The sequence below is a fragment of the Sturnus vulgaris genome, chromosome 5 (genome assembly GCF_052056855.1).
Source record: "Sturnus vulgaris isolate bStuVul1 chromosome 5, bStuVul1.hap1, whole genome shotgun sequence".
NCBI classification, from domain to species: domain Eukaryota; kingdom Metazoa; phylum Chordata; class Aves; order Passeriformes; family Sturnidae; genus Sturnus; species Sturnus vulgaris.
The window spans coordinates 8,999,352-9,137,055 of record NC_142247.1 but is presented as its reverse complement, the minus strand read 5'-3'; the positions used below and the strand labels follow the sequence as shown (position 1 = coordinate 9,137,055).

Here is a 137,704-nt window from a genome sequence, read left to right as displayed (position 1 = left end):
CACCCGCACGGAGACACAGAGACACAGACACGCACGCCGCGCCAGCGCCGACACGCTCAGCTACAGACGGATGCGCGCACCCGCCGACGAGGGATGCTCGCCCCACCTCTCGCCCCGCCGCGGAGGACGCAGCAGCCCCAGCCCGCCAGATTTTGGGGGGAGACCCCCGAGGGGAAGCCGCTGGGGGATCGGCTGTCCGGCCAGGAGCTTCGCAACAGCTGCTCCAAAGGGCGGCACCGCCGCCGCCCTTCTTTCGCCCACCTCTCCCCCCTGGAATGCCGCCCTTGTCCCTTCAGGCAGAGCCCTGCCAGGGCTGTCCAACCCCGCCGGCTCCGGCAGGGCTCGGAGCTCAGCCGTGGGACCGGGCTGACCTCGGTGCTGTTCCCGTCCCCGCCGCAGGCTGGAGTTGACCTTGAGGCAGTCACTCCATGCCTGTGGCTCGCGGACCTCCATTTATAAATGTCATTGCCATGATGCAAGCACGACGGTGGCATCGGACCATCCACAGATGGAGACAACCTGTCACGGTAAGCAGTGCAACGGGGAAAGACACAGGTAAATGCAGTAATACAGTTTATCTCCTCATTTGGAGTGGATCGAGTTTGCCTCTTTTCCCACATATCAAACACGTGAGCTTGCTCTTTTTTTTTTTTTTTTTTTTTTTTGGGCCAGCACATAGTCAGCACTAAGTCTAAGTCTCCCCAAAATCAGTATCTGCATTTTACAAGCAATCAGACCACTAGCTCTTTTGGCTTTAGAAGCCTGTGGCTTGCCCCGTCCCTGTCACGCTCAGCATTTGAAAGCGCAGAGAAACTCACGACACTGTACTTTCTCCTGAAACAACCCAAAAATGGGGCTAACAGGTGACTCTGCTTCCACGCTTCCCAGGACAAAAGTCTGTCTTTCCCTTGAAAGCCCTTTGTCGGTGCTAAATGTTATTAACCAGGCTTTTATCATCGCAGCATCTGATGCTTTTGCTGGCTGCAAGCCATGTGCTTAGCCTACACCATCTCTTAGCAGCACGGATCTAGAAGAAAACATTCCCCTTTTTACCCCTCCCTCCTCCCAGTCCCTCCTAACTAGCTGGCAATTCCTGGTTCAGGCTCTGAACATTTTGACCAGCTGATTATGGCTGCTTTCTCTGGCTCTGTTCTCAGAAAGGAGGTGAATATGATTTAAATGTCACTTAATCCCCTTTCCTTTCTTACTCATTAGTATTGAAGGCTGTTGCAAAAGAAAGCATATATTTTCATTTATGGGGAGATGCTGTCACACGAAGAAGCGTATTTTTTGTTTCATATTATGTATAATCTGGATATGGCAGCCAGATGAAAAAGACTTTCCCGGAGAATATACCTATTCTTTAAAAAAAAAATAATTAAAAATCGATGTTTGCCTTTGTAATAGTAAAATGCTTCTTGCTGAAATTTCTTTTTCAATTATTACAATGAATTATTCATTCCCAGGATTATTTGAATCATAATTATGATTTATTCATTCGCAGGGTTAACTATTGAGAAGTCCTTGCAAAACAGCTTTCGGGCGGGATGGAAAAGCTCCCGAGCTTTCTAAGAGGACGCACAGGGCATGTCTACATGACGGAGCTCATCCTGTTCTGCGTTTGAAGGAGCAAGCTTCAGTCAGCAGAGCAGAGGCAGCGCGGAGCTCCAGCACGCTTTGCAGGACCATTTTCCAGCCCACGCTGACATTCCAGGCTGCCATAGCTCCAGGCAGCCGAGGCGCTCCCTCCATCCCTTCCCTTCGCACCCTCCTGCCACAGCCCAGCTCCGAGCAGGCACCCGGGCTGCTCTGCACCACCTGGGCTTGCTCCTGCCAGCCCTTCAGGAGCCGCTGTCGCTGCTTTGGTGCGCTCACAGCTCCCCTAAGTCCGGTACTAAAGGCAGGAGCCCTTGCGGTGTGCAGCGCACCTCTCGTCAGCGCGCAGCCGGCTCCGCCGCGCCTGGGCAGCCACACCCCGCACAGATATATTAAGAGGCCATGCCAGCTGCCACAAATCACCCTCCGTGCAGATCCTGCTGGGCCAGCAGCTCCCGATGGCACATGGGTTGCAGAGCTGGAGGCAAGGGAGAGGCAGAGATGTCGGGAGGGACAAGAACAGTGCTCCCAAAAGCCACACTGCTGCACCATACCGCTCCCTGGAGAGAGATTTGGGTGCTGGCTCTGAAGCCAACACCACAAGGCCAGTGCCACCTCGGGGTGCCACTAAGCTCCTCTTTGAGGCAGTGGCTGTGATGGCATCTCCAAGCTCAGGTCTGGCACCTCGCTGTAGTTCAAGAGTTTATGATGACGATATTCTCCTGAAGGCTGTGTTGGGTATTAATGCCAAGGTGCACAGAAATTCCTGCAGAGATTCATGGGGAAAATCTGACCAGCACAGGACACCCAATTCTGGGCTCTCATCCTACTCCAAAAACTGGAGGGACATTGTCCTTCCAGGCCTGGTCCATACAGGCACTGCCAATCTGCAGCACAGGAGTTCAGTTTCAACCATTCCCTTGGATGCACCCCCAAACAGGGCTCAACATTTTGGGTAACACTGCTACCCTTTGGATTTCCTTTAGCTCCTTTTGCAGGATTTGATGTGATCAGCACTGCAGCTGCCAGAAAGTTGTGTCTGTGTAGCATTTTCTCAGGAAAGCCAAACGCAGAGACCCTCACTCCAAAACTAAGATATCCCAAGTGGGAATCCAAGTTTGAGGCTAGGGCATGCACAACTTCTTAGCCACCTCCTCGTCTTCCTGCATTTTCCAGTTACCCCATCATGTCCTGAACTTTCCAATTCCCTCCTCCATGGCTCCTGTGCTACCCCTATCTTCTGCTTCCCACATTCAGGTACTTTTCCCAGTTATGGAGCTTCTCATTCCTATAATCCTACTACAGTTTCTTTACTTGCTTGCAACCCAGTAGCAAAATAGTTTTCATATCCGTTTTCCCAAACTCCTTTTAGGGCTGAAGGCTGCCCAGTCAGTGCTGGAGATGCTGGCTGACCACTGGGCCTTCAGCTTGCTCATGTGACATCTTGTAACACTCACCTGCATCCAATAAGGAAACAAGAACACCTTCCACACATGCAGTGTATTTTGGTGATCAATGCACCTCTAAAATCATCCATCAACACCTTAATTCACAGCCTGGGAGGCACAACAGAACCTCCCACAGGCTGGAGGCCCTGGGGTAGGATTCATTTCCCAGGAGCCAAAATATTCCACACATCAAACAAATCCCCACAGTCTAAAAAGAGCAATAGACAGGGAAAAAATTTAAAAATGCAATAGCTGGCAGAGCATCCCTATTTGAAATGGTAATTTACACTTATGCACAGTACCAATTACAGCCAGCTTCATACTTCCCTTCTTACTCAGAGCCATAAATCTATAAATGAAAATGAGAGTGCTGAACAGGGGAGGGAAGCAGAATTAGCTTGAGCCCTGGAGCTGTTAGGCATACCACTCGGAAACAGGAGTTTTCCTTGTTTGTTCTCTCACCAGAAAGCAGGAGAAACCTGAAGGATGTTTATTAACATCCTTCCAGGCATCAGAGAATCAACTGCTGTGGCATCAAATGTTCATGGTCAGATCCCTGAGTGCCTTCAGCCTCTTTATTCTAGTCCAAGTGAAGGCCTGGGTTTGAAACATTGCTCTGCACCTCACACTATGTCAGACTCACTTAGGATAGGAAAGAGCAGTGATTTCACTGCATATGGCAATGAAACCTTGGCTTTCCTATTTGTTTTACACTCCAAGAGGGAAGAAAATGCACAAAGAATTCTCAATTTGTCTAACTGCAGATCTCAAAGCACCAGGCAGCAACAAGGTGAGGAGGGTTGGGGCACCTAACAATATCCACGTATCCATCATAATTTCATGCATCACCACAATGAGCAGAGATAAAATAGATCCCAGTTTTCTCAAAATAGCAGTAACCCTGATTATTCTCTGCTGGGGAATCATCCATCCCAGTCCTAGAATCATAGAATGGCCAGGGTTGGAAGGAATCTCAGGACCATCCTATTCCAAACCCCTGCCATGGATGGGGGGACCATCTTCCCTTAGCCCAGGTTGCTCAGAGCCCCATGCAGCCAGGCCTTGAGCAGCTCCTATCCTGCCCTTTGAAAAGGGTGCTTGTGCCACTGCTGACTGATGGAGGAAGAATTGCACTTTTGTGAAGGTGACAGTCCCATTCCCTGGATCAACCTGGACTATCCCTGGAACACTGTCCTTTCTGTGTATTGAATGAGGGCAGGTTCTTGTACTGGCAAAAATATATAATGGTATGACTAAAGATTTTGTCACAATACTGGGAGAAATGGAGGAAGGGAAGACTAAACAGGTTGTACCAGAAACCTTCACACAAATATTTCCTAGCTTTCAAGTACTTCTGTTAACCTAAAGTACCTTTTTGTTTGTCTTGGCTTTTCCTCCAAAATTCTATCTATAGATGAGTAAGTTTTAAACCTTTCTTTTAAAATCCCTTAAGTATTTCCGATGTAAAGATGTTGGGTTTTTTTTTCAGATGACCTTTCCCAGAGAGATGCTATCGATGTCTTTCAGGGGCTTCGTGTTTCTGTTTATCACAGGAGGAAAAACATTCTGGGATGTCATGGTGTCTAGATGCACAACACAACCCTGTGGTGTGTGAGCAAACGGATGAGTGTGACAGACAGTGACAGCAGTGTGCAGACCCCTCATAAGGGAAAGATGCAGGGGTTTCACAACTCTTTGCTGGGCAGCTTAAAAGGACCGAGGTGTACTAATACTGTGTCAGGTTTTACAGCATCAGATGCAACTGTTTGACAGCTCTGTTCATGCTTAAGCTGGACTTTGTCCTCTTGTGGGTCTGTTCAACCCCTTTTGCTCCTGCAATATAACATTCAATTTCCATTCTTTAATTTATTTCCGTCCTAGAGGCTCTGAGGTGGTCCCAAGTGTTTATCCTTCCATCCTCTTTCCCATTTTCTCTCTTCTCCCAGCCTTTTCAGTTTGCTGTTCTATCCTCCCTCATTTCCCAGCTCCTTCTGCTCCTAATGCTTTTATTTAACTCTGGCTCACACCAACCCCCCCATATTTTAATGAAACCCTGCTTCCATGCAAGAGAAAGGCATTATTTCCAAAATGGCAAGAGATTCTTGAGAATTCTGCTGTGGCATTTGGTCCCTCTACATCTGGGTGCCCATCCAGTGCTTCCAAACAGGCTAAAATAATTTTCCTCACTGTACAAGTCCAGAATGCTCTTGCAAGGAGTCCTGGCTAAGAGCAGGTTGTACATACTGCCAGTGGCAGCTCTGATGTTTTTAGCTGGTGGTGCGATGTTTTCCAAGTGGCCCAGAAATGATCAGTGCTTTTTATCCTGTGTAAGGGTATGTGGAAGGAGAAAGCTTCTGCTTCTTTATGGCAAGCCAATGAAGGATCCTTTCAATGCAAAGAGAGACTCTTGACAAGGGCCTGGAGTGACAGGACAAGGGGCAATGGCTTCACACTGACACAGAGCAGGGTTAGATTGGATATTCTGAAGAAATTGTTCCCTGGGAGGGTGGTGAGGCCCTGGCACAGGTTTCCCAGAGAAGCTGTGGCTGCCCCATCCCTGGCAGTGTCCAAGGCCAGGCTGGATGGGGCTCTGAGCAACCTGGGATAGTGGAAGGTGTCCCTGCCCATGGCAGGGGGTTAAAACCGAATGATCTTTAAGGCTTCTTCCAACCCAAACCATTCTGTGAATCTATAGTTCTATGAAAGGTGATAATAAAGGGAAAAATAGAAATGAAAAACCACAGAGACAGAAAGACATAACCGAGAAATGACAAACACCAACATTTTTCAGTCACTTATTTCAATGGGTAAAGGCAATGAGGAGCAGGAGTAGTCATGACAATTGAGGGGGTGTCTGTGAAACTATGGAAAACCTGGGCAGGGTTTAGGAGCTACTGGCCACGTACAGCATTGCTTAACAACCACCCCTGAGAGCTTGGGGTCACCCAGTGAAACTTCCACTGAGGGTATCTCTACAGTCATATGCACTTGCAGCCTGTTTAAACTTTATTAAAAAGATAAACAAAGCCAAAACAGACAGACAAAACCCAAGAGAAAACCAACCAACAGCAGCAAAAGAACAGCTGTAAAAATTCGTTGCATTTAAATTTGTTAGTCATTACAAGTTGTAACAGGCTGTTAGATATTGCCTGTATTGTAACAAAATTCACTTTATTTCATGCTACCCTGTATTTTATTGAGAGGGAACACTAAAGAAATATTTAGTGATATTTGTACTGCTCTGATGTGAAATCTCCGTTGCAAGGGAAGCCCCCATCCCCATTGTGTCATGCATCCATCCTGTCCACAGTCCCAGCCACAAAGAGGAGGGAAAGGATTTGGCCTTTCTGTAACCTCAAACTGCCCTTCACAGGGATTTCTGTTCACCCCTGGAATGGAAGTGATGAGACCTCCAGAGGTCATCTGGCTAAAAAAGGGTCATGTCCCCACCTGTGAGGACACTGCTGCTGGCAGCTCTGTGTTCCTTCTGTCACCTCAAGCTCCTCTCCCTCCATCCCATCTTAGCTCTTTCCAGAGCTAAGAAATCCTCAAGGATCTAGTAAAGCTCTGACAAGCCTCTAAAGAAATGCATGTAAAAAAAAAAAATGCATTGAGCAAATTTCTTCAAGGATGGCAGAAAGCACCATGACGTTAGAATAGCCTCCCTGCCAAATTTTCTGGCTCTGCTCAAAAAGTAGGAGAGCTTTGTAGCAAAATGAGCATAATAACTTCTGACAGGCAGAGCAAAACATTTTCCACCAACTTTGTTTCAGAGACAGCCAAATATTTTTCTTCCTCCTGCTTTGTTTTAGCAGAAGCTTTCCAAATAAAAAACAAACAAGCAAATTAGCTCAGGGGTAGACAGGCAACATGAAAAAAATAATTTATATGAGCAGTCTTAAGATCAACAAGAAATCTTCCAGCTGGGTCAGAAAGGGCTTTACCAGATTCCTCAAATATAACAGTAGTATGATCATTGAACTCAATATTTCAGGATTATTATTACTGAATATAAAGCAAATAGACACCAAATTCAATTAAAGCTCAACCTGATGTACAAAACCCAGTACCAGAATAAATCCATTCACACAGCATTTCCACCTTCTTGGCTATAAAAGGCAGAAATAACTTCCCCTCTTCTTGACCACTGGAACCTGAAGTCAATCTTCAAGTACACAGCAATAAAAATCAGATGCAAGATCAGCTCTGTAACAAAAGCCCTGCATGAAAATTGCTGGAAAGCAGTGGAGCATTGCAGAGAAGCTGAATTAAAAAACTAAGAGTCACAGATAAGGTGAGGATGAAAAATACCTGACAGAAATTGCCCATGCAAAGATCATCTGTGTCTGCTACTGTAAACGACTAGAAACCACTGGAGAGCCACAGGTTCTGATTCTTTTAGTCTGAATCAGACTTCAAAACAAGAAGAACTGGCTCCATAAGTGAACAGGCAAAAAAAAAGGAAAGCTAATACATAAATGACCCCATTGCTCAGTGAGGTAGGGAAGGTAGAGAAAAAGGACAAGAAAAAGTCTGAGGTGCTCACTGCTTTTTTGGTTTTTTTCCTTTTCCATTTCTCAGCAATGCTGCCTCCCTTGTTTTTATCAAGAATACAGTGTTGTCTCATCTTAAATGCCCATTATCTAGAAAATAAAAGCCATTGCACTTCCCTGGCTATGTCCTGTGCTACAGCTTAATGGAATCTGAACAATGTGTTAAACTGCAATGGAAGAGAACTATACTGCAAATTTGCCTGATATGAGACCTCCAATTTTAGGGTTTTTTTTTCAAGATTTGGAGCTAGGCAGAGTCACAGTTTTAAGCACTGGATGCAGTTTAAAGCCTTCTGTGTTAATCCTGAAAGCAGATCTGGGAGAACTTTGCTGTAAACCCTCTTTGAGAGCAAGGGTTTCCAAGGAAAGGTTTTCTCCAAGCTCCAGCTGCTGCTTGCAGAACATATCTACAGCACCAATATATGATTATCTCACTGGGATGTGACCAGCCTGAGGCATGCAGGAAAGGCTCCTCAGAAGGGGAAGAAGAGTTTCAGGATCACCAAGAGCCAAGGAAAGAAGCACTCAGTCCTAGTGCTGGTGTCAAACTATAGAGATGTAGCTGGCACCTAACACGAGATTAAACCAAGGATTTGGGCTCTGTGCACAGCCCAAAGCAGTGAATCACACTCTTTCCATGCCATCTCTCCTATTAGATCTGTCTTATCCACTTATATCCAAAAGTTTCCTAATGGCTGCCCAGCCAGCCCTCAGCTCTTGGGAGGAGGAACCACAGCAGCACCACTTGGTTGTTTTTTGGGGTTTTTAAAAACCCACCCTTAATAGGCACAGACTGCCTGTAAAACAAACCTTCCTGAATCACCCTTTGAAGTTTAATGAGAAATCCATAAAATTAACTTTTTATAGCATCACCAGGTCAAGGCTTGCTGTGAAGATATCAGCACCCAATGGACCATGATTGTAAGGAACAAATAGCACACAATCTTGGACTCAGGAGAAGCCTTTTACAGTAACTTAGGTACTGTTGGAGGGACAGGCATGGGAGCAGTTTTCTTCGGCTGGTGGAATCCCACTGACCTCTTTTGAGATCACTGGGAGGGAGCCTGGAATGTCAGTGGAGCCAGGCTCTAACATTGCTGAGGGCTTTTCTGATGAACACTTTTGTAAAATGCTGTTCCAGCACAAGGGTTCAAACAAAATTCCTTAATTATAATGTTGATGCTCACTTCTTTAGAAAGAAAGGAGTGGGAACTTCTCCCTCAGCCTCAGTTCTATCTCCCAAGACTGACAAAATTTTAACTTTTTACTCTAATAACCAGAACTATAAAAGCCTTTTTCCTCTCAAAATATCGAACATGTCTTTAATAACATATAATGAAGAGGATGTGGTTGAATAATGCAATTCTTTTGCCCCAGTTCTAATACTTTTTTTTATAGTGCTCATCTAAATCACTAAAAGGAATTAATATTTTATTGCTTTCTATGAAAAATGCATCATGCCTTTCCCATAGCAAGGTTTGAAACTCCAGTTGCTTCAGTTCAGACTAGAATTTTTTTCTGACTTTGCTCTCACTGAAGTCAATAATCCTCTGTGGGAAAATACCTAAATTATTTGTTAAAACATGAAGGAGGAGCCTTAAATTTATGGTGGAAACTGTTTTTTAATTTGAGCCATAAAGCTACTAGCATATTTTAGATCCACAGTCCTGAAAACCCAGAAATTTCAGTCCCTGTTTGTACACATCATCACATAATAACCTTTTCTAGAACTCTGCTTTGAGTAGCCCCTGATTTTTAGGAAAAGCTTTCTTTACACCATATGTCATCTCCTAACCTTTTCCTGTTATAGATCCCTGCCTATGTGATGGGCCAGTCAAACCCTTGCAACTAAAATATTTGCAAACAAGGCTTTATCAAACTGTCAATTAAGCAAACATAACTGAACTGACAGGGCTGTGGAATCAAAACTATTGCTGGCATCTTGGTGTTGGAGGAAAAACAAGGAACCTCAGTTGAATTTAAGAAGAGCTTAAGCATCTTTAAAGCAGCCAGATTCACTGCCAGACATCTAAAAATAATTAAAGTATTCTGGACTTTTCAAAAGCAAACAAAATCCCTCTTATTTTCCAGTAGGTTCTCAGGAGCAGCTTCTCTAGGATTTTTCCCAAGGGAACCATTTCACCTAAGGACAGTGATCCCAATCCTGCAGTTTTTTACCCTGCTGAGAAGTGCTCTTTCAGCCATTTTAGCATAACTAGCACCCAGCTTGAGGATAGATTGACTAAATGATCAGGAAATGTGGAATTCTGAACTTCGAATCATTTGTGGAGACATTGCTATTAATATTTAAGAATAATAATTAAAAAAACCCCCATAGATCAGCTCAGGACAGAAATAGCATTAACTGCACTTCATTTTGTGAGGCATTTTGAGCTGTCATCAGAGCCAGATATTGGAATGGAGCCTTAAAGATCACATCTATTTTTTGCAAGCCCAAAATGACCAATAATTCTGCAAATGCTGAGATAATTCTGCAAATGCTGAGCTCTTTGCACCACCTGATGCCCACGCTGTGAGGATCATTGCAGCCCAGTAAAACACTCCCTGTGTGCTCCCAAACAATTTATGAGGGAGGTTACACCATAAAAATATTTGCCAAGCCTTCAGAGGAAGGCTCTTGCACAGATTTCTTGCTCTGCAGCCAACCAGTGCTCACTCCCAGGCACATCCCCCGGGAGCACTGGAAGGACCAGGCTGCTCTCCACTCCAGTGAGCCCCTTTGGCAGATTTTCTGCAAAGGTAATGCAAGAACACGTTCTGAAAAAGGAACTCCAGGCTCCTTGTAGAGGCAACGCTGACCTGAGAGTCATTCCTCTGCCTCTGCTAGAAGGACATCAGTGCTACTGAAAACCCACTAAATGGATTTGCTTCCAGCATTCCTTCAATTACATGTAAGCCTACCCAGCTTGCAGGGACAGATTCAGAGGTTTCTGTGGCTGTGCTGTTCCTGCTCTGAGGAGATTCTATCTGCTCTTTATCCCTGACTTATGGGGAGACTGCAGCTGGATCCAGATGAGCAGAGCACTGTGGCAACAAAGCAACATCAAACTGCTCAGCCCTCCAGCACCTGCAGGGAGCCAACAAAGATGTGGAGAGACTTTTCACAAGGAGATGCAGTGACAGGACAAGGGGCAAAGGCTTCACACTGACACAGAGCAGGGTTAGATTGGACATTGGGAAGAAATTGTTCCCTGTGAGGGTGGTGAGGCCCTGGCACAGGTTTCCCAGAGAAGCTGTGGCTGCCCCATCCCTGGCAGTGTTCCAGGCCAGGCTGGATGGGGCTCTGAGCAACCTGGGCTAGTGGAAGGAGTCCTTGCCCATGGCAAGGGGGTGGAACTGGATGATTTTAAAGGTCCATTCCAACCCAAACCATTCCATGGTTCTATGTCCACTCCTGCCTCATGTCAGGTGAATTCACTTAACCTCTGACAGCCAAGGAAATTATAACCTAAAGGACCACCATGTGCCTGCCCTCCACATTTTATCAGTTCACTGCACCAGAAATACACCTGTGGAAATTCTAAGTGCTTGTCATTAACGGGTTTGGTGCCTTATCTATGCATTTTTTCCTTCCCCCATTTTCCCTGCCTGCTCCTAAGGAGAAAAAGGATTCAACAGTGATTGTCTGTAAGAACCATAAGGCTGAGCAACAGCCTCCTGTGTTTTTCTGCTTTGCCCTTTCCCAGTGCCTGGCTTCCAAGGATGCTGCTGAATGGAACAGGCACAGGAACAGGCTGCTGTTCATCCCCACCTGGCAGCTGCTCTTGAGTTTCCTCTGAGCAGAGAACCAAGGATCATTCCTTCTATTCATCCTAGAGAGGGAGGAATAAAAAGCTTTCTTGGCATTAAAATCTCAGCTGCTGCTGATGCCTAATAATATGCATTTTCCATCAGAGAACTGTCCTCACAGAAGATTCTCAGACAGCCTTGGTTAAAAAATAATTCCCAAATCTTTGCAAGTGGAAAAGGACTACCATCCTCATTGTTCAAAAAGAGGCATATCTGATCACCAATTTTTAATTCACAGGAACACAAGTGAAAGAGCCTCTAGTAAGCAATCACTGTTTCTGAGCCCAAAGTGTTATTGATTATCCCTGGGTAAACATGCAGGCATCATTTGCTGGCAGGCATCAGGATTACATCGGGGTAACTGAGGTCTGTGGGACCCACAGGACACTGGGGATGACTTCTCACTTCCAGGATGGCAAACGAATGCAGGACTTTGTCCTGGATCAGAAGAGAAAATGAAAGGACTAGGACATTCTAACAGACAGAGGTTTAAATTTAAATATAAACTTGATAGCTATTTAAGCTACAGAGCTGCTCCTTTGAAGGGTATTGAAACAGGTAGAATTTGAGGCAAGAAAAAAAAAACTAAATACTTCTGAGGGACAGAACTTGTGTGCTCCAGAATCTTCCCAGTGGGTGGACTGCACATAAAGTCAGAGGCACAGACTGATATTGCAATTCAGATAATTGGGTGAGGAACAAAAAATTAGGTATCATCATGAAATGGATTTCTCTCTGCTGTTCCCAAGTAATTGCCATTACTTGCACCAAGGAATTCCATAATGAGTTCCAAGCACTACACGATGCCAAATAATCTCGTATTGATTTCTTAGGAAGCAAACCAATATCTCCACCTCCTTTTTTTTTTTTTTCCATCTGTGCTTATTACAGAGGCATTACATTTAATCTCAAGTTCAAAATCTTACCCCAGACTCAAAGAATATTGCTTCCAGAGAAACTTGAATTTATGCGTGAGCTCGTTATTCCATTTCCACAAGAAACTGTTATGTTTGTGTGGTTTTGGTACATGTTGGAAAGACGAAGTTAATTTTCCAAACTAGACAAGATCACACTCTCTCAGGTGCCTGACTATGGACATTCAAAGTTAATGCACTTCTGAATTATTAATTCATTTTTCAAAGGAACGAAGTGCACAGATCTTCCCCAACTAACTGACATGAAAAGGAAACATTCTGCTGAATACAAAGATCTTCTGATTTCATCATAAAGGAGGTAAAACACTTCACCAGCAAAGTGACAGGAGGTGAATGCCTCAGGCTTCATGTAAAACAAAAGGTGCATTGAGCCTGAACGGTTCAGATGAAAGAATCCTTTCATTCCAGGGTGGTTTGGGTACAAATTAAGTGAGTAGGTTCTTTCTCAGAACAGAACCATCTTTTCTTTCTCTGTCACATCCAGTGCTGAAAAGTTTGGTGTCTGCAAGTCCCAACTTTTTAAGGGTCTTCTTAAACAGAACGATTCCATGTGTCAGCAGCACCTTCCACCCAAACTTCTTGACTCACCTTTAGATTTTTTGTCAAATTAACCTTTACTCTGTCCAGGTATGTGGGGAGTTAAGGCCAAATAAGTGCAGGCTTTGTACAAATCCTTAGGTATATTTGGGGATGTTTGCATGCAGGTTTGGTTGTAGGGTTACACTTACAGAATTATCCCCTGGCTGTAGAAATACATGTATCCTTGTAAATTCATACGTGACAATGTTATTGAATCTTTTAAGGAGTTTTTGCATGATGCATCTGAAAATGCACCTTAAAAACTGCTGCATTACCTTTTTTTTTTTTTTAATGGATAACTTTCCTGCTTTACTGGTTTCAGATACTGGAGAACAGATGATCATTGCACAGTAAGAACAGGAAAGGGGATTACCTTCAAGCAAACAGCTCAGAGGCACCACAGAGTAACATGAATTTAACATCTGCTTTTCACTGTGAAGGTTCAAATATTTATTTCAAGAGAAATCAGGACTAGGTCGCTCCAGAGACCAAGGTAAACTTGTTCTATAATTTACTCACAGAGAACAGCTCAGTGAGATTTAAATCAAGGCTTTAGAAGATGAGCAGCTTTATTTTTGGTGCATGGATGCTCAGCATCCTCCATTAATTAGCCCCATGGAATCTTCTCCAGACACTACAAAACCCCAAGTCTTTCCCTGAAAAGGGTGTGGCTTTGGAAGAGGCCAACCTTACTGATGGGCCCTGCTTTGTAGATAGGGAAGAGGCACAAACTGAGTGCCCAAAAACCCCTCAATGGCAGGGCTGAGGTTTTCTTGGAGTTCTCTCTGCTCAATGCAGTGCTTTAACAGGCCCACATCCCTGTGTGACAATGTGCCACCCCTCTCTTGTCACACAGAGCACATCTCAGCTGGTCATTCCTGGATACAGACAGACGTTTGTGTCTTCAAAGTGGGCTTATTTCAGAGGAAAACTTATCCCAAAAATGCCTATCACTGATCCTCCCTGCTCTTTCCCCACTCTAAGTGCTCTATTCTCTTCCTGAAGATCCTCACCTTGCATCTGGCTGTCAGGAAGGGAGAATGACAAAAAATTATAAACCTACAAAAAAAAAAAAAAAAAATCGTTCCCATCTCTTAATGCAAAGCAGGGGAGGTGAAGAAATGAGATGTTAGACACAAGGTGCTGCACGGCTTTTCCCCATCACAGAGCACTCCTGCTCAGCACCAGGCAGGAGCAACTCACCTGCAGGGAGCAGAGCAAGTGCTGGACCCACCGGACACAGGGGCAGAGCCTGAGGCTCTTTAGAGGACAAACAAACCCATCCCAAGGCTCAGCTCCCGTTTCACTACAGAGGATGGGAAGGAAAGCAAAGCCTGCGAGGCTGCCACGCTCCTCAGAGCTTCAGACACACTGGAGGGAGGGTGAGAGCACCAAGGAGAGGTTTGTAATTGAATTTCTGTTTATTTTGGTCCAAGGTTGAGGTCAGTGCACAATGAGGAGGTTATCAGATGACTCATATGATCCCGAGCACTGTGCTGGGATAAAGTTAGTACTGTGCCTACTGGGAAGATGGGAGCTTGTCAGATAGCCAGGGTACAGCCTTATATAATTCATTTCTATTCCTGAAGTAATTTTCTTGACCAAGTCTGAGAAGGGAAGGAACATTCTTTTGTAGTGGCATGAGGGGTTGTGAATCTGGGCTTTATCCATAGTGTGCTCATCTGAATCGCCAGGAAACTCAACATTAACAATACATTACTTGCACTTTTTAACATTTACCATGATAATAAGACACATGCAGTGATAGCCAGGGGTTTTGCTACCTGAAAAACCACAGATGTACATTTCTAAGAAGCATTTCCTTGCTGTTTTGCTTAATTAATGACACAAGCAGTAGGAGTAAGACAAAAACTTAAAGAACCCTTTTTTTATTCTTTTGCTTCCTTCAAGTCCGAGGTAAAGCCTCTGTATTTTCTCTGTGGCAAGAGTATAGGATTTCCTGGGTGTCATGGGAGAGACACAAAATTAAAGAGATGACCCAGACAGGAAGTCAAGGGAACACAAAACAGATGCTGTGCTCATGTATTTGAGCACAGACCTGTAGGAAAGCCAGACAAAATGTTTTAGCCACGATTATCCATCCTTTTGGATGAATAATAAAACACTCTTAAATCATGAACAGGTATTTCAGGGAATCTTTTAAATGTAAGCTGGAATGACTCCAGTGGAGTGGCACCAAAGTTGTCCAACCTTGAGAGTTGATCCTGTGAGGTGAAGCTGAGGCAATGGAGCTTGATTAGACTGAAAATAAAACTCTGGGGACATGTTAAAGTCACCTTCCAATCCCTGACAGGCTTTTGCCAAGGCCACAGAGCTGGGATCTCATATGCCCAGCTACAGAACAATAGATAGTGGTCCTGAATTGAAGCAAGAGAGGCTCTTACTGTACGTAAGGGTGGGGAAAAAGAATATCAAAACACAGGACCAGATTGCCCAGAGATGTGGTGATGGGAAGTCTATGGTGTTAAAGGCTTTCAAGACCCAAGCTGACACATTTCTGCACAACCTGACCTCACTTCAGATATGATGCTGCTTTGAGCAGCAGGCTGGACTGTGGACATCCAGAAACATTTGATTAATTTGAGTAATTCTGTCATTCTGCCCTGTGGCCCTGAATTGTGCCATAAAATGGTAGCAGCTCAGAGGCCTGTGCACCTCTGACTTGTTTTGTGCTCTGTGCAAACACGTGGAAACTGATAAAGAACAGGATGTGGCTCCCTGCCTTCCAAGGCTTCCCCACACCTTCTCCTGGAAAGACAGAAGATGGAAACCAAGGCCATGAGAGTGTTTCTTGAAACTATGAATCCACAGTGGAAGATGGAGAGAGACTCTTGACAAGGGCCTGGAGTGACAGGACAAGGGGCAATGGCTTCACACTGACACAGAGCAGGGTTAGATTGGATATTGGGAAGGAATTGTTCCCTGGGAGGGTGGTGAGGCCCTGGCACAGGTTTCCCAGAGAAGCTGTGGCTGCCCCATCCCTGGCAGTGTCCCAGGCCAGGTTGGATGGGGCTCTGAGCAAGCTGGGATAGTGGAAGGTGTCCCTGCCCATGGCAGGGGCTTGAACTGGATGATCCTTAGGGCCTCTTCCAACCCAAACTATTCCATGACTCTCCGATTCTATGAAAATCCCCTAATTTGGGAAAAAGTTAGGCTTTAGAGCTTTTGAAAGACAGGAAAAAATCTGAGCCAGTTTCTGAATAATTAACTCCCCGTACCCATTCTGCATGTCCTGATCTCCAATTTGAAGCCTGATTATCCTAAGGATCAGAGGAACAAAAGCCTTTTAATCTTTTCTAGAAGTATAGGTGCTAAATATAGAACCAGCTTAAACTATTAAAATATAATATGCCAATTCATTTGAAAAGCAACAAACCAATTAATCCTTATTTCTGCAGCTGTGGGCACATTTTTTCTCCTTTAGCCACAGATTCCTGCAAAGCTTTTGTGAGGGAAGGTGAATTAACACAAAAGACAAGGTATCATTTTCAAGGGCTCCTGTGCCACAGACACTTGATCAGCAAAAGCCTTCAAGACCCAGACAGGCAAAGAAAGCCATGGCTGATGTGGCCTGGTGGCAATTTGCCCTTGCAGGAGGATTCCCAGAGGTGCCCTCCAGACAACACTTCCATGAGTTTTCAGAAGCTCCTCAGCAGAATTCTGGTAATCACTGGTCATACAGAAGTGCATATAAAAGTAATCCTGAATAGACCTCCTAAAACTCTGCAGCCAATCCACTTATCATCCTAATCGTGAAAATCGAATTCTCTACCATGTGAATTTCCCAACAGGAAGGTGGGGAATCAAATCTGCATGGCCAAGGATCAGCTCAGGAGTCAAAGGACTGATACCTCCTCATGAAGTCTCTGTTAAAGAGTCAGAGAGAAAAATGGCTGTGCATCTCAGCTTGAAAAAAGGTCTGTCTGGTTGTTTTTGCTCAACTTCCTAGCCCTCAATGAAAACCAAAAAACTTTTTGAAAAGCAATTTGAAAAGTCTCCTGGGTACATCTGTTTTATACAGATTATGCTTCGCTTTTATTAACTTCAGATCAAAGCTCTTCATTCTAAGTAGGGAACCAAAGGGATTAGGTAAAGTAAATATCCTCTTCAATTTCATGTGCAAACACTGAGTTTTCAGACTGGGAAGACATGATTTAGTAGCTTCACTGCAAAAGAAAAATCTGCATTTATACCCTGATCTTCACATGGATGACTTTACTCCCTCAGTATTTTTTGTTAATGTGATGATTATATCTAACTAGAGAGAGCACCTGAATTAGTTGCTGGATTCAATAGAGGAAAAAAATCAGAAAAAGTCTCTCACCCATCATCATTAGACACATTAGATAGACTATTCTATGCAAAAATAAAGTGAACAGATACCTTGAGTCTCCATTACAACATTTCCCAAAGGCAACATCCAAGCTATATTATGCTGTACAAACACTGCCAGAGATTTTTCTTGCCCCAGCCAGTCATTCACATTCAAATCCCACTCAGCTGAGCTCTGCCATACATTTCCTTTGACACCTGTTTACTGATGAGAAGTGCACAACCAGTTTTGCTCCCATCAGTTGTATTAAAAATAAAAGTTTGATCCTGAGGCCAGGCCAACATTTTTGTACCAATTGCCAGCCTCAAATGAACTTTAAGACCAAAACTCTATAATAAGAACTTCGTTATGAAATGTTACTCCACCAAGACCTGCAGCTCTTCTTACCTGGAATATCTATACAAGTGAATATTGCAGACTCATACCCTCATCAAGAGGTAAATCCAGGGAGATGGATTTATTACTGGGGGTGGGGGAAAAATGATTAATTTCAGACATATTATCTGTTATCCAAGTATCCATTCCTCAGCTTTCTACTATTTTGATAATAATCTGCTGAGGAGAGAGAGACTATTTACAAGAGCATGTAGTGACAGGAGAAAAGTGAGGGGCTTCACACTGGAAGGAAATTTAGATGGGACGTCAGGAAGAAATTGTTCCCTGTGAGGATGCTGAGGCCCTGGCACAGGTTTCCCAGAGAAGCTGTGGCTGCCCCATCCCTGGCAGTGTTCCAGGCCAGGTTGGATGGGGCTCTGAGCAAGCTGGGCTAGTGGAAGGTGTCCCTGCCCATGGCAGGCTTGGTTTATGTCATTACAATCTGTATTTTACAATAACTGAGCCTGTTTATGGTAACAATTTTAGACCAATTTCCCAAGCTCAATAGGAGTGTGTGTGAAGTTGCCCCTTGTCAAAGAATCTTGAGGCACCAACCACTGACAGCCGAGCTCCCACAACTTTTCCTGTCTGTGAGATGAAAATGACTCCCCAGGAGCACTGATGCTCTCCCAGAGGACATAAGGGCTCCTCTAAGCCACCATCAGCAGCACCTGAATCAAATCAGCCTTAGAAATCCTCACTAGCTCATTCCCTGGCAGCTCACATGCCAGCACATCTCATAAACCATAGAACACAGCCTCGGAGCAGGACCTGTGCTCAAAGTGTCCAAGAAATGCTCTTTACTCAAGTGCCACCTGATTTCTCTCTGCCCAAGCAGCTGCCCTTGTCACTCCAGCAGTGCCACCACTGCCTGATTTCAGCTAAATGCAACTGAAAGACATAAATCTTTGATATAACAAAGCCTAGAAATTCTCCTTCTAAAGGGAAAAAAAACCCAAAAACCCTCAACAGTTGTTAACAGAGAAGAATCCTTACACAATTCACCCTTGAATGCCTGTGTGGGAAATAAGATGTGATGAGCTCCAGTGCTCAGGTGTGTCCTGATCCTTGCCCTGGGTGTTTGCACACACATTGCTCAGGAGAATGAAGAGTTGGCAGTGGTTACACAAGGGCTGCTGAGCAGGGGCAGCAGCACAGAGCCTGCATCTTGATCTGTGTCTGAGAAATTCAGCAAAGGCTCTGCCCACAGGGTGGGCACACATTAAACCTGCTGGGAGCTTGTGTGAGTGCTCTGTTAACATTTTGGAAAGCGAGGGAGACACATTTGGGGCTAAATCCCTGCCTGCCTATCTCACTGCATGTTCCTGGCTTTAATCAGAGGGTGAATATAGACAGAAGTAGGAAGTGGGAAGAGATGCAGCTCAACTATTTAGAAAACAGAACTCTTTTCTAATGAATTATGTAGCTTTCCTCCATCATTTTCAGAAAGTATTTACAAGGAACAAGTGGAGTTGCATTTCTCTAACAGCAAAGACCTTGTCCCACAGAGGAAAGACAAGGTGAAATCGCCCCCGACAGGCAGATATCGATTTCAAAGCTGTGGGAATGACTCTTGAAATGCAGGATATCACTTGGAAATTTAATTTTTCGGTAGTAATAGGCTTAAATTCTCATCTGCAGGGTTGTTTAGGAGGGGAGAAAGGGAGAACCTCACTTTATTTTAAAATGGTTCAAATGAAATGTAGAAAAGTTTAACAAGGAAAAAAAAGAGCAACTACAAAACTTCACAGAAAATTGGAGGGAAAAGGGCACTTTTGCATGGAAAAAGAAAACAAAGAAATCAGCCCTGCCATCAATGAATTCTGAAGCTCATAATCAAAATTCTTGATTAAGAATCTCTCTTCAGGCTCTACAGTAAGCCATCGTGCTGTAACTAAGGAGATTTGTCTGGAATTTCAGCCAGGTGCCTTAAACATCCTGGATGAAAAAGCACTTCAACACTGAGCACTCCTAATTCACAGCTCATCCCACACACATCTCCAGACAAGCAGCAGCCGAGGCAGAGCTGTCCCAGGGTGGTTTAAACTGATTTAAAAGAAACACAAACAGCCACAGAGAAAAGAAAGTCTCTTAAATTAAAGATGGCTGATCAGCTCCTCCTCTCCATCAAATCTGGTTTTCCTTGGAGGGTGCTGGAGAACCCTTTCCAAGTGCAGTGCTTGTCCTGGCTTTGGGATGGCACAGCAGGCACAGGAACTCTATCTCCTGGGTGAAATTCAGCTCCCTGTATCCCAAAGCTGTCTAAATTGTGATCTGCAGACATCTCCAGGCTCTGTTTAGACTGGTGACAGCACTGGGCACACACCATCCACGCAGAGATGGAGAGGCCACTCTTTGGTTCCCAGTGATCAGTCACAGGAACCACAGCTTGGACTTGATGAGCTTTAAGGTCCCTGCCAAGCCAAGCCATTCTTGAGATGATTCCATGAAAAATTACCTAGTTTTGAGAAGCTCCAGGGATGAAAATTTCACTGTCTCTTGGAGCTTTACCAACAGTGAGCAACTCCCACAATTAAAACCTCTTTCCTTGCATTACATCAGAGAAGATATAGGAGTCCTCACCACAGCCCTGAAATTGCAAAACTTTTTACTTCCCACACAATTATATTTAGACTAGACCTCTGCACAGCTGCAAGCCTGGACAGAAAGCTAAAATTAGTAATATCTTCTCTAATTTCAAATCTACCTTGAGACCCTCTCCTGATCCAGGTGTCCAAAATAAGTGTCTGCCTGAAGACAGCAGGGGTTTGCAGATTAAAAATGTTTAAAACCCCAAAATAATAAAAACTCTCCGATCACAATCCCTAAGAGAAAAAGTGAATATCCACATGTAATTTCGTTTGCTGACTGCCTCTTAAAATCATCTTCTGGTGGGGGACTTCAATTTACTAGGTTTCTGCTGGAAATACAACGCTGCAGAAGGAAAACAGAACAGGAGGTTCCTGGAAGAGAATTTCCTGGCACAGCTGGGAGGGAGCTGACAAGGGAAGGCACCCACAGAAGGACTGGTGGGAGATGTGAGGGTTGGAGGACGTCTTGGACAGAGTCATGAAGTTTTGATTTCTCTCAGGAGAGGTGCCAGCAGAACTTCCACCCTGGATTTCCTGAGGTCAAACTTTGGCCTCTTTGGGAAGACAGAGTCCCTAGGGAGGCAGTGCTGAAGGGCAAAGGAGACCAGGAAGGCTGGGAATTCTCCATGAACAAAATCCTACAGATGCAGGAACATCCCCATGGGCCAAAAGGTGAGATGCTGGGGAAGGAGACCAGCCTGGATGAACAGCTAGAACTCAGGACAAAGAAAGGTTGTTCATCACCTTTGGAAGAAGGGGCAGCTGTTCCAGAGGACTACAAGGATGTGATGGGGATCTGCAGGGAGAAAATTAGATGGGTCAAAGCCCAGCAAGAACCTGATCTGGCAGCTGTAAAAGGCAATAAGAACTGTTCTGCTAGCAAATCTTCAGCCAAAGATAATGTGGACCATTGGAAAGTGTACAACCTGACTACAGCCTTTTATTTCTATTGTTTCATAGGGATGATAAAATCAATTTTAAAAGGTGTCAGAGAACCATTCAAGGAAGACAAAGCCAATCTCCAGGTTAGGAAGGAATTTAGGCAATGCAAAACTACCAGAGACACAAAGCAGCAAAGCCTCTGTTTTCTGAATGTTTCCTAAAGTCTTGCAAATATTTCAATGCTTGGCTTTGTGTTTACTACACTTGCACTGGACTAACCTGGCTGAACCACTGCCTTGCATTCACCTAAACTTGCTGTGACCTCCAAACTTTTGTGTCCCTTTTGGCAACTGGGGGACTCCCCCACTTGGCTAATAAGAGTCCCCACTGTGGTATCTCCATACTAAGGAATGCATTTATCATCTCTCCCCATGTTTCACCCCTGAGAGCTGGCTTGAGGCTGCTCATTCAGCTGTGCAGCATCCATCTGAGAGCAGCAGCTTCTCACACAATCCTGAGCCTTACCCAGCTCTGAAGTGCCCCAGGTCCAAGAACAGCACAGGTTTTCCTCATCCAAAAACCTCCCAGGGCTCCTGCTGTGGAGAAAGGAATCAGGAAACCTCCTGCCTTCCCTCTGGACATAAGCCACAGAGTTTGCTCTAGAGCCATGCTCTGTAGCAGCCAGAGGGCTTCAAGCCTTAGGACTGGGTGGAAGCAAATTTTGCAAAAATCAATAATTCCTTCTAAAAATTCTCAGTCCTATTGACAATAAAATGAAATGTCCTTGCCTGTGGACTCCAGAGGCACTTCATTCAACCTTGAAACACACTCTCCTTAAACTTCAGTTCAGGCTGATATCAATTTGTACATTCCCTTAACCTCCCTGCCCCCATAACCTTATTTTCAAAGCTGGGGACCACCCAATATTCCCACCTCAAATGGAGACAAACTTTTTCCTACTCTTTTTATTCTTAGGCAGTTACAGTTTTTTTGTTTATTTTTCCACAGGCAATGTCTTGCAAAAAACATCTATTCTTTACGTGGAGAGGACAAGGAGATCTGGTTGCTTTGCTTTTTCAGAGAGGCTGGAAAATCAATCAAAACAATTGGGTGAACTGAAGGATAATAATTGTAGAAATCACATGAAATAAACCAAGTAAACAGTCTGTTCAGAGATGGATCAGCATTTCTCCTGTGTTCTGTCTTCAGACTGAAAAAAATGAAGGCTCCATTTGCTGCTTGATTACAGGATGATTACAAGAGATCAATAAGACAAGACTATGAAGGCAGTTAAGAAAATCCTTTGAACGAAAAGAAACTAAGAAGAAAAAATGCTTACTTTGTCTTGCCTAAAGAAATTAAGTTGAAAATGAAATTGCCTAAGAAGTTGATTGCTTCTTTGGGTTCCCAGGAGGGGAAAAATACAAAGGAGAGAAATTTCTAAGCTAAAAGACAATCCTGGCTTAAGAAGAACATATGGACTGTTTATCTACACTCCCCAAGGAAAGATGTGGGTTGAAAATTGGGGAGAAGTTTCTAAGGATCAGAACTATGAAGTTCTGGAACAGTTTTCCACTAGCAGGGGGCAAAGGAGCCCTTTTTTGACACAGAGCTCGAGTGGTTCTGCCACTGCAGGATTTATAGGCTGTGTGCACTGTGAAATTACCCTAAACAGCACTATGGGAAACTGCTACAGATCAGAGGTATGAAACAATTGCACAGGCCTTATTATTATTTTTATTATACCTTTTGGTCAAAGTTGACTCAATCTTTCCTGTTCCTAGTGATTTTTTTGTGGTGATGAAATCACCAGAGTTAAAAAAGCCAAGAGAGAAAACTGTCCAACCTGACGAGGAGTTTTAAACTCAGAATGGTGAAGAAGGGAGAGAGTCACCATCAGTTGGTGAAGAAATGGTGGAGCAGCAAAGAGGCTGGGATGGTGTGAGCAGAAGGGACCTCACTTGAAGTGAGGGGCCCAAAACTGGGCACAGCACTCGAGGTGTGGCCTCATCAGTGCCAAAGGACACAGAGGGACAATCACTTCCCTAATTAACAGCATAGGTTCCTAAATCCTGGCACTGCTCAGTGAAATGCATAATAATCAACTTCACAATAGCTTGGCAGGGTCTGTGCAAAAGCAATCTGCTATGATTGCACCAGCAAGATGTTGAGAAGGACTCCTCCCTTACAGAAGGAGACCCTGGCTTATGTTTCTGAACGTTTAAAAGCGTGGACAATTTGACACAGCCCCTGAAATGCTGCACTGTTGCAGTTTCTTGCTTAGGGAAGCAGCCCACCTGTGGAGGCTTCAAGCAGTCAGACACTCCTAAGGTTTCTATCTTGAAAGGAAGAGGAAGAACAGAAATAAAATTTTTATGCCCATTTTTTCATTTCATTTCACAGAGAAGGATGGAAGGATTTCTCTGTGAAGGATCAAATGATGTAATTATAGAATCATAGAATTGCTTGGGTTGGAAGGGTTGAAAGCTCATCCAGTTCCAACTCCCCTGCCATGGGCAGGGACATGGGCTTCCACTAGACCAGGTTGCTCAGAGCCCCATAGGTACCTCCATTCCAAAACTTTCTATTGTTTTAAATGAGTAATGGTAAATTAAGGCTATTTTGTCTTTGTTGACACGCACAAGCAGTGCACATCACAGAGAATTTTAAGGCAGATTTAACATGTATAAGGAAGACACTTTGAAGAGAGATATTGTGTAGAATATGAAGCATGTTTGCCCTGTGTAAAGGTCATTTACCTCATGAGATCTCGACCTCATTGTGGCCTTCCAGTGCCTGAAGGGAACCCACAGGAAAGATGGAGAGAGACTCTTGACAAGGGCCTGCAGTGACAGGACAAGGGGCAATGGCTTCACACTGACACAGAGCAGGGGTAGATTGGATATTGGGAAGGAATTGTTCCCTGTGAGGGTGGTGGGACCCTGGCACAGGTTTCCCAGAGAAGCTGTGGCTGCCCCATCCCTGGCAGTGTTCCAGACCAGGTTGGATGGGGCTCTGAGCAACCTGGGATAGTGGAAGGTGTCTCTGCCCATGGCAGGGGGCTGGAACTGGATGTTCTTTAAGGCTCCTTCCAACCCAGGCCATTCTGTGATGGTGATGTAAGATCTCACAATCACAGCTCCCTCAGAACTCACACACCGAAATTTCCTCTCTGCTTATCCCATAGCTGTGTTTGCCATCATCATCTTGTTCTCAGGGCTTTTCTCCTGCAAGCCCAAAGGCCTGTTTTAATTGGGGGGTGTTCACCACCAACATTTAATAAACAGTAATTACTTGAACTTTAATCTGTTCTGCAGGTTCTTCTAAGAGGAACTCAAACCTTCAGGGAGAAAATCAACTGTTGTGATGCTTTCCTGAGCTATAAACAGATGAGGTTTTTTTGCCCTCCCTAAAGAGCAGCAAGCCCTGTCACAGTGTGACATAGGTAGCAAACTGTGAATCTAATTAAGTGTATAATTATGCAGCAGATTGCAGCACAGTGTGCTATTACTTAAACCAACTGACTTGCATGGCAGTCCCAGAGACATGGAAGTCGATGCAGAGCTGAACACATTAGGGAGCATTTCTAGGGCAGGGTGAAGAAGGAGTCAGGCTCAGTTCATCCACACTAACAGCACCCACATCCCTTCAACAACAACAAAAAAAAGCCTCAGCAGACACACAAATTCAAAGTCTAAACACAGTGCAAAAACAAACTTGGCAGTGCTATGGAGTTGCTCATGAAGGTTTGCAAATATTTGTCTCAGCCTTTTTTTGGATGAGGCTGTCAGCACAGAGCTCTAGCACAGCATCACTTCTCCTTGAATTATAGCAAATTGATAATACCTCCTCAAATTGCCTGTGTTCAACAAGAATTTCCCTTTTATCAAACTCCCCTTCCCACAGAAGCAGGAGCTGGAAGATGTGTGCCATTGCACCATGGAGCTCCCAGATTCGAGTCCTGAAACTTGCATAAATAACACTTCCAGTGAGAATTCCTGTTAAATAATCCACACAGAACTGACCTACATTTGCAAATCTCTTTTGAACCAGTGCAACAGGAATACAAATGGAATTAGAAGCCAGCACTGACTTCAGAGCTGAATTCAGAGCTCTGTGTGCCCACCACAGCAGGGCACAAGCGAGGTGTGGCTTGGGCTTCAAAGCTGCTGCCATTCCCAGTGTTGCTTTAGGCACTTGGAAACAGATGGCACATTTCTGGGGAATTCTGCAGGCAAACACACACTGCCAGGTACCATTTTGTCTTGTCTGGGAGAACTAGGGACTCCAAGCAGATTCACAGTGAACAGATGGAAAAAACACGCTCTGAAGTAACACCGAGTCTCCTGAAAATCAGGAAAAACGTGGTTTGAAATCTAATCTGAGATTACAGCCGTGACTGATAACTGCAGGCAGAATCTGATGGTGTCAGGGAAGTATAAAACAATTGCTAAAATCACATTTGCTACAGAAAGTTGAGATGAACACCCAGGTACTGTCAGTGCTTGGTTTCCAGCAGGCAGTTCCATGCAAAGCCCCAGATTCCAGGCACAGAGGATGGGATGTGACCCTGATCTGCCCTGTGGGGTTGATGGACCCTCCCTGTCACTGGCAGCCTTTGGTCTTGCACAGTTTACTGAGGGTTTTTGGGTGCTGACCATGAGCAGCTCTGCCCTTTAGCCCTCTCAGAGCTGGTAATTAATTGCCAAGCTGGTGGATGTCCTCACCTCACCTGGATCTCAGCACAAGGGAAAAAGGCTCCCAATCTGCTGAATATTAAAAAAAAAGTCTCAGGTTATGTACCAGAAAATTAATGCAAAATGCACTGCACTGGAAAATGGGTACAGGAAGAGAGATATACAGCAGGCTAAATAGCATCAACAAAGCCCAGAACATCAACAACAAGACAAACATCAAGGGAAAAAAAACAAACAAAAATAAACAGAGCATGAAGGGACCTGTACTTTGTATGGGAATGGAAAGCTTGTGCTGTGATATGGACAGGAATAGTGACAAACAGGTGAAACCAATAGAAAATCATTAACTTTCTGAAAACTACATTTTTTCTTCTCTTGCTTTTGACACAAGACAGATGAAATTCAAATAATAATTTGGCTCAATGTTGCCCACTGATCCTGACTGGAGCACACTTGATGCAAGCAGGGCTCTATACCCTGTTGATAATGAGCACACTTGATGTTTCAACAGGGCTGCAGCTTCACAAAGAGGCAGGAAAATGAAAAGATAAATCTAAATTTATCTCCTGACTTTAGAGAAGTCAAGCAAAAACAATGTGAATAAAAGCAGTGTGTTTTTTTTTAAATTATCTTATTATTGATTATCACAATTTCACCACATAAGGTTTGATCAGAACTAATCAAATCCCCCAGCAACAGATTAAATGATTCTGTCTGTTCTCTGATTTAGTTTTCCCTTAAAGAAACTGGCAGGTAATTGTCCCTTAAATAGCTCCTGTCTCCAGACTGGCTCTTCTTTCCATTCCAGACACTGCAGAATAAAACCTTTTCTTCCTTTTCAAATTCTTCCTCCCAAGGTGGGTTCCTGCTGCACATGCAGTAAAGCCAAGCAGGCTTGAGCACACAGCCAAGGAGGGAAGCATTGATTCTGCATTTCTGAATTTTGTCCTTTTCAGCAAGAATTTCTTCACAGAAAGGGTTATCAAGCATTGGGATAAGCTGCCCAGGAATGATGAGTCCATGGTTCTAAAATGAAGTCAGTGGCCTGGGTAAGTCAGATTAGGAATTTCAAGCAGACTTAAGCCAGTTTTTGAAGACTAGCATGAAAATTTTCAAATATTTACAGTAAAAGTTAATTAGTGGGGAAGGGGATTGTTCTTTAATTTATGCTGTATCATAAATAGATCATAGATTTTTATCATAAATAAATAATAGATTTTTCTTGTTTCAAGAAAACACAAGAATGTGGGAGGTTATTCTTTTGTTAAAGATTCATAAATGCACTGAAGTGCAGGCTGGGAAAATGCTAAAGGCAGCAAAAAGAAAGGAATAATATGGTCTGGGGAGCAACAAACATGGAAAAAGGAGTGGCTCTTTCTTTCCTACCCATCTTAAACTTCAGGGTATAAAGCACGGGGTGCACATGGGAAAAACAGGTAAGAAAAATGCTGTCAAAACTAGAAACAGGTGAACATCTTTTGTTTTCATTTTCACTCAATTATGTTACTGAATTACTGCTCTGACACATTCTTGGGACACAACCTCTGCTTTTCCCAGGCTGCCCTCAGCCTTCAGAAGCTCAAAAAATGCAGTGGCAGCACCAGCTTCATTTTCATTAATAGCAACATTAGCTAGAGGTGAACTTCCTAAGGAAGCTTGACCTACAGAATGTGGAAATACTCCTGTTTTCCACCCTTCCCTCAGTAAGCCCTGTTGGCCAAAGACAGGGGACAAATTCAGAGAAAACAGAACTTGCACTTTATCCACTCATAGAAAGAACATAAATTTAAGCCTTCCACACCAGTTAGTTCTATGGCAGAGAGACAACACAAACACCTTAACAGGGACAAAATCACAGCCCTGAGATACCAACCACAAGACACAAACCCAGAAGAAACCAGATGTCTCCAGGAGAACATTCTTCAGCTGCTCACTGAAGCCTCAGCTTGCAAAACCATCCATTCCTGAATCTGTAAAGCCCACGACAAGTCCTTCAGACAGCAAAAAGGCAAAAGAGTGACTTACCACAGGCACTGCTGGGTGAAGAGAAGCAGCAGTTCCATGAGCAGCTCAGCAGAGCTTTCATAACCACAACTGCCAGAGCCAAACTGACTCCTTACCCTACACCTGCCTCCCCCACCCAGGGCTGCTTTAAGCACTTTGTGGTCACCTTTGCCTCCAGTCCTCCCTCCAGCCACACCTGAAAAGCTCCTCAGGTGCAGGCAGTTGGACAAATCCCCTACAGCACCTGAGGTGCTCCTCTGGCAGAACAGGGTTTCTGTTTCTTAGTACAGACTGCTTTGACCAGGGACCAGAAGCTGAGAGGCATCTCCTCCATGTAGAGGAGGTTTGCAATAGTAAGGTTCAGGGATAATCCTGAGACAAGTGAACTCAATGGTTTTAAAGCAAGGAACATGCACCTCTATTGCCAAAATCACAGAATCACAGAATGGTTGGGGTTGGAGGGGTAAAGATCATCCAGTTCCATCCCCCTGCCATGGAGGGGAGCAACCTTCCACTAGCCCAGGTTGCTCAGAGCCCCATCCAGCCTGGCCTTGGACACTTTCAGGGGCAGCCACAGCCTCTCTAGGCAACCCGTGCCAGGTCCCTCAGGATGGCATCCTGTCCTTCAGGTGTGGCAACTCTGCTTTAGTGTCATCTGTAAACTTCCCGAGGGTGCACTCAATCCCTTTGACTACATCATTAAAAAAGATAGGAAATAACATCAGTCCCAGTATGAGCTCCTGAGGGACACCACGTGCCCGATGTCCATCAGGACAGTGAGCTGTTGTCCACTACCCTTCGTATGTGTATATACAGAAAACTTTGAAGGGAGACATTTAATGGCTTTTTAATCAGTTTTATCAGCACAGAGGATGAATGTTGGGCAAGGAGGTTCCGGAAGAGGTGGATGGAAAACCGGGATCAGGATTTGCTAAGCAGCAGCTCCGACTACTGGCGATTCAGTGCAAGCCCGGTCTGTGGCTATAGGGGTAAAGCAATCTACACGTGTTGCTATAGCTGTTTCTCCAGCTGTGGATGCCATATTCTGCTCCAAACCAGAATCTCGGCAACAAAATCCCTGATATTCCCTAGTGAGGATAAGAAAGGCAATTTCCATTCCGTAGTTTGCAACATACCCAACTGATGTTAAGCTTTTCCAAGGAGTGGTGTTTAGGGAGGAAGTCCCGGGAAAGAAGCCTGATAGCAGCAGACCATCACTGCTCTCAGTTCTGCCACCAGCTTCCCTTTGCTCTTTTGTCAGTGCCCTTCACCTTCTGCTCACCTACCTCAAATAAGCTGCAATAATATTCTCATTAATTACTCAGAATTTGCAGTGCTTTTTATGTAACAGTCTTCTGATCTCATTTCATAGAATCATATCCATGTGCATTTCTTAGGGCAGAGGGAAAAGAAGAAATAAGCAGGGAGAGAGAGGTAACTACAGAATAATTACTGCCAGCATGAATGCTCCTCCTAGTCATTAAAATCTGTCCTTTAAGCAACTGGAGAAACCTTTTAAGCTTTTCTCAGCCTGGAGAAAAGGAGGCTCAGGGGGAACCTTCTGGCTCTGCACAACTCCCTGACATGAGGGGATAGCTGGGGGGGTCAGGCTCTGCTGCCAGGTAAGAAGGGACAGGACAAGAGGAAACAGACTCAAGCTGAGCCAAAGGAGGTTCAGGGTGGACATCAGGAAGATTTTCATGGAAAGAGTGGTCAGACATTGGAATGGGCTGCCCAGGGACACTGTGGAACCCCCATCCCTGGAGGTGTTCAAGAAACCACTGGATGTGCCACTCAGTGCTCTGGTCCAATTGTCAAGGTGGTAACCAAAGACTGGGCTCAACAATCTTGGAGGTCTTTTCCAACCTTAGCAATTCTACGGATTACAGCAATTCTGTACTCAGGGCTTTATTACAAAACAAAGGAATTGCTTTACAAAGGTAACTAGGGAGAAAGCAGAGTGTAGTTTTTGCAAGGTGGGAAGGGGAAATCCTGCATAACGCCAAGTATTGTAATGTGATGTTTTACTTTACCCATATTCCTGATGTGGAACAGCTGCTTAAAGTAAATGTCCCATGGATATTCACCCTTTTCCCACTCTCTAATGGCTGTCTGAATTAAGATCCTGTAGGAGAGCTCAGGGGTGCAACTGGAAAAACTGTGCTTTGAATGGGGAGGGGGGGAATAAATCACTGCACCATGGTAAACATTTCCAGAACTGGCACCTCACATTCCAACACTGCCTTTGCCAGCTTTTCCTGCAGCACTCTGCCATCTGAAAATGGAAACTGCTCGTTAACCATGCAGGGCTATGTGATAATTGCATCTCTGTACTCTTGTGAAGCAGCTCACTGAAACACGAGTGCTTTCACAGCAGGATGTGAGCAACATGCAATAAATCAAGATCAGGGCCACACTTAGTAAATGAGTGCTAATGAGACTACAGAGTTAGGGTCTGATAGAGAAAAGCTGGCAGCCAAAAATAATAAAAGCTGAGGCTCAAATTACTAACAATAGGCACTTCCAGTTTTGCCCTAGCTTTTGAACTGTCAGATTTATTTTAAAAGTACTGAATTTATGTTATCAAAAGAAAAATAAGCAATCCATGAGAGCCAAATTTAATACTTCCTTCAAAGGCAGGATCAAAAAAACTCACACTATCACAAGAGCCTACCTCTTTCTCACAGAGTAAACATTAGCAGCAGCAGTTTTGATGTGGAAAAACAAAATGTGTAAGCTCTTGAAATTTGAGAAACACTTTGCCCAGGAGTTTCACAGTAGTTTAGCAATACAGAAAGAGTGAGAGACTGTTCTCTGGCTACAGCAATCACCTGAGGGAGCTGGGGGTGTTTAACCCGGAGAAATGGAGGCTCAGTGACCTCATAGTTCTCTGCAACTCCCTGAAAGGAGGCTGGCACTTTCTTTAAGAGCTGTGTTCAGTGCAGAAGGCCAAGTTCAGAAGAGTCAAAAACTTAAAACCAGGGCTTTGTCTGAGATCTCATAGTCTGAGCAGGTGGCATTCCCAGCAATCCCTACTGGAAAGGGCAAGGTCTGGGCAACCTAGTCCCAAACTGCAACACTCTTGAAACCATTTGAGCACCTAAAGCTCAGTGATACATTTGTTTTGAGAGCCAAGGGAGAAAGGGACAAGTGTTATGGCACATTCCCTCTAGTCCCAACCTTCAAAACATTACAGTGCTCACCATCTAAGCCACCACGTTATTTGCTTTTGTGGCAGAGAGAAAATCTGCATTGCAGTGACAGTCCCCCCTTAACTGAAAAGACAACACTGGTGAAACACAGTTTACATGATTCATACATTTTACTCAGTATGTACACAGTTCTCCAAAGAGGTTGGGTCATCCAAAGGCAGTTTAAGAAGCTTTAAGTATCCCCCTTGCCAGCTGTTACATGGGCTGTGTTTTTGGCTTTACTTCCTCCAGCTCAGCATCCAACCAGCGGAACCTGCGGTGACGGCGCAGGACTTCGATGGCCTTTTGTTCCAGGGGGGTTGGTTCAATCCCCAGCTCTTCAAAACCAGGAAGGTCAGGAAATGTCATGTCTGTTGTGTGAAACTTCAGCAAGAATAGGGAGGGTAAGGAAACAAAAAGATAATTTACTTGAAATGAATAGCTTTACACCCAATGCAATCATTCTCCTGCCAAAAGAAATAGAGGAAGAGGAAAGATTCAAACAGAACTGAGGCATTATTACACAAGGTCTTGAGTACCAAGACCTTCAATAGGAGGTACAGGTATTCTGCATCCAGCAAAAAGTCCTTCAGGCTTTAATTCAGGAATAAATACCATGCAGGAAGTGTCTTCCTTTCCTCTCCATGCATTATCAGGGAAGTTTACTGCATTGCAACCACAAAATTAAGAACTCCAATGCTATATATGAACTCCAATTATGAATATTCTGACTTGTCAAGAAAATGTTGTGTTGAATTACCATCTCTGGTAGCTTATTTTGCTCTGCTTATGGTTTAGAACATGCACAGGACAAATAATTCTAATTAGCATATATGCAACCCATATGACGTATATCCTAGAAAACATATTTCTCTTATGCTGGTGTTCCTTGAAAGGTCTTCTAAGTCAAACACATCTAATATTGCACAGATTATTTAAGGAAGAAAAGCTTGGAAAGAAGAACAACCAGACTCAGAAGTGACATGGAGAAACTCCCTCTTACACCACCTATGCTACAGCTGACTTGCAGCAGTTTTAGTGATCTGGTGCAGGCTTATTTTATGAAATGTAACTCAAGAAACTACAAAGGCAACTGGAAGAAAGGTTTTTGGAGATGTTACAATTGTATCCTGGGGGACAATCAGGTTAAGTAGGCTATTGATACTGTGTGATAACAAAACATATTGAAATTCTACTGCTGCAAAACAGTTGGGAGAGTCACTCCATAATTCAGAAAGTTTAGGGAATGTACATGACTGTCTTTGCTAGCCTACACATATGCCAGAATTTGACACTAATACTTGCCAATTGCTACTTTTTTCTTGCTTGCAGTTTGTTTTTTGCAACTTATCTCTCCACCCCCAATGAAGCACTCTGGTAAGTCAGGAATAAACATGAAGTGACAACATTCTCCCAGGAAATGCACTTGAATGTTAAGTGAGATTTTGGGAAGTGTACAGGGTGTCAGTTCAACTTCAGTCGTTAACAACACCATTCCCTGGATGATGTAAATTATTTTAGTGCACCTAGAGGTACATAAACTGATTAAGAGTGGGGAGCACTGCGTCCCTCACTTTGCTCATCCAACCTCTACTTTTGGCTGTTTTCAATTCCATGTTTTTGGGGAATGCAAAACTACAAGTGGGAGTTACAAATGCACAATGCAACATTTCCCAAGAGGCATGTTTTGGCTGATCCCACACTTACCCGATCCACCTTGTCCCGTGTCAGCCACGGTTCAAATGGATTTATCTCGAAGAATCTTGCAACTAAACTGTGAACAGAAGAAATATTGCAAAAGTGCAGTCATTTATCCAGATACAAAGAAATCTGGTAAAATTTATTTCAGACTTAATAGGCAGTGAGAAAGAGCTTATTCTGAAGCTGTTCTTGCAAGTTCTGAGTTCATTAAAGCACGAGATGTGCCAGCCACCAAGCTCTTAGTTGTGTTTCTGGTAATTAACTGTTCCTGAATTATTGGATCTTCTATTATTTTACTTTGGATGGAATGGAGAAGTAGATCTCTAGAAGTTAAAATGAGCATTAGTAGGAGGGGAAAGTAAACCCCACATCCAATTCCCCACACACCAGAGGGCTTAGTCTTGCCCCTGCCTTTCATCCAAACTCTGTTCCCTGCCAGTGTAGGCAGCAATGTAATTAGTCACGAAGCTGGATTCAATGCCTCCAGGAGAAAACACACTTGCTGACAACTAAATGAGTTATCAGCAACACAAACAAGCTGGTGGAATCTGGAGCAATCTATAAAAAGGGTCAGGATTAGGATATCTGCAGTTTTCAGAAATGAAGATTCCCCTGAAAGAAGGGAATCTGATAAGGAAAAGAAAATAACACTACAGCTCTTGCTGAGCATCTCAGGACCAACAGCAGAATCTCTCACTGAACAGGCAGGACCTCCTGTTGAAGTCCTTACCTGGCAGATCAGGGTGCTACTGAGTTACTGCACATAAACACAACTCATCTGCCTTTTAGGTGCATTCTTTTCTCAAAAATATGAACTAACACTTAGTTTAGATCATAAACAAAAAAGCATAACACGGACTGCAGCAAATGTGACTAAAACTAAGAAGCAACCACATAGCACCTTTTTAACAAGCTGCTCTGTGTCACCTGTGCCATGTTATAACCTGGTGCCTCTTGCAGCCAATACAGAACAGCCACAACAGTTTAGAATGTTCTAAGTGTTATCCATCAGCACTTCCATGGATCCAATGCTGAGTTCCACTGGCAGGACGGTTCTAACTCTGGTGACTGATTAAGCTTATTAATTGGCATTTTACTAAAAATGAGGAGGACCAGGATGCCAAATAATAACGCAGCCCATCATGCTGAGGGCAACTTCTGAAATGGCATTTATTGTTTGGGGTAGCTCTTCAAAAAGATGTGATTATTCCCTAAGGATCAGGCCCAAGCTCTTAAGCAGATCCTTATGATTGTGTACAAAAATCTGTCAGGGCCTGCAGTCAGCAACATGCACACAGATTTTCCCTGTGGTATTATTCAAAATCATTTGCTTTGCTACTAATTTTATCAAATTAGGACCTTTTGCTACTTCTTGGCTCAGCAAAGCCATTCAATCACAGAATCACTTAGGCTGGAGAAGACCTCCAGGATGATCAAGTCCAATCTCTGCTGATCACCACCTTGCCAACCAGACCAGAGCACTGAGTGCCATGTCCAGTTGTTTTTTCAACACCTCCCTGGGTAGCCCATCCCAATGTTCAACCACACTTTCTGTGAAGAAATTCTTCCTGATGTCCAACCCGAACCTCCCCTGGTGCAGCTGAGACTATGTCCTCTCATCCTGTCCCTAAATGTCTGGGAGAAATGACTCTGGAATGAACATCTATGTGAAGCTCACTACAAGCATCCATTTCATGTACCAGCTCAACTGCAGGTCTGTCCCTGAGCTGAAGGCTCAAAACTGGCTAACAAGTACCTCAGGAAAGACAACTTCTGCAACCCCACCACACTAAATAACAGCTGGGCAGAGTAAATAACCCATACAACAGGTACTTATGCTTCTGTGCTGCTAAGAGCTTACTGAGTTAGGATCTCACTTACTGGTAGAGAGGCCGTGGCAGTGGGTAGGGAATGAAGGGGTGGTGGGAAATGGTGTAGATGTACTCGACCATGTCATACAGGAGGTACCGGTGAGGGCTGGAAGGGAGAGCAGCAAACATCACACTTCAGTCAGCTACACTTCAATATTTGCAGCAAGAGGAAAAAAAACGATTTTAAACCCTACATCCCCAAGGCTATAAAAAGCCCATTTCTTCAATCCAAATAATATGCTAGCAGAGATTCCCCTGTGGCTCAGAGGTAGAAGGTTTATCCTGGAGCTGGAAAAGAAGTGGCAGAAAGGAACAGTGGGCATTTGGCTGCTGGCCAAGGCTAACCCACCACACCCACACTGGATGAAGTGTATTCTGCGTGCTTTGAAAGCACACTTGAGTGTGTCTCCTTCCATGCTGACTCCAATTCTGAACTCAAGACTTCCAGCACTGTGACAGGAGTTTGTTCAAGCCCACTTGGAAGCCAGGAAGCAAATGGAAAATTAAGGACACTTTATTAACAAGACATCCCATCTTTGGTAGGAAATGGCTGCAGTGAAATCGATTCACTTGCCTTTACTTGACTAAGAATATCTTGTTCTATTTAAAACCAAGGTGAATTGTCAAAAAAATGCACTCTCCCTCTCTCAAGATGGAGAGAATGAAGCAGTCTTCCATCCACCTGCCTAAGAGTAACAAACCACTGGGAATTCCCATTCCTTTCTTGTTAAGATTCAGCCTTGGCATTTTAGGCTCTCTAGATGGCTCAGACTGAGCTGTCAGGTATCTCCCTTGGCTTTCCAGGCAATTTGCTGTCATCCCAAGACATTCTGAAAAGCTCCATGATAGCACAAGAGTACAGTGCTGAGCAGTTTGATAAACCCAGGGTCTCACATATGCCAAGGTCTGAAGTTATAGGCATGAAAACTGAGCCTTCAACTGACATGTTCTCCAGGAAAGTTACAAGAGATCAGAGAAACATAAAATGTTGGAAAAGACCTTAAAAACCATCTCATTCCAACCCTCTGCCATGGGCAGGGACACCTCCCACTATCCCAGGTTGCTCAGAGCCCCATCCAGCCTGGCCTGGGACACTGCCAGGCATGGGGCAGCCACAGCTTCTCTGGGAAACCTGTAAATCCAGTTTCTAACTGTAGATCCACTGCCTCTAAGTCATTCTAATTCCAGGCGGTTTCCACACAGCTTTACCAGAATTTTCCCCAAATCCACGTTGTCTAGCAAGTTTCCCATGCTATTTCTTTGTGTCCACATACATCACATGAAATGCAGTGGAGCCCAGATTAGGATTTTCAGAGTACTCACAGTAAGAGCTTGAGCCATTTTTCCTCCCAAAAAGGAGGTGGAATTTATTGCAGCTCAAACTGTGTGCATGGATGGAGAAATTAAATGTACTGTGCAGCATGCCAAAAACTGACACCAGAAAGATCTACTACAGTTCATTAGAATCAGAAGTGACCTACCCAGCCAAGGCATATGTTTTTCCTTTTGCATCAGGATTCTTAATTGCATTAATAATTGCCTTTGCTACATCAACCACCTGTGAGGAACAAATTCCAACAGTTACCAAGAGAAAACAGGAATGCACACACTCTTCTTTCAGAGGTGATTTACAGATTAACATATCCACCCGAAGATTTGGGATTGGGATTTCGTGGAAAACTTACATAGACTGGTTGCTTGACTGTTTTTTTGCCCAGAGAAATAAGAGGCACACCACCAAACCAGCGCATGTCTGACAGAAAAAAAGAGAAAATCTGGGAATCCTTTCAGTACCAGAATGCAGAATGACCAAGACATTTTATACCACATCGAGTATGGATCTCTTCTGAAAATTGACTTTGCTTTAAAAAAAGTAGGATTGGGAAGAATGCCCAGCCAATTGCAGCACCATTTTTTTCAAAACACATGTAATTTTCATATTAACAGCAATGAGAGGGCTACATCTGCTGTTTCCTTAGAATGGCTAAGTACACACTCCCCCCTCAAAATAAAAGGATTACAAAAATAAAAACAAAGAGCAACATCTAACTAGATTGAGAAAGAATTTTGTCAAGAGCTGAGAATTTAGTATGTTGCTATGTATCCCACACATTCCTGATAAAAACACATCTATCTGCAATTCAGAAGCAAATCCAATTTTCTCTCTGTTCTCTACAGGCAGTTAAACCAATCATATATGGGTTTATTATTCCAAGAGTACATACTTGCATAATGATTGAGAAATCGGTCCTCTCTCCCGAACATCTCAGAGGGCTTCAAAATTACAGCATCTGGAAATTCTTCCCTCACCATCTTCTCTCCAACAGCCTATCAGTTAAAATGAACACATTCATTAGATCCATGCTGAACCAAGCAGAAGTGGATGCCTTTCACAACAGAGGGCATCCTTGACAACAGAACTGAAAGAAATGACGCCATCAGTAGCACAAAAATTATTTATATCTAAACCATTTGATCCTTGAGATGCTGCACTAAGATAAAGGTCTCACAGAAAGCCCAAACATTTCTCAGCTGCAGAAAAGAGTCTTTAGTAAAATCATACTCTAACTTCCTTCAAACAGACCCAGCTGGGGGGAAAACCCAAACCCAAACCAAACACAAAGTATGTTCTCAGCAAATATATTTAAGTGGATTCCAGACTTACTTTGTTCCTGAGGTATTTGGAAGGACTCTTCATGTTAGCATTCAGGTGAGAGATATGAATGAACTTTTCCACACCTGCTTCCTTACTTATCTGTGCAATACTTTGAGGAATATTTACAAATTCATCTTCAAATCTGAAGTTTCTAAAGCAAAGCAAAACTGAAATGTTATTTTAAGAGCAATCAACAACAGCTGCCAAAATGCAATTACTACATATTACTTGAATGTATTATCAAAAACCTATACTGACACTCTTTGTTAGAAACTAAATTTTCCTTCATAATGGACTCTTCACGCAATAAAATTAAAGGCAAGTGAAATTGAAACTAATCTTCAATTTCAGCTTCTCCGCCTTTTCACCTAGTAAGATTAAATCAGTACGAAATATCCTCTTGCCCACTTGTCTGTGAAATAAAAAACTCCCAGGGAAAGTGAAAACAGGTTATTTTTATTAAAAGAAGCACTCTGGCATCTGGAACTCTGAGCAAGGCTGTGTTTTTACAAATCCTGTTCAAAATTTGCCTCGATTTGACACACTTAATTACACTACAAAGAAGCTGAAAATTTCTGAGCTACACAAGTCAGGGCAGATGCTTGGCAGGGGGAAGCAGAAAAAAAACAAACCAGAGATCACAGAGGTGCTCATGCAAATGGAAAAATAATTTGTCAGAGCATTTAGAACTATTTCAGAGCAATCCTCCCCTCACTGTATGACATTCAAGGGGCCTAAATTAGGGGGTTGTACTGTGAAACAGTTTGGTATCTGATAAAGAACAATAAAGAAGCTCTGTCTCCATGCAGAACTGACATTATAGGCTGCCAACAATCCCAAAACTCTTTCCAACTATCCCAAGGCTGCAAGAAAGAGAACTGGCTTCTCATGTCACTGTACTGTCCCTGTAAGCACCCCTGCATCTTGACCATTCGCTCTGGGTAACAACCATCTTATCCAAACAGCTCCCTCTGTGTCCTTATCTCCTCCCACAGCTCTTCAGATCCCACTGGAGTCCAAAGAAAGCCTTAAAAATACAAAGTTATTTTTGAGCCTTCAATAACTAATCTGATCCTGGGAACCATCACTCCTGCTCTGCTCACCAAAACAGATTTAGAAACACACGAGAATGAACAACATCTCTCCTGTAACCATGGAGTTTCAAACAACACAGTACACACAGAGGAGCCTGGGCACAAGTACAAGGCAAGGAGGAAAGTATTTTCATGGCAGGCTTTGCTTATTTTGACTGATCTCTCCATCTAATCTTACTTTTCTTCCTGCCCAAGTTTTTCACAGGCTCTGGGATGATTACAATCATTACTCTGACCTCGTGTTTAACAAACCAGAGAACTTGATCTCAGGGTTTCAGCACCACCAGATATCCACATGCATAAAACGTGTCATTAAAACATTTGTGCCACACAGTGGTTAAGTTGTGTAATGCTCAGAAGTTTTAAACATGGACCAAGACTTGTCTGAATCTACTGAAACTGAACAGAGAACAAGATTTGGGGACTTTTAAACAGAATGAAGCTTTCTGTTGCTGTTCTCACACTTCCTTTTAATAATCAAAGAAACTGTCTTTTCTATAAATCATACTTTTTACACAAGTCTAGAAATTTTGAACATCAAAGGGCTGTTCATGAAAAAAAGGGCAACAAAAGCATTAGGTTTGTAAACATGATAACTACATTTGTTTGTGTCTACATACAAAGGCAAATCTCACCATTAAATTTTTGTCTGGCAGTTCTGCACAAGGCTTTAAATAAAATGAACATAATTGCATGAACACATACACAGAGAAGGTGGCTGTTATAGGTATTTTTAACTTAAAGTATGGGAATTTTTAAATCGATTTAAGAAAGGAACTATTCTTAGAAAGTATTATGAAAGAATGTTTCTGTAACTAATGTTGTCTGTGCCAAAATTCTATCAAAGAATGATGTTACTAGTCATAATCTTAGGGACTCTCCATCACTTATTCCTGTTTGATCATGGCTTTTCATAGCAGGCTACAACTCATCACTATGTCCAGTTGACAGGATGAAATGTTACTTCTGTGATAATGTAAATATAAAGTAAATATGAGTTAAATATAAATAAAATGTCAGTGTAAATATAAATATAAATATAAATAATTGGTAAAGCTCTGTCATCTATAGAAAGGCACTCAAGAAACACCTATGAGGTATGCGAAAACAGCATGTTTGAATCTTCTGACAGAAGTTGTATACTGGAAAATTTTGGAAAGAATACACTTTTCCAAAGCAGATCACAGCCAGGACTGGAGCTAACCATTGAAAGAAACTTTATATGCAAAATGTTGAGGTTGCCTTTTCACAAAAGCCAAAAACAATGGCAACATCACTGCACATACATGCTGTGACACATGGCAACAATACCTGGTGCAAATCCATCACATATAGGAAAAGAAAAAAAAAAGGAGAATTACTTTGTTTCCCATTCCTTTCCAATAAGATTAATGACCACATTGCTGTGCTGCACGGCTCTTTGGATGGAATCTTTGTCCCGACAGTCCCACTCCTGCAAAAGCAGAGCATCAGATGGGGAAAAGATGAGATAATGTGCAAACAGGCATCACCAAAGCAAGCTCTTTCACACCATTTCCATTTAGAGGCTAAACACCAGCTTAACAACATTTGTGTCTTTGAGAAGGAGTACTTGTACAGCCAGGGCTTTGTGCTTGATCCCAAGCCAGACTCACCATGAAGAGAAGCTGCCCCAGGTCGCCCATGGGCCGCAGATACATCAGGTCATACTGATCACAGCGATAGGGGATGATGACTTGAGAGCCAATGCGACCTAAAGGGCCACAAAAACCCCAAAGTTTCAAACAAATACATCCCTTTAAGTAGATGAACTTCTGAATAAACAAAGCTGCCTTTCTTCCCCTGGCATTAAGGCACTACAATTAGACACAGGTGTCTTGAATGCGTGTCTGCAAAGCTAAAAGTAGAACAGAACTAAGGTTCTTCTTGAACCTATGCAATTCAAATTCTTAAATAGGATTCTTCCCTTAATATTTAGGCTTGTAAGACAAAGTACCAAAGCTTGTTAACAAACAACCACAAAAACGGCGTGTCCTATAAACATAGAGTATCTAAAAGATGGCACATATATGAGGATATTTACATTTTTAAAGTTGCATGAAAAGAAGGAGGTGGAAAACATAGCATGGATTATTTTCCAAAATTTAAATTCCAAAGGGCAATTTTAAAGAATTCCAATCAAACTCCTGTAAACCTCTTAGTAAAATGTCCTAATAAAGAAGAACCAAATACATGCTGTAGCTCTCCTCAGACTTGCATTCTACAGAGGAGTAGGACTTCTTTTAACGACCTTAACCCTCAAAAGCTCCAAAACTTGCCTGATTAAAACACTTTCTCCTACTTGTCACATCCTGAAACCTAAGCATACTACAAAACACTTTTAAGATCCAAAATGCCAGAGATTTCTCCATCACCCTGCAACCTAAAGACTAATTAGTTTCATTAAACATTTATTTTCTATTTTTTTCCATCAGTACTCCTGGTGAGCATTACCTAAGCGGTTGACAACGTATCGTCCCAGGAAACCTGTGGCTCCAAAGACAGTGGCCACAATGCCACTGACAGAGGATCTTCCACTTCTCCCATGAGGGATCACAGCGTGATGGACCTGCCGGTGCTGCAGCAACACCGACGGTGCTGCAGTCAGGACAGAAATTCCATGGCCTGCAAAGTGGAACAAGAGAGAGTTCGGGACATTAATTGGGATTTGGCACTGCTAACTCACAGCTTATATTGGTTTTCTCATCACAGATCTTTTCTCTCTAATATCCCACGCTGAGGCTCCTGATGGGCTGTTTCAGAGATATCTGGAGGGGTCAGAGGGAAGCAGGCCTGGGAAGTTGTTGGTAAAGTTAAGGATCAAACAGAGACAGGGAAGGAGAAGACTTGCTCTTAAAGAGCAAGTAAAGCTTACTGTGAGTTTAAGGTGAAGCAAGTAAAGAATACTCAGCAAAAACATAAAATAGAACAGAAGAAGCAATCCTCCTGTATCACAGCTCTGCAGGAGGAGATAGGGAGAGATGCAAAGAGCCAGCTCCATGATACACAGGATGCTGTCTCAAAGCTGCTCCTTTCCTCAAGGAGCTAGGAAAACTTGGGAGCCATGGAGGCAGGACATCATCAGGATACTGATATACAAGAGCATGTGGTAACAGGACAAAGAGGAATGGCCTCACACTGACAGAGGAGGTTAAATGGGATATCAGGATGAAATTCCTCCCTGTGAGGGTGCTGAGCCCCTGGCACAGGTTTCCCAGAGAAGCTGTGGCTGCCCCATCCCTGGCCGTGTCCAAGGCCAGGCTGGATGGGACTGGGAGCAACCTGACACTTGCAAACTGAGGAAGGTTTTATCCCAACGTGATCAGGAATTACTGTCAGTGTCAGGGACACTGACAATGCAGCCACAATGTTGAGAAGATCAAAAGGATAGGGTGTGTTGAGGCATTAATTATATTGTTACCTCAGCTGACAGAACTCAAAATAGAAAATTCAACCAGATTTCAGCACCTGAAGGAGGTTTTTCGCTACCCAAAAGTCTCCTTTTCCATTTCTGTTCTCTCTATACCCCACAAACTGGAAAAAGATATTGCATCTCCAATTTTGTCCTGACAGGTAGTTTGAAAGCCAGTGAAAGTTAAAAAAAAATCAGCAATACTTTTTATATTTAAACAACTCTGTGGTTTTTTTTCCTGTTACTTCTGCAAAAATTATTGGTGGCAGGCTCCTCATAATGCCTCTTCACTATCATACCAACAAATAATATTTAATTATTGTTTTGTATCCTCCCACTTTTGTGTATTCTCCTATTGTGCTTACCTTAAGCTGTAAGGTGTTTAGTGATGAGCACCTTTCCTTGTTCTGTAACTCTGTGAGGTCTGGCTGCCATAAATTATCAGCAGCTATGGTTATATGCCCAACCATTGATTCAAATTCCACTTTCCAAAGAAGCTGTGGCTGCCCCATCCCTGGCAGTGTCCCAGGCCAGGCTGGATGGGGCTCTGAGCAACCTGGGATAGTGGGAGGTGTCCCTGCCCATGGCAGGGGTTGGAACGAGATGATCCTTAAGGTCCCTTCCCATCCCAATAGTTCTGCCATTCTGTGAATTAAAGCTCAAATATCCACAGCAAATCCAAACTGCCTTTTCCCTACCCAAGTTTGTTTATCCCTGTTCTCTCCCTATCCCACGAATTGGAAAAAGACACATCTCCCACTTTGTCCTGAAAGGCAGTCTGATAGCCAGGTAGGTAAATAAAGAACACACTGCCACCACTAAAAGGATATTAATTATTTTCTGCCCCTTCCCAACAAACCCCACTTACCATCTCAACTTAAGAGTGTGGGCAGAATCAATTTAAACGGAGGCAATGACCCAAATACACGCTTTAAATGTAATATTGGTAGCTAAACTTTACCATCGATCATGGCACAAAGGTCACAGTCACCTAAGAAACGGCAAAAGGAATCCAAGCTTTCAGCTTACAGGGCAGTGACAACCCCAGCGCGCCACCCGCAGCTACATCCCGAGTCCCTTATGCTCCAAGCCCCAGCTCCCTGAGGAGAAGGGAGGCACAAACGCGATCATTTCAGCGCCCCTGGCAAATTCTCGGTAGCTCCTTTCCAGGGAGCGGAGCGCGTCGCGGGCTGAGACAGAGCCGCACGAACGGGCCGAGCTCGCTGAGGGGCGGCAGGAGCAGCGGGGGCCGGGGCGGGCCCGTGAGGCGCTGACACTCACCTGCCCTTGGCAGCCCCAGCCCGCGGGCGCAGCGCGCCGCCGCCGCCATCTTGTGTCTTCCTGGGGCGGCACGGCGCATGCGCGGGGCCGCGGGCGCAGCGCGGCTGCGCGGGGCGGGGCCCCGGGAGATCCCTCAGAGGCTGCGGGGTCATTGCGGGGTGTCTCAGAGAGCGCAGGGTCACCGGTTCATTAAAAAGGAGTTCATTAGCGCGGGGGGGATTGTAGGGGTTAGTGAAGCCAGCCTGCCAGACGACATTGCTGTGTGAGCCGCGCTGTGGTACTGCGTGGTGCCTCCAGGGATTCCTTCAGCACTTCAGGGTGTGATGGTAGCTCTTAGGGACGGTAGCTGCACCGCCAGCCTGGGCAGCCGATTCCAGTGTCCGAGAAGGAATTCTTTAAGTGAAGGAGTTCTTCGTGGTGTGCAACCCGAGCCTCTGTGGCGCAGCTTGAGGCAGTTCCTTCTTGTTTTCTGGGAGCAGAGCCCGACCCCACCTGGAAACGCTTCAGATTACCGGTGGTTGTGATGCTGTACGTGAAGGCTGAGAAGGAAAGTGACACTCACCAGTGTGTTTGGACTGTTGGCAGACGGCAGGGGGAAGATGAGGGCCTGGCTTTTCCCTGGGCGCTGTCAGCGCTCATAAAACCAACCGTACGATGGCGATGTGGGCTTGCAAAAGGAGGAAAAGCTCCTGCCTTGCTCTAAACCACTGCAAGTGCAGAGCCAAGCTGAAAACGTCACTGCTGTCCAATCCACCGTGTCAAGACAAAAATATTTCAATTATCTTCCCCTCCCAAATTCAAACTCTTACTTGTGCCGCACTCAAATGGCAACACAAACTCCTCTGTGCTAATGAATTTCTTCATTCTGGCAGAGTCCGGCTACAAACTTGAAACCATCTGGCAAAAACACAGCTCCCAAAAGTGGCAGCTGAGAAAGCTCTTGCTGCTTACAATTTCAATTTTAGCCGAAGAACTTTACCAGTACATACCCTGCTGTCTGCACTTTCCTTCTCAGCTCTTTGAACCATCATAATCCTTCAGTCTCACAGAGCCACGATTCAAATGGAACAGCACCGGTGACTGCTCACGCATTACAAGTACCAGGATAGAAAGCTCAACAGCTTGGCTTTTGCATTCCCACCAGAACATTTCAACAGCTCTAAGTGACAGAACTGCTTATTAGGAAAAACCATTAAATGTCACCAAGACCATGCAGTCTGCGGATTCAAAATTGGTTTCTTTGCCAAAGAGAGGAACTATAAGCCCATCTCAAATTAGATCCCCTCCTTCGGATAAACAACATCCAGGAAATGAGCCTCTACAAAGGTGCCAGAACACTGTTACTGGGCATTACCTGCCCGGGGCACTCTTACCAGCTGCACACCCATTTCTGAGCATAGCTGCTTACCTTGTCCGAAGTAAATGTGCTGCCAGAATTTCAGAAGGCCACCTCTGAGAAGTGGAAACCACATGCCAAACTGAGCAGTTCTTTGGGTGCAGCTGAAGTTGTAAGGCAGTATCAGCATTCTCAAGCTGACACTTTTGTGAACTTTGCTTTTGCCGGATGGTTTCAAGTTTGTAGCATAAAAGGAATTCGTGTTGCCGTTTGAGTATGGGGCAAATAAAGAGTTTGTACTCGGGAGAGCAGCGAAATCCTTTTGTCATGACAGTTAATTTGAGCGCCGTGGTGATTTCAACCTGGAGCTGCACTTTCGGTATTTTAGATAGGCGGAGGTGCGTTTTCTTCTTTTGCAAGTCCACACCGCCATCGTGTGGTTCATTTTCTGTCATGCCCAGGAACAAGCCGAGCACTTTTCCGTCCCGGCACCGTTCGTGTGAGAGCAGGCAGTGTAGGGCTTCTGTTGTGGATGCTGTCTTCGAGACTGAAAGCATGTGGTTCTGCACAGAAGGAAGGGCCGTGTGATTCTGGATGTGAAGGAAAACGAATTGTCTCACTGTTGGCTGTGCAGTTTATAAGGCTGCAAAAGGAAAGGGAATTCCAGCACTGGCTCTTTCTTCTAGAGTTTCTCCTGTGGGACCAGCTGCCGAACGTTCTTACCTTTGTAACTGGACTCTGTGAGACTGAGCGCACAGACCTGTGTGTGCTGCACTTCAAAAGCTGCGAGGACAAAGTGAAGACCAGCGCTTACTTTTTTGTTCTGGGAGCTTTGGATTGGGAGCAATAGCTGGACATAGCAAGTTTTGAATCTGGGCTCTGCAAGAGTGAAGGAATGTGATGGTTCATGGACATAAGTCCAGGGTGTGTGTTACTTTTTACAGGATGTGAGTTAAATGTGGAGACAACAACAGCTTCCTGAGTGGGCACATTTTTTGACCAATAGTTCCAGTTGAATACAGTTTCGGTTCAGGAACTCTGCATGATTGAAAGAAAGAATAGGGTAGTCCATTTAATTTGAAAGGAAAACTCCTAACCCCTGTTCACAGGGTGTTGTTGATAGCCTTCAAAGGGAATGTGAAACCGAGCAGCTGTCTTCTCTTTGGATTCCAGATAAAAAATGATGCAGCTGGGCTCAGTGAGAGAGCCAAAGTGTCAAGGTACACGCAGCTGAAAAAAAGAAGCATGATATGAATGTGTATTGTGCTGTTTAAAGCTGCACAGGAAAAGGGATGCTCAGCGCTGTCTCTTTTGTTCCAGGATCCTTTCTTTAAGGCAACTGATGATCCTGAAGATCTTTAGGCAAAACTGAAAGGATAGGATTCTACATGCAGCTTAGAAGAAATTTAACCTTCCATTTGAAACCCTAATGAGACCCTTAATTAGTACAGTGATCAAGAGGCACTCTGACAGAGTTAAACAGTTGCTAGCCAACCCCTTCTTCTCGAAGCTTTCCAACTGCACACCTCAGTATTGGTTTACATACATTCCTTATCAAGGTTCTTTCACTCTTTTCTAAAACTTTCCTGAATTCTGTATAATAGGTTTCCCCAGAACATTTGCATTTCACTTGTACTCATCTGTATTGGTGTCAAAATCTTTCAGAATCTCTCAGGAGGTTACAGATCTTCGTGACAACAGAGCTTGCAATACCTTTAGTAAATTCTCCTTTTACTCTTTTTCTTTACAATGGCCAATAAGAACAGTTTTAGAATAGAACTAGAATAAAGGCAAATAATTAACAGCATTCTTTGTGCTTTGTGCTTTTCTTAGCCCCCTCTGCAGTGGAATTCAAAGATGCTAAGACCATAACTCGCTTTTTTCCTGCTTTTGCTTAGTTTGAGATATGTATGTGACATGAAAAGAGAGATAATGGGGACTTTGAAAAGAGAAGATCTAGATTTTCTTTTTTTTTTTTTTTTTTTTTTTGGTTGTGGGAGCTGCATTGCCTTCTGATCTTTTCTGATCAGAAATCTCTTTTTAAAATTCCTAAATACCAGCTGGTTTCTGCTCCATTTCATATAGTGATAGTTTTCTTTAACTGGTTTCTTGTGGTGGAGAGGAACTTTCCCATTTGGCTAGTAAAAAAAAAAAATCACTATCCAGGCAGATATTTAAGTCTTCAGCTCTACCTGTCTGTAATTATAGAGAGAGACAGAATAAGCTCAATTCCTTATGGCTTCACTAGGGTCTGGAACCTTTGCTACAGAGTTCTGTTCTCGATGGAAGACATTTTGTCCCCTTTTTCAACTCCTGTACTGCTGCTGCATAGCTGGGTGTGCTAATAGACTTTGCCTGGATCTTAAAGGGAGCTTCAATGCAACATTTACAGCAATGAAAAAAGAAGCAGTAGTATAAACTTGGCCAACATGCACGCAAAACCCCTGTGAAGTCACAGTAATTTTGTCTGCCCTGTTAGAATCAACTTCGTTTCTAACCTTTTACTATGACCTTTCCAACATTACTCTCCAGAATACCAGGAAAAATTGTTGCTAGCTCTTGAGACTGTAATCTTGATTTTAAAAAAGGAGACTTAAAATTGACCTGGATAGCAATATCAGCAAGAGGAGGTTTTGTAAAGTCACGTATTTAATTGTGTAAAAGATAATTTTCTATTTTGCAAGACAAATCACCTCAGTACACTGTGGAAGTATTTTGCCATGTCTGGTTTGCTCTGGAGATTATTTGGAAATTGTCAAGTCTGGAAAAGATCAGTGTAAAAACAAGTAGAATCCTGAGATTTGTGTCTTTTCCTCCAGAAATACTTCTCTCCTGAGCATCCACCTGACAGCTTTGCTTTGAGCACTTCTGCAGGTAGAGGATCCAAGCTACACTTTTCCACTTCTCCCCCGGAGCCTCCTGTCTTATGGCAGGCTTGTCACAGTCAGAAGAATGTTCCTACATTTCCATAAGGACAGAAATAAAAACTATAGCATTTATGGACCAGCTGCTGCCCGAGCTCCTCAGAGTAAATGTTAAAGACAGTCCTCCCTGTGTGCTGAAAATCAGGCCCCCTCATGGAAGTGTGTGGTGGGAAGTAATTCACAAGGAACCATGGTTGTCCCCTACATGATAGACTGAGCAGTCAGTCTAAAAAAAGCAGAACAAAATCAAAAGAAATAACCTATGAAGAGAAAATATTCCTATTTCTTCAGCTGTTCACTCTGCCACTCAGGCAAAGATAAGGAGGAAAACAATATTTCCTGCTATTTTTACACATACCTTGACCACAGGTATTCTTACTGAGGAGGGCTGTGTTTTCCTAGGGCCAGATACAAATTGATTGGTAGTAAGAATCTGAAAATACAGGAAAATATCAGGAACTGCTCTTTGTGCTTTAGGCGCCCTCTTTAATTGATTCTTTCTTTGCAGGACTGCAAATATTAACAATAAAATCCCGAGGTTGCTATCTGTTTTCTTGCACTGACAGATATCACCAGCTCTTTAAAGAAGTGTTTACTTAGGTCCATGCAGGCTTCTTAGTATGATGTGCAACTGCAGTGCACAATGAACACTTCCTCAGCAAGCAACTTAATTGGGTTTTTTCCCCTCTTCTTTCAAAGGTAAATACTGTGACAGGAGGTAATTAGAAAAAAAAGGCATCCTGTTGTCCCAAACTGGCACTCACGGGCACTTTTTAAACATACTTTGGGTGCAAAGGCAGACATTTTAGCAGCTTTGTAGGTTTTCAGTGGTTTTTTGCCATTCTTTCCATGAGTACTACAGCTTTCCCATGCATTGCAATTTAGGTGGTTGCTCCTTGCAGTTCCAAAAAGCTTCTGAACTTTAATCTCCTCCTTAGAGCTCCCCACAGGTGAGGTCAGGGGAGATAGCAGCACTGTGCCATTGAGTGCTGTCAGAAACACTGTACATACACAAAACATTAATTTAAAATATTCCATCTTAGGCTATAACGTTGAAGGCATGTTAAATAGCCAAGACATTCAAGCAGGAAATTAGCTCTTTTGTGTTTGATGGAAATATTTCTATGTCACTAACATAATAGCCTTAATTGCTTTTCATCTTTGTACAGTTTCATTATTTGCTAACTAGTTAGTTTATTTGATATTAAATTCAGCTGTGAAAGTGAAAGGAGATTATTTAGGTTCAAGTTCTAGCTATACTGCAGTAGCAAAATTCTGAAATGTTTACATTGCAAGCAGAACAGAAAACGTACATAGGGAAAATATGCTTATAGTTCATATGAGTTACAAATGAATTTCTGTTAAAAATTCAATTTTGGATCCTGAGTGGAACATAAACTTTCATTATGGCAGTCAACAAGATAATCCCACATACACGCTGCTTCTTTTCTGTATTTTTTGGAAAGGAGACCTGAGTAAAAGCAGAATTCTTTCCTTATCCTGAAGTTAGGAAATATAATTAAGACCAGGTCCTTGACAATGGGCCTTTTACATGGATTTCCTAAGGAGAAGCACATCTGGGAAGGGAACTTGGCAAATATTGTATTATCTTGTGTAGGAAAAAGATGTGATGTTTCGGGCTGAAACAGCTACAATTATTTTGTATTTCACTACTTGAATGGAACTTTTATTTCCATAGTTTTCAGTACAGGTACTAATTTTTCATCTCCACCCACACACATACATAGCCAGACTAATTGTTCTTCTCTAAAAAATGATTTTAAAATGATATGTTCTCATTCTAAAACACTTGTAGGTTTCCAAAAAAACAATTTTCCAAAATATATTGCCGATAGAAAAAAAACTCAGAATATACAGATGAGAAATAATTTCTGTAGTTGCTTGGTTTTGGTTGTTGGGTTGTTATTTTTTAAGATAAGATTTTTTTTTTTTTTTTTTTTTTTTTTTTTTTTTACTGCTCAGACTTATCTATAAAATCTGTAGAAAGGGTACAGGAACGTTGTCTTACACTGTTTCTGTAAAGAACCATCTTATAATAAACACTCTCGACTTAAAATTCAGGAATAAAAAGAAAGATTTGTATGTAGCTGTCTTCGATAGTACTGATATTGCCACACATTTAAATTAGCTTGGCAATTATTTTGGGAAGAGCTCAGCTGGGATAATCATGTGAAGGATTTTACTTGCATGCCAATTATTTCACTGCTTTCTGCCAGCTCTTCTCACCCTACACGAAAGTCATAAATCCTGCTTACAGGACAGTGCAAAACATTGCCAGCAGCTTCAAATAGGCTGCTCCAGGCAGACAAGCAGGATTTGGCCTGGATCATGGATGACAAAATGTTCTTAATTGGCACTCAATTTTCAAAGATAAAGATCACCCTCCCTACCTTCCTCATGTCCAGGATTGACACAGAAACCTTTTGTGTTGGTGTGAGTCACCAAATGATGTATGAACAGGCTTTTGTCCCTTCCAAGGGTGAAACTATTGCTGTAAAAGGAGTTCAGGGTTTTCCTTTGGTGTTTATATGGAATCTAAACGCTGTCCCCACCCACTAGGGTAAGGTGCCCGGTAATATCTGCAGCTCATATTGATGCCTTAAGATTTTAGCTTTCATATTTTCCAGATCCTGTACTGCATTAGTGTATAACTCTGAACTCCCATATAGTGTTAGTAAGGTCTCTTCACATTTTGGTCGGACAAAACAATCCTTCCAGGCCTGAGAACCAAGGATACTCTCTGCCTCAGGCTCCAAAAAGTATAAGCAAAAGTGAACTGTAGGGGAGGAAGAGCAAACTGGGGGTACATGACTTCATTACCTGAAGCTGTAACTGGAGAATTAACCCCTGATATACAAATAAACCACATTTATATCCGTCTGTAAAACTCATGTCCATTGTCCGTCTGGGGTGTGGCTTCTGGAAGGCTTTTGGCTGCCCATGGTGTATCTTCTGAAGGCCTTTAATAAATACCTACTTTATTCTCTTAACTCTGTCTAGTCCCTGTTCTAGGTAGCCACTCCAAGGCATCAGTAAAACAAACACCACAGCAGAGAGAAAACCTTGAATTCCAGGTTTTCCCCAGGTGCTACCAAGATGTGCCTGCTACCTGGGGACTGAGGACAAAGGTACACACGAAAATTCATAGGCTGCAAAATAATTCCACAAGAGCACAAGGACCAGCTCAGTACTTGCTGCCAACATCATTCCAAACCCCTGTCCTGGATTCCTGTCTGAAAGATCCATCCCTTGCCTCACAGAGGCTGATTTGAAGGTGATTTTGTGGAATCACAGCACGTTATTCCATCAGCCAGCTTGTCAGCTCGGGGATGAGAAAGCTGCAATGCCATTGCCCTTTAATTGGGTGCATTTTCAGCATGTTGATTCCAGTGCAGCCTCATCACCCACCAGACCTCCTCCAAGGACAGGAGAGGAGGGGCAGAGAGCAGAGAGAGCGCTCCTGGCAGTGCTCTGCTGCTGAGGTGTTCCTGAAAACTGAAACTGATTTTATTGCAAACAGTAACATTTTCCTCTAGCCTGATTTGTGCTAGGAAGCAATTGTGTGAAATATGTTCCAAAGAAACAAAAGGAATGCTATGAAAATGAAAAATGCTTAAAATGGAGACATGTAAGAGGAGGAGCCATTAAATTTTTATTAGTTATGCTGTTTGTAAAAGTGGAATATCAGAAATTCTTACTTATTTCAATGATCTAGGTAGGGATAATATAAGCTATATTTCTCACCTAATAATAACTTTTGGTTTATGCTACTTTAAAAACAATCTTCTTAATTTAAAGAATAGCCAAATCATTCTTTTACACCAAAAAGGAGTTTGCCCTAATTTTTTCACAATTTTAACTTTTCACAATTATCACTTAAAAATGAACCGACAAAATATCAACAGTGCTTTGTGTTCCTAGACACAAGTAAAATCTTCCAAAATATAAAAAGAACGTTTATACAATGAATGAGATACGGACATTTTAAAATTCCCCACGTTGCAAGGAGCAACTGTGAAAAGGAATCGAGGGGAGGAGACACTGCATTCTGGCACAGATCTGATAATAAAAGGACATCACCAGCTCTGTGTGGGTGGTTGTCTGTGCTCCCACAAGCTTCCCAATACTCTTCCCATTATGTTTAAATTCTTCTGTACTGTATATTTCCTAGAGATTCTGATTGATGCAATGGGAGCAGGGTTGCATGGCAGAAATTATCAGTGTACACAGTATATCAACAACATCTGAAGCTCCACTTGACCTGAATTAAGATTTACCTTAGAATCTAACGTAAGATAACTTTTTAAAAGAAAATTAAAAAAAATAATAAAGAATACCTAAAAACTTAAAAAAAAAAAAAAAAAAAGAAAAAGGAATGGGGAAGGGAAGGGAAGGGAAGGGAAGGGAAGGGAAGGGAAGGGAAGGGAAGGGAAGGGAAGGGAAGGGAAGGGAAGGGAAGGGGGAAAGGAAAAAGAAGAGCAAGCATTTGCTATTTTATTGTTCTCCTGAGGACACACTTTTAAAAGGTTTCTCTGGTATCTGTATTCCCAGGTCATGTTTTCCAGTCAGGTACAATTTGAGTTACTCAAAACTTTGAAGGCATTTGCCTTTGACACTTGAGCACTGGTTTTATTTGGTGACTTTTCACAACCTTTTGGCTTTCTTACTTACTCAAGACTGGCTTTGTGCTGCTTCCCCTCAGAGATGCATCATAAAGGGCTGCAGAACTGAGGTGTGTTTTAAATTACCTTAGAACTGACAAAGGCCACAATGAAAGTGTTTTTCCATATTCCTCACACAGGTATTAGAAAATCAATAGCCTTTAAATAATGGCAATAATATTAATATTTTATTACTGTTTGACAATATATTTATACAAAATTACACCATAAGATTTTGTTTATTTTTTTTTTTAACACTAATATAATTTCTGTCTTTTAATTAAATTTTCAAATAGAAACAGCTATTGGGAAAAGGCTTGCAATATCATCTGGCATTCTTACTTTATGCAGCTATGTACAGATCTGCAGTCTTCACACAAAAGAAAATAATTTAACTGCCGTTAGAACAGAGATAACTGACACAGCAACAAAACTGGAAACTAAGAATAACTGCAGTTATGGCATTTCTACATCTCTGACATGTACTGAAGAGTATTTATGTGAAATTGCTGATTTTTAGGAGCACATCATATTGCACTCACTGCGTCTTTCTGGCTCTTAAAATTGTTACAAAAAGTCAAAAGCTCTGAGTATTTTGTAGAATTATTTCTGAGGTTTTGTTCCTTCATTTGGGTAATTTTGTAATTTTACCTTCTCTTAGTGTTAAGTGCGGGAAGGGAAGATGCTGAGGCTATAGGGATTGTCTCATTTTTGGATTTGAGTTTTGTTTAAGGCTTTAATAAGTCAGTGTGGCTAGATTAATTTCTAGAATTTGACAATCTGGATTTTTATCTCAAGATACATGTTTTTTGTAATAGAAAGATTATGAAGATTTCAAATATGAGAAACTTAAAATATATGTAAAAACAGAGGGAAATAAAAACCTCAGCTTTTCTGAAATAATAAGTGGCAGCAGAATGTTATAGGCCATGCTAATGTGCAACGTGACTCCTCAAAAATAATTGCAAAAAATGTCTCAGCACTCCCTGTGCTTTTATTTCTAGTTCTGTTTCTCTTATACAGAGCAGCATGTCACATTTCCTGTAATCTGTTTTCCAAAAACTGAAAGCTTGGAAGTTTGCTTTACTCTATTAAATTTACTCATTAAGATATAGAGACTTTGCACTCCACAGAGACCTCTGTTCAGTTATTGAGTGAATTATTTATAACCCACTTAAAGGCAGTATTGCTGTAAAATATTTAAATGTAGTTTAGCCTCTGAATCAAAGTCAATATAAACCAGACTGGCTTTGCCAAAGGGAATTCCATGTTACACAGATTCTCTTTCTACTCTAAAATTTTTCTATTAGGATAATTTTTTAGCAGGACAATATTTATCTCTGAAGAGTGTTCAACACATGTGTATTTTATTTGAAAAAAAAACAAAACCAACCCACAGCTGTATTAATAAAAATGCAAACACAAATCCCAACAAAACCTGTTTACACCCACACAGGCTTTTGCTGTTTCATAAACAAGTTCCACAAAGAGTTTAAATTTTTGTAGATTTATTTAAAATGGCCTGTCTTCCAGAAAATAATGTTTCACATTTGAAGCTCATTTGGGATAATGACTATGTATCTTATTATTGTATTTATGAGAGAAAAAAATGTCCTGAACCATAGAAATCCAAAATGTTTCATGGAAAATATGTGTTTCCCTGCTCACCACTTTAATCACTCAAGGTATCAAATTATTTGTGCAAATAGTGACAGCAAATTATTAGCAAAAGCAGTTTTTGGAAATGTTCATTTTTCTGATGGCAACTATGAAGACTTCAAGGTTGAAACACAAGGCCTGAGTAATTGAGGGGGGCAGCAAAATTATATTTGACTTATTTCATACATTTGAAAAGTTTAGTTTCTTTTCTTTAAGAATTTAGAATCGCCAACTAGATAGTAAAATTCTACGTTTATCTTGCGTGCAAAAGGTGATTTTTCTAAACTGAAATCCATGCTTACACACAAGCACAGACACACAGATGGCCAAGTCCACCCTGAGACTGACCAATCCCACCTTGCCACCCAGCCCAGAGCACTGGATGAGTGCCACATCCAGTGGTTCCTTGGACACCTCCAGGGCTGGAGACTCCACGCCTCCCTGGGCAGCCCCTTCCAGAGCCTGGCAGCCCTTTCCTGCCCCTGTGCCCCAGCCTGGAGCTGCAGGGGCTTGGTGTGACCCAAGGGCAGGACCCAGCACTTGGCCCTATTGAACCTCAGAGCAAATGTGTGACTTTGCACAACCATGCCTGGTTAAAGGGCAAAAGGGAGGAGAGCTGGACTGGAGCAAGGAGCTCATATTCTCATCACCCCTTCTTTTGTGCATTGCTGTAAACACTTCTGTATCTCTGCTGTGCTCACCACAGAGCCAAGTCCTTTCCTCAGGAGAAAAGGCAATTTTTTTCCGTATTTAAAACAAGAACCTGGAAGAGTTCCTGGTGAGTGGACAGCCATAGACACTTGGCCCCTCACTTACAAACCTTTCCCCGGTGCTCAATGCACATACTGAGCTAAATTGTACAGTTGTATGCAAATGATTAGCAAATGTAGAAGACAGACTTGCTGATAACGTGCATAAACTCTCACCCAGAGGTGCACAAGGTTTGGCAGCCGTGTCACTGCTGATAAAAATGTAAGGAAGAAAGGAGGCAAGTGAAACCCTGCCTATTGAAAACTGAATGTCACATCATTTTAGCATGACCAGAGAGGCTTTGGATACAGGGAATGGAGGTTGAGCCGGCACCACCAATTCTTCTTTGACAGGTTCAAACTGAATAGGAAGTGAGAGCTGAGCACAAAAGAGCTGCTGAGCTGATTTATATTTAATAATTTTAATTATACCTGGAGCTAATAATTGTGTGAACAAATGCAGTTTTAACATATAACATACAGTCCCACCTTCCCATTTTCCCTCTGTCAGCATAGCTGACACCTGTCTAAGGTTTACCAGCATTTATCACAGCAAAATCCTCTGCACTGGGAGAAATACAGTGAGAAACTGTCAGAGGTTTTCCTCCTGAGCTGTTAACCCTGCAGATGAACTTCAGACTTGCATCATTTGTAGGGATAATGCCCTGAGAACACCTGTGACAGGCCAAAAGGCAAGGAGTTACTGCTGAAATGGATTTGTTTCGAGAATGTTCATCTTAGTATACTCCATTTGTTCAACATATTTACACTATTAAGACACAGTGTGTGTTTGCTTTTTTTGGTAGCTTACAGTCTTACACGAAAACAACGTGCTGAATTTAAATTCAAAGGGAGAGAGGTGTGCAGGAAATGGATGGAGACACCAGAATTTGCAGCTGTGAAAGAAAGGGGTGTCTATCATGCTCAGTCCAAATTCTTCCAGTTGCAAGAGATAAGCAATTGATTTTATAGGAAATCTGCATTTCCTCTTTTGCAGAGAAAATTGAGAAGTTGACATCAATTTAAATATCTGGCACAAAGAGATACATACTTACATGATGCCTTTTGCCATAAAATATTTCATAAATATATCTCTCAACAGCTAGAACAGACATTGCCAGCATTATTTTAGTGATGCAGAATATACTACACATTTTCTTGGTGAGATTAAACCAAGCCCAGAAATCTTGAGAAATTGTTTATGAGTATTAACTTAGTAAACAGCAACATTCATAACAATGGCCAAAGCCAACTGCTTAGGGCTGCATTAAGTAAAATTTGTAACATATAAGACTTAAGCAGTAGAAAACAATCCTGGTACTGGATACTAAAAAAAAAAAAGTAAGTATAAGAGTTTAAAATATGCTCACATTACATAGAATTACTCATTTATACTTCAGAAAGTAACAGGATGTATGCCTGAACAGGATGAAGTCAATCTAAAGCAATTAGGGATAAACAGCTGCGAGAGATGGAGTGGAATGTCTTCAACAGGAAAAATTATACAACATGAAAGGCTGGTTGGCTTCCAGAAACACAGTTGCCACCCCTTGTCATTTGTCTTTGTGGGCAATGCTGCAAGAATAATGAGTGAAATTTAGAAGCAGAATAAAGAGGGGTGTGACAGCTCTGGAGGATGAAAGCCCTAGATGTGGAGGGGAGCAACCTGGATACAGAGCTCACCTTGTTTAATCATGCAGCCTTCATATTCCAGCCTGGGTGAGTGAGAAATATGTCAAAGGTTTAGGAACAAAAACATCAACTTAAAATACTTAAATGTTTAAGATACACAGAGGAATAAAATTGAATTTTTACAGGATGCTGCTTGCTGGAGCCCAAATCTAGGCTTTGCAATATTGAAAACCCTGGAAGACAAGACCTTCAGGAGACAAAGGAACTGCCTCTGGAAAAAGAAAGCAGACTTTTCTTTTGGGAAAAAAAGAAATTCAGGAAAGGACTGAAAGCTTTGATCTATTGACTCATGTGGTTTGCTTTAATTTCTTCAACAACTGACCAATGTAATCTGGTTATTTATGCTCCTAAACAAGGTGGAGGCTAGGTGGAGCATAGGACATTTAAAAGAAATAAAATTTAAACTGGCTCACATGAATGAAGTACAAACCAAATATACCATCTAACCCCCAAGGCAGATGCTGGCTTGACCATCCAGATGCTGGTTACTCATCCTGCTCAAATCCCTCTCCTGCATTTCACACAGCTGGAAGAAAGAAGACAAAAGGGATTGACTGCTGTATTGGTGCACAGTAAGATACACAAGATAAACTCCTTTTCCAAGAGTAGATCTGCTGCAATCATATATTGGGAATATTCTTTGCAGAGACAAATCCCTGCATCTGGAAGGTGGAGGATTTACCAAGGGCTTCAGACCTTGCCTGTAGTATCTTTACTTACCCAAGCATTTTAAAGACAGAGTTAGCAGAAACATTCAGCCTTCTTATTACTGGCCAGCCTTCATTACTTCTGAAACAAGATAACACACAGGATCAAACAATATGTTGGCTGTAAGATGATTCCAGCTTCTTGATTTTCATGGAAACACAACTTGTGCTCTGCTCCTTCACTGGCTGAGTTCATACATCTAGAGCTGTCTGTCTCATTTCCACAGACCAGGGGATGGGTTAGGGGTGCTTCAGGCCTGTGGTGTGTTACTGGAGATATTTACCTGTCCAGTGTGGAATATGGAATGCAGGAATGTGCATGAAAACAGAAGCTGCCTCAAAAGAACGAAGTCTCCAGAGTGCTCAGAGAAACCTAAGGCTTACAAATGCACACAGCTTGCTTCCAGCAAAGCTGGTAAGGACCAGACTTCCTTGACTGAGCTGAACCTGGGGTATCCCAGAGATAGGATCTGTATCCCAGTTTGGGAAGTACTAGGAAGATTCATAAAGCTGGAGCTCTGGGGGGGTCACAGGGCAAGCATTTTTCTCCAAATGCATAGTTACGAATATGTATCAGAGGAACACTTCCAATTCTTTCCAACATTGCTTACAGATCTCACAGATCATATAATTACATTCATAGCATTTTCAGCATTTATTCTGCTGAATAAATAGCATTTATTCAGCATTATTCTATTAAGCTAGAGCTACATTTCAGACCTAATGCAATTATTACATTTCATATTACATAAATGCATTACATTGCATTTATTACATTTATGGAGATGTGCTGCCCTGTACTGTGTGATGCATATGACGTCTGAGAAAAATACTAAACACAGACAAAGGAACTGAATCCTGAACTCCTATGGATGTCATTGGTACTTTATATAAATGAGAAATGTATCCATCTTAATGTCCTCTCCATCAGCAATGCAAGTGCAAGTTCAACACTGGGAATGAAAATTCAAAGTGTCTCCTGAGATGACATCTTGGACAATTGTGATGATTTGGTGGGTGATTTTTATCTAGTGCAAGACCCATTTAGGTTCTGCTTTTGTGTGGGACACATTGTATACAAATATTTAAGAGTTGTTTAAACTGGTTGTGGTATAATGTGAGAGATCTTAAGTTCAGCATCCTCTGGGGAAGGCCCACTGATCTTTATAAGGATTATGGTGCCAAAATAATTCTATGGATGGCATTGGTGCAGGCTGATTCCCTTGCCATGTAAAAGTTCATTAGAAACCACAGTGATTTGTCATTCACATTCTTGGAGTGCCATCTAACTTACATAAACTGCCTACAGTTTTCTGATATTTTAATAAAACCTTTTGGCATAGTACTGGTAATTTATTTCATTATAATAAACATATAAATGCTAAACAAAAGCACAACAAGGAGAACAGAAATTGCCAAACAAACTTTGCTAAAAACACAGTTATGTTTAGGGAATAAAAATGTGTGTGTAGTGGGCTGAGTTGGCTGCCTATCCTTATTAAACAGCCAAAGAATTGTGCAGTGTCACATGAAGTGCGATAAATAAAATGCAAATTACAGTCAGTCAAAGAATTCCCAAGGTCTGTATGCAATTTCAAAGTACTTAGTACTTGTTTTCAGGCCCAGCTGCTTCCAGATGTGCTGTAAGCACATAGGTGGTCAGAGTAGGAAGGATGAGAGGGGCTCAGTTGTCTGCATGCTTGAAGTCTGAGCAGAATTTGCAAGCTCAGGCTGTATCTAGCCAGGAAAGCAGGATCAGGGTTTTCAGTGTAGTTGACAAGAGTGGTGTAATCAACCACATAAACTCCATAAATGCATAAAGGATCCAAATTCAGCTCCTGAGTGAAATGCTTTTTGTCCTGGCATTTATGAATATAAACCATCCCCTCTGTGTTTTGTATCTCACATGGGTAATACAATCTTCTGATGTAATTACACAAAGTGCTTAGAAATACTTACCAAAGTTAAGTTATATATGATCTGTTACATTAGACAATCAGGTGGGGGCATTAATGGTTTCATGTACAAGGCTTGAATCAAGAAAAAATTACCATCTGGTACTAATTACATTTGTCATAATCTCAGACTATCCCAAACTTTATGTTTTTATCTACATGGAACAGTTCTCTGTGTCATTTGGGTAACCACATAGTCTCTGTTACTCTTACTCAAGCTTTAGGGTTGTAATCATAGGACAAACATAATGGAAGGGCAATACCAGGCACTGCTTAGAGTGTTTGGCCTTACTTAAAACAATTTAATGCCTTTTCAGTTCCTAAATACCCTAAAAAAGCACCCCATGACAAATCATTTTCAGGGAAGTCCTGTACAACGAACCACTGTTGAATGCAGTAAGAAAAGTTCCTGTTAAATCCTGTGGATAGCCCTGATCATCTGGGCTGAGGGAAGATTAATTTCAACTGGACAAGGCACAAATGCTTTTCAGATGTTCAGGGGCTGGACAACCCCACCACAGCAGGACACATTGTTTAACAGTGCAGCTAGAGTAGCCAAGAACAGGACTATTCCCCCTGCCCTCAATCCATTATCCATACCCCTCATATGAACGTTGTGCAGTGAGAAGATGATTTAAGTTACCAGTAAATGTTGGCACAAAGTGAAAATATAAATAAATATAGATAAGAAAAGAGGAAGAAGATCTGTAACAGAAGAAAAGTATTCCTCTGAAACACTGTCCTGATCCATGCTGAGAAAAACTATGCTGGACTAAGATCTAAGATGTATTTTTTTTAGCAGATAATGTGTCATGTCCGTCACAACAAGTAAACTGGACTCACTACACCAAAAGGTCCATCTAACAATTCCCCAAAATAATTGGGCAGCATAAACCTGTTTCCAGTCCTTTACTGTAATTATTTGGAAAGGTTTAAGTCACTGTTTAATAGGGCACAGTGAGGCTTTCACCACCACACTACTGAAAAAAAACAAACCAAATCAAAGCAAGACAACCACTGCTAGGATCTTTAGCAGTTTTTCTGAGGTCTTCCCAATTATCCCAAGTTTTTTCTTACCTTTTGTCTGCAAAATAGAAGAGAGAATGTTCTGTTTCAGTGGGTCACTTCAGAAGGCTTTGAGTTTGGGAGTGAGGCCCACTGGGAAGTCTCAAAGGGAAGTAGAGTTACTTCAGACATATTTTTCTCCCTTGTCTCCAGACAGCTCCATTGGAATTATATGGGAAATTATATGGGAAATTACAGAGTGGTGTGACAGAGCTTCTCCTTTGAAACTATTCCTGAGCAGACATCGATTCACAACTGGGGGCATCTCTGTGTTGGAAGGTATAATTAGAATTGCAGAGAAGTGCACTGGTGTAAACATGAACATTCAATTTTCTGGCATCCAGAGTCTTAGAATGTTCCCCATGCATGCTGAAAGGCGTTTTCCTTGCATCCTGTTCCATATGATGGTATTGGAATCAATTAAGTTGCATGATTGAGTTCAGGAGGGAAATAAAAAGTATCCCTAGCTTCTGCAGCTGAAGGACTAGAACAGAGTGATAGGCAAGTTTCAGAAATGTTTATAGCTTGCATACATGTCAGAAATGTTTATTACTAGTTTCTAGTAACTGTCCCTTTCATCTGCTTCATCCAAACAGCATCAGTCTGCAAACATGGGATATTTATTTCCAGGGAGAACCAGGATAGGAATCTTCACTGAGTCGTTTGTAAACAGTTTAAGCCTTTATCTGTTCACCAGGAACATAACACCTTTGTATTTATTTACTAGCCAGCACCATTCATTTGATAGCTATTTATCTATGGAGATGGTTCTCAAGTGAGTTCATTACATGTGCCTGCTATTTCAAGTGTCAGGTTTACTGGATGTTGTCATTGGATACTAATTCTCTTAGCAATGCTTCTGGCTGAATCAATACTACTACCCTTGAGAATCTAGTTTATAATAGAAATATTTGCATACAGCAAACTCCAGTCTTGCTTCTGGAAATATCTTTTTCTCAACTTTGAATGTGACATTTAACAAGCAGCTTACTGCAGGGAACATTTAGAGGAAATAAGCTGGGTCCAAAAGACGCCCCAAAAGACCCATCTTTGCCCTCTTTCCTGATCAAAGAGGATTAAAAATAGTTGCAACCTGTTTGACCAAGCAATCTTCTGAGGCCTTTGAACATACTAATCTTTGATCCTAGAAAACACAGATGTCCCTGTTGGTGTTTTTTAAAAGCACAGGTCTCCCTGTTGGGTTTCTCTGTCTTAGGTACAGTCAGTCCACAGTGAATAACCAGTTAATTCAGAAATCTAAAGTTCAGAAATCCTTCCTTCACTTTATATTTGCCCCTTAGGTAGAATTTTCTCTGACCCCCCCCCAGGGGCTTCTCTTTTCCATTTGGAGGCAGAGGACAGCCCGAAAAAGCAAAGGTCAGAAGCATTTCAGTTCCACTAAAATGGAGCTGAGGAACATGTGGGAGTGATTTAGTTAATCTATTCCTTATCTTATCCAACAGCCTAATAATTTTTTATTAACAGGAAGTCATTGGATTCAAGTTCTTTTTATGGAATAGGAATCTGAGGGAAGAAAAATCATCACTCTGGCATCTGTGAAATAATAACTCATGTGCCTGTGAAGTCATTAAATTACACTAACAATATGCAAAGCTTGGAGAAGCTTTTGTTAACGATCTCTACTGAGGGATTGATGGTCACACAAATGCTGGGCACCTGCTGCTGCAGGAATCAGCTGGGAAGAAAATAATACCCGCACAAGTTATCAGAGTTTCTTGGCATTTCTCTCCTATTTTTCAGGCTTTCTCATTCATCCCAATGACAAGCTGGGCGTGCAAACACGAGGCTGTAAGGAAACTTGACAGCCTTTGAAATCAAGGCTTCTAAGATACAGACACACAACACAGAGGAAGGACTGATGCAAAAGTGACACTACATTGGCAAAGAAGAGCAGGCAGAAATGGCAGGAAGGAAAGAGCAATGATCCCTTAGATTTTCACTCCATGTACACTAGAGGACTGTTTGGAAAACCATCAGACAATTTGAAAGTGTTTCTACTTTCTGGTTACCCAGCCAATTAGTACATGAGAGGCTAAAGAACACAGCTCACCAGGAAGAGAGTGAAAAGTTGGAATTGTCAACCAGACAGCTCAGTTTCTCTTGTGACCAAAATCAGAGCTCTCTTGTCCCCTGTTCAGATGCTCAGCTATCAAATCCTCCACTGGAATCATTAGATAACTACCACAGGTCATAAGAATAATATTTTCATGCCCTTTTCTGTATCTGCCTTCATACAGTGGGTGATTAGGGAATCACATTAGATTAAATTAATTGTACAATGAGACCTTGAACAGCTCCTTGAAAACCGACTAAAACTCATCTTGCAGGAGGAAGTGGAGGACAACAGTTAATTCTAAAATATCACTTGAACCAAATTCTTGTTTGACATAAGAAGCAAAGTGTCACTGAGTGAGGGTATGATACTTAATCACTGCTAATACTGTTATTTATCTGCTCTTATTTATGTCTTCTTTTCCTTGAAATAGGGAAGCTTTATTGATTTTTCTCATAAAACCCATATATCCTACCTTATTGCAGGTGTAATCAGGAATGTTAGAGCCACATCCTAAATTTTAGCTTGCTGGTTACCACTCCGACTTCCACAGTAAGCAAAGATTTTTAAGCAAGTGCTGACAGATGTTGTGGATATGATGCAGAAAAACAGCCTTTAGTATTTAATGTGGTGATGAGAAATTAAGTTGCCTGAGGCATGAAATATAATTGTTCATTTGCACTGAAAACCCATGGATGCAAAATCAACCATTACAGTCATGGATGAGGAAAGCAGTAAAATAATAGATCCGAATCTTCTTTGAACCAGTGTTGAAACTTTAATATTTTCACTAACTAGTCTCTGGGGAAAATGCTTGCGTCAATGATAGCATTGGTACAGGTCTCTCGGTACTAGAAATGGTAGAAAAGTTGGTAAATACACACAGTTGTTCCTCAATGAGTCTTTCTCAGATCAAGTGAGAGAATTCCCTGATAGTTTCCCCTATCCCAAGCAAATAAATAATAATTTAAAAGAAAAATAAAATATGTGCACCCTCTATTAGAAATTCGGTGTGAAATAAGGCTGCAGTCCCAAAGCAATCCCAGAAATTATGTTCTCATTATGAATATTCAGAGTTCATGAAGCATCATAATCCAATATATTATGAGCTTTTTTTCTGTATCATTTTTTCTTGGTGCAATTTGTGCAGGAAAGGTCACAAAGAAAGAACTAATGGAGTTTGGGCAGTTTAATTACTTTCAGCTTTGATATATTAAGCAGGGTTTATCTGCAATTATTTGACTTGGAGCTGAAGCTATTCATTAGATGCAAAGGAAGTTGTTTGTTTGACTGTGGAGTAATAGAGCTTCCACATCCTTACCAGGGAGTCAACAACATTACCATTTGTCACTGTGATTTTATTCCTCTCCATAGCAGGCAACAACAGATCTTATTTGCAAAATGATGGGGAATTCTTCACCCCTCGGTGCACAACTGGCAGGGGGCTCAGGGTGGTAACTATTCCCCCTCTCCATTTCTGGATGCCTCCCATAAATTATGGAATTTTGTTTCCTCTCAGATCCTGGTTGGCACAGTACACAAGGAGCTGCCCCTTCCACCACACCCAGCTGACAGCAAGGAGGCAGAGAGAACACCCTAAGGCTTGAAATAACGAGCTCACACTGTCCAGGCTGGCCACTGCAAACCAGCCCATGACAGCAACAATAAAGGGTATTTAGAAATGTATAGGTGTGTTTAGATTAGTTTATCCCCTTGTCCAATCTCACACCACTCAGAGAAATCATCTTTCAGAAGCCCCCTTTCATGTATTTTTTTCCCCGTGTTTCTTTTCTTGTTGGACAAAAATCACCAAAATCCTGACTTTAATGAAAAGAGATTTTGTGTGGTTATTTCAGTCTGCTTTGTCTACTTTTTCTTTCCCCTCCTTTTCCACACCATAATTTAAGAAAAAGGAAGTAAAGCATGAAGAAGGCTCAAGCTGAAGAAAATAATTCTCAGAAGCTGTCAAAAGCCAGCAGATGCTTTGAATATTCATTTTGTGAGACATTCATTTTTCAGGAAATGCTGCAGCTGAAATGTGGCTGCTAGGTGCAAAAAAGAGATTGATTGGACAACACAGGTTTGGTGTCACAAGGTGGTGACAGTGAGCTACTGCATTGTCATGGCTGAGGATTCTGAGAAACCCAAACTGTGTAATCTGTGAGGATAGAAAATGACTACTCTGTGTGACACGGGGCTACGATGACAAGAGCAACTTGTCAATTTTTTCCCAGGCTTTTGAGGAAGAAAAGCTTCATAGCACTATAATAAAGGAATGGGAGAGAGGGAGCACAGAGAAGAGAGATGATGAATGGGAAGCACTGAGTAATGGGGAAGGAAATAAGAGGAAAATACTGTAAAAAAAATCAGCTCATGCCAAATAAATGAGTCAAAAAACATTCTTCCTTCTCTCATGAAATCCTCTTTCCGTTTAACTGAAACACTGAGTAAAACATTGCAAATAAGAATTGTTTAGATTAATCCAGAAATGCAATGTGTTGCTCTAAAAAAGAAATAATATCCAAATCTGATACAAATACTGAATTAAAGAGAGAAGGTAAAACTGGAAGTAGAAGTCAATGCCTTCTTAATTTTTCTGCCAAAAAGAGATGGTTATAGTAAAAAAAAAAATATGTATACCAATCAATTTTCATAATTGGCATAATTTATCACATTCCACTTTTTTTTTTTTTTTTTTTTTTTTGTAATTCTATCTTTTTTTTAAATCTCTTCTTCTGTAGGGACGTTTGAGCTGTTAGGGACTCTGCAGCAGTTGTTATCCTCTGCAGTTACACCTAGAGAAGGACCATCCTTCTTCTACATCACAGCACCTCTCAAATAGAGTCCCAAACAATCAACTCATCTTGGCCTGCAAAGGCTTTGCTATACAATCCCTCTGTCTTTGCAGTGGAAGGACAGGTAAAGTGCCAAGTGAAAATATAAAGGTTTTAGTTGACAATATTTAATATCTAAGATAAACAAAATCGTTATTTGCAATATCTTTACTTGGTAAAGTGAACTACTGGGCTATGGCTTGATTTCAGTAGAGAAACATTCCCTCTACAGCAAACCAAAGAAATATTTTGGAGGACTCAATAAGATCAGCACTTGTCCCTTGAGCAGAGGGGATTTCAGATTGATTCTTCACTCCAGCAATTAAATTAGTGGCTTAAAATTGTGCCTGCAGTCACTCTCTGATCTCTTGAGACAGTACTGGTTCAGAAGTCTCTTTCTTCTGCTCACTCAGGGCTGGCCAGCTTAGGCCACAGGGGGAGATTTAATTGACTTCATAATCTAATTGACTTCATGGCATCCTGTTCACTGCTAGGCAAACCCTGCTGTCCTCTCCACCTGCCGTTCCAATTCTTTTCTTTCTGAGAGTCAACTAACAAAACTTTCTGACAAGGTGGGGAAAACTGAATTAAACTACTTTAAAGTATAAAAAAACCTTCCAGGTGGCCTTGTTCATTTGACAGAATGAAGACCTGTCTTCTGCACTTCTTTCACTTCATGTACAGTTCTGAAAAGGGTTATAAAATTACTTAACATTTTGTGACAGGCCCACAGTCATTGCCATAACACAAGGCAACAACACAGGCAGGCTCTAGAACAGACACCAGAGCTGGTTAATGCAGCTTCTGTCCTGAGAGCATTTCTGCCCTGAGAGCAGGGACTGAAAACCAAGCAACACAATGGATTCTTCAGCTACAGCTGTTCAGGTTTGAGATCAAATAAGACAGTTCTGCTTTAAACTTCACAGGAAGGTGGAAGTTGAAAGGTGAAGAATATTTTCTAAGCATGGAATGATGCAGAAGTGTGTATATTTAAATAGAATCATAGGATTATTTCGGTTGGAAAAGACCTCCAAGATCACCAAGTCGAACCTGTGACTAATCCCCACCTTGGAAACCAGCCCAGAGCACTGAGTGCCACATCCAGTCATTCCTTGAATACCAACAGGGATGGAAACTTCACCACCTCCCTGGACAGCCCCTTCCAATGCCTGAGCACCCTTTCCATGACAAAATTCCTCCTGATGTCCAACCTGAACCTCCCCTGGCACAGCTTGAGGCTGTTTCCTCTCATCCTGTCCCTGTTCCCTGGGAGCAGAGCCTGACCCCCCCAGCTGTCCCCTCCTGTCAGGGAGTTGTGCAGAGCCAGAAGGTTCCCCCTGAGCCTCCTTTTCTCCAGGCTGAGCCCCTTTCCCAGCTCCCTCAGCCCCTCCTGCTGCTCCAGCCCCTTCCCCAGCTCCGTTCCCTTCCCTGGACACGCTCCAGCCCCTCGGTGTCTTTCTTGTGCTGAGGTTCCCAGCAGTGCCCCAGGATCTGAGGGGTGGCCCCAGCAGTGCCAGCACAGGGGACAGTCCCTGCCCTGGCCCTGCTGCCACCCCATGGCTGGCACAGCCCAGGTGCCATTGGCCTCTTGTCCCCCTGGGCACACCTGGGCTCATGTCCAGCCGCTGTCCCCAGCACCCCCAGGGCCTTTCCCAGCTTTCCAGCCCCTGTGCCCCAGCCTGGAGCTGCAGGGCTCGCTGTGACCCAAGGCAGGACCGGGCCCTTGGCCTTGTTGCCCCTCAGAGCACTGGGCTGGCCATGGGTCCAGCCTGCCCAGATCCCTGTGCAGAGCCTTGCTGCCCTCCAGCAGATCCACACTCCCACCCAGCTGGGTGCTCCCATGGACTGACTGTTGTGCCCTTGACCATTTCATCTAAATCACTTTACATTTTGAGATTGCATAGCCACAATTTAATGGAAAGAGTCTTTGTTTTCTGCATTGTCCAGGCCCCTTTCTAGGAAACTCCCTTTTCAATCAGTCGCTGATTTATTCTGCAGAGATCCCTGAATGATTGCTTACATTAGTAAAACCCAAAGGCAGCTTTATTAGAATACATAAAGGACTAGACAGGCCATACATTTTCAATTTATGATGTTTTTTGGTGGAGGATGGATACTTCACTATAATTTCTGCCTCAGAAAGTCTCACTTCTTCTGTACAGACACTTTTTGTGGCTCGGAAAAAAACAGGGGAGAAATTCTTTTGATAGTAGGGTACACTGACAGAGAGACTCTTATTTTTCACTGCAAACTACAGTAGATTGTAGTTACTGCAGGGATTGTTAAGGATTTATGAGTTGTTTGCCAGCTAAATGAAAGAAAAACTAGCATACATGTGGCCTGTGTTCTTGTCTCCTAGTTTTGCCTTGGAAGTTTTGAGTGTGACTTCACCATTGTAGTAGGGCAATAAAAAGAGACAAAACCACACACTTTCAGAAATGTCTTATAACATACATCAAAAGAAGGAGGGCTGCTCCTCATTCCTTATTTATAAAAGGAAGCTAACAAGCAAAGGAAAACAGACAATGCATCTTCCTCCCACATCCAGCTGCCAGAATTGATGTCGTGGAAGGAATGACACTCATCATTCTTTTCGACCATGCATATAATTCACAGATAAATGAAACTGAAGACAAAAAGCATTTCTTTCTTTAAACATTCAACAAAACACTATGATTAGGATGAAAGTTTTCCATTGAAGTCCCACAAAGTTTTCCATTGAAGTCCCACCTTCACCAAGATGAAATTTTAATGAAAATTCTCTTTCTATCTAAATGGTGCAAATGAATTACTGAGAAATTAATTTTTTCAGTGTCCAAGGTGAAAATCTCCAATTTAGACTCAGCAAACCATTATGTTGTACGATTTCCAATACTTACATCAGATGTGCCTGAGCCCACAAACCATTCATTGTCAATAAAAACCTTGCTGTAATTCTGCAGAATATCCTATACTCATTACAAATAAAAACACACTTATTCACATTTACTATTCTTAAACTTCTTGGGTCATACGGGTCAGCAATGCAGGGTGAGTGTACCTAGGTGTAAAACAGTAAAGGGCATGACTGAAGGAGGGAAGAACAATTTGTGGAAATTATTAAGCATAAAAATCAGTATTGCCTCAGGAAAGAACTGGGAACCATAAACAGGAGGAAGCATATCTGGAAGGAAAACACCAATATGATATGCTGTAATGATTTGTGTGTGTGTGTTTTTTAAATGCCTGACAACTCGTGATTTTACCTCAGCTCTCAGCCTTCAATATTAGTGAATACATTTTTAATTTCTTTTTCATGCAAGATTTAAAATGACTGCACATTGAGCAGGCCACAATGTCCCATGGTCTTCCTGAGCAGTTTTAAATAATTTGCCTCCTTCTACCACCCAGCTGTATCAGTCTCTTATGAGAAGCAGGAACCCTTCCCTCTCCTCCAAGTGGATGCTGCTCCATGAATCACACTTCTTAATTTCACCTCTTGATCCCAAGCAAAGATCAAGATCAAAAGAGGTTTGCCAGAAAAAATATTTTCACTCTGGAACTGAGTTTACTGAGGAAGAAATACCATCCCTGTCTGTGGATTCAAACAGACCAAAATCCTTTCATAGGCCCAAACAGTGATTCTGCAGTTAGCTGAGCAGACCTGGAAGTGAGAGGTTTGGACGAAAATAGCTGGGGCAGGTCAACAACCCCAAAGCTTTCCAGAGAACTCTAAGCTCTCTGGAAAGAGGGAAAATTGTGTTTAAGAAAAATGCTTAAAATCTCTAGAAAATACAATTAAAATCAGAATAAGAAGTTTCAGATGGCTCACAGACATAGACATAGAAGTTGAGGAGTTTTGGAGAATATATTGAATCTAATTGGATTTTCTGCCCAGTCCATTTCCAGATCTCATTCAGGTTAAGTTCTTATGTGGCTGATAAATAACTGGTGGGGTAGGATAGTGCCATACCAATGGAAAGATGGGAATTTTCAGACTGGATCAGATCTTCTCACCCAGCACCCTGTCCCTGTGCAAAGCTTAAGTGTGTTGAAAATCAGCATAGAGAAGAGTAACTGCTGAGTTACTTGTGCTACACAGGCAGAACAAGTGTGTGAGGGCTGATCTTCTTCCATCAGAAACAAGGGCAGAGAACAGAACTGTTCCTCCTTAAATCCACCAGTAAGCATTCCCAAGCTCCTGGCTGGAAATTCCTCAGGCCCAGGCAGGAGGACACCCTTAGTTCACTCTCCTCCTGTGGCATGCAAGCTCTGCTACCAAGCACCCAATGCAAACTTTTGTTCCCTCGAGGATGGTTCTGGTGGTTGCTACTCTTGCCCAAGATTGTGGGTGCTTTCCACAGAATGGAATAATAAATCCTGTATTTTCACTATGGATTTCTGGATTTTTTCTTCATGCTGATTACAGGTTGCCCTGCTGCCCCCAGCAGTGCTGGTGCTATTTATGGAGGGACATTTCAGGCAGAGCAGGTGCCCATGGCCATTCTCTTCTGTTCACTTCATCCCCAGAGACCTTTCCAGTTCCCAAGTCTCAGGTACCACTACAGCATTATGCCCACCTTTGAAGTTATGAGCTACCCCTGTGGAGATTGCCCCAGAATGACAGACTTTGTATTTATGCATTAAACACATTTACTGAATGTCTTAGGCTGCAATGCAGGATGTGACCAAAGTATGTGTTCTATCAGCATCTGTTGAAAGCAGGTGGGGCAGTGACCCTTATCTCTGGGGGAGATATCTTCTCTTAATGGGCCATCTGATAAAACCAGCTGGGGCAGTGCTCTTTATTTTTTCCACAACCCATCCTTCCTTCAGAAGATATCTCCTGTTAATGGGCCATTGAATCCCACTGCATGACTGATAAAATTACATCATCCCATTGGGAGATGCTCCAGCCCAGGGGAGGAGCCAAGCATTTCCTACCTAGATAAAATCTGAGATTTGGAACACCAAGGCAGCCTTTTTCCACTGGATTCCAGAGGAAAAAACAGACCTTTTCACATCATCACTGGACCTTTGGAGGAAAACTGAACCTTCTACAGGAGCACTGCTTCAACAGAACCACATCTGTCACTGCAGGAGGTTGCAGCCACCATTTAATGGGACTGCAACCAACTCCCTGACTGACAGGGTGTCAGGTTGTATTCTCACTCTGTCAGTGTTTTGTTTTGGTTTTCTGTTGGTTTTTTGGGTTTTTTGTTGTTGTTTTTGTTTTTTGTAATACTGTATTTATCTTTTAATTTTTCCTAGTAAAGAACTGTTTTTCCCATATCTTTGCCTGAGAGCCCCTTAATTTCAAAATTATAATAACTTGCTGGGAAAGGTTTATATTTTCCATTTCAAGAGAGGCTCCTGCTTTTCGAAGCAGACACCTGTCTTTCAAACCAAGACACTGAATTAGCAGATGAGCAGAAAATCCATGCCAGAGGACACTCATGCCTTTTTAAAGACAGGTCACAAGTCTCTTCTCACTAAGGAACTGTTTAATATTAAAGACTTTTTTAGGGATGTGCTTTCCAGTGATCCAGAAAACTTCCAGCACTGGGAATCCCTGGGATCTGATGATGCCAGAGCACTGCGACAAAAAATGTGCTGTAAAAGCATTGTTAAATCTGTGCCATCACCAGGAAAAAAATACACAGTGCAGATACAAAGCAGTGAAAATGAAAGAATAACTGTAAGTATTTCCAATGTTCAGTGCCAATTGAAAAATCCAGGGAAGGTCAATTGCACATTATCTCACCTAATAGGCAGAGGATACATTTGCCATATAAGAACTTTGTATTTTATAGCAATAAGTGTATTAAGATTATGATTTTTCTATAGTAAGAACAGCAAACTATAAAAGGAAAGCAAAAAACTTGCTTTTTTATTTCTCTGAATAAAAAGGCCAGGACAGTAAGTGTGACTTCAGGAAGAAATAAAATAATTGTATATGATTAAAAAAATTGTATATATAATCACTGATAGACTGTCTCTATCCTATGGGCACTATACAATATATTCTTTGCTTTTCACAACATTATTAATATATTTATATGAAACAACTGTCCCTTACAGTATGTTCCTGTGCCTTTCTAATACCAGACTTACACAAACATCAAGGGATGATAGGAAAGCACAAAAGCATCTATTAAAATATCACAGAATATCCATTCGGTAGATAGGAGAGTAAGTTCATAAGGCCCAGAATGGAAGAGAATATCTCCAATTTCAAAATCAGAGGGATTTTCTTCAAGAACATCTGTGCTTGTCAGATAGCACTGAGGCTCAGAAAAACACCTCCAGGCTGAGGAAAACACCATGAAACACTCATTTATAACCAGAGTTTAACTGACTGTGCTCATTATTTGTACATGGGTTGCTGGATATCATTGTTGAAGATTTTACGTTTAGACCAGACCATTTATCAAGTGTAATTAATGTGTCAGACTTTAGTTTGAAAACCTTGTACTGATAATACTAATTTCTCTACTCTAAGTAGGATTATCCACATGAAGTTTTTAGCAAAAGAACTGTCACTGATAAGACTAAAAATACAATGGCTTTGTTCTTTTTCTAGCTCAGTCTCCATATTTTGCAGGTAGTACATGGCAAAATAAAACAAAATAGTCCTAGTACCATTTCACTTGACATGAACTTAAAGAAGCTGTAGAATCAAGTAAAAATCTCACAGAGGTGAGATTTTAAAAGGCAATTATCTCAGAGGATTGATGAAGCACTGCAGAAATCTGTACTTAATTCAGTTTTCATCCTTATTCCTAAGACCCTGGTTCAGACAGATGTGACACAGCTAAAATTTGGAAAAGCTCTTAAATGCTCTTACCATTATGATTCAATTCCCATATGGCATGAATTTGCCTTGAGGTTGGCACACCAAACCAAGGTTTTAAGTTTTTAAGCAATGGGAAAAAAACCTCATGTCATTGGAAGGTTCAGCATTCAAGCTGAGCTCAACAAAAGCTTGCAGACAAAAGTGTTACTTCATAAATGTCAATTTGTAAAAAGAAGAAAAATCCCTCAAATTTCTTTTCCCTTCAGAAGCAGGGTTCCCAGAAGCACAACTCTGAAATGCCAGGAGTGAACATTTTCCCTGAGGAGAAGGTGATAATTTGGAGCTCTTTGTCACACTCCTCAGCAGCCGCAGCCCATTTTGCCCTGGAAGCATCATGATCCTTCAGTGGAGCTGGCCTCACACAGAGGAAATTATTGCTGTTGTATTTAGAAGGGCACCCTGGTGCAGAATGGCCCTAAGGAAGCCAGCTCTGTGGCCAGCACCATGGTTTGAAGGTCAGAGGTTGGTGTCCCAAAGGTGGGAAGCCGAGGCAAAGCTGTCAGGCAGCATTTCCCTGACAGGCTGGCACTGACTCATTCTGCAGCTCTTTGTAGCATCAGTGCTCACACCTGGATAAATCCTTTTCACCTTTAAACTCTCTCCTGCTTTGTTTGTGGACTCAGTATTTTTCTACCATAAGAAATAACAGAGTGGTCAGATAACAGAAAAGTTCTGTGAAACCATTGAACTTTACTTTAAAAAAAATTATTGCAATACATTCTTTCCAACAATAGCTTGCAGTACTACCTGAAGTGGCAATAAAAGACTAGCAGACTTGGCCAAATACTTCCAGTTCATAATCTTAGTTCTGAAAACAGGCAAAGTGCTAACTCAAAATCAGCTCCAATAAACAGAAATCTCAGTTTTTACAAATGAAGTTCACATTCAAAGCGTGTAGATCAAGGTAATATTTTATGGTATGTGAAGTGTCATATCATTACTTGTCTCAGTGACTGAAGGATTTTTGCATTTATATAATATGTACTGGGATATGTTCAGGAAATGTTTGAGGAGGTTTTCACATAATTATTTATCTAATTAAAATCTCAATTGTTTACTATCAAATCATATATCCTCTTCCATTTGTAAAATTAACTGTAGATTAAACATATTAGGCAGGATTTTATTTCCCGTGTAACATAAACAAGACTTGTTCTCTATCCTGTGTTGGTGAAGTCACTTCGTAATTGAGTTCCTTTGTAGAGTACAATAGCAGCAGAGTGTAGCCTAAAGACTTTCACTTCCTAGCACCCCCATCATTAAAAATCTCAGTTATTTATCCAGAGCTCCTAAATGCCTGTTCTTTACTGGTAATTGAGTCTCTCTCTCTGCACAGGTACTGGCTGAGGGAACTGCAGCAGTACGGAAATGCAACATTCATTCTTTCCAACTCAAAGTTTAAGTTTTATCCAAAAGACAATTTCATGTGAAGAGATAAAGGTAACCTTACCTCTGAACAAAGAAAAATAGAGGGAGACGAGAAAAAAATGTGGTGGCTCTCAGGTCCCCATGAAACCCCAGCAATCCTCCACAGCATCCCTGCACTCTGTCCTTTATGCAAAACCTCTCCAAACTTTCCATTCCTACTGCAGGCAGCTGGAGGGTTGCCATCCACCTTCAGAGGGGATGCTGTTCCAATCCCACCCTGTTTCTTCACCTCCTGTTAAAATTCACTCAAAACTCACAAGGATGGCACAGAATCAGAGAGGAGTCCTCTGAGTGTTCACAGCTGTCACAAAATCATAGCATGAGATCGAGCTTTGAAAGTTGTGTAACTTAAAGTATTTTTTAAAATTTCATTTCATAGATTGTTCAAAGGAAAATGTGAACATCTGGGATTTGGCTGTACCAGTATTTGCTTTACTCTTAAAACACTCAATGCTACATGCCTAGCAAAGCCACTGTATTTTAAAATGAAGAAAACTTGTAAAGGTTTTTATTTTTAAGACTGACAGGGATTATTGCATTTCAGTGAATTCAGGTAAATACTGAAGCATAACAGCTGCAATTATTTCTTAGAGGTTAAGTCCCTCTTTATTGCTTATGGACAGGGAGAATATGAGTTTGAGTGAACTGTTTCCACTAAAGAGGAAAATTAGATAGACTTAAAAATCTATAGGTTTCTGCTGAAAATGGACATCAGCAATTACTCATGTTTTAGAGTGTAAGTGAAGGCCATCAACATCAGCCACAATTTCCTCCCTTTAATTCCTTAACAACCAAAATAATCTCAAGATTCATTTTTCTCAGTAGGTGTTATGGACAACTTCTGATTCATTGTTACTGTGCTGGCTTAAAATAAATCTGCTGCACTCACATCACAGAAAATACCAATTTGTAATTTGTGCATAATCACTGGAGGAAGAAACACCTACCTTTAAAAACACCTCTTACCCTGGACACCTGGGGGCTTTTTCTAAGTAAAGCATCCCACAGCATTCTTGTTTCTGTGAGAAACCCCAAGCACAATTCTTTAAGAGGTTTGTGGTTTCAAGATTTTTTTTTCCACCAAAAATTTTACTGCAAACTACTGCAGCTGTGATTTTTTTAAAACCTGATTTTAAATGTATTCTACAAGCAAACTAAGGAAAACTGTGAAATTATTTGTGTGACTTTTTCACCATACACCTTTGCAAACTGTTTCAGAAGATGAAAGCCTCAAATACCAGCAGTGAATTTGATATGACCTGCCGTAACAAAAATATTCATTCAGAGATTGTGGATTGCAAATATGAGAAGTAGCTGTGTAGACCAAGATTTTCAAAAGATGGTAGAGACAGAGACAACTTTAAATGCTTTAATTTTCCAGGAAATAAAACCTGCTCTGCAAATGTTATTATTTCTTTGTAAAACAAGTCCCAGTAGCATGGCATAGGCTGCCAGTCACTGCCACATTTAAGAAAAAAAAGCCTTGATTTCCTTTCTGAGCCCTCAGCACATGAATTTCTTAATTTCACTTTTCAGAAAGTCAAATGATAAAGAAGCCAAACAATTCTTCCAAGTCACACACTGAAGCAATGCCAGAGCTGAATGTGAACCTGGCTGCTCTTAAGTGCTCATTATGCCCAAGGCAGCAATACAGAATTTTCCTCAACACATTTTTTGATAAGGAGTGATTTTTCCCATAGAAAAATCCATTTAAAATGCAAAATTGTCTTGTGCAGAATCCTTCTGCATTACCAAAGTGATGTAATTACAAGTAGAATTCAATTCACTCACTGATTGAGCATTAATTGTAGTTTTGCTCTACTATAGTTTGGGGAAAAAAAATCAAACTGCATTAGACTGAAAATAAATATCAAGAGGAGTGATTGCAACTCATTTATTGCCTTTCCAAATGCTTTTAAAGGAGAGTGGTTTACCAAACCTGGAATGTTTCTGTATTTTCACATTTGGTGTACGTGGTTTTGGATATTCCATATATTCTTTCTTTTAATGTTTAAAATCAGTTTTTGCTGAATGCAACTTTCTCAACATAACATGCACCCTCTCCCCAGAATCTACACAAAATTTGTCTGTAAAATTGTTTCTTGGGAATGTCAAAACATGAACTTACTTCATGCCCCCTTTTTTCTTTTCTGAGCAACCTGAGCTTCACTTTGGACAGCATCTCCATTGTTTCATATTTTCCATTAAGGTTGTTTGGTTGGTGAAGAATCCATAGATAGTAATGTTTTGGGATTTTTTTAATGCATAAGGAAGTTGCAACTTTCCTTGCCAATAGTTTGACTTCTACCAAGCTCAGATTCCTTAAACTTCACACAACTTTACTTTCCAGTGTGGGAAGTCCCGCAAAAATTCAAGGTCCTGACAAAGAGGTTTGGGGCTTTTTTTATAATGAAATGAAGATTACATAACCTGTCACGTGGACCCGAAGTACAGATAATGTAGGATGGCTGCATAAATACCATTTCTATTTCTAGTTTTGGGTGTTTTAAAACTCTCACTAAAATGTGGTAAAACAAAACCAAAGCAATCTACATTTTCACAATTTTATAATAAAGTAACCATTGAAAATTCAAACCCAGGGAAATATTGCTGCTTTGTTCTCTTGGTACTTTTGAGCACCTTAGGAGTCAGTTTAAGGTTATATACGATAAACAGGTTTTTATTAATATGTAATATGGAGCTGCAAAATAACTTCTGGATCTAACTGCAGCACAGCACTGAAGAAATTGTTCCTTTCAAGTTAAATAGCAAAGAAACAAAATGAGACCTTCTCAGCTCATCTTGGCACTCAGTGTATGCAAGTACAGTGGCCTCAAACAGAAACAATTTCTTGTCATTAAGGTTGTCATTAAAGCCTTGTTCTTGCCACTCTGCTCAGCTGATGTGAGTTGCATTTTCATTGTATTTATAAAAGCTATCACAATGTCCTCATCCCTTCCTTTTCAACAGAAAAACCAAAACCCTTACTGGGACATTTGTTGCTCTATCCCAGTCAAACACTGTTTCCAAAACTGGAAAGGAACAAAAATGTTTTTTAGCGAGGTTGTGTGACAAATTTCACTGGAATTAAGAGCACTGATTCAAACAAATTCAGAGCAAGCCAGGACTCTGGATAACCTGAGGTTTTCTTCACCTTTTTCTTAATCCACATGTTAAGGGTTAAAATTAAAATTCATGTTGATTAAACATCATATTTCATATCTACATGTACAAGTCAGACTACCAATAGCATTTTTTTTACAAGTAGACTTCTTTATTTCATGGTAGATCTCATCTAAATACGAGTCTTCTTGTAAGAAAAAGCAAATTATAAAGAAGACATCTTAACCTTTCAAAATATACCTGATATTTCCATTTATTAAATTCTTGAAATGCCAGCTTTTTTTCGTGACCTTGAGTAGAATATATTTCCTCACTGAAAGAGATTATTATTATAAATATGGGTGTGAATATAATAAATTAGTAACAGAAACTCTGTGTTTCCCCATAGAAATCTATAGCTAAAGACAAAAAAGCTTAAAGAATTAATCCTAAAAGAGCTTCTGTGCTAAGTTTATTTATGGAGCATCACTAGTTTCAACCTTAGATGAATAAATTGAGGCTAGACAGGACCACAGTAAGGAATGCCTTCCCCTAAGAACCCAAAACTAAAGCAAAGCAGGTGCCACCTGTGAGCAGCAAGGCTGAGGTCCACATCCAGCCCAAACCAAGCCTCTGAGTCATGAGAAATTTCCCCCACACCACTGTGAGGCAAACTTTGTGCCCACATTTCCCTAGCTCAGTGTAACAAATGCCTCCTGAATTATTGAGAGCAGCTTCTCTCCAAGGGATTTCTGTCCTGCAGATCACAAGTGCTTTTCCTCCAGCTCTAAAGCCAACTTTGCTTCCAGGCACAGCAGTTCTATAAAAACTTTCACCCCTGTGTAAAAGTTATGTAAAAGGGATATTGTGCTTTGCCTGGGTTCTGAGCAGGTAGAAACAACAGCATTTTCTCGTTGACAAACTGTCTGCAACTTGCACCAACTCCTGAGAGCACTCAACACTCTCAGACTTCAGGAAGTGAAGAGAAAACTTTTAATGGGCAAGGAGGGAGTGCAGGCTGTGGACTGAACCCAGGCAGAGCCACAGAAACCTTCCAGTGTCTCACTGCTTTGCCTGCCCCTTAGCAAAAGGTTATTGACTGTTGTGCAGAACCTCATGTAGATACTATTTACTCTGGGAAAAAATTTCCACAGGGAAGTTTTGACTAAAGTTGCAGAATTCTTTGTTTTCCCCCATCTGCAAATTTTGAAGAAGAAAGCACAAGGCCCTGTCTCACATCTGTATATTCATCTGTGTACACACAAAAAACTCGTCTTACATACACAGAGCTGTCTGTGCTGAGCTCATTACTAGGATTTTAATTATCTGAGTGTAATTACTTGCACAAGAGTACCTGAGACCCTTTTCAGAGTTAAGTATCTGCTATGTGAACGAATTCCAATTCCTGCCTTCATTTTTCAACAAGTTATTGTGAGAACTATAGCAAAACATTCACACTATATATTAGAGCAATTCAGTTTGTTGTTCAGACTGTTGACTTTAATCTGAGTTTGATTTTAATCCAGTTTTCCACTCCTGAATGAAGAAAATACAGGTCCTTAGAAGTACTAAATCCCAAAACTGGCCCAATGGAAACACAGTCAGTCTTTGAAAAAATAGAGATGAGTTTCTGTTAGAATCATAGAATAATTGAGGTTGGAAAAGACTTTTGAGATCAAGTCCAACTGTTCTCTCATCACTGTTAAGTTCACCACTAAACCATGTCCCTAAGCACAGCACCTACACAGCTTTCAAATCTCTCCAGGGATGATGACTCAAACACTGCCCTGGTCAGCCTGTTCCATGGTTTAACAGTCATTGTGCTGAAGAAATTGTCCCGAATATTCCATCTAAACCTCCCCTGGCCCAGCTTGAGGCTGTTTCCTCTCATCCTGTCCCTGTTCCCTGGGAGCAGAGCCTGACCCCCCCAGCTGTCCCCTCCTGTCAGGGAGTTGTGCAGAGCCAGAAGGTTCCCCCTGAGCCTCCTTTTCTCCAGGCTGAGCCCCTTTCCCAGCTCCCTCAGCCCCTCCTGCTGCTCCAGCCCCTTCCCCAGCTCCGTTCCCTTCCCTGGACACGCTCCAGCCCCTCGGTGTCTTTCTTATGCTGAGGTTCCCAGCAGTGCCCCAGGATCTGAGGGGTGGCCCCAGCAGTGCCAGCACAGGGGACAGTCCCTGCCCTGGCCCTGCTGCCACCCCATGGCTGGCACAGCCCAGGTGCCATTGGCCTCTTGTCCCCCTGGGCACACCTGGGCTCATGTCCAGCCGCTGTCCCCAGCACCCCCAGGGCCTTTCCCAGCTTTCCAGCCCCTGTGCCCCAGCCTGGAGCTGCAGGGCTCGCTGTGACCCAAGGCAGGACCGGGCCCTTGGCCTTGTTGCCCCTCAGAGCACTGGGCTGGCCATGGGTCCAGCCTGCCCAGATCCCTGTGCAGAGCCTTGCTGCCCTCCAGCAGATCCACACTCTAGCACAGCATGGAATTACCTGCTGCCAGCACAAATGCTGAACCTTGTTGAGCCTCCTGTCACTGCAAGGGAATGCCATTTGTATTGTGCCACCTGCAGCACATCAGGGAACAGCCCAGGAGCAGAATCCCCTGAGCTGACAATTACCTGGGACAGGCAGCATCCACTGCTCTATCAGTCTCTTTTCTGATGCCTCTGTTTGCCTGAGCATTGATACAATGCAACAAAAATTACCACAAATGGACTAAACCTCAATGGAAAGAGAAATTGCATAGAGCACTGCTGTCTAGACCATGCTACTCTGCATGCTTTAGATATAGGTCTCATTTCTTTCATGCAGCACCCAGAAATCAAAGTGGGGCAGAATTCCACCTTTGTGCTTCATTGATGAAGGATATCTATTTAGATATATATTTAAATATCTCAGTAAATATGGAAGTGTTGATCTAAACAGCCTCAACAGGCTGAGCACTCACCAGTTCTTATCACCAAAATCGTTATGCAGCAAATAAGCAGAGCATGGAAGTGTTAACAGGAAGCTGAAATAGCACAGCATAAACCTGTTCTTGAGAACTGGAATTAGTACACTGCTACTAATACACACACTGAGGTGGCATGAAAAACAAACAAGGGGCAGATTCCTCTATTTGATGCCCTTTCCAACAAATTCCTGCAATGTCATCTAACAGTCTACAGCAAGGGTTGCACTCTTCTGCCAGCAAACTTTGGTTTTGCCAGTGGAACAGATTGCAATTGACAGGTGAGAAAAGTGATGCTTGTAATCATTATACATCTGAGTAATTCAATTTTCTACTGATTCTTAATTTAGTACTTCAATGGTTACCAGGCCAACACAGCACCTGCTAATTAGATACCTGAAATTCTCTCTGTGGTAATGAAGCAAGCCTTGGCCTTTGGGCTTGCAAAGGCAGCTGGCATCAAGGCACCAAGAGAGTCAGGACAATGTCAAAGTGACATTGCTTCTGTAATGACCCAACCTGCCATTAGCTACTGTCCATCCTCCAGGCAGTTCCCACTTTAGATGTCTGTGGTGCCAGGTGTTCCTTGGGGATTCTGCATTAAAAACAGTTGCCAAGCCAAACTAGAATCAAGATGTATGTAAATCCTGGCGTTTGTTTGTTATTTGGCCTAAAATCTGATGCAAACTGATAAAAACTGGACAATATCTTCAGAGGAACTTACACACAACAGTGGCTTCTCTTAGTTCTTCAACAGACACCATATTTTGGAAGATCTATGGGGTCAAGGGAGTTCTAAAGGATCATGTACAAAATAAAAAAAATAAGTCTGGCTTTTGTGAAGTAATTTACTTGCAAAAACTAGTAAGGTGTAAAGCATCCTTCTTTAGGTTTCCCTTTGACTTTTGGTTTTCCTGCTCCCTTACACATGGTAAAGCTGACACTGGTGCGTGTAGGGTGAAGCCTGATAAATGTTTACAGGGTTGGTGGATAGCTTTCCCCTCTGAACACTCATCAACTGATTCTTCAATCTTCATCAAATTTGCATTCAGGGCTGGCTGGGACTCGGTGCATTGCAGGGGAAACAATTCAGAATCCTGAGAAGCCTTTTAGCAGCTTAGTCATGTCCTCTTAATGTGAAATCACAACTCCATCCAAGCTGGGTGTCTTACTAACAGAAGAACAGGCACAAAAGGGGCACTGACTTTTACTCAGTCACTTCTACAGTTGTGCTGTCTCAGAGTGCATTGCTTAGCAATTATTCAGGGGTGATAAAACTATTCCAGAAAGGTTACATAGTCCTTTTTTGTCCTTTCTTTGCATTAGGTTCTTTAATAGGTTATTTCCAACCAGAAAGGCTTCCATCATTGCAATTTATTATATTATAGTACTTGCACTGGTGGGGGGGGCTGGAATAAAAAGTGGTTTAGAATCAAATAAACCTTGCAAATAAAAGTACTGGCAGAAAGAAGTAACTCCATATAACTGACATGATTCCCATTACTGCTCATTAAAAAAATAATCTAGATTTTTTTTAGAAGCAGTAGGAATGACAAGAGTGATGTATCTGAAAGCAAGCTCTGTGTTTATGGCCAATATGAGAAATGTGAGGTGTAATGCAACCTTGTTACCTACATACATTTTCCAATTATTCCTGAAGCAGATTTACATTGCTATTTAATCATGGATGACAGGCTTCCCATGATTTTAAGCTTCAGGCATTTTGTGAAAGAAACTCAGCCTTTCTGCTTTACCATGTACTGAAGATTAGGAGGAGGAGGTCAGAGTATTTCTCTCAATGGGGTTATATTGCTGCAGATCATTAAACCTGGCAGATTTTTTTGTCTTTACCCACTGACATTAAGGTTTGCATCCAAACTTTCAGGCAAGGATGCTCAGCACAAGGCTGAAATTCAAATAAAAGTACCCTGTCTCTCCAAGCCATTGAGTACTTGTGAGTTTGAAGGGTTTCCTGGCTCAAAAAGTGCAACTGAGAGTTTTAAGCTTCAAAAAAGATTTTCTAGGAGAAGGCTCTGTACAGCACCTACCAAGAAAGGGCAGAGTTGAAGATCTGGTGAGGCCTTAAGTCAGTAACTATTAAACAGAAAGGAAAGTACTTCTGAAACCCCTTGAGCTGCTGACTGTTGGAACTCCAAAGAGAAAAATACTTTGTGATCGTACTTGGGCTGTGGTGATCGACAAGATTTATTGTTGAATCTAATAATTGCTGAGTCATAAAATTTAAAGTTCCTTAACTGCTGTGGTTTTTCAACAAGATGATCCTCTTCCATATGGTTTTAGGCAGCTGCCTTATTAGTTTTAAAACTTGCCTGCAATGCTTATCAGGCTGCTGCCTGAGAAGATAGCTAGTAGAGTTTATTCACTTTTATTCACTGGTACAATTATTTCACTGAAATTTTTACATTTAGAATTTGGTAGTCAGAGCCTTTGTTTGGTCTAATATTGTGAGTAATTCACATCCTTAAGGTTTGACTGCCTGCTCAGGAATTAACATGTACTTTACTGAGATGTTTTCTTGTAAGGTGTAATAGCAGCCACTTTTAAACTGCTTTTTTAGTACAGTATGTAAAGTGTTCCAGAAATATACACTAATATACTACAGACATGACCTTTGAACTGAGAACAGGCAAAAAAGTTGGTTCTGTGAGGAAAAAACAAAACCACATGAAAAAAATATAATTAGGTGCAGAAATATGAAGGGCACCATATTTTGGAAAACATAATTAAAAAGACACAACAGCCCTTCTGGTCATATTTAGGGAACAATTCTTTAGAATACCCTCTGTGATTCTGCCAGTGCTCATGTGAAAAATAAAGTCTTGAGCTTCACCTGACACCCAGAAGTGCTAAAGAAGCAGCAGAGCTTGTGGTGAAACTACTCAGTGCCTGCAGCAAGAAATCTTGAGTCATAGCACAGAAAACTGATGAGTAAATATCATATGTTTAATGTCTGGTAGTACAGAAGCAGATGAGCTGCTTTAAAACCTTGGACCAAGCACTGTGGGCAACAAATTTCCATGCCTGTAAACCTGCTCTTGGATTGTCTGTCACTTGCTACCCACGAGTCTGCTCCTGACAGGGCTACTGTTCCTGCCTTGGTCCTGTTTAATGTCCTTCACTGGATCTGCCTTTACTGCCACTGTCCTTTCCCAGAAAACAAGAATAAATGTATTAGACAAAAAGGCTCAATCTGCCAAGAAATATCCCAGGAAAACACCCTGATAGATAATTTCCTCCTTTCAAAATTAGATAAGTAGTTAAAAGTTGCTTTTATCCTAGAAGAAGAGTTCCCTAAGCTCAATATAGAGACTGTCATCTCTCTTGGCTGCCCTTTGGGACATTCCTGCCTAGGAGTTCCCTGATAATTCTGACCCTTGTCCCCAAAAGATCCAGGAGCTCTCTAGGCAGAACCCTGGTCATACCTAAGTATTATTTTCATTTCTGGGCTCCCCAGTGCAGGAGGAATATGGAATTACTGGGGAGAATCACACCACTCATAATGAAGGGACTGGAGCATCTTTTGTGTGAGGGAGGGCTGAGAGAAGTGGGGCTGTTTAGTCTGGAGAAGAGTCAAGGGGAATCTTGTCAGTGAACATAAATACCTGAAGGGAGGATGCAAAAAAGGTGGAATCAGGCCTTTTTCACTGGTGACAGAAGAAAGGGGCACAGAGTAAATCAGATGGTCTGTCTGACCATCAGGAAACATTTTTGTGTGGATGACTTGAGCCCTGGAGCAGATTGCCCAGAGATGCTGGAGAGTCTCCATCCTTGGAGACAGCCCAAGGCAATGGGATCCAGGTACCCCTGCTTGAGCAGGGGACTTGGACCAGAGGACCTGTAGAGGTCCCTTCCAGCCACAGACATTCTGTGGCTCTGTGGTTCCATATAAGTCAGTGGCGTGGTCCTGAGCACCTTTTCTTCACTGCCCTGTACAAACTGGTGGCATGACACTGAAAATGTCATTTGTTAGCAGGAATATGAGCTGGTCACCACAGCTCATCTCTTTTTAATATAAAATCTTGTACTATGCCAAGGCTTGAACCTCACCTATCTCAAAATTTAAAGATTTGATGAACTCCAGACAAGTGCCAGTGATGAATGCTTTGGAATTCAGCATAGAATCACTGAATAGTTTGGGGTGGAAGGGACCTTTCAAGGTCGTCTAATCCAACCTCCCTGCAATGAGCAGAGACATCATCCACTAGATCAGGTTGCTCAAAGCCCTGTCTGACCTGACCTTCAATATTTCCATGGATGGGGCATCCACCACCTTGGCAGTGCAACCTGTTCCTGTGCCTCTCCACCCTCATTATAAAAGATTTCTTAAATCCAGTCTGCATATATCACTTTTTAGTTTAAAACCATTACCCCTTGCCTTATCACCACAGGCCCTGCTAAAAGTCTGTTCTCATCTTTCTTACACCCTCTTTAAATACTGGAAAGCCACTATAAGTTCTCCCTGGACTCTCAATCTTCTTCAGGATGACCAACCCCAGCTCTCAGCCTGTCTCCATAGCAGAGGTGTCCCAGTCCTCTGATCATTTCTCCATCTGAGACAAAGCCCTCAAATTTTCATATAACCTCATATCATGATAGAACTTTTCCCTAGTGCTGTACCGACATAGAGTGCTTGCTAAAAACCCTCATTTACTGGGATCTTCTGCAAACAGCAACACTGACATGGGAAATCTCCTCAGAAAACAGTTGCTTACTGTATGGATGATAACAATATTTTCATATGGCTTGTGTGAGCTGTCTTAAATGACAGTTTTGCCAAATTCTTATATACAGCTCATATATATTCCTAGGTACAGCTTCTCCCTGGCCCTCCCAAGGTTGGTAATCCACACTGAAGCATACAAATAATACCTGTGGAGGCATCAGTCCATTTCCTGTGACTGTAATTTTCACCTCATACTTAGCTGAAAATAGTAACTTTCAGGTCATGATATAAAGGTTAGGCCTCATTGGGAATCTGGGTATCTCACTTTCACAGGAAGGATCTGGTCTGTCTAAACTTAATTTTCACAAGTTAACAAATGTCAATACCTTCATATACCAAGAATGTCTCATCGGACCCAAACGGCTTTATCTGTCTTTGGACAGAGATGAGATTTCATGTCTGACTTTTTTGGAATTAAATATATTATTAGGTGAGAGCTGATAACTTTATCAGCTGAGAAGCATCAGCTTCTTTTGCAAAAGTCTCTATCTGAGATTGGAAATATGAGAGAAGAAAATATGTATTTAAGTTCTTTGTAGTTCCAGTCATGGAAAAATGTGGTTTTCACTACCAGATACAAGTTAAAATAAATCAAGAAGTTTCCCTTAGGCTAAATATGCTATCTATTTTCTGTTTCTGAATTTAACTGAAATTATGTGGATTATCTGAACATTTCTACTTTTAAACTAAGGAATTGGATCATCATGAATTAGATTATTCATGTAATATTCTGATAAGCACTTTCTTATCCTTGCTATGCCAATTCAGTGCGAATTCTTGCCAATATACTACTTGGTATATCTGGGGTGCCCACTCTCAGGAATATTGCATTCTGTGCCAAAATACCCCAAGAGCCACCAGCAACAACTTCAGTATCTACACAGCTTTTTGGGGCTGTGAGAGGAACTGGTTGGACTGGAGTAAAATTGTTCAAAGCAGTGGAAATCACAGTTTATCGGGGTGTTTCTGATTCTGATGGAGAGAATACTTTTATTTAAAGTGAGCAGAAATGGAACAGCTCTTTAAACTTTGTGTCTGGGCTAACTCTCACTGTCAGGCTGTAGCTGTGCAGCTTCAAAGTGGAAATCACAGCATTTCATCCCACTTTAAAATATACCAGCACTGCTTTCTGAAATGCACAAGGCTTATTGCACATTACATGGCCCTCAGTGAAAGGCAAGGGACTTAAGCTGTTGGCATAAATTTGCAGTGATTTTTTTTTTTTTATAAAGATTCTTTAACAGACCATTTTCCTACATGAAGGCAGAGTTTCCTAGGATTCCTATGAGCCTCCACGCAAATCTGTGGAAACATAATAAAAGACCAGAAAGAAAAACCAGTAATTATGAAAGAAGGGTAACAAAGGAAAAATAAATAAGCAGTGAAGGAGATGGAGAAGCAACAACCTATGAAACAAATACCCAAATTAATTATGGTTCAGGAGAGCCTCGCTGCAGTACAGGTCTGTTTGCTCATGATTACAGTTCTGAAGCTTCTAGACCAAGTATTACAGCAGTGTTTAAATAAAGCTTAGCAAAGAAACATGTTTTATCACCAAGATGACACACCATGCTCAGGGAATTATCTCCTTTTGCAGTCAAAGAAATTTTTATCTGTTTCCTGTAGCTTCGGATCCAGCCTGAAATGATTGATTTCCAGCTGAATGCTGCCAAGTCCTATTCCTCTCCTGCAAAAAACAGAAGAAAGCTTGAAAAATAGAGAGACCTTTTTCAGATATGTGTTTAGCTACAGGGAACCCCCTATGACAAGTAAGCACCTCCTGGTCTGCCATTACTAATTTTTTCTTACCATTCCTTTGACCTGAAGACGACAAAGAATTTTTTAATGTATTTTTACAGCTCTGTAACATTCCAAAGCATCTGATTACTCCATAAAACTTCCTTATCCTACAACTAAACCCCCATAATCTTGTTCACATGCTAGTTAGTTATACTACTAGTTAATGCAACATTGAGTGCAAGTAAATCAGCTTAATTTGACAGTAATTCAGTATTGTAGTCAAATTTGAGCAAACCTATTGCTTCAGCTTATAAACATGAAAGAAAATATACCAGGAAAGTGCTGGATGCTTAAATAATTATGGCCAAAAGGCCTACAAGAAATGCCAGGATGAAAGGATAGGATATAAGAGAACAGAGTAAAGTGCCTAGATTTAAATGCTTGTGTTACCAGAAGATCATAATAAAAAGTATAATGCAAAACATAGTTGGCAATGCTACAGCTGGAAGAACAGAGCCAGATGTAAATGCAAATAAATGTACTCCAATTATCTTATTAAAATTTACTGGTTTAAATAGCTCCATTGCTTTAATAAATATTTTGACTATCCTCAGGATTTAATTTTCTGTTCTTAAACTTTCAGTTGCATTATCCATCAAAGTCAATTCAGGCTCTAAGCTTTAAAAAGGAAAAAAGGAGGTATTAGGTCTGCCTGGTTGGTTCCCAACTAATAAATTTAATTAAGTAACCAAAACTGAAGTACCAACACAGATGGTAGAGAACAGAGCAAGTTATTACATTGCTATCTCTGTTATCAGCCATTACTAATTATATTTTCAGATCCAAAAAGCAAAGTGAGAGGTCTGTCCCATATCTCCACCCCTCTCTTTCTCCTTCTACCTTCACTATGGATGGAAACAGTTTAATTTTCATAACTAATTTTTATCCTGTACTAGTTAAGTTTCTTCATAAAATCTCTTTGTTATTTGATCATTAAATCACTAAAACATGGAGTTTGCTAAAACTAACCCTGATAATCTTCAATGAACAGAGCCAGATAGAACTGAAGATTGGACATCTGGGATATTAAATTTATGACCCTTCAAGGACTTTGGAGGAGCCAGAAGGAATGGAGGAGTTTAAGGCCTGGAAACTTGGAGACTCCCTGTCTGAGGAGAAAAATCTGAATCTGCTCAGGAGGATGTGGTCTGAAGAAGGAAAGTGGTGGGAGCATAGAGTCAAGAGGAAGGAGCACCAAACATGGGTAATGGAGTAGGTCAGAAAGAGAGGAACTCTTCTTTCTGAAGCTGTTACCTGCTGCAGGAAACAGGAGGAAAAAAAGAAAAGTTTGAACTTATAACTGTGTTGTTCTCATTTCAAATAAGGAATGGAAATACAAGTGATAAAAATCAGATGGTGAATCAGAACTGGCATAAACTGATTTTTTTCCTGAATCTAGAAGCACCTAATGTAGCCATTTAAAGGAGTAAATTTCCATGAGTCAACAAGGCCTTCACCAAAACAAGTCTTGCAAAATTCAAACAAAACACATCCAACAGAGGCCTGTCCAATATTCAGGTGTCTGCACAGAGCTCTGATTAGAGAAGAGACTGAGTGAAACCTCAGTGCTCTTGAATTTTAAGCATTTAATTCTCAACCAAGCCATACATCTAACCTCATTCAAGCATTTCCTCTTAAATGAACTGGGATTTAAACATGAGCAGTGGTATTTGTCCCACAGCAGTTTGCAGGGGGTAGGATCTCTGACCTTCAAGGGAGGATGCAACACCAGACTGTCCTGCCAAACAGATTTCTAGTGCAAATCCAGCCTCTGCACGTGGCTACAGTGCGAAAAGTACAAGAAAATAAAGATTCAGTGCTGCAGCAGTCATTGCACTCAGTTTATCAGTGATGCCTGATTTGCTTGCAAATGGGGTAAGAGAGGTCAAAGGAAAGAGATGAATACTCAAATATGTGGGGCTGGATTCTGTACACAGAAGAGGAACCTTCATCCTAATTTGAAAGAAGAAAGCAAAAACAAGCTGAAATAAGAAAATCACATATAAAATTAAGTCAAATAAGGTTTTTTTATACTTAGGTATGCTGTACAGTTGCTGTAAAATTACACTGTATTAAATGGGGGAAAAACATGATAGGTTGGACAAATGAATGCTCATGCAGTTTTAAAACCCTGCATTGAATTTAATTTCTGGGCATCACTTCAGAATAGAAAACAGTTTAGGTTTTATTTTTTCTTCTTCATTGTTTTTTTCTGTCTTTAAATCTTTTCTTTAAATGCGTATCACACATCAGTAAATTAAATTCCTCATTACACTTTTTTTTTTTTTTTTTTTGCTTGAGAGAGTAATTGATTTCAATAAAGGCTGTGAAAATGGAGCTATCCATGCTGCACAGAAAATCTTCCATGCAGAATTTAACTCAGGTTTGTGGATTTTTCTTATCCTCCAGGCAGTCATTTGCTGAGGTTCATTTAATCAGCTCAGGTGCTATTATGTGAACAACCAGCTGGAGAAAGTTTATTTCTAATAATCTTCTACAGATCTCTCAGAGAATATTCCCTCACATATCTGTACTACAAGCAGTATAATAGAGAATAATCATTTTATCCTTCAATGAATTCCTATACTTAGTCCTGAAATTCTAGGATTAAGAATTAAAGAAATTCAGATGGGGAAATGGTTCTTTAAGCATTAGAGTGTGAATCAGCCTGTAATCTAGAAAATTAAAATTGTGCTTAAGAAAACATCTAACAAGAATCCTACAGTGTATATGAATCTGGTGCAATATGTAGTAGAAAATAGCATTTCTGGCCATATTAAATGGCAAGTCCTGAATTAGACTGCACAGTACACAGCATGACCTAAAGGATGAAATCTTTTTTTGGCCCAGTTTTGAAGTTCCCTTCTGTTGTATTTAGGCCAAACTTTGCTTATCTAGACCACACTTGAGACTGTCCCATCCTGGCCCTACCTGTTACATTTGGGCCTTTTGGTTATAGCTGAGTACAAATTATCAAATTCCCTCTGTAAAAACACAGAGTGAATTCTGTACTGGGCCATACCACACCTACACCAGTCTGGTACAAATATGACTGCAAACTACTTCTTTACATCTGTTACACTTTGCTTGCCTTTCTTGCAATCTATTCAGCACCAGATTCTCATTTGAAAAATCAAAGCGCTGTGGGGTCTAATTACCAAGGCTCAGATTGGTATTTATTATGCAGTTATTCATCTTTATAATTGCTAGTCCCATGCTTCCAGGTTTTTCTCCCATTAAAAAAAAACAAAAAAGCAACAACAAAAAAACCAAAAAACAAAAACAAACAAACAAACAAAAAACGACCACAACAACAAAAAAACAAAAACAAAAACAAACCTCCAACAACAACCAAAAAAACAACCAAAGCCACCAAACAACCAAAATTCAGATTTTGGTTTTGAGTATTACTAATTTTGAAAATCATTCCTTTCTCTTGCAGTTGCTTTTTTATTTGACAAAAACTTTTAAGTATACCAAAGTCTTTCTTACCCCAGTCATGATCACAATCACTGACAATCTTCTCTTCTACTCCAAAAAAGACTGGGAGCCTCTCAAGGCAGAGACTAGAGAGAAATAACCTCAAAGCTCTCCCATAAGCCGAGCTGCACACAGAAATCCAACTCATAGAGAAAATGAGGAGTGAAACAGTGACACAATCCTGCCATCCTGGCCCCGGATTTCTTTTAAATCCCAATTTAAAAGAAAATTCTGACAGTTTGTCTATGCAATGCAGCTGAGCATGCACCAGGCCCTTAACATTCAGCACATCCAAAGAGTCCTTCTGCCATGTCAAGCAACACTAGCACAGATTCTGCCTAAAATATACTTACCCAACAACTTAAAGAAGGATGGGGAAAGAAGATATGTCTCTTTGCACTGGACTTGCAGTGGTGAAAAGAAAAAATGGAAAGAAGAACCTCTAGCCAAAATTTTTGAAAGATTGTAGAATTAGATAAATTAGAGGTTCCTTCACATAAGCTTGTCAGTTTATCTTTAGTATAAATATTTACCAAAGAGCTGAGCCCACAGATGGCACTGGAGCAGCTCTACTTTGGCATCTCTGCTTGTGCCTGACATCAGAACAGGCCAATCGATTTCTGTAAAATACCCAGATAGTGCTGATAACCAGAGGTAAACTTTTTTAAACCTTAAAAGCTTCACTTGAGATGAAGTTAGTTCAGTTTGCAACTGCAGGAGAGGTTTGCCTTGCAAAATCCGGGAGAGCAGTGGTTCAGCTGCTCTTTGGGGCTGCTGGGGTGGGATGGGCACTGCTCTGCTCAGAGCCATCCTGCCCAAACCGTGCTCTGGGTGCTCGTGGGTAGGAACAAAAGTATAATTAAATAACTTTAATGATAACAGGAAACAGGACTGGGTTCCCCGTGTTGGTCCCCACAGGCCACTGGGGTCAGGGTCATTCCCCTCTCGGTTCAGTGTCCTGTCCCTTCCCTGCCCTCTCCCTGAGCTGCTCACACACTTTTCCTACAGCCATGGGGTTAACCCCTCTTCACCCCTCCAAGAACTCCTTGGAGCTGTCCCAAAAGTCCTGGGGCCAAGCACTGAGAGGAACCTCAAGGTACTCCATGGTGAAGCAAGGAGGAGGTTGCAGCCAGGGGAAGGTCAGGCTCCTCTCCCAGGTGACAGGACACAAGGAAACAGCACTGAGCTGTGCCAGGGGAGGTTCAGGTTGGACATCAGCAAGAATTGCTCCTTGAAAATGGTTTTTAAGCATTGCAAGGGGCTGGTCAGGGGGCTGGTGGAGTCCCCATCCCTGGAGGTGTCCATGGAAGGGCTGGATGTGGCACTCAGTGACAATGTGGGGATCAGGCACAAGTTGGACTCGATGATCTTGGAGTTCCTTTCCAACCTAAATGGTTTTGTGATTAAGAATAAAGATCTAAACTGCATCAGGACGTGCCTTAGATTTGTTGGTGACACAGAGGCATAAAGACATACTTATAAATTCAGGAAGGCAAATGAAAAGCAGGATAGGCTTTTGTAGTCTTAGATACACTGCAGTCTTAAAGCTTGCCACTAAATTTGACATCATCAAAGACAAAGTTGTCAGCAAAAACACAACAAGTTATTGGAGCAACAAATTGCTGGAATAATTCTTTTGAAGTGTTATCTCTGTTGCATAAAATGTCAAAATAACTTGGGTCTGTTACTTAACACTGCAGGAACCTTAGGTGTTATTTTCTTGTGTTTCTCCTGCAGTAAAACCAAAGAAAAATTAATATTAAATTGACTGAAATGTGACTATGTCAATTTAGAGGCAACAGCTCTATGAAGAGCTGAAGATACAATGCCTCAGTTGTGACAACATAGCCTGGCATGCACAAAAATTAATCATTTCTCCTTAAATAATTGCCAATTTTCTTTACACAGCTCTTACGAACTTGCAGTGTTTTCCTGCACTATGAGCACTGAGTGCTCTGGACTAACTCTGTCTGGGACATATGCCCACTCTATAACCATGACCTGGTTTGAAGAAGACACCATTTCCTGTTATCACTCTCTCAGAATTAGAAATCCATAATCTTCCCCTCCACTGACAGTTATAAAAAGCATCATTAAAAATGGATATATTCGTGGTGCATCTACATATTCATCTTAATACAGTGAAACATTTTATTCATACTTCCTCTTTATAGACTTTGTTCCCAGTGGTGTCTTGCACTTCCCAGAAATATCCTTGCACGTTGTATCAATCTTCTTAAAAAACAGTAAGTGGAGAGGAAAAATAGCCTCCACTGAAGTTCCTGCTCAGTCTGGGGCAGAGCCAGAGTGGCCTTATGTAGTAATTTTGACTATATTGATTTGGTAGATGAGTCCCATCCAGAAAATGTGTCTTTTTTTTTGTTTGTTTTAAAAGATACAAAACCCCAGGAGTCTGCAGTGTGGGCTGTAGAAGAGGCCTTCTTTTGCCTCAGAACTGGCATGTTAATTAGAATGAGGCTAGCACAGCAGAAAGTTGATTCTCTTTACAATATGTTTTTGCCTCTGTGGTTAGGATCTGTTTTCACAGAAGAAGCTATTTATGAACCAAGCTGTCATGTTCTGTCAAGCAATTGATGACTATTCCTATTCTCTGACAGCTGCTCCTTCTGATTACACCAATGACAGTTTGCCTCGGGATGGTTGTATCAATCTTTTTCACTAAAAAAAAATTCCTGACTTTGATTCCCTTTTCATCTTGTGGCACAAAACTCATCTCATCTTCAGGGGAAGTCCTGTTTGTTAGCTGTGCTACTCACATCATTGAAGAATTCCCTCTGCTTCCTGCTTACTTTGTATTCTGACAAAACATGAGCAGACCTGAGGGAGCAGTGATATCAGCAACTCTTCTTTCCTGTACAGTGCTTCTCAAAAGGAGATGTAACAGATCCAGGCACCCCATAAACCTTTTGTACAGATGATAGGGATTGGAAACATAGGCAAGGAACTCCTGCTTTGGGTTCTCCATTTCAGTGAAGTTCAGGCAGTTATACACAATTTTGTTTTTAATAGAAGAACTTTGCATTCCTTTTCCCCTTGAAATTTTGGGGTCAGACTACAGTGGAGGTACTCAAACTTAGACAAAGATGTAAAGATGATGAAAGGCAGCATCTGAAGAATGAGCCACTTTTCTTTCACAATTTTTTTTCACAATTTGTATGAGCCACTCACTGTGCCTGCCTTCTCATGGCTTCATGATCATTCCTTTGGTCACCTTTCTTTCTGTGACAGAGAATCCTTAAGGAGCTGCATATGGAAATCAGTTCCTCGATGTGCCTTTGATAAGCTGACTGATAGAAAATGGGAGGTCAAAATTACTCAAGAGCCCCTCTATTGAGGTGAGATGGTCAGAATGTAAATATGTAAATTTACACATTCAAATTTACAATATTTTCCCCTGTAAATAGGTCTTTCCAGTATTATCTGAGTTCAAAGCTCCTTTTTCTAAGAGGGAACAGAAGAAGGTGGAGTGACCTTTGAGATAAGCTATGAAAAGCTGCATTCCTGCTCCAAGGCAAGGAAAAGCTGCAGTGCTCACCTGCCTAAACTCTGTGTGAAGGGAGAAAGTTCATGACCATTAGACTGAGCACTGGAAAGCTGAGCTGGGAAAGCAACTTTAATTGCTTTTTAGTTGCAGTCAAAGGAAAAGAAGATGTAAACATGTACTGAGGAGTGGGCCAATGCATCTCACTTCTTCCACAGAGAAAGGGAAAGGACTTGAGTTAGAGCACAAAGCATCCCTCCAGCATTTGGCTTGATTTCATTCCACATAAGCGAAATTTTACTCTTAAAATTGGACTTTTCCACATCCAGTTCTAAACATAACTCGCTGCAAACATGCAAGCAGGCTTCTCCTACTTCTTTAATCTTTCTTTTTCCTTTGCAAATCTGCAGATGCTCTTTTATATCTTGTCTATCAACAGAGTTGTCAATTAAACTGTAGTAAGATAGGACAGTGCTCAATTCTATCTTAAAGCAAGAATGAGAGTTATGAATTAGCAGAACTGGCATTGCTGCAAATTTTTTGCTATTGAGACAAGAGATGCTGGCAGAGGGGGGCCCAGTTAGTTTTCAAATCTCAATTTATTTTCCTGGAGGTACAGTTAGCAAAGTATAAATATGTTTAGACTTATAAATTATTAGCGGAATTATGAAGTTAGTGAGGATCTTCAAATATCTCAGCAATGCATTTATTTTTCAGTCAGCTAAAGTTTCCAATTATAGGCTTCACAGGCTAAAATCCTGGCTCCAGCACAATTAAAATGGGTTTTCTCATTGACTTTGGATTTCACTTTTTGATGTTTATATTATTTCTGTAAATGCCTATGCATTTTACTTTTGCATTTTTAAACAACACTCAGATTTTGGCATCATCAAGGGACTCCCAAAGACTGAATCTGCTCCAAAAGTCATGTAACCCATCTGGCTAGGACTTAAGCCCTATATATGATTATTCCTAGGTTTTCCTTATGATTCCACTAGTAAGGCAGAGACACAGGTGTCATTTTAGAGTCAGGGTGGGAGCAAGAAATCACACTGTGTTCTTCAGAGATGCAGACCAGAAGGCAGAAAAGGTAATTTTGGTGATACTTGTCCCAATGTTAATGACTCTGAACAAAAAACATTCTCCAGAAATACCCTAGTGAGTAGTAGAAAACAATGTATTAGAAAGTATTAGAAAACAATGAGTTCCTCATTCATGCTGGCTATTTAATGAACACTGATAAGTTCATTTTCATAAGATTCCTTTGATAAGATTTCCCTCTTAATCTGTTTAACATAGCTTAAAACTTTGTACAGGAAAATGTATGGAATAACAAAAATTAATGGATGTTATGTTTTTCTACATACTGATTCTATAGATGGACTGCAAGGTGACAAGTAATTTCAATTTTCTGTTTCGAGTTCTAACAGTAGCAATAGGACAGACAATCATCCTGCTTCACTTCCACAGTGTAAAGGATAAGGTGCTCAGAAGAGCAGAGAGAATATTGTTTAGCAATATCAACTTTCCAAGACTTTGGTTACTAGCCTTTTTGAAAATCCCATTTAGAAACCTTGATCTCAAAGTTACTTTCTTTGGGCACAATTAGCAATAAATTTTTTTTTATCTACTTGAAAGTATAAACCAGAAGAATAAAAACAGCCTTCAGTTCTCATCAAGTAAAAATTTCATTTTCAGGCTTAGTTCAGCCAAGTGCTGAAATTTCTCCTTGGGAAAGAAACTCCAAAAAAAAAAGGGGGAGATGGATGGTGAGACTTGGCATATTTGTTTGTTTCCTAAGTGTGTGAGGCAACCAAGCAGATCAGCAAGTTACCTTCTCAAATGTTTTCTCATGTTCACAGAGAATAAAGGACAACAGCTGATTGCTGCCAAACCTTTCTTCCATAATTTAATGACTGCTGTACGTGCATCCAGTTATTCCACATTTGACCTGTCTCTGTTACTCTTCCCAATAGTGACAATTCATTTTGCAGGAGGTCACATGGGAGCAAATTAGACTACTCAAAATGTCACAGTATTACTCAGACAATGTGATAAATGCAGAGCAATTTCTGTCTGCACAGACACGTCTGGGGAAGCTTTAAATGAGATAGCTCAGGTGCAGAGAGCATAATGTAGAGCTTAGCAAATGCCAGTTCACCAATTTTGACTATTTTCAGTTAGCTATAAAGCAAAACTCCCAAGTGCAAGACTGGCACTGGTTTGTGTCATGCCTGCCATGGGAAGGGAAGATACATGCATAAATATTTCTTTTTATCAGGTGCACACAGGTATGCTTTATAGCATCTTATTTACTAAATAAATCTATTTTCCTCAGGAGCTAAAAACATCTTGCAAACATTAGGTGAAGTCCAGCAGGGATTGTATTTTATGGTGAAGATGCAAAGTGTGAGGAACAGACCAAGAGATATTAGAAAAGCTGCAGAAATAGGTTTTAGTTTTTGGTTCCCCTTTTTTGCCCACTCCTATCTCAGTCTTTTCATCTAAATGTCAGCATTTCCTCAATGATTTTGGTTGCATTCAGCTGAAATAATCAATGCTAACACTCAGCATTTGCTTTGACCAGAAAATGCCAAATTGGGGGTGAAGGGAGGAGCATCCGTTTGTTTCCTTTACTCAAAAATAATAATTCTGATGTTGATAGTTCCCTTTCCCTGTTTGATACATGTGCTCTGGAAAACCAAACACTCCAGGAGCTCCTCCAGAGCATTTCTAGGCAGCAGGAACTCAGGAGGTGAGTGAGTGAGACTCACATGCATAACAATAATTCAGTAAATGTGCTGTAAGGAGAATCATCCTGCTGGTCCTGTGCTGGGGACAAGGATCACACAGCAGCATGATTTGTGTTAAATAAGGAATGGTTTATTCTTTGCATTATTAAACTGAAAGGGATTAGTAGATGGCAATGATGCATTTCTTGTAATCTACTTTAGTGGAAGTAGTCAAAATTCATGAGGATTTTTTAAAGATATCAAAAAATAGGGGTTTTTTCTATCCTTTCTGTTTGGGGCAAATGTTTTCAAGAAAGTATAAAATCGACAAAGTTTCCCAGAATCATAATGAGTTCATATATATGTATAAAATACATTGCTAAGCATTTTTTACATTTTTTTTCTTTTGTGAATACTGCTTGAGAGGGGAATGTGGTCATTTATCCCTTTGTGCTACCCCTGTAGTAGGAGTGGTGCACAAGAGATTTGGCATGTCACCAGTCACTCAGGCTCTTCCCTGGTAGATTTACCAACAGGCAAATTAAAAAGATGGAATCTGCTGTAAATCTAAAATACTTATTTGATAGATATTAAAATAATTCTTATTCCCTGTAAAAATAAGACAACTATTTGCTTTCATTAACTTTTTCTACACCGGGTAACATAACTGTGCTACTCTGTAGTGTCACATTGCAGATACAGGTATGTGAACTGTAGAATTTTGTGGTGTGAGCCTGTAGCAGACAAGCCCCTCCAGTTATGAATATATATATATATATATATGTATAATATACATATTTTATATATATATCCCTTTTTACCCAGGAACTTTGTGCAGAATTTACTGTGGTGAAAGAGCAGGCTATGTCAGCTCTCCCTGGATGTCTGGTCATTTTAAAGCTAAAGATTAAACAAAATTATTCATTCTCTCTATCACATTTTCAAAAGATAGCTAAGAAGATTAGGGAAGTGAAAGGACATCTCCTGAGAGGAGCACAGAGATCTGAAATGACAAATGGTGGTGATGGAAATGAAGTGGGCTGGGTTGGGTTTTGTTTAAAGAGAAAGCCCCTTTTTTTCTGTTATGCTGCAATTCCTGCTATTCTAGAGCAGGAAAGTGTCTCCCCTGCTGAGCATCTCTGCAGAACTAATGAGGCACCTTGTTGTTTGCTACACTGCCTTGCTTTTTAAATAGAATCCATGATGGGGGACCATTTTAAAATCCTTGTGCCAAACTCTCTAGCTAATGGAGCACCAGGGACCAGAATTGCTGGTTCCTATGTTCAGGAAGCCACAGCTGAGATCCAAGTGAACACTGAGCCTACAGGTTACCCTGCCTTTTATTGTTTATAACTTTCAACACAGTGATTGTCCCACCAGTGGAGAAGCACTTCAGAGTCTGTCAGGGCTGTGCTTTACACCTGACAACGTTGAGAATGCTGGGAGAAGAATTGTCAGTGATATCTTCCCTACCCAGATTCCCTCATCAGACAATCTCCCTGGTGGGCAAATGTGATTTAGGTACATTTTTCTTGTTACATTCAAATGTTTTGAGCAGTTAGAAATGGAAAGCAAGTGTAAAATAATAGAAACAATGTCATATTTTTGGATGAAGAGCCCATTTCCATGGAATATTCTTTTAACCACATAGGGAACATGCTGATAAAATACAGTGACAATAGAAGCATTTGGAAATCAGGAGTGCTTCAAATTCCATTCCTTCTGCTTTTGTTTTAACCCTCTTTTCCACACTGTGATTTTCTTGGAAATTACTTCAGTTTTGGTCACTAATAACAATGCAAAGCAAGCTGTGCTTCAAATACTTTCCTGTTCATCAAATTCACTTCAGAGATATGCAAAAGAGGGTGTATAAGTGCATTTAAGAATTCCTCAGCCCTTCCTTTCAGCTCTACTTTTACATATTGACCCTCTGGGGCACATCATTCAACTTTCATACAATTTGCCAGCTCCAGGAAAGTTTTGGTCAGTTTTGGAGCTCAGCTGCTTTTCCCTGCATCCTCATACAGTGTAGGGTTGGAGTTCCAGTCTTGGCTGAAGGAAATTTCTCCATTCTGTTGTTGTTCATCCCGTGTTTGTTTTCTGACATTTCACCCCTGAAGTGCTTGTTTCTATACATAATTTCTTAAAACATTAAAAACATCTGAAGAGATACATCCAAAACTCTTATTTTCCTCCCAAAGAGTGCTGAGTTCCTGTTACCACACATAACCAGGATCATTGCTGATTTATGCTGTCATGAGTTAACAGATGCAGAACTGCCATTTTAATTTCACATATAAATAATTCCATGGACAGCTTTAACCCAGTTTTTCCTTTAGACTTTTGTGAAAGTTAAATTTCAGAAAACAGTCTCCATACAACCATACTCCGCAGTGTAATTAAGTGTAATAATTGCTGTATTTAATTAAATTAGTCCCATTTATTCTCCCGCTGGATTATTTGGGGGTAGGATCAGATGCAGGCAGAGGAAATAACCAGATTTTACCATTTTCAACTGCTCTACCTTTCTAAAGAATTTCCATTGCCAGGCTATCCCTCTTTCTCACTGTCATGAACACCACACCTCAAGGCACTGAACTGCCAGCTAGAAAAGCTGTTTGGGACTTGGTGGGATAATATGCAAGGTCAGGTGGGTTAAGAGCACTCTTTTTTTCTGTATGTGGAATAAAGAGAAGAGAAATTAATTGTTATAACAATTGGTTATATGGTCTTCAAGCTCTGAGCTTTCCACCCTATAAACTGCCCTCTTAGTCTTTTACTTGTGCTTGCACTTAGGGAACTTGTTTCCTGCAAATTGAAATATTTTTGCTTATGTGCAAAATGAAATAAGTTGGAAATGGTATGCATGTTACATGGAAGAGTGTAACACCTCACTGCCAATAAAACCAATCACTGCCATCTCATTTTACTGCCACAGGCATGAATGAAGGAAGACAATATTCAAATACAGCTCTTCAAAAACATTTCTAGAGCGTTTGTTTATTCACTGGACTTTTGAAAGTGATTTTGGTAGGGCAGAGTAGTTCAGCCACCATTTAGCTCCTGTTTCCCTTAAAAAATAGCTTATTGTGGTTTTATTACTACTCTCTATATTACTATTCTCTATCTGTATTTTTCCATTTTATGAACCTTTCTGGAATCAATTTCTGTTTATTAGCCTTATTAGAAGCAGCACTCACATACCTAAAAATTGAGACTGCCTTGTGAATGCAGAAGTCATGTGAGAGCATGAGAAAAAATTAGTGCAAAATAGGTTGATTTGTAAACTATTGCAGCAGAACAGCTGGGTTTTGCACAAATATCATGTTAGAATTTTATTATCTTGCTGCTTTCTAGACCAGCAGATGAAGTTCTGAGCAGTTTATTTGTAGAGTCAGGGAATCAAAGCCACCTTTTGAGGGGTGAAATTGTATTATGACTGAATGTAAGTGATGAAATAATTTGTAAATATATAAAAGTGCAATTTGCAATGATTTGTAAGGACAGCATTTTTTACCTATCTGTATGAGTGGACAAAGGACCTCAGCTTTTATGATGCCTCCATGCAGATGTCCAAAGGTTTAACCTGCCAGTAAATATTTTGACTATCATAACTAGGTAAATGTTTATTGATTTTCCCAAACATTACTTTTTTTTTTTAAATGAACTTGCACAAAACTGCTTTGATCTATGCATTAATAGATGTTTATTGATAAAACTGAAGAATATTAGAAGCCTGTTGGTAATTGAAAATACCTGACCTTCAGTATTCACACCGATGTTTTTGGAGCTTTTGGATATCTAGTGGGATGTCCTATTTTTCATCTTACAATTGCAATACTAATTTGACATTAGTATTTGATCTTTAAAGACATCACTCCTCTGCTTTTAGGTCGTGGACTATTTTATTTGAACTCCCCTGGAAATGAAACCTAAGATCTCCAAGTCTAAACAAGAGCTATTAAATATGTTTTCCTTGTTTGCAGTAAAGAAAGCACTTTGTTGTGATTTCCAGCATTGCATTTAGACATCTGACATCTATGAACAATGATTATCCTGGCCTGTCTCAGGCACTTATGTAGCATTTATATTGGCCTTGCTGAAGGCAGCACTAATCACTGCATGAGTCTCCTTTGTGAATTCCTGTCGAAGTGAAAGTTATTTATACAGTAATTCATGATGTCAGCTGTCAGTCCTGTAGAAATCCTAATTTTGAGTCATTTACATAGCCTACTTTTAGTGGCTGCTAAACAAGTTTTTCAAAATCATACAGGAGAAGCAGCTCTGCACGTCCTGTACGTGCACTCGGTGAAGACGTGGGGAGGGTGAGGTGTGTGAAATGCATTTGAAGGATTTTTAACAGTAAGGCTCAAAATCAGCTGCTGGTTTCTCAGACAACACTGAACATTGGGCCTCTGGAATTCAGTTGGAGAAAGGACACATTCAAGTTTTTTGCACATGAGCTGAGTTGGGTGGAAAGGCTGTTACACCTGCCTTAACTGGTGAGAGGTGACTCAGCAGTGTCCCTACCAGAAATTGATTTCAGAGGAATGGTCAGCATTGACAGTGAGACCTTCTGGCACAGCAGAGGCCATTAAGTTTAGTGCAGGGCTTTTGTGAAAGGCCTGAGTATTTAGAACTGGCATTTGTATTCCCTTCCACATCTGGACACTGAGGATAACCAGTCTCACTTGAAGACTGAAGCAGAGAAGGCATTAAGTACCTCAGTCTTTCCCTCCTTTGCCACTTTTTCTTTACTCCTACATTTAATAAAGGGTGGAGATTTCCCTCAGTTCTCCTTTTGTTGCTCTTCCATAAAATTTTTTTTTTGTTTTCTTTTACAGCAGCAGTCAGATTAAGTTCTGGCAGGGCTTTGGCCTGTCTTATTTTCTTCATGACTAATATCATAAACATGCTTTTAATCCTCCTGAATTGCCTGTCCCTTCTTCCAAAGGTGACAAACTCTCTTCCCTGAGTTCCAGCCAAAACTTTGTTCAACCAGCTCATCTTTTTGGCTCCGTGGCTCCAAGACTGGAGCTGATTCATGTCTAACCAATGCAGAAATGAGATTTATCTGCACTTGTGTTGTAGGTACCTTCAACACATGTGAGTCCAGCTATCCAGGGTCATTTATCATCCTTTAAATCTTACCTGTGCACCCAAAATCCAGCAAACCACAGAGGGGGAATTCGTCAATAACTGAATAAATGTGTATTGCTCACTGTACAGTGTGTTAGATAGGATATGCAGACTTTGAGAGTGGAATTCCCATTGTTAAAATAGAAAGGTTTAATACATGAAGCTGAGCTTCTGGTAAAACTGGTTGTAGTTAAAACCAAAAGATAGGCTGGGTAGCTGAACTACAGGTCGTGTGATCAACCAGAGACCAGGAATGAGCAGCTTCCAAAGCACCAGATCTGTCTGTCATTCCTCAGCAAGCAAAATCAAACCCTGCAAGGCTGGGGCAACCATCTGTAACACAGTGCTCAGGACAGGAATCACAACAGAGGGGCCATTTCGGTTACTCACACAAAAACCAGAAGGATGTGAAAGACATGAGGAGATAATCCACTCAGGAATCTCAAAAAATCCCTTTTAAGTTCAGTTTCTGGTATTTTCCCAAAGCTAGTAAGCCTCTGGGCCTTGGATTTTCTGGCCCTAGAAGTACCATTTGGGTTGACCATGTCTTTCCTTTTCTCTTTCCAATTTTATCTTCCATATTTCTAAGAGATTTCCTTGACAATCCTAATACTGGATTAAGGAGGACATGCTGCTGAGGGGAGTCTGGCTCTCTGGTGTGGCTGAAGCCAGCGTGTGCAGCTGTGCTGCGTGTGAATGACACAGACATGCCAAAAACTATCATCAACTGGTGTCAGTAACAAAAGATTATATCATAGCAGCAGGCTGCAGGGAAATAAAAAGCAAAATGCTACTTCTCTGACCCTCTGCAAACATAGTTTCACTGATTTTGTTGGAACTACACTAATTCCCACTGTTTGAGAACTCAGCCCCAACAAATTGCACTTGTCACAGTAATTCCATGAAAAGCAATGTAATTAACATTACCTGCATTGAAAACACCACTGTTAATTGATGCCAGAAAACCTTAATTCAATTTCTCATTACCCTAGAACTGGAGACTCTCTGAATGGCATTCTTTCTCTTTATAATAACCAATATTCATATTTGCCTGCACGGCCTCTCACTGTGACTTGTAAGCTATTTCAAACAGCTCAATAATTACAGTTCTGCTGCAGAACTATTATGCCTTGGGTGGACTGATATTTTTCAAAAGGAATAAATGAATTATTATAAGGCTATCAATTACATCCAGAAAGGGTAGTAAAATGCAAATAATTGTCCCGTTAGAGGTTAATTTATTATCCCAAGCTATTTTATTGATTCAGCTTACAAAGATGTGGCTCAGGCAGTGTGTACCTTCATGCAAGGACACACTGGCTACAGAAACCACCCCCTGCACTTGTCTGGAGCCACATCTCAGGCCTGGGCTGCAGAGACAATGTCTGGAGATTCAGTTTTCCTGTTCAGGGTGTGTGAAGGGAGGGATGTTTCTCTTTTTTTCTACAGAGAGCTCTTCATCAGAAACTGAAACAGAGCCAGAGATCTAAGTTCCTCCAGCCAGTCTGTTTAAATTCACTGAAGACCTGGTCCAGGTTCAGAAAAGGCTCAGTCAAGAAACTTCACATTTTGAGGTTATAAACTATCCTTGATATTCCACAAACAGCATCAGTGCTATGTACTTTATCTAAACCAGCCAGTTCTGACTTACTCAGGAAATATACAGACATTTTAGGGGATAAAAATGTTTAAATACTGCTTAAATAAACCATGACTTTAAAAACCCCAAAAGTTTTCCAAAGTCACTGTGTGCTTGAAATCTTAGCTAAAAAAACCAAACCAAACCAAAACAAAAAGCCAAACAAAACCCCACACTAATCCCTAGTATTACCATCCATCTTGAAGATTCTTTTCTGTCCATGCCTGGCGGGGAGAAGTGGGAAAATCAGTGGTTTTGGCTTTGCTGGTGGTGCTTCAGGAGGCCAAAGGAGTGCATGTTCCATGGCTGTGTTTATGCCAGAAAGTTGTGTCATCTCCTGTTGCCTCACGGGGCCCACCCTTCACTGGGACAGCCAGCCTTTTACCTCATTTTTTCAGCCCATACAAATAAATATTTATTTGTGGACAGTCTTACAGTTGTCACAGTGGGATTAAGGCTTGTCCAGCTGATGGAATCCCAGTTTTAGCTTCCTACCAATTATGAAAGGGCAAGAGGAATGGTTGGGCTTTGTTTTGGATTTGTTTCCAGAGCTCTAATCTAAAACACACTCGTGCAGCTGGGGGTAGAGTACTCAACCCCAATGATCAGACCAGCTGCTTTCCTGGAAGATATTTGAAGCCATGGCTCTACCTGCTGGAACGGTGGGAAATGGCACTGCACCAAGAAGCTGCTTGGAGAAACTGCCTCCTTTGTATCATGTATTTCCCTCCAGGATCCACACCTTAGCTTCTGTCTGTAATGGCAGGAATTTTCTGTACATTTTTGGGGTTTTGTGGCATGAGACTCTAGATCTGCCTGCCCCTTTCCCTGCTGGAAATTTGTGTGATGGGCTACAAACCAGCGTTTCTCAAGATAACTAAGTGGGAGTATGTGTTTATTGATACCAGAACCTGGTCTCTATTAATCTCTGAAGTCTCTGGTGCTGGCTCATTAAGTTGGGCTTAGTCACTGGCCTATTTTCTGATGAATACTAAACTTACAAAACATGGAGACGTGGGTCATGGATAACATTTTCAGGAGTATCCAGGTGAGTTAGGCACTTCTGAACACTGCAAGCCAAGAGTCAAAGTGAGCCTTTAAGGTTTATGCAGTACACTGATTTACAGTGGTTCTTTAATATTTTGTTGATTTGTTTTGATTTTGTTTGTGCTTTGTTTTTTGGAAAAGCTTTGTACTTCATATCAGGTTAAATTTAGCCCTCTTATAGAATGAGTTTTCTCCAGGATTTATAGTTTTTATTTCTCTAGCATTTCCATCTAATATTCTCAGTTCTGCTTTGCAACATTAACAAGCTAAGCCATACTGTTGATGCAATCATTTCTATTATTCTCTTTCTGATGCAGAGATCACTAGCACATCTTCCAAAGCTGGCCAAAACAGTCAGTTATTTCACAAAGAACTGATGAAAAAATAGATTTTAAAAATATCTTCAAGTCATTTGTGTGGCTTTGTTAAAATATATTTTGGTTCTACAAACTTATTTTCTATTCCAAATGCTTATATTTGTAATCAACATCATTTATTAGAGTGCAAGGGATCTTTAATAGGATGCTTTTTGGTTTATGTTTCTTGAAAGAAGCAGAAATTAATTTGCTTCTGCTCCTTCTATTTTGTCCTTTGGCAGAAACACTGGAGCATTACAACTAGAATGTTGAGAGAATGTTTAAAAAGACACGAAGGGGAGCATCTATGCACAAAACCACTTAAAGCCCCTCATTTGTGCTGTGTAATATGCTTTGTGAAGAGCAGCAGGGGGAATGGTTGCCTGCTCCGTGCAGCACTGGGCAGAGTGATGGCTCACTGTGACACTGCACACCCTGAGGCAGCACCTCTGCTCTCCTGGAGCCCTCCCCTGGTGTTAGTGCAGTGCTTTCCTGCTGGATATTCCACAGGACTTCTGCTGGGGTGACTTGTGCTGGTCCTGGAGCTTGGCTGGACAGTGCAGGGTCTGCAGCAGGCAGGTGAGCTCTGCCAGCAGAGACATCCTGACAGTCAGCTCTTGTAAGGGACTGCTTCAGGAGCCCAGCTGTAGTTGTTTTTCTATCCCAACATGACGTGATACCAGAACATACACATGTGCATGCACGCTTCCTTCTCTGGCTGGTGGATTTATCACAAAGGAGAATTTAACTGCATGTCAAAAAGGACAGTTAATGGAAGTTGGAAGGATACAGTATTCTTTTTCACATAGTTAATAATTATAATACATTAAATACTTGGGTTACTTCAGCAGAAGCTTTTCCAATGATGCAAAGCAATCAGCATCTGACAGTATAATTCTAGAATATCTTTTTACACTAGTTTTATGTACTCTGTGCTGGTATGCAAGACAAAACCATATTTCTTTGTTAGCTGCAAGCTTGTACTGTTCTGAGGACTAGACCATTGTACTGAGAAGAGACAAGGCATGCAGTCTCATCATGAAATAATTTCAAAGAGTAGAGTTTTCTCTTTTTAATCTGGGATGGGCATCCATCAAAGGCAGGGGATGGGTCTGGAGTGAGGCTGTGTGCTGGTTTATGTGGTGTCTCTGCTGGAGGGAATCATCCTCTGTACCAGAAAAGGGGCTTTTAGCTTTTGCTTGATATCACTCCACTCTTTTGCATGCAGTGGCCAAAGTGAGGCTCTTCTCCAGGAACTTCATCTCCAGTGAAGTCCTGGCCCTTTGAAACCTCCAATAAATCTGTTCCACAGATAACTCTCCCAAGACCTGCAAGGTTGGTTCTCTTGACAAGAGAGAGCCTCCAACAAGAAACTTTTAGGGACATCTCTCTGAGCTTTTTTGTTTCTGCTTCTCCTTGGGTGTATCTGCAAATAGAATTGGACCAATACTGTCCATATAATATTTGACAGATCTCTGACAATTTCAACTGCAGCATCCTTGGGGGGGGGGGGGGGGGGCATAAAAAGTGGTCTTAAAAATATCCAGAGGTAAAACAATCCCTTTTATTTTATTAAGATCACTCAAAAATTAAAAAAGAAAATTTCCAGGCAGAACAAGCTATTAAATTTTCGTAATCTTATGCAAAACTATTGAAACTCTTGGCTATCAGTGCAGGCTTTTCCACTGGAAGACTCTTCTTGTCTTCAAATTAGGAATTTCAACATGAAAAAACATGTTAATGCAACATGAAAGAGAGGTGCAAATACTGCCTGTCCATGGCTCTCTCTCCCTCGATTTCAGTGGCAGCAATTAAAAAACAAAAAAAAAGGAATTTTTTGGGAAGTAGTCTATTTATTTGAGTGGAAACTAATTCCATGATTGCCATGGAGGCTAAAACAGGAAAAGGCTGTTTTGTTTTACTTGGTTGTCTGAAATTGCAGATGCCTTCAGACATCTTTATTGCTCTACAGGAAGCAGTAATGATAATTTGAGGGTCAATGGATAACATCATTTATGGCTGTAGACCTGCAGAGCTCCCTGGAAGAAGACACATAAATAAACAAGTGGAAATGGGAAATGTGGGTGATGTTAAGATCTCAGTTTGAAAGCTGGGAAGAGGAGCATGCTGATAAACCCATCTGGGGTACTGGTAGGACACACCAACTTATATTTTAAAAGCTCTGTGCACATGATGAGATTACCAAGAAAGAAAATCACAGATCTTTTGTATCAAAACCACTGAATATTGCAGGGCTTCAATAATATCAAGTGACAGAATTCTTGAAACCTTTGGAAAACAACAAACAAAAAAAATCATTTTTCTGTGCTCAAGAGCATTTCAACAAAAGTTAAGCACCTGATCACGTTCGAGGCTCAGGGACACACTACTGCTTTTATTTTTTGTTGTAAGTGGGAACATTCCAAGTGAAGATGGGAGTAGAGGTGGGATCAGTACTGCCCGGTGGGGTTTTGACCAAAACCAGGGTTCAGTGTGTCAGTTTTCATAGTGCCACTTCTCCATGTCAGCCAGTACGATCTCACAAATTGGTGAGGAGAAAACCTGAACAAATGCAGACAGGAGGCAGCTTGGAAAACACTCTTTAAGATGGGGACTATGTTCTCAGAAAGCTTCATCCTGACCTTAGACCTGTTCAAGTTCATGACTGAGTCTTCTGAAACTCCTGTGCATCTGCTAAGCATGATGGCAATTAATGTGTAGGTGGAAACACCTTACCATCCAGGAGAGGCTGGTAGAAGACATGAGAGCTGAGTTGTGTTCTACGTTTTTGTTTGCACATCACAGCACCATTCTCTGAGAAAAAAAAAAAATAGGCTTTAATTTCTTTTCAAGGCGTTTTGAGCAGGTTATTTTGAAGCAGCTGTGAGGCTGCCTGGGGTGTCTGTTTCAACATTGCTGAAATTTCAGTGCCTCACATTAGAATTAGAAGTGACCCTCTGCTATTGTAGAGTCAAGGACTGGAAAAGGAAATCAAAGAGTTCCCCTCTCTGCTAGCAGGGAAACATGCTTTCTCATTTAGAGGAAACAGAAGGAGGGAATTGGGTTTCCATAGTGATTCATGAGGAAAGGACATGGTTACCTGGAAACAGGACTGCTCCCATCCACTGAAAAAAGCCTTTCTTGTATTTGTTTATTGGTGAGAGATCAAAGCCAGCTCTTCACTCACACAGGAGTGGGGAGGTTGGACCCGGAACAGGTGTTCTGCATCTCATTTGAGCACAAGCAAGTAGAGGGAGACACCAAAAACTTTGAGCAGGACCTCCACCACCTAGAAATTACTATTTCTGTTTGTAAATCAAGTCTTTATTGTCAAAGGCTTCAGAAAAGTGGCCACTAATTAGGAATGATTGCTGCAGTCACTGCCATCTGCGGCTGCGTGAGAGCCACAACAGCATTTCTTACAGCCAGGCAGCTGTACCTGGGCAGGAAAATCTGTCTCCATCCTGTGAGTTGTACTCTACAGACATTTACAGAGCCCACACTGCCAGCTGCTCCTCTCCATGTGGCCCTTCCTTCCTTGCACCTGGGGCTTGCTGGGTCCTTCACTTCTCAGAGCAGAAGAATCAAGGAGGCAAAATTCTGAAAGACTCCAGTGGGGATCTAAAGGAATTACTGGAACTTCTGGTTATCTGTGAGTTACAAGTACTACCCAAGCATGTGAGTCAGTGCAGACAGGCAGGCAGAACAACCACCAAACTGTGGCTCAAATGCAAAGAGTAAATTTATTTCATTACCTCTGTGACCAGAGAGTCCCAAAGCAGCACCTGAGTGGAGACACACAAGTGGGAATGCTGGAACTGTCGGGCTCAGTCCATCCCAGCTGTTGGCACCCATTCACCAAGGACGAGTTGTTTTCCACCATGCTGTGTCCTCCCTGTTCTTTCTTATGATTTCTGAGCTTTGATCCCTTCTCTCCTGAAACAGGGAGCTCAGGCATATCTGTGAGAGGGCCTCTGAGCCTCTCCAAACACCTGTGTTAGGTCTACACAGAGATTCTGCTTCTCAAAGCAGACAGAGTATGAACAGCAATCAGCACAATGGATGGGCTTTCCCACACTGTTCTTCTCCAGGTCTTGGCATTCCCAGCTGCAAGGTCACTCAGCAAATCTACATTCTTCCAGTTTTACCCTTTTTGTCACAACACCAAGCATGATTACCTTCACAAAGGATCTCATTCAAAGCACAGAAATATTTCTAGAGATCTTGGCAAGTCTGCTAGCTGTCCAAGAAAAAATGGGTTTACAGCTAAACCTCTGGGCTATACCTCAGCTTCCAACTCTTTCATAAAGCTGCTCAAGTACAGACCTTGCAATACCTCAGTGTATTTAGAGAATTTCCTTCCTGTTTTAGAGACAATAAACTGTGCTGCTTTTCAGAATGAAGTCCTTCCTTCAGAACAAAATAATAAAAAATGAAGGATCGGGCAGATACCTATTTCCATAAAAAAGCTGCAGACTAGAAGTGAACTTAGAACTGCAGATATAAACCTCTGGTCAGTCATACAAAGGGTCATCAAACACACTTAAACATAGTTTGGCTAAAGAAAATAAAGAGAATAAAGAAAATGTTATTGCCTAAGCCATGCTTGGAGGGTTGGTTGCTGTGGTACCATCAGCTCCAGCAGAAGGGACATCAGAGCTTGGCTGTAGGCTCTGATCCCCTCTGCTCCCATGAGAGGTGTTTTATCCATCCCTAAAAATCCTTCTAGTCTCATGTTTCCTTACAATCCTGCTATCACTTTTTTCAGTGTGGCACTGAAGGTATGGAAAGTGGAATAACAATTTTAAGTCTTTTTAGCTGGAAAGGAGCAGGAATACAGGTCCTGCACTTCCTGAGTGAGTGCTTCACCTGCAGTGTGATGGAGCTGCACCCAGACTCTGTGCTTTCAAAGAAAGGTCAAACCCTTTATCAGCACTCAAAGGAAAAGTGAGAGAAATGGAGAAAATGAGAAGTGGAGAAAATGATACATTGTGCATCCTGCTCTTATCCAGGCACTTATCTGTGGATATTCCTCTGTGCTCATATCTGAGGAGAGATATGAGTAAAGGGTTTTACAGATGTCCCTCCTGCAGGTGTTGCCCATTAGTTTTCTGCAGGGCCTGTCACGGAATGTGCTGCCCACCCTGAATCCTGGGCATGCCCTGCCTTCATTCTCTGAGCCCTTGCACAGGGAACTTCATCTCTTAACACAGCCTTGGTAATTCCTTCTGCACCAGGCACTGAAAGTCCCTACTCAGAACCAGATTTAAACTTGTATGCTGCAAAACTGGGGAGGTGGATGTCTCTGGTTTGTCTCAAAGGTAGCAAACTACAACATCTTTCTTGACCACATTTCTAGATTCCAGCACATATTCTGCCTTGCTTCCGGCAGCTGTTTCTTTCTGTTTTTTTCAGCTGTTGAGCTGGAAAGAACTCAACCTAAAGAATAAGAGGGGTGCAATGAAAGATCCTAGTTGAGATCTGAGGAATGCTCAAACCTGAGAGTGGTATTGCCATTTTATGAACAAGACAAAGATGAAGTGATAGTTAGGCACCTACAAATGCCTAATTCATCTTTTGGATCCCAGTAAAAACCTCAAAAACTCGGCCTAATATCTGTATTTCTTCTATTTATACAAAAATCTCCACAAAGCATAGCAGAGACCCCCCTCTCTCTTTCACTTTCTCTCTCTCTCTCTATGTTCATTTAATAACAGGGAAAAAATAGAAAAAAAAATCTCCAAGGCCCCATTAGTAAGAGAGGATTCTGAGCAGAGATAAAAGATGTTTTCTGCATTTCATCCATAACTCCTGGGTCTTTGTTTGGCTGCTGCTTAGGGATCAAGTAATTAAGTTGTTTTCACATCTCCACAGAGACCCTAACTCAGGGTCCGTATTCAGCAAAAGCATGGCAGTAATGAAGGCCCAGGATCCTTCAAGGCTTGGGGAGAAGGTGATTTACCCGAGGTCCCACAGAAGTGTGGTCAAAGAAGAGGTTGCTGCACCTGTGACTAAAATCCCACTGTACCACATAGTCCCAGTGTGAGGCCCCAGTCCTGGCCTGTTACACTGGTTACCAGTTCCTTGTAGAAGCATAAATGTGTGGCCCAGAGCTTGACACATGCTGGTTTTCTTTATGATACTCAGTTTAGCCATGGGAGAACAGCAAAGTTCTTGAAAACTGGTGCTTCATAGTTCACTGGTCTTCAGAGAAAAAGCATAGCCCTGAGAAATGGGAGAAAAATGGTTTAGCTTAAGGAAAGAAGCAGCAGCTAAGAAAATGAGGGTAAAAAAAGGCAGCAGCTGAGGAGCAGGATAAGGCACCTTTCCAGTCTGGGAAACAATCCCCCTACCAAGCATCACCCAGTGTGTAGTCAGAGATAAAAGCCAAGCACTGGGAATCTTCTTGTAAAGGGATAAGATCCCAAATTGGAATGGGCAGGTGGAAGAAAAGAGGTGTCCACTTGATTTTCAGCTTATCCCTTCAAAACTTAGCCCTGATCACCTGGGTAGCTGAGACCTTGGGCAGCTGCAGCCACCAGTGCTGACTACATGGTCTCATCTCCTTGGAGGAAACATTTAGGGTTATTTTGTGTTTTTCAGAGTGTTCTCATTCTCTGGGAGCTAGGCCATGCAGATTGTGCTGAATTTTAACTTTAATGCCATTTCTTGTCAGTTCAGTTAAATGAGGAAAAAAGGCAAGTCTGTGATTGTGAGCTGCTTTCTCCTGGAGACTGTTTGCCTCAGGTTCTAATTTCAGAATCAGCCTTATTTTAAGTTCTCTTTGATAGCTGATTTTGAAATCCTTCTGAAACAAACAGAAAAACCAGAAGTATCTACCTGGCTGTATAATGAAGAAAACTAATTGGATTGAGCTCTGGAGCACTGTTAACTTATTGCTCTATTACACACTCTTCTGGTAGTTTACAAGAGCTCCTTTATCCTATAATTATTTACTTGTTTGTTTGTTTGTTTGTTTATAAAGGAAAAACTCCATAACACAGTATGTCTCAGATATATTCTTATGGCAATCACTTTCCTAGAATGACTTTATGCTCCAAAATGGAAATAGTTCCATTTATCTGCTTAAAGATATGCTTAATTGCAAACCTTCCACAATTCTTTTTCTTTTGACAGAGATAAAAAAGATTTTAAATTGAGTACCAATAGTACATATTCATACTTGTATATATGGTTACATATTTATTTGTAGATGTGTATTTGAGCCTTAGGAAATTGGTCTCCTAAATAATTCCTTTAGTACCCTAATATGCTTAAAAACCTTGTTAACCTCTCATCACTGTAAACAAAGTTTATGTTATTTTCTTTAAATAGTTTTGCTTCCAGTATCACCTAAAAGAGAACACTGCATGTGAGAGGTACCTGCTACTCCTGGTGTGTTTCTGCACTCTTCCAGAGTCACTGCAACTCAGTGATAAGGATGCCATTTATTTTTAATTTATTCAGTTTGCTGTTGAGTCATAACCGAGGTTTGAGTTTTCTTCCAGTGAGGCAAACTGGCAGGGATTAGAAAAACACAAGTTCTTGGAAAAATGAGTAACCCCAAGAACTCTGACAATGTCTAAGGCCCCACCACCACCACCACTAAGTGTGTAACTCTCCAATAACCGTGTTTGAAAGCTTTGGGCAGGTACAGGCACGGAAGTCATTACTGTCACTCCGACCCTTTGGAGCTGGCACAAGACAAATTCTGTGTGCATCAGTTACTGAAGGTGTTATCTGCTAATCCAGTCCCTCAGCACAATGTCAGGCTTGGAGTTTAGTCCCCAGTCCCTTGTTGTTTTCACATCAGGCAGTAGCACAGCACTGGGGGTGCAGAGAGGATGTGTGTGGAGCACAGAACCCAGGGGACAAAAGGGCATCCCAGATGTCTGAGCACAGGAAAAAGGCATTTATTCTTTCAGCTGGTGGCAAATTAAAAGAATGAAAAGTTATATTTCTCTCTGACTGAATAGAACACCACAAAGAAACTTGAGTCAAAATGTCCAAAGCTGCATCTTTGAGGTGTTTCACAAAGAAGTAGAAAGACATTTTGCAAGTGGTCTTACTGTTGAGGTAGTCCAGGATTCTCTCTGCAATATCTTCTTCAGCTCCAGCCATCAGTTTTGCTGAGTGCTAATTCCTCTTTCCTCAACAACATTCCCAGTATTTGTACTGACTTGTGACATATCAAATCAGCAGCTGCTGCAGCAAACTGCATAATCAGAGCAGAATAAACAGGCACTTCCTCCCTGATCCATATTTATGGAACAACTCTTCAGGCCTCCTTAAAAATCTTGTGTTCCTAAGCAGGAGGGATTGCACTGCCTTCAGAGCTACCTGGAATTTGCCAACATCCACTTTGTAGGCTCAACCTAGTCGTGACAAAGCTCCTTACACATGGAACCCCAAAGTGATCTTTTACTCCAGCTTTGATGTGGACAGCTTCTGCCTTGAGCTGCTGAGGTTGTCTCTTAGGGAGGCACATCTCCAAGTATCTGCAGGTGGAGATTTGCTGCACAACAGAGCAGCTGCAGCAAAGCCAGGATCTACACCTGTAGTGAGGTGACCAATGAAAGATGGTCCAGGATTCACTGGAAATCACGATATGTTTTAGGTGTTTATTTGCCACTATCTGCTCTGAACCTGAATTCCATGCTTCTTGCAAGCACTGATAACACCCCTAAGCTCCATTACCTCTTTACAGACAGGAAGCAGAAGTGCAGACAAGAATAATATCCTGTCTGAAGTCAGATCAGCAGTGGCCATTAGCACATTGCTAAAGCCTTCCTGCACTTTCCCTTACACAGAGATGGGTTTGTTCCTCTTTCCCAGCTTTGTCTGAGCACACTTCAAAGCTCCAGGGTGCCACGGAATTATCAAAAGGCTGTCAAGATTTGTTGAGTGGTCACAGATCTTTCATAGCACATCAGCTTCATGGTTCTTCCTGTCCTAAAAATTCTGAACAAATATTAACTAAAGAAAGTTTCCTTTTTACAGTGCAATAAGCCAGAAGTCGAGGGGCAGGCATTGATCTCTGCTCTGTGTGACCAGGGACAGGACCCAGGGAATGGCTGGAGCTGGGTCAGGGAGGGTTAGGGTGGATATCAGGGAAAGGTTCTTCCCCCAGAGGGTGTGGGGCACTGAACAGGCTCCCCAGGGAATGGTCACAGCCCCAAGGCTGCCAGAGCTCCAGGAGTGTTTGGACAACGCTCCCAGGGATGCACAGGGTGGGATTGTTGGGATGTCTGTGCAGGGAGAAGAGATGGACCGGATGATCCTTGTGGGTCCCTCTTAGCTCAGGAAATTCTGTGATATGTGGCTTTGATAAAATGTCCTCATGAGCACAGTTTTCTGCTTTTGTTGTTCACATAATTTACAGCTCCCCGATGAGCAGACTGCCATAAGCAATGAAAAAAAGATGCTCGAGTGTGCTGTGTTATTGTTGTACAAAAGAAGGGGGGGGAGGGAGGAGAGAAGGGCAAACTGAAAAAAATACCCAAATATAATCAGAACAGAGTGGTGGTTTTGATATGGTATCAGTAACTCCTCTTATGAGAAGATATTCAGATGTAATCAGGCTCCATGTCACAGAGGATCAGAACTAATAACTGATGCAAATGTCTGCAGGCTGGGGATATAATGCTCTCAGGGTCTCTTTTGTCTGCTAAGTGTGAGGACAGCCTGACAGAGCTGGCAAAGGCTTGAAAGGTCAGAGTACTCTGGTGATAATTACCTGCTTGCAACTGATGAACTTTCCTTCTTACTTGTTGGATAAGAGTTTACTTTCCTTATGATCCATTTAGCCCCTCCACTTTCTGTAAAAAACCTGCATTTGTTAAATACTGAGATGGAACCTTCCTGAAAAGCTTGTTTATGTGAGGCTGATTTCAAGGACTGGATTTGTGATTGCACTCAAATCTGCCCACTGATGACTCTGAGTCATTAGTCAGAGCCTCTGGGGTCTCACACCTGACACCTGTGACTCTCAATCACTGCTAGGGAGCAAAATACTGTCATTAAATGGTTTCAAAGATCTTGATTTGGCAACGTTTTACAAATGTGAAATCTACAATAAAAATAAATGTGAAGAAGCAAACTTCATGTTCTGTTTATCACATTATTTGAGGCTTTTCGTGGGTTCAGTTCTGCTCCATCCCATCCTGGTAGGAGCTGTTATTTAGGAGTGCCTAAAATCCCAAGAGAAATCAGGGCCCCTCAGTTGATTTCAGCCTATCAGAATATTGACAGGTCAAGTAACAAACACAGAAACCACATATTCCATATTCTGTTGCTTATATAATGATTGTTTCCCATGTTCTTTTGACCATTCACACTAGCACTGCTGCATCACCTTCATTCCTTCAAAGTGATGTTAAATAAAGTGAATGAGATGAAAGTGAAGGATGAGAGGCAGAGGGAGCAAGTGAAAGAAAAAAAGGATCAATTCAGTTAATTAATGGATGACAAATAAGAGTAAAAAAGAAGCTTCACAGTTGCAAGGGATATCCAATTCAGAAAGCAGCCTGATGAGGAATAATGAGGGTACCAGGCCTTGTAAAATACGATTATGTTGCTGTAATCTAGAGAAAGCAAACAACAGTAGAACTTGAAAAGAAAAGGTCAGATTATGACTTTGTGCTCTGCAGGAAAAGACATGGAACTGGGAAAGAGAAGGCACTGGAAAAACCTCCTGGAGCTGTTGTTGGTTTGCTGGGAGAGACGAAGCAAGGCCTTTACCTTGTCACCAAGTGGATTTCCTAAGAAATGAAGTTTGCACAGATCTGTTCCCTTTGCCTGACGCCCCAGGAATTTCCTTGGCCATTTTCCAGCCGGGGTGACAGAGAGGAGACTCCAAAGATGTTGCACCCCCTAAAGTTTCATGAAGGCTGTTGTGTTAGAGAAAGTCCTACCACTCCAGCCTCTGACTGAATACCCAAGTATGATTTGATGCCAGAGACGAAACCAGATAGTACAGACAGATGCTGAGGAGTGGCCACCCACAGAAGTATTTTTTCTTCTATCCTTAATTTTCATCCACCTATCCTTCTTATCCAGATTTTGAGTCTCCTGAGACACCTGGATGCTGTTTTATCTTTAGATCACAGCGTTGCTGGGAGCCCCAGGCTGCCTACATCTTCCCAATGATGCATCTCATAACACAAAACTATGTTCACATCACCCAAGGAGCAAGTGTAGAATTTCACTAAAAAATTACACTATTTATAGAAAACACACCAAAACCTTGGAGTGAGAAATAGAAAGAATTGTAAGTATTCATGAGTGAGACTATCTCCCAAATTCATTTCACAGATGTGGCAATTGTGTCCAAATAATTTAGCACACCTTGAAAGCCTGGTGACCTGCCTGCTGCACGGCTTCATCCACAGTGCTCAGTGTTGTGCTATTGTAAAAACTGCATGAAAATCAAAATGATGTCTGTCCTTATTAGAATTAAACAGCCATTCTTGGAGGTAATTGAAGGGCTGTTATGGGCATTCTGCCTTTCCTTCACAGAACTAGGAACTGGGTTAGTGCTATAGCGCTGTAAGGACAATTTTGAAAAACAAAATAGATTAATTGAAAGGTAAGGAAGTGATAGATTGAGAAGTTCACCCTTATCATAATTTTATGATTTTCCTGTTCATTAAATACAAATTTGAACACTGACTAATAAATCACATTGCTGTTAAGTCAGATGATTTTAGCATGAATTAATTCACTGAAAAGTTGTATCTACTTCAATTTTAATGGAATTTAACTCAGAATCCACTGAATATTTTTTACTGAAGCCTTCTCACGGCACTAGTGGAAGTAAGAAGTGTCCTGGGTTTGCTTGTTCTTAAAAGAAAGTTCTTGAGTTTTATTTAAAACATAGTGCATTATTTCTGAGTCCAGCTGAAGGAAAGGTTTTCAGTTAAGAATACCATAAAAAAAACCCTCATAGTTCTGAAAGTATTTCAACACAAGTAGTACCTAAGACACCACTGATCTTTACATGTGCAAAATCTTCCTTACCTCATAGGAAGATGATTCTAGAATTTTTTTTTAAATAGAAGAAACATTTTAGTATTTGCCTTTAAGTAACTCAGTTCAGTTTTCAATTCTCATAAAACTAATTTTTTACTGAAAGAAAAGAATCTGTAATTTTGAGAATATGTTGTTTTATTCCTCTGTAAGAGAGAGTTTGAGCATTTGCCTGAACTGAAAAGCTCTTCCTGCAGCTGAATTGTAGAACTGTAAACTATCCCATTTAAATGCAGAGACAAATCAAGGGTATCATCACACAGAAGATAAATAGGGTTAATAGTTTGCCATGAAGCACTCGGGAACATCTAAACTGGATGAGTTTGACATCTACTATGTGATATCATTAAGCACAGAGTTATTGCAAGATTATTTGATTTAAAAGTTCTCACTGCACAATTTAGCTTTCAATAAAATAATTTATATGGACTAATTGAAGGCAGAAACTACCCATATTGGTGCCATAAGGCATTGGATCCCCTTAGCAGATGCACTACACAGTTGAACATTAAACTTCTGTCTCTGAACAGGATCAGTGAACAATGCAATGAACTTCTCAATTGTTTGCCATAAATTGAAAGATTTAGCAACTGAATGAGGTCGATGTCATTTAGCTGCTGCCTTTTTTACACATTTATTCTGAATCATGAAAGTAATTGTTTCTGGCTAAGCTTCATCAAGCTGAAAGCAAAACTGCCTCTCCCATTTCTTTCCTTATCCATCAAAACACTTGTGCATGGCAAGTTATAAGTGCTATGCTTCCCATGCTTGGAGTTTATATGGCTTTAGTGGATGTCACAGTGAATAGTGAATGCACATAAATCCTTTTGTTCTAAAGGGGTTTAGCAGATCAAAATCGAGTGTTTTACAGAGTAGATTTTAACAGACAACATGATTTGGGGCAATTCTAATAACTCTGGAGAAAAGATTGAAATGAAAGAATGTGACAGAACTATGCAGCTATCAAGCCTTTTGCTGTCAATCTTTGTAATTATAAAAATCTTACTTTCCCCTTAATGCTGTCACAAACATGAACCACTGTAAACAAAGTTAATTTAGCATGTTCCGGGTCATCAGGAGATATTACTCACCAACGCTTTTAGCACTTTAATGAAATGCACTGAATTTTACTGAGCCTCATTTCTCCCAAGGGCAGAGAATCACAGAACCACTGGGCTGGAAAAGCTCTCCAAGATCACCGAGTCCATCCTGAGACCGATCAATCCCCACCTTGTCACCAGCCCAGAGCACTGAGTGCCATGCCCAGTTGTTCCCTGGACATCTCCAGGGATGGAGATCCCACCCCCTCCCTGGACACCCCCCTCCAGTGCCTGAGCACCCTTTCCATGACAAAATTCCTCCTGATGTCCAACCTGAACCTCCCCTGGCCCAGCTTGAGGCTGTTTCCTCTCATCCTGTCCCTGTTCCCTGGGAGCAGAGCCTGACCCCCCCAGCTGTCCCCTCCTGTCAGGGAGTTGTGCAGAGCCAGAAGGTTCCCCCTGAGCCTCCTTTTCTCCAGGCTGAGCCCCTTTCCCAGCTCCCTCAGCCCCTCCTGCTGCTCCAGCCCCTTCCCCAGCTCCGTTCCCTTCCCTGGACACGCTCCAGCCCCTCGGTGTCTTTCTTGTGCTGAGGTTCCCAGCAGTGCCCCAGGATCTGAGGGGTGGCCCCAGCAGTGCCAGCCCAGGGGACAGTCCCTGCCCTGGCCCTGCTGCCACCCCATGGCCGGCACAGCCCAGGTGCCATTGGCCTCTTGTCCCCCTGGGCACACCTGGGCTCATGTCCAGCCGCTGTCCCCAGCACCCCCAGGGCCTTTCCCAGCTTTCCAGCCCCTGTGCCCCAGCCTGGAGCTGCAGGGCTCGCTGTGACCCAAGGCAGGACCGGGCCCTTGGCCTTGTTGCCCCTCAGAGCACTGGGCTGGCCATGGGTCCAGCCTGCCCAGATCCCTCTGCAGAGCCTTGCTGCCCTCCAGCAGATCCACACTCCCACCCAGCTGGGTGCTGCCATGGACTGACTGGGTGAGCCCTCAATCCCCTTGTCCAGACCATCAATAAAGATTAAACAGCTCTGGCCCCACTGCTGGGCCCTGGAGAACTCCAGTGGTCTCTGGCCTCCAGCTGCATGGGGCACCATTCCCCACCACAGGGTGTGGCTGTGGATACCCTGAGGTATAACCAAGGAAAAGTTTTTGTTGCCCAGAGTTTAGCTAGACTGTAGACAGCACCAAATCTTTCAGTGTCTTCTACTGCATCAGGCTTTAATTTGCAGGATAAAAATTAATGAAGGAACCTTTTTCTATCTTCTTATAACAGTTGTCGTATAAACCCAACTCCCCATCTCATTAACTGCCTTAAGTTATAATATAAATATAAATATTTGAGGGTGGAAGGTTATTATCTTCTCCCTTCCTGACTTAAGTAGATTGCATGGTACATCACTGTCCACTGGAAGTACTAACGTTATTGTAGAGGAAATTAATTGCTTAATTCCACTCTCTAAGCTTCCAGCTAATTAGCAGAATAGCACTAATCATTAGTTACCAGCTCTACACTATTTCTTTGAAGGGTTGCTCACTTTGTTCATTTTCTATGAAGTCATAGCTACTCCCAAGAATAAACTCTCAGCATCAAACAGCATTTAAGAATTTAAGCATAATTGGAGGTATTTCAGATTTCATATCAACCAAATTGTTCATGCAAATAATCCTAATCCCAAGATTAACTGTACTTCTGGAAAATGTTTCAGTATACACACACAGCATAGATGCATAATGCAAAGGGTAAATTATTCTATGGTCTCCAAAGAAAATGTGCAATTCATTTGGATTATGCAGAGTATTTAATCAAATACCAAAAGTTCAACAAACTATATGACATGACTCATAAATTTACCTTTCTTTGGAGAATACTGTTAATAGTACCTAAATAACATAGTTAATTCTCTGGGATATAACCACTGCATGTTGATTTCTCTTCTTCAGTTCTCCTCCAGTTCACTGCTGTCTTTCCAGCATTGCTGTGAGACTTTGAAAGATAAAAGGGCTTTATAATCTCAGAAAATGTTGCCAAAACACCCACCATCAGATGAAAGCATGTTTTTCCTGCTATGAATGGAACTGGCAAAAGTTATGCTGAAAAGCAATTAGAAAAAAATCATTTAAAGTCTTTATAGTTATTGTAGAACCAAAATGGGTTCAGATCAATTCACATCATCTCCATTTCAAATCGATGTTAAATTAGGAGAACAGAAATACAAATTCCATCAATTAACATTTTAAAAACTTTTAAATAATTTCATCTCTATAGTGTTTATTTCTTCCACGCCTTATATTTCAAAAATATCAATATACTTGCTTTCTTCTTCCTGTATATTGGAAATTATTTTATATAGAGCATTGAATTTTCTCAAGACAGCTGTAAATTTTGGTCCACAGATGTTTTTATGTGTTTTTGTTTACTGCATCCGAACAGACCATGCATGCTCAGAGGCACACCCTAAACTTGACTTTGAATTGTGGAATGGTTTGGGCTGGACAGGACCTTAAAGCCCTTCTCATCCCACCTCTGCCATGGGCAGGGACACCTTCCACTATCCCAGGCTGCTCAGAGCCCCATCCAGGCTGGCTTTAAACACTCCCATGGATGAGGCAGCCACAGCTTCTCTGTGCTCAGCAGCATTCCAAAATTAGGTCATTAAAATTGCCACTTTAGTTTTGTTGTAGCCTTGTGACTGTCAGTGCCCCAGGCCTGAGAGGATGGTTGGAAAACTCCAAGGAAAAGAACTCAGCCTGGGAGGTGACATGGTGGGTCTCTGCTTATTTGTCATCTGTCAGGACCATAATCCTAGTTTATGTATAGAATCTGTTAATTAGAGCTGTAATGAACTGTTCAGTTCACTTTGTTCATGCAGTAGCTTGCAGACTTATACACAAAAAACAGTTCCTGAAGACCCAGGGGACTAATTAAGTACACAATGTTTCAAGGAATTAACATCCTACTCAGATGTTTTCAGTGACAGTAAGTATATTATGCTGTCATTGCCCTGCCCTAGGGTGTCCTCAGGACTGTTTTTTTAAACACTCTTATTCTTGCAATCCATTTTATCATTTAACCAACACAGATGTCAGGGATTCTTTAATAAATTTTTAAAATAGATCTGTAGGAAAACTTGTTCTTCCCAAAGAAGTCACAGCCAAGTTTCTATGACCCAAACTCTGATCCTTAAAAGTCATTATTTGTGTATCAATTTAAATTAAATTGACCTATTGGCAGAGGAGATTTTTTCTTCTTTTGCAAAGGATTGATGCTGATTGGATCTGTGAAGATTAAAAAACCAGCTAGACATCTTATTGCATACTAACAATTGTCCATTTGACCTTACACCTTTGTGAGTGGTATATTTAATATTTCAACTGGCAAAATGCCACTTATGAAGAGTGAGCAGCAAAAAAGTGCCAAAACTCCATCTCTTTTGTCAGTTAAATAACATTTAGAAATGGGCCTTTGGTTTTCCATATAATTTGTCTTGGTGCTCTAAGGCAAGGATGGTCATGTTACCTGAGCCTGATGAAAATGAGGAGGAAGATCACCATGCGCCACTGAGGCAGTGTCTGCTTGCAAACTGAACTATGAGCCTTGGTAAAATGTAGCAGCATAAAGCCCAGAGACAGTAAAAAATACACACCTGCATTTTTAAACAAGCAACAAGTTACCAGAGAAAATTCTAATCTGGAAGAACAGATCAGATCTATCTTTAAGAAAGTGTCCAACAACAAAAGGTAAAATAATTCAGAGGCAGTAGAAAGATTTCATCATTTCACTTCATTTCTAGTGAGTTAGTTCCTTTAAGCATCATGAGGTGGTATTAAGAAGGCATTACTTCGTGTCATCTTGGTAGGAGGTGAGTTTATCCATGTGTTTCCCTGCTCTTCTGCAAGGAAGAAGAGATTTCTGCATCTTTCCCTCCCTTTTTAGTCAGCAAAGTAGAGTTTCTGATTTCCAAAGGCCTTATGTGAAAGGCTATGGGTAAATTTCACGATTTTGTTGCCTTGGAAAGGCTATCACAGAATCAAAGACTGGTTGAGTTTGGAACCACGGTGGGTCACTGGTGCCACCTCCCTGCTCCAGCAGGGCCATCCCAGAGCACAGGGCACAGGATTGTGTCCAGAGGGGTCTGGAATATCCCCAGTGAGGAGACTCCCCAGCCTCTCTGGTCTGTGTTCAGTGCCCAGGCAGTGCCCAGGGAAGAAGTTGTGCCTCCTGTGCAGGTGGAACCCCCTGGGCTCAGTCCCTGCCCGTGGCTCTGGTGCCATTGCTGGGCCCCCGGAGCAGAGCCTGGGCCCTGCTCGGAGCCCTCCCTGCACACAGGGACACCCAGGGCTGAGGGCCCCTCTCAGCTGGGGCTCCTCTCCAGCCTGGACAGCCCCAGCTCCCTCAGCCTTTCCCTGGCACAGATGCTCCAGGCCCTGAATCATCTCTGCAGCCTCCGCTGGCCCCGCTCCAGGAGCTCCCTGTCCCTCCTGTGCTGATGATCCCAGAGCTGGACACAGCTGCCCAGATGTGCCTCCCAGGGCTGGGCAGAGGGGCAGGATCATTCCTGACCTGCTGGAAATGCTCTTCCTGATGTCCCCCAGGATCCCATTTGTGTCCTTGTCCCCAGGTCACACTGCTGGCTCAGGGACAGCCTCCTCTTGCCTCAGGCTGATTGGAGCCTTGCTTGCTCCTGGTACTTTCACTGGCAATATGAATCGAAGGATTCAGGATGTGTCACCTTCGTTTTGTCCAGATGTTATCAAAATTTACAACCAGACCTTCCTGGTTGCCGCCAACCAGTAGCAGGCTTGTGCCTGGGAGTGCAAAAGTTCAGTTTTAGAAATTCTCTCACGTACAGACCATTATCAGCTGCCTGTCAGCACTCACAATTTAAGTCATCTTTTGTCTACCCCAGAGACCCAGTCCTGAGAAAACATTGTACTCCAGCATACAGAAATTGGCTCTGATCTCTCCTCTTTTGACTTGTATCAGCATAAATCAGACTTGCAGAGACCTATAATATGACTAGGGCTTCTGTGTAATATCCTTTCCCCAGCTTTTAATGATAGGAACTCTTAGGTTTTCTTGACTAAGGTCTAGAATCTCCAGAGCAAAGATGTCTGGGGAGCAGGAGAGCCTCCCTGGGCACAGTCCCTGCTTGGAGGGCTCATGGTCATGGAGTGCATTTTTGGGAAAGCCTTTAAATATTACAGCATGGGCCTCTTTTTAATGTTAGGTATTATCAAGCATTTGTATACTGAATTTCTACAAAGAACAAGCTGAGCCTGAGTATAGTTTGGTTTTCTAACTTTCCTTTAGGATCCTGGAGTAACTGCCTTTATTTGGACACAGTTTAAATGCACTGCGTCCCTTCTAGCCTCCGTTTTCCAGACTGTCCCAGTCAGAATTACATACTGTGATCTTTACCACCTCTTCCTATTTTAGTTTATTATGGACAGAAGAAATTTCACTCATGTTGTAATTTTTCTGTTAGTCATTATGGGATCTAAATATTTGGAGAAAAAAGTCTTCTCAGAGCTTAAGTGGATATAAATGGATGTGAGGACAGGAAAAATGTGCAGGAAATGTGGCTGGGAAGTTCCTCTAGCAGCTGGCAGGCCACATGGTTGGAAGACATAGTGCAAATAGATGGTTTAGGGAAGTTGGAATAAATTTCCCATTGACCTTATGGCCAGGATTTCACCCATCAGTGTTCAAGAAATCAAGAACGTTAATCCTGTGCAATTACTTACATGTAGCTGTAATCAGAGAGCTAAAAAATATCACAGCTCCTCAGCCTGGCCAAGGACAGATGCTATCACTGGGACAAAGAGCTGGAAACATCTTTCTGTTTCCTCAACTGTAGGACATGATACTTTAGAATCTCATTTCTACTTAAAATAAATGAGGTTTTTCATGGTTTTCTTTTCTTGGTGTTCCGGGGATATTTTTTTTAATTTGTTGGGTTTTTAAATTATTTATTTATTTATTTATTTATTTTGGTCCTTCTGGTCCTAATCAATGATCATTCTTGGAGCTCTTGTCCTCTGGTTTGGCATGTCGTATTTCTATCAACGGGAGGGTATCAGAATCAGCAATTCTGCTCTGTAAAGACACCAAAAAATTTTGTGGAAGTTTAAAATTCCCCAGAGATGTCTCTGCTGTCTCTTAACATTGCTGCCAGATGAGACAGCAATATCAGCCAGATCTTTCTTAAAGCCTTGGAATGAAAAATATTGAATGACAGTGAGGGAGGCAATCTTTGTTTAAGAAACAATTGAGTTCATCTCCTGATTTGTTGCATATCTAAAAGCAAGAGGTCTTCTTTTATGATTATTTATAGGTGTGCATTGAAATTAATTGCCTTATTTTGAAATGACAACTTGTAATTTTCCTGTAAAATAGATGCTCAGATGATGTTGATATACAATCCAGTTTCAGTCTTCCTTCCCCCTTGATAGACTTCTCCTGTGTCCTGAACATATTTCATCAGATTCCTCCTTGCTTTTGGTGTGTTTGCATCACAGGATCTTTATTGGCCATGATTTATTTTCCTTTTAAAAATAACTTGTTCATCCCTCTCTGAGTTCTGCTCTTTGCAATACTTTTATTGGCAAGCAGGTTCATTTTGCTTGTGTTAGAGATATAAAAGGTATTTACAGCAGCCACATTTAAAAATAGTTTTTCACAGTGTTTGTGAGTCTGAGGAAGGTCTCAGCCCTTTATTTTAGTCCCATGATGCCAACATGCCAAGCAGATGAGCCTGGTTATGTCAGGTTCTGCACGAAGAAGAGTTCCTGGAGTCCCTTGATTCATCTTTGAGGCAAAGTAGGGAGAAGGACAGAGCCAGCAAAGTGGGCTTGGTGGAGGAAATAGAAGTAGAAAGAGAATAAACCCCACATATAATGATAACTTGCAAGTGGGAAATGACACTGAAGTGAAAAACCTTCCACAAAGTGGAAGATTGTTTATAACAGAGTCCTTGATAGGTTTGGTTCTCCCTATCCAAGGACTTTTGGTTTCTTAGTGGCTTGGCTGGAATTCACAACTGTTTCTCACAGCTACAAACATCAATAACCCTCAGGATAATATGGTCCCTGCAAATCCATTATCAAAAGGTGGCTTTTTTTCACATGGCATGGCCTGTTTCAAGGCTTTCAGTGCCTTTCCAGCCTGAATTAAATATGTCTGGTTTTTTTTAAGTCCTGACTCATTACAGAGTAGCATCACAACTTATGTAGTCACCAATTTCCTCTATAATTCTTGCTTTTTTCTGGCTTTAGACTCTGCAGGCCTGACACTGCACACCCATCAATGGTAAAAAGCAAGACTTGGTCAAGGGTGATAAGAAAAATAGGAGGGAGAAATGCAAAGTATTATAGTTGGGCAGAAACGATGACCCTCAGAAGTTTAGGTGGGGAAACTTCTGGTATGAAACAGTGGTGTAAAAGAGGATCAGGGGCTGCAGTAGATTCCAAGCAGGAGCTCCATCGACGAGATTAAGTTATTCAGAAGGAGGCAAATATGGTCTGGTGTTGCAGGAACAAAACTAGAAACTGAAAAATAGGTGAAGTATTTACTTTTGTCCAAAATAAGCAGGTTTCACATGGAAAAGTGCCTACTTTTGGACATGATACTTCAAGAAAATGGAGTTTCACAGAGTACAGCCTAATACAGAGAAATTTGATCAACCAGTACTTGGAAAGGGTAGTTTGCAGAGAAAGTGTGAATGAGATCAGGTAACCTGAACAAGGACTGAAGAAAGGATATGATGGAATCTGAGGTATACAAGAGGCTGTTGTAGAAGAAAGAGAATAATAGGTTTCAGGGTTTGGAGTAGAAGAGGCAAGAAATAGTTTGCTTCAATTGCAAAACAGATGAGTGGCACATACACTGGAATACAAGGAGGTTAAATGTTGTCAGCTTGTGAGAAGGGTGTAATACCTGAATAGTCAGGACAGCTGGGAAATTCCCCTTGGTGTATTTAATTTTTTCTTCAAAGTCAGTACATGTTTTTTGAAATATAATAATATAACACCTTATTTAGCCAGCAAGAAAAAGAAACTAGATTTCCTTGCTCTGAACTTACATTAACTTCCCCAAAGCAGTTATTGCAGCCGGCATGAGGCTGTGGGAAGTGGAGCCCTGAGACTATACTCAGTCAGCAATGCACAGACCACTGAATGTGAATAAACAATGGGACAGCCTAAGGCAAACAGCAGCTTGGGCTTTACAGCCACCCAAGGGAAGCAGGGAACAAATTTATTTGAGAGGAGCTGTTCAGGAGACCTCCTCCCTTGTGCTTTCCAATAAACCATCAGGATTAGAGCCTTCATTCAGGGAGCCACACTGTCAGGCCTTCCCAGGGAGTAACTGGGAATTTTTTTTCACAAGCTCAGAGAGAAGCTGGGGTTGGAAGGGACCTGAGAGACAGCCTGGCCCACCCATCCTGTTCAGCCTGGAGCAGGCTGCCCAGGACAGCAACTCCTCTGACATTTTATGCAAATTAAAGTCCACATCAGAGTGTATGTTTCTTTCAGCTCAGAGCCACCAAGTACAAGACACCAAGTAGCTAATGAGGGACACAGCATATTCTCAGTTTTCATTGTGGTCACACAAAGCAGAGGACGTTTGCAATGTTTAGGCTGAATGTAGCACATTATATTTTCTTGATTGTATTTTCAATGGAACATATTGGGCAAAGAATCCCCTATACTGTGTGCCCCCAGAGAAACCACTGACAAATAAATGGGATTACTGAAAAAAATCAAATTCTCAGTCATAGAGACTGAACTTTGAAGCAGGCAAAGTTTTGCATCATGAATGTGTTAACTTGCAGAAAGAGGGGATTTTTGCAGTTTTTGCAAAGGCCTTCTTAGAATGAAAAAATCCTATTAGAATTCCTAAAATTGTTTCTTGAGCAGCAGTGTTTTCTACACTTGTTTTGTGGTTTCAACAAAGTTAGACCATGGGTCTTTGAAAATCTTATGGCAATTCTGTCAGGAAGCAGTGAGAAATTCAGGCAGAAGTCTTCTGCTGACTGGAATATCTTTTTTTTTTGGAGAGGTGAAAATGTGCTAAACTTATAACAAGAGAAAAACCATGGAATGACTGCAATGGGTATTCACCGAATATATGAAGAGGCTGGAATGAACCTGTCCAACTGATATGAGTGGAAATGTCACTGCTGCATCATGAATATTTAACCTGTCACTTGAATAATATGCAGGCACTCTCTACTTGTTATTTGGATCTGGATGGCTGCAAAGAGGAACCCGTTTTTCAGAGTTGTACTATTTTTGCTTCCAGCTGCAGAAGAACTCTCTTCTGATATTGGCTGGTGCATTTCCCCAATTCACCTAAGTCAGCATTTCTTCCATTCTGGAGCAGCAGGGCTGGCAAGCACTGCCTTCTGTCTCTTACAAACCCCCAGTGCGAAAATACCAAAAATACCATGCTGAATCTGTCTCTGAAGGGCAGTGAGGCTGTGAGGAGAAACACCAGATTGGTCTTGGCAGGTACATTGGCAAAGTCAGTCAGTTACAGAAGAAGAGGAAGCTGATGAACACATTTGATGGTAATAGAGATATCCTGCAGGAGAAGACAACAAAGGGATTCCAAAGGTGGCTTGCACAACCATTAAGTGATGAAGATAATTGAGGAGAGAGAATAGCTTGACTTCCATGTTCAAGTTTCAAAAAGATATCTCTAATAGGATACTTCTTTTCTAACAGCACACACTAACTGGAGCCACAACATAAATGGAAACCTGGGATGTTGTTTTTTATCAAGGCCACTGTCAGAACTGCATTTCTGCCTGATTAAATAATATGACAGCTCATACTGAAAAAAAGTCAAAGGGATTTCAGTCAGATACTTGGTCTTAAGTGCAAAAGTGTTGAGTGGACTACTGAAGAAGGAAACCATCTCACCTTATTTTCTATAATATCATTCCTATGTTTCTAGAATTATTTGGCTCTATTCACTTCAATGAGTCCTGTTTACACTTTAGTGAAAACAGGACTCAGGAGAATCAGAAATATATTTTTCAGAGGGTAAGGAATAAAGAAGCACTAAAGAGTGGCAGAGTTTCAAATCTGGAGTCAATAGCAGAGAAGAACACAGTGCTGAAGGGAGCTGCCAAGCCAACAGGAGGGATATAAAGAGGAATAGAGAAGGAATCACAGGTAACTACAGAAAGGGTTCAAGACTGATACTGGCTGTCTCATACACATGGTTAAGGGATGCATTTACACCACCTCAAAATATCATGAAATTAAGTGAAAATAACTTCTGTGTGAATCAGCCAAGGTTTTTATTTCTAAGTTTGATCAGGACTGAATAGACCCATCTGACGTGAAAAACTTTCCCTACAGAAGGATATCTCAAAAGGGGTATTAAGAGGATGGTGCCAGACTCTTCAGTGGTGGCCAGCGACAGGACGAGGAGCAATGGCCATGAATAAAACACAAGAAGTTTAATTTCAACATGATGAAGAACCTTTTTCCATAGAGGGTGACAGAGCACTGGAACAGCTGCCAAGGGAGGGAATGGAGTCTCCCTTTCTGGGGACATTCCACACTCATCTGGACACACTCCTGTATCACCTGCTCTGGGTGGCCCTGCCGTGGTCTGGTGATCTCCAGATGTCCCTTCCAAGCACAGCTCCTCTGTGATTCTGTGATTCTGTGATTCTGTGGATGTTCTGCCAGAACTGTTGAATCAGCTCCAGCCCTAATTCAGATCTCCACTGAAAAGAATCTCAGCTTAGCAAATATTGTCCTCTAGATCCAGATGTGCTGGTGGAGGTGGGAACTCCCAGATGTAGTTTTTATCTCTTTGAGGCTGCCATCCCATAGATCTGTCAAAAGTGCTGAAGAACAGTCAGCTGGTTTGCCTTAGTCAACCAGTTCAGACCCCACAAACAAAACTTTGGTGTAAAGGGGGATGTTCCCCAACAGCTCCAGTTTTGTCTTGGATTAAATGATTCACCATCTCATCTTTCTGAGCAATCAATATTTTTGGCTACTAACTTCCAGAAGTAACTTTTTGTCATTACATTCCTGAAAATACTATAGAAATCCAATTAAATAAGAATTAAAACAAGCAGGATCTTATCCCTTTTGTAGACCGTTGTGTAGTTCTATTTTGGTTAAATAATCACTTGGAGAAAAAAGTTTCTAGGTTGACTCAATGATCTGGAAGGCCTCTTGCAACCTTGATGATTCTGTTATTCTCTTATCTAATCTTGTAGAATATATGCAGGTCTCCTATTTATATTTTAAGAGTTGTTATGGTAACTTAACTTTATTCAGTATAATTCAGAGTACTAGTGATAGATCATTTTACTAGCAGATGGGGAAAGAACTAGCAGTGCTTAAAAAAATTAAATAATTCAAGTAAGAGCTGTGAGACTACTTCAAAATGCTGTTATGAAATACATTCTAATGAAATTAGTTTCATTTGGTGCTTGAAAGTTTATTTGCTCCCATGAATATTCATGCAAGCTGCAATTTTTTTAGCAATAACATTCATTTAAAAATTTCAAATGAATCATGCCAATATGTGTTTGCCCTGAAAGTATTGTGAATTCTCAGATGACTCTGTTTGCACGAAAGTTCCCATCTATAAAACTTACTCAAGTCCTTTTTCTTGCCATTTTAAGTGGGATTGGATGGTGGAGACAACCAAATGAATACCCTGGGATTTAAGATGGTAACAGCACTGTATAAACAGCAAATTATAAGTAAAGAATGACAAAAGCAACTCCGGCCTGAGGCAGTTAATGAGAAAGTTATGAGCAAGAATATGATCACATAAAATCCTTTCTAAACAATGTCAGCCAGCATATTTTGTAGAAACGAAATAAAATTATTCCTACAGCCAAGGAACAAATACAGAGAGAGGAGCTTTATATTAAATTCATTTTTCAACCATCGATGGCTAAAAACTGAAATAGTGCCCGTTCCTCTTTTCCTACAAGGTTGTATCCCTGCCTTAAGATGATGGCCTTAAGATGATGAGCACTTTTGCTGTAGCAAGTGTAGTATGAGCAAAAGATTGTCTCACCACATTCCTAACAGACACGAGGATATGGCTTTTAATAAACTTAATGCATTCTTAGCAATTATAATTCTGACAAAACCCCAGCATTGTAACCTAATATGTGATAAAGCCTTGAGTCTGGGAAGCAGAATGCCTGGATCTAGGTGTCAGTATTAGGTTACTACCTTTCCTTGCTCTCAGGGCAGCAATTCACAGACATGAAGTACTAAAATCAGATCTGAACAAAACCACAGCCAGTATCTGAGCTATCCCTGGTCTGGAGAACAAAAATCCAGGTTGATGCAAAGACAGACCCAATACCAGTGAGGGAAGAATTGGTGTATGAAATATTGCAGATGCTTGAGCCCTACGTTTTTGAGGAAAAATAGTTCATAACTCACTTCAAGTGTCATTCCTTGCAGAAAATAATCAATATCCTTGACATCCTTCCAGAGGATTTTGAGAGCTGTGTGACATCATTGTGAGGCCTCTCCCCATAATCTTTAGGAAGAGGCTGAGGAGGTCAGGGGACATCCTGGAATTCTGGACCTGGCTAAAGCCACTCCCATGATGTAAAAGGACCTCTTAAAGTTGAATCCAGGAAATTACAGGTCCATCAGTCTTGCTTGATTCTGTGGGGAAATTATGAAAGGAATTCTCCCAGAGGCTGTCACAAGTTACCTGAAGGAAAAGGCAGCACAAGGGCAGATTGTGCTTGACAAACCCAGCTGCCACCCATCACAGCGTGTCCTGCTCAGTGATGTGGGCATTGTCTACCTGGATTCTCCAAAACTTTCAATATGGTTTCCCTCCCTCAGCCTCCTCCTAGAGAAGCTGGTGTGTTACTGTTTTCACAATAGTCCATGCTCTGGGTGACCTCATTGTCCCTTCCAGTGCCTGAAGGGAGCCACAGGAAAGATGGAGAGAGACTCTTGACAAGGGCCTGGAGTGACAGGACAAGGGGCAATGGCTTCACACTGACACAGAGCAGGGTTAGATTGGATATTGGGAAGAAATTGTTCCCTGTGAGGGTGCTGAGGCTCTGGCACAGGTTTCCCAGAGAAGCTGTGGCTGCCCCATCCCTGGCAGTGTTCCAGGCCAGGCTGGATGGGGCTCTGAGCAACCTGGGATAGTGGAAGGTGTCCCTGCCCATGGCAGGGGGTGGAAGAGAATGAGCATTAAGGCCTCCTCCAACCCAAACCATTCTGTGATTCTACAATTCTGTGCTCCTTGAGATCACTCTCAACTTCGCCTTCTATGATTTTCCACGAAAGTAATTGCTTCCTTAGCACAAAATAAATAAATAATCCTGGAGGAGAAAGATCAAAGGGGTTTTTTTTCTCCCCTCCTCTAGAGCCTCAGAGTTACAGACAGAGTTATGTTAGACTTACAGAGGAGCTCATATTCTTTTTGCTTTAAGATGAACATCTCCCACTGCTGGGTTCATGTTGTACCCCCAAACTCCAGAACTGGTTGCCTTTAATAGACCCCTCTGCTCTCTGCAGCAGCTCTGCCCAGGCTGGACTCCCCATCACTGGGAGAGAGATCTCAAACCTACATGAGCCAGGCCCTGGCCTCCTGTCAGTGAGGAGGAGGAGGAAGGAGCAGGAATATCACTTTTAAACACAGCACTGTTTAACCACTAGTGCTCAGTCTGTCCTGACAGAGTAAGAGGGCACAATCAGGTAAAATATTAAGGGATTGACTTTCTAATTATCAGTGAGGAAGATGGAATACTGGGAAAATTGAACCATGGTTTGCAGATGGATTAAATTGTTTTTATGTGCGAGGTATCTTAAGATCTTGAAATTGCTTTTTTCAGAACCCTCTCCTCTTGATAATATAGATGAATAATAATAAGAAAATAATGAGGACAGGTGAGCTCCAAATCACCCACTTTGTTTAGACAAGAGAAATACCACATATTCCTGCCAGGCTTGTCATTTAGATGGAGATTTATTATAATGAAGAAATTGAATCATGTCCTCTGATACTGAATTATAAGAAAGAGAAATTTGAAATTATGCTTACAAATGCCAAAAAACACATTCCTCCAGAACGTGGTGAAAAAGCAGAGCAAGTATGAGGCAGAAAAACCCACCAAAGAAATGTCTCTCAACCATGTCCATTAGCTGCTGAAATGTAGCCTTTTCCATTCCACATAGTGCTCTCAAATGTAAAAATAACGAAGCTGTAGCACTGCGTGCTGGGCAGATAATGAAGTTTGGATCCCCCATATTAGATAAATATCTAATGTTCCTCTAATGATGTGTCCATTTTACGCACAGCCAGGGCCTAAAAGCTCATGAACTTCCCACAAAGCACTTCATTTTTTCCAGACTCTGCCTAACTACCAGAAATGTAGGCTTTGCTTCATTTATTTGGCAACAAAGAAGAGACTCAGCTCAGGTGTTTTCTGTCAGCCTTCTCTTATGCAAACACACAGAAAGAACAGAGCACAGGTGATTTCAGGTGAGGTATGGTATATTCAAAGGCCACTTTCTCTCAGGTTTCAACTGTTTTTCTTTGCAAGCAGCACCAAGCAGTTTGGTCAGAGAAGCAGGAACAAAAATATGTAGAGTAAAATCAGCAACTTGATTCAACACTTAAAAAGTTGTCTGATATTGGTGTAGGGGAACACATTTAGAAATTGTCAGAGGGTTGGCCATGCCTGGCTCTAGTCTGGAAAGAGAGGGAGTGAGAAGGAATTATGCTCTCTGGATATTGTTTAGCATCTGGGATGGGTGTGAAAGGGCTGCTTGGCTTGGTTTGGTATTTCTTGAAAATGTCTTCATATGGATGGGAAAGAAAGAAGCACTGGCATAGAAAACCCCTCTGGTTTAGAGACAGGGAGGTTGGCTGTCCTGCTTGAGGCCAGCAGGAGGGAAAAGCCCTTCAAAGAAAGGAGAAGTAGGGACTTTTCAAAAGGCACAGTGCAACTACCAGATTTCTGATTTTCTTTATTCCTCCGCATCTTGCTGAGTATGACAAAGTCTCTCACCTTTAGCCTGGAAATCTCTCACCTTTAACCTGCAGAGGTTCTTCTCTTGGTTCCAAGATTTGGCTCAGTTCTGAAAAACCTGCAAAACCCCCCTCGGTTTGGATGGTTCTGCTTTGCATTTTGGTATTCAAGCAGCAGCATTTCAGTCTGGCCCTGCCAGTCACACGCAGCACAATGTAAAGTGACACCTTGCTTTGCCAGAAAGCTGCATGATTCTGATATTCCCTTCCCTCAATCTGGAAAGACAGTAGCTTGAGTGACTCCTTCTCTGGGAAAAGTATTCTGTGTGGGAAGGGAAGGTGGGAACAGTATTTTGATCCTGGAGATGAAACTTCTAGAACAGTCTTTAGAGGATTTGCTTTATCCTTGGGCGGAAACACTTTGCTGCTGTCAAGAACTGTGCAAGTTACAGAATGTGTCACATAGCCATATAAATCTTTTGTGCCTGCCCTTGGGTGACCCACTGAGAAGCCACTAGTGATATTCTTCAGGAAAAGCCCTTTAAACATGAGCTCCTTCTGCTTTTATGTAGAGTACCCTCATTTGGCCCCAAGTGGATGAGTTATCATAGCTTATTTAGACCTATATTAGAAAGTCTTGGCATTTCTTCAGTTTTTTACCCCAATTTTCATTTCCTCAAGCAATCATTTAGCCCACAGACTTGGATGCTGCAGGGTTTCTAATTCATCCACTGTAAGGCACTCAACTCACATTCACATGAAAATCCCTTAGTAGATTCATGCCAGTACAAAAAAAATCCAAACCCCAGTGTTCCATGATGCACAATAGAATTAATGTGTTATTTTAAGTTGAGAAAAAGCCAATCCAGCCACACTTCTTAAAGATAAAATTACTGAGACTCTGAAAATTAATTTCCTGTTTAGCAGTGAAATAATTGAAAGAGTGAAATTGCTCATGAGATTAGAAGGCTGTCTGCAGGTTCTGTCTGTGAACCGACTTTCATGCAAAAATGCCCTGCAGAGATATTTTTTGTCACTTAGTTTCATACAAAAAGAGATGTAAAGTAATCACAGTGAAATGCACACTAAATAATAGAATGATTGGTATAATTGCCTGAAAGTGGATGGCTATCCTTAAATTATCACAACATTGCAAGCCTCTGAGGCAGAACATTTCTGTATTTGTACTTTGTGTGCAGAGCTTGGAAAATGTTTTTTTCAACACTTTCACTGTCATCATCCACCATCTGTCCACCATCTAGAGCCTTCCCAAAGGGCTGAGAGGCTCCAGGATACATGGGAATGATACCCTGCTTCTGCATTATCCTGTAGGGACAGAAACACCAGAGAAACAAGAAAAAAGTTCTTGTTCTAGAAAGAACACACACTTGGTTTTCAGAAATCTCTCAATTTCAAAACCTATTTGGACTTAGGGCCAATCTGTTTGGGATGGCTGCAGCATCCTTAGATGCATCTGTCTCTCTTCCCTCTCTAAAAACTATAATTTTCTGCATTTCTACTGTTATTTGTGCTGTTGCAGAGCATGAACCAGGTCTCATAAAGCACTGAGTGGTTGCCTAGAAGAAGAGCCAGGAAGCCAAGCCAGAATGAACAGGAGGCTCAGAAAGGAATCTTGGTTTCATCTTTTACTTGCCAGATCTGATATTGGTGGGTTTTGGCATTTTTATACTCGCCACATCTCAGTATATGTACCAGAAATTTTCTTATAAATCAATGAAGAAAGACTGAAGTTTCTCCAGTGATAGGCAGAACAGGATCCTAAACTTGAATGTTTCTCTGCCCTGTGGAAGAAAATCTCTCTCTGTGCTGAGCATTTAGTAAGACTAAGCAATCCAAACCCCATCATACAAACACCTTTCTATCTCCTCTGGGTCCTGGATCCCTACTTGTGAAGTAGGAATTAATGCTCATTTTCCTCACAGAGAATAGACTAGGAGGTGCTCATATAAATTCATGGTAAGACCACTAAAATATGGCTGCATTTTGGTATATATATAAATTTTTGTGTAATATATTGCTGTATATCTGCTTTTCAGCATATAAAATGAATTCTTTGTTATTGTGTATAACAGCTATTAGGATATTACAGCCACTAAGTTTAGACATTTTTTGCTTTTCACAGGAAAAAATAATGAAGATTGAAATATTTTTCCTTGTACGGAGTCAGTTTAGAAGCAAAAAGAAAATGTAGAAGAAATAACATAACTGAGTCTGTTCAGGTTCCTAGAGTATACTTATTTCTCTGTGCAAAGCAGGAACGATAAGAATGGATAAAGGAGTTCATCCATATTAACCAGAAAGCAGAGCTAACAGCAAATGGGAAAAAACAGATTATGCTCACCAGACTGTTGAAGACAACCAAGAAGAAAATTCAGTGTTTTGTCATGGACTTCAAGGGGATTGAGCAAGGCTGCAGTTTGGTTATCTGTAAATAGCAGGGGTTGAGTGAAGGTGGTCCTGGTTTTTGCAGATTCAGAACAGGCAGTGCCAAGAATGGTCAAGAAATTAATGCACTATGTAGCAACAAGACATTTAATAAACCTGGAAGTGCACAATCCCTTATTTTGTAGAAAACCTGCATAGCTGCAGCACAGTGAAAATATCTTTAAGGATCTGCTGGGGGACTTTATTTAAAAGAGATCTTATAGATGATGTAAGTATTACTCCTGGTGTTCTTGCTAATATTATCAGTCAGATCCTTTTCTAGTAGTAGGTGGTGCTCAGACTTACCCTGCTGAGGATCTAGTGACTCATGTGATAAAACACAATCTGAGATGACTTGTAAAGTCATTAATTTCTTAATGAGATCTATGCTAAAAAAGGGACTAATGGTGATGCAAACACTACCTTGACTTTTGGCCACGCATTTTGTATTCATTCCTCATCTTCCTCAAATATGCCTCAATTCTCTTCCCTACCCTTGCTGAAAAATAAGATTATTCAGGTATTGCCCCTTTCAATGGCCTCAATAGAAATAGCTTATCTGCACAATGAATTGCTTAGCCCGAGTGACAAGTTTTAGAGGCTGGGCAGAGCACCTTTCCATTCATTTCTCCAGCACAATTCTTTTTATCAGCACCTTCCAGGCTCGCTTCACTCTCTGTTTGTGGGAGATAACAAATCCAGCAAATTTTTTTTAAGAATATTTTCTATTTAACAAACCATGGCTCTGTCTGTTGTTAACCTCCTGAGCAATGGGGGAGACAGGGTGACTTTCTAGGTGGTGAAATAGCCATTAAGCTGATAAATCAAACTTTTTTTGGACATTTCACATTTTCTTTTGTCAGTTGCCCAAGTTACTTTGAACTTGGACGTGGATTCTCTTACTGGCTGCCCACCACTCCCTAGCTCAGCCACAGGTAATGTGATATGCTCGAGGTAGTCTTGGCTCTTTCATGAAGGCAGCTTGTGGGATTTTGTGTGCTCCAAGAAAACTTCGGCGTTCAAAGCCTCAGTCTCTAATAACCACCTTCAAAATCCTGAGGAAAAGTGAGGAAAACCTGTGGCTGGAATCACAACTCACAGAACCCAGTTTGTTTGTGGAAAGACTGTGAAATTCTTGTTGCAGAGGTATCCGACCACTATTTTCATTTCCATATGCATATTCATTTATATGCACAAATAAAACAAGTAGCCCACTCAGTTTATTCACACGCAGTACTTGCCAGCTGATCTGTTGTTTTCTCCTCTGTTTTGAAGGCCTGCAAGGCTTCTTATCTGATCTCTAGGAACTGTCTGCCTCCAGAACCAGCTTCGCTCTTCATCTCCTGGGAGGTAGCACGTAATTCAAATCAGATTACAAGAAATAGTAGCAACTTGCACGAAAAAGGAAAAGTAGCCATTAATCAATGGCAGGAAGAAGAGAGAACATCCTTTGAAGACAATTTATGCTTTAACTCACAGACTGATGCACATTTTCTTTAGCTGTGATGTATTTGAGATGTGGAGCTTCAGCTGGCGTGTCACAGCTCTGTCACCTCCAGGCATCAGGGGCTGCAAGAGGGGAATCCTCTCAATTTATAGTTCAGGCAACTGCTGATGTGAAGCTGTCAAACATCACAACTACAAAATGTCTGAAAGTTAATCAGTCTACCAAGTTTCTTCCTCCCTTCACACATTAACATCACTTCACACTAGATTAGCAAGTGTAGAGAAGAGTGGATAATTGATAATGAACAATTAGTCTAATTGTGTCTGCTCCTGTTATGAGCCGAGGATGAAGTGCTGAGACTGGATGTCTGAAATAATTTATATATTTCTAGTAAACAATTTTCCCATGTGAATATCATGTGAGTAATTCATTGTGAATTGTTGAGCTTTAGCTGTGGTGATGGTTGCTAAGTTATAGAAGTCACTGGGATTGTTTGTGTTTCTCTAATTAGATTATTTGTGAGTCCAGACAAACATGGTGAATTTAAATTTTTAGAACTAAAAGCATCATGGCAGTGGAATAATAGCTGGAAATTACCTGAACATTTGAACTCAATATATTTGGTATTAAAGCAAAGCCGCTTGAATAACTGGAAAATTAATACAGAAGACTCATACACATAATTATATTTACCTTTTTTTTTCCAATGAGGAGGCTATTTAATGAAAATGTTTTTATTCCTCCAGATTAACAGAACTTCTTTTAACATCTGCATTTAATTTCTCTGTTGCTCATGGAGGTCTATTCCATTAATTCACTGTTCACTTGTGGAGCTTTTCAAGGTCCCAGACAGTGACATAAAACCCTGTCTGAAATTAAATTTAAATTCTTACACCAATGTCACCAACACTGTGATTTCATCCTTCGTTCAGAATGCCTTCATATAACAGAAGAATCATGTCTGGATCTAGGTTTAATGCTGCTATGCAAAATATTGGGATTTCTGAAAGTGAAAAGAGAAAAGCAGAGTGAGTAAAGGCCAGTGAAAGAGTTCTTAGAGGTCCCCAAGTGTCCTGCAGTGCCAGTGTCAGGTGGCAATGATTGAATCACGCCTGGGTGGTGGCTCAAGCTGCTTGGAGATGTAATTTATCCCACTGAAAACCTCTGACTGTACATCTGAGCCTGTCTGCTGCTTTATAACCTTTGCCTCATGCATTTTGAGAAGACTGACTTTCCTTCCCTTGGTATTTCTGGCTGCTATGTCAGCTGTGCCCTCAGATCATTGATAAGGGAGTTTTTCCTATGATGCTTCTTTTCTCCACATTTGTAGGGATGATTAAGGCTCTCTCAGCATTTGGGCATCCTTCTTCTGTGTAATGTGTCAAATCCATGGCAAGGAGACTTTTGCCTAAAGGGTTTTGTTGCACCCAAAACTTTGATGGTCAGTTATTTACCTGATCCATTAAAAGCAGATCACAAGAAAGGATCCAGCTCACAGATGTGCACTGGGCACCCGAGTAGATCTTTTTTACCCTGCCTTTGTTGTTGTTGTTGTAATTTGGTAATCAAACCAACCATTTTTTGTTATGTTACTGATGTTTTGTAGCCATTTAGCATTTGTGAATCCCAGCATTCTGGTAATAAAAGGCATCCATACGCTGAGAAAGAAATCAATATTTTTCCTTTGCTTTGGCCACAGCACTGTAGCAGTGGCATTTCTAAAAAGCTGTGGAAAGGTAAGAGGGAAAAGAATTCACAGGTCCTTGCAGCTCATGGGGTGGTTTTCATTAATTATAACCCCAAGCTCTTCTCCCAGGGTTTCTCTGTCCAGGCCCCTCTGTATCCATCCCTTCTCTCCAGCCTGACTGCACCCCACAGCTTGGTGTCATCAGTGAACTTGTTGAGAGTGCCTTGATCCTGCTGTCCATGTCACCAACAAAAATGTTGAACGGTATCATGTGGATCTTGTCCCAGACCTCTCAGGTTCATGTTCTGTCTTGGGGCATTAATTTCTCCTTCCTGGGTCAGCGTTGTGTGTCAGTGATGAGATCAGGCTCCAAACCTGCACACAGTCATTAGCTCACCACACAAAGTGTCACAAAGGATGGATGAATTCAGTAAGAATTGAGCTCTGGTTTAACTCCACTCCTGATTAGGCCTACTAAGCCAAATCCCATATTAAACATAACCTTCAGGTGCATCTCTAAGGACTTTCTGTACCAGCTGTTTGAGCTTATGGTTTTACAAACCCAGCAGATAATTCAAGCCACCAGGAGCTTCAGGA

The 137,704-nt window shown here is 41.5% G+C and overlaps 1 protein-coding gene and 1 long non-coding RNA gene across 2 annotated transcripts; both read right to left on the bottom strand.

Annotated features, from left to right (window-relative positions):
* Nucleotides 1–31,127: 31,127 nt before the first annotated feature.
* Nucleotides 31,128–43,149, bottom strand: NDUFA9 (NADH:ubiquinone oxidoreductase subunit A9). The gene is made up of 11 exons (XM_014880974.2): nucleotides 43,049–43,149; nucleotides 40,810–40,980; nucleotides 39,972–40,069; nucleotides 39,699–39,790; nucleotides 37,253–37,394; nucleotides 36,813–36,915; nucleotides 36,273–36,340; nucleotides 36,069–36,145; nucleotides 34,598–34,693; nucleotides 32,723–32,789; nucleotides 31,128–31,399 (listed from the first exon to the last, which is right to left on the bottom strand). The coding sequence occupies exons 1-11, from the start codon at nucleotides 43,125–43,127 to the stop codon at nucleotides 31,232–31,234; spliced, it is 1,161 nt and encodes a 386-aa protein (XP_014736460.2). The 5' UTR covers nucleotides 43,128–43,149; the 3' UTR covers nucleotides 31,128–31,231.
* A 13,075-nt stretch (nucleotides 43,150–56,224) lies between these two features.
* On the bottom strand, nucleotides 56,225–106,938 carry LOC148223541 (uncharacterized). The gene is made up of 4 exons (XR_015803678.1): nucleotides 106,204–106,938; nucleotides 59,830–59,919; nucleotides 56,811–56,879; nucleotides 56,225–56,616 (listed from the first exon to the last, which is right to left on the bottom strand). It is a non-coding gene; the product is annotated as an uncharacterized LOC148223541 (long non-coding RNA).
* Nucleotides 106,939–137,704: the final 30,766 nt, after the last annotated feature.

Excerpts from the sequence above, each read along its gene's own strand:
- NDUFA9 (XM_014880974.2), bottom strand. The coding sequence starts at position 43,127 with ATGCGCCGTGCCGCCCCAGGAAGACACAAGATGGCGGCGGCGGCGCGC. Across the intron at positions 37,395-39,698 it reads GGAAAGGAATGGGAAACAAA|AAACTTCAGATTTGAAGATG; the intron begins GTAATTCTCCTT and ends GCTTTGCTTTAG. Across the intron at positions 36,916-37,252 it reads CCAAATACCTCAGGAACAAA|GCTGTTGGAGAGAAGATGGT; the intron begins GTAAGTCTGGAA and ends TTTAACTGATAG.